At 48.7% G+C, this 143,139-nt stretch overlaps 1 protein-coding gene and 2 long non-coding RNA genes across 5 annotated transcripts; 2 read left to right on the top strand and 1 right to left on the bottom strand.

Moving 5' to 3' along the window:
- Window positions 1–37,733: 37,733 nt before the first annotated feature.
- Window positions 37,734–54,066, top strand: LOC109503139. Its single transcript, XR_006583101.1, has 3 exons — window positions 37,734–39,485; window positions 44,540–44,756; window positions 52,053–54,066. It is a non-coding gene; the product is annotated as an uncharacterized LOC109503139 (long non-coding RNA).
- Window positions 54,067–54,091: 25 nt separating this feature from the next.
- Window positions 54,092–111,130, top strand: STEAP3 (STEAP3 metalloreductase). 3 transcript variants are annotated; one of them, XM_019837996.3, is made up of 5 exons: window positions 54,092–54,242; window positions 85,281–85,780; window positions 87,446–87,973; window positions 95,177–95,341; window positions 108,315–111,130. In XM_019837996.3, exons 1-5 carry the CDS (start codon window positions 54,149–54,151, stop codon window positions 108,594–108,596), a joined length of 1,569 nt encoding a protein of 522 aa, XP_019693555.2. In that variant the 5' UTR covers window positions 54,092–54,148; the 3' UTR covers window positions 108,597–111,130. The 3 variants fall into 3 exon arrangements, with proteins under 3 accessions (XP_019693555.2, XP_003990757.2, XP_019693556.2); XM_003990708.5 differs by lacking the exon at window positions 54,092–54,242 and adding an exon at window positions 59,420–59,563; XM_019837997.3 differs by lacking the exon at window positions 54,092–54,242 and adding an exon at window positions 66,134–66,519.
- Window positions 111,131–112,306: 1,176 nt separating this feature from the next.
- LOC111561968 lies at window positions 112,307–126,984 on the bottom strand. Its single transcript, XR_006583100.1, has 5 exons — window positions 126,469–126,984; window positions 126,020–126,209; window positions 125,672–125,894; window positions 120,092–120,147; window positions 112,307–112,625 (listed from the first exon to the last, which is right to left on the bottom strand). It is a non-coding gene; the product is annotated as an uncharacterized LOC111561968 (long non-coding RNA).
- Between the last annotated feature and the right edge of the window lie 16,155 nt (window positions 126,985–143,139).

Genomic DNA, 143,139 nt, shown 5'->3' with positions numbered 1-143,139 from the left:
AATAGCCCTGTTAGTGAGAGCAAGGTGATTGAAAATGTCAGATCTGATTAGTGAGTCACATTTTTTCCCCTTCCTGTGTCTGACAGAGTTCCTCCCAGGAGCAGAATGTCAGGTCTGACACGTTTCTTTTTGTCCACGTGTGCTCTCTTGATCGGTATCCTGGCCAGTCCTTGGTAACTTTGCAGACATCTTTCTAAGCTGGTGCTAACGTCAGGAGGTTTGTTTGGAGGTTTGTTTGCCCAGCATGTGAAACTGCACGTTCGGATAGGCTGGAAAGGGTTTTCTTATTTCTGTTAAAAAATATACACACTTGTTTCATTTAGCATAATACCCAAGTTAAAAAATATATACACTTGATTATATACACTTGATTCATTTAGCATAATACCCTCGGGGCCCATCCCTATTGTCACAAATGGCAACAGCTCATTCTTTTTAGGCTGCGTTACATTCCACTGGGTGTGTGCAGGGGTGGGGGTGGGGGTGCCATATCTTCCTCATCTACTCATTTATCTGTAACACTTGCTTCATATCTTGGCTACTGTAAACAATGCCACAGTAAATACAAGGGTGCATGAATCTTTCTGAATCAGTGATTCTGTTTTATTTTGTTTAATGTTAATTCGTTTATTTATTTTGAGAAAGAGAGCACGAGTTGGGGAGAGGCGGAGAGAGGGAGGGAAATCCCAAGCAGGCTCCACGCTATCAGCACGGCGCCCAACACAGGGCTCAGTCTCACAAACCGTGAGATCATGACCTGAGTCAAAATCAAGAGTCGGATGCTTAGCCGACTGAGCCACCCAGGTGCCCCGTGTTTTTGTTTTCTTTGGGTAAATACCCAGTAATGGAATTGTTGGATCATATGGTATTTCTATTTTTAATTTTTTGAGGAATCCCCATACTGTTTTCCACCGTGGCTGCACCAATTTACATTCCCACCAATAGTGCGTTGAGGGTTCCCTTTTCACCACATCCTCGCCAACGCTTATTTCTTTTCCTTTTGATTTTAGCCTTCTGACAGGTCTCAGGTGGTATCTCATTGCGGTCTTGAGTTGCATTACTCTGATAATTAGTGATGTTGTGCCTTTTGGCCATCTGTATGTCTTCACCAGGGGTGTGTGTGTGTGTGTGTGTGTGTGTGTGTGTGTTGAGTTGTAGAAGTTATTTATGTACTTTGAATATTAACCCCTTATCAGATCTATCATTTGCAAGTATCTTCTCCCATTCACTAGGTTGCCTTTTTGTTTTGTTGATCGTTTCTTTCTCTGTGCAAAAGCTTTTCATTTTGATGCAGCCCCAGTAGCTTATTTTTGCTTTTGTTTCCCTTGCCTCAGGAGACATATCTGGAAAAATGTTGCCATGGCCGATGTCAGAGAAATTACTGCCTGGGCTCTTTTCTGGGATTTTTTTTATGGTTTCAGGCCTCACATTTAGGTCTTTAATCCATTTTGAGTTTATTTTTGTGTGTGGTTATGGAATGAATAAGTCATGGGAATAAAAGACACACATAGGGAATATAGTCGGTGGTATTGTAACAGCATTGTACGGTGACAGATGGTAACTACACTTGTGGGGAGCACAGCATAATGTATAGAGACATTGAATCACCATGGCGTACCTGAAATTAATCACCTGAAATTAACGTAACATTGTGTGCCAACTATACTCAAATATAAGTTTGTGTATATATATATATATATATATATGTATATATATATATATATTCTAGTATTTTCTTCCTGGCTCCAAAGGTTTTCTCACACACACACACACACACACACACACCCTCCCACCGCAGAACATGCTCCCCACCCCACTGGTGAAGTAATTAAGAGCTCAGACTCCAGAATCGAGCTACTTGGGTTCTGCCACTATATTAATATTCCAACTCTGTATAACACAATACCCCAAACAAAATATCTTAGAATAACCAGTACCACGGATTATCTCCCACAGTGGCTGCGGGTCAGGAACTGGGGAGTGGCTTGGATCAGGCCGTTCTGACTTGGGGTCTGTTAGGACGTCACGGTCAGATGTACGCTGGGGCTGCATTCATCCAGGGCTTGACCAGGGCTGGGGTTTTCCTCCTACAGAACCTCACTCACAGACCTCGCTCATACTCATGGCTGGCAAACTGGTGCCGGGTGGGGGCTGGGGGGCCTTGCTTCCGCACCATGGGCTGTTTGAGGGAACTTAGGGCATGGTGGTGGCTTCCCCCACAGCAAATGACGCAAGAGGCCAAGGGGGAAGCTGCAAGGCCTGTCCTGACCTAGTCTGGGGACAGGCTAGTTCTGATTCATTGTGGGAAGTGGCTCAGGCATGGGTGAGTATAGGAGCTGAGGGTCACTGGGGGTACTTCCTAGCTGTGCGAGCTCAGGGAGGTGTCTCTGTGCCTTGTCGCCTTATCCACAAAACAAGAGAAATGACGCCTGGAACTAGTTTATTGAACACAGTAAACTGCACCAAAGCATAAAATGGTTCTATTTTCTCCATCCCTGTCACTTTCCACCTCGGCACTGTCCCCAGAGGACGTTCTAGGCAGGTGTCCAGTCCAGCCCTGTTTATAACTTTCTTCTCATCTCCAATCAATCACTTATTTCTTGTGCCCTTGGCCAGCCCAGGCCAGGCCTCTGGACCCTGCAGCAAGGTGGCGACCCTGGATTTGCCTGTGGCTCCCTGACCTTCCCTCTGCCAAGTTCCTTTGTCCCCCAGGTGGTTGGGCTGGCAGGAGGGGGGACCCAGAGGAGTGACCGCCCAACCAGGTGCAGCTCTGCCCTCTCTCAGCAGTCCCCGTCAGGCTGATGAGACCATCTGTGTGGCCGATGCCCTAATGTCACTCACTGGGGCACGAGCGGATCCTTTGCTAGGTCTTCTAAGAACTGAATGACTGCAGAGTCCTCTGACAGGGGTGACCCCCCCCCGGTACCCCTTTCTGCCATCCCTCCCACACTCCATCCCAGAGCGGATGCCAGCCTGCTCCTTTCTATCCACCTGTCTCCCACTAGGAATGAGGTGCCAGTTTGCCCTGCTTGCGGGCACCCCAATGGCTGAGAGGCTTTCTCCTGGGCCCCTCCTGGCTTCAGAGAGGCCGGGACCCCCTTCCCTGCCCCAGGAGGAGAGCAAGGACACTGCCATGCTCTGTCCCAGGCCAGCCCTCACCACCTGCCCCATCTCTAGCTCTGTCTCTGCTTGCAGAGTCTGGGAGAGGCTGTTTGACAATTTAATCACTTTGTTAATAAACTTGGACGGGTTCTGGTGCCCTCGTTGTTTTCTGCTCTGTGTAGAGTGGAGCCCTCTGTCCTCAGCTTCTATTTGCAGGAGTCTCGTTTCTGAGGTGAGATTCCAAGTCCCACTGCCTAGTGCTGCCTGCCCACCCGAGGGTCCAGGCGTGAGGGATCAGTGGGAGGAAGCTCTCACCCTTTGACGCCTTGATGTCACTGTCCCTGGGCCTCTGTGCTCTTTCCTGTGCATACACATTTGTCACCTCTCCCTGTCCACGCCTTCACTGACTCTCCTCTCCTGTCTGTCTTCCAGAATGACTGTACAGAAAGGGAACCTGACCCTGCCACTCTTGTGCTTAAAATGGCTCCTCTCGGGGTAAGTGCAAACTGCCAAGGGCGTTTGCCAAGGACGCCAAGGGTGTCCATGTGAGGGCAGAGGACAGGGTTAACTCCCGATGACCCTAAAAGGCTCTCCAGTTTCCCCAGCAAGGAGGGGACTGCAGGGGTCCCTATCCCAGGCCCCCTGGGTCTGAATACAAATCACCCTACAAAGCGAGGAGCCACGGGGTTGAGGCTGCCCTCCTGGAGCACAGTCCTGTTGTGAATACAGCTGCGTGGGGTTCGTGGAGCAAGCCTCTCACCGGGACACTCAGACAGCACCCCAGTCCTGGCTGTGCCTGTGCCTGAGGGGGTGAGCCTGCAGCCACTGTGCTATGGTTTGCCAGGTCCTTGGCTCAGAGCCCAGAGCCATCTCCCAGGGCATGTTGCCCCTCTCCTCCCCTCCACGTGCGACACTCACGCGCCCACTGCCCTCCGGCCACACCTCTGCTCACACGGTTCCTTCTGAGCAGAGTGCACCTCCATTTCTTCCCCACGCTGCCCCCCGAAAACCCTCACTCCCTAAGTGCACCTGCCCTGCTCCGCGGAGGATTTAAGCGCAGCGGCAGGAAGGCACTTGTCCCTGGGCAGCAGGTGCAGCCCCACAGAGAACCTTTGGCTCCTGCCTCAAGGAGCTCCAGTGAGCAGGTGACGCACACGGGTCAAGGACACAGCGGGATGCTGGGAACACAGTGTGCACGAGGCCGCCTGCGGTGCGAGGAAGAGGAACGGGTTGTGCCAATTGGTAGAGGGGAGGCTCCCCCACCCCTGGTGCTTCTTGCTGAGTGACCAAGGAAAGGGGTGCTTTCCTCTGACACAATGACCCAAGGCGGGACACTACAATCTCCCCGTGCCCATGGCGCAGGTAAGCGAGGCTGGAGCTTTCCAATAAGTCTCTGCTGGAGGCTGCCGGAGGCACAGAATAACAACGACACACCTAACATCGATTAAGCGCCTACTGTTTCCATACACTTCTACACGCTTTCTACACATTAACCTACTTAATTTTCACTAATAACACTATGAGATGGACACTGGTATTGTCCCCATTTTATAGACGAGGAAACTGAGGTTCAGGAAAGGTTGAGAAGTTTACCCAAAGTCACATGATTGGTGCAGCAGAACCAGGATAGGAGCCGGGGTATGAGTCTGGTCCGAAGCTCTCCCTTTTCAAATTTTTTTAAACTTTTCTAAAGGAAAAAAAAAAATCAAATATACACAAAAATAGAATAATGTAATAAAAGATCCTGTACCCTTCAGTCAGCTTCAACAATGATCAACTCAGGGCCAATTTTGTTTCACATATATTGGCAACCACTTTACTTCTCCTCTATTATTCTGAAGTAAATCACAGGCATGATATTATTTTATTCGTGAATATTTTAGGACAATTTCCTAAAAGATAAGAACTCTTTTTTTAAAAAAATATATAGCCACAATACAATTATTGTGCCTTAAAAAATTAATAATTATTGCTTAATGTCATCAAATATTTAGTTATTGCTCAAATTTCCAATTGCCTCACCAATACCATATTATTATCACAGTTTGTTTGAATCAAAATAGAAATTAGATCCATGCACAGTTGTTGGACCTATATTTTTTAGGCTTCTTTTCGTCTGTGGGTTCCCTAAACTCTCAATGTCTCAGGACGCCTGGGTGGCTCCAGTCGGTTAAGCATCTGACTTTGGCTCAGGTCATGATCTCCCGGTTCATGAGTTCGAGCCCCAAGTCGGGCTCTGTACTGACAGCTCAGAGCCTCAGCCTACTTTGGATTCTGTGTCTCCCTCGGCCTGCCCCTCCCCTGCTCATGCTGTCTCTGTCTCTCTCTCTCAAAGAATAAGTAAACATTAAAAAAAAAATTCTGCTTCACTCTCTCTCTCTTTCTCTCTTTCTCAGTGCCGTGATTTAATTGCTAAAAAAACTGGATTGATTTCCCTCTTAAATTTCCCCCAGACTGGATTTTCTTGATTGCAACCCCCTGGTGAAGATTACTCATTCCTCTGTCTTCTGTATTTCTGTAAATTAGTCGTTGGATCTCAATCAGGTTAGGGTTGGAATTCTTGGCAAGGCTACTTCAAAGACGGCATGATGTTCTCCCAGAAGAGAGAACTTAACTGTGGCTGATGCTCAGTGCTTGGATACCTAATTCACCAGAGGTTGTGATCTGGTGATATTCCAATGCTACCATTTCCTCCTCATGTGCTTTTATCAAGAGACACTTCCTCTCATGTGCTAGTTGGCTGCCCAGCGGTATGATTTCTATGGGAGAGGCAGAATGGTTCCTTCTCTCCTTTTATTTACTAGCTTTCAAAAACAATGTATTCATTTACTAGCATCCTCTGTAGTGATCAAATAGATCTGGGTTTCTTGGGAGTTTGTTTTTGTTTCTGAAGTATCATTTTGAACATGTGGATTATCTGGCAGTTTTCAATTCATTGTAGTTACCAGGATTAATGATACTCAGGTTAATCCTGTCTTTGGCCAGGGGAACCTCCTAGCCAGACCTGACTCCTGAGCCCTTGTGACACCGTCCAGTAGTGTTTGGAAATGTCCTTGTGTTGTGATATGACAGGATGTTCCAGGCCCCCAGCCATCTCCTGTAACCCCTACACACAAAGTCAGTGATGGCCCCCACATATCTCTGTGGACGTCTAAGTATCTAGCACATCATGATTGTGCACCTCGTGGCAGGGCGTGAGGGAGAGTCCTGCACTGGGACACGGACAGCTCAGACTTTCTCGGAGGCAGAGACCAACCTTCCATGCCTCATAGCTCCCACCTGCCCCCCCACAGTGCACTCACGTCTGCCAAACCTAGAACAGAGATTCCCTAAGTCCACTGGATTATTGGGCCTCACAAGCCATGTGGCAGGACCTCCACTCTTCCCTTCTTCCAAATTTCTGCTCCCATTGTGGGGATCTTTGACCTCACCGTCTCTTTGAGCCACCGTTGGCCTTCATCCACTCCTCACACAAATGCCAGCTCCACTACTGATATACCTTCTGGCCCATCCGTTGAGAGGGCTGTTCACTTTTAACCCCCCTGGTTGGCCCTGCTTTTGGGGCCTCTGCTCTCTCTGTGGCTGCCCCACCTGGGGTCCCACTGTCTGCTAGCCTCTAGGCTGTCCTCCTTACCACCCATCCATCTGTTGGGTCCAGCTCTTGTCTCTCTGGGAACTGTGCTCTCACTCAGTGGTATGATCTGAACTTGGCCTCTGACACCCCTTAAGGCTGGTCTCCGGCCACTATCACCCAAATGTCTTCAAGCCCTGAACACACCTGACTTCCATCTTTCCTTCTCTTGTTCCGCTCCTCTGCAGAGGACCCACTGGCCTGCCCAGCTCTCTGCTGGGACAGGAATGCATCTAGAAGAGGCTGAGCCACGGTTCCGGGGAGGAAACTGAGCAAGGCCATCCTTCTTCTCGAGGCTGCCAGGGGAAGTGCTAGGGGACCAGAGGGCTGAGGCAGCAGGTAGCCTGCTCACGTCACTTGTGAGCTTTCTCAAACCCTGAGAAAGGTTGGATTAGGTGGCTCTGCCCGCCAGGGTGTGACCAACATCTGACTTTTCCACTTTGGCAAGGGGTGAGGAAGGGTCTATGGGCCAGCATACCACCAAACTTCCTGCCTCTGGCAGCAGGCTCGCAATCCACAAGTTTGAGCCCCGCATCGGGCTCTGTGTTGACAGCTCAGAGCCTGGAACCTGCTTTGGATTCTGTGTCTCCCTCTGTCTCTGCCCGTCCCCTGCTTGTGTTCTGTCTCTGTGTCAAAAATAAGTAAACATTAAAAAAAAAAAACAAAAAAACTTAACAGCTAATGCACAGCAGAGGAAACAATCAACAAAATGAAAAGATAATCTACAGATTGGGGGGAACAATTGAAAACCATGTATCTGATAAGGTGTTAATAACCAAAATATGTAAAGAACACATACAACTAAATATCAAAAATATGAACAATCTAATTAAAACATTGGCAGAGAAACTGAATAGGCATTTTTCCAAAGGAGACAGCCAGGTGACCAACAGGTACATGAAAAGATGCTCGACATCATTAATCGTCAGGGAAATGCAAATCAAAACCACAATGAGATATCACCTCACATCTGTTAGAATGGCTATTATCAAGAAGAGGAGAAATAACAAATGTTGTCAAGGATGTGGAGAAAAGGGAACCGTCTTGTACTGTTGGTGGGAATGCAAACTGGCGCAGCTACTGTGGGGACCAGTATGGAGGTTCCTCAAAAAATGAAAAATAAAGCTACCACGTGATCCAGCAATGCCTCGTCTGGGTCTATATTTAAAGGAAATGAAATCAGTACCTTGGAGAGAGATCTGCACTCCACGCCCACTGGAGCATTGTTCACAATAGCCAAGATACAGAAACAACTTCAGTGTCTGTCAGTGAATAAATGGAGAGAGAAAATGTGAGATTGATAGATAAATGATGATAGATAGATGATAGATAGACAGACAGACAGATAGATGGACGGATAGATAGATAGATAGATAGATGGAGTATTATTCTACCCTAAAAAAAAGATTGCCATTTGTGACAACATGGTTGAATGTGGAAGACACAGTGCTAAGTGAAATAAGCCAGACACAAAAAGAGAAATACTGTATGATTCCACTTACCTGTGGCACTTGACTCGTCAAAGTCCTAGAAACAGAAAGTACAAGGGTGGTTGCCAGGGGCTGGGGGGAGGCAGAATGGAGAGTTATTATTTAACGGTACAGAGTCTCAGTGTTACAAGATAAAGAATTCTGGAGATGTGTTGCATAACAAGGTGAAGGTACTTAACACCACTGAATTGCATTCTTAAAAATAGTTAAGATGGTAAACTTCATGCTATGTGTGTGTCACCACCACAACGACAACAACCATAAAAGTTGAACACTCTCCAGCACTGTAACTGGCCCGTGAATTCTCTGGGGACGGCACCCTTTCCCTGGGATCCTGCCATCGGTGATAACTGTGCCCCCCAGGTTGCTACTGTGCCCGTTCCTCTTGCCCCCAGATCCAACCCAGACTGCGGTCCCTGGATCTGGAGGGGGAGGGAGGGGGGTGGTTCTGCCACATCGCTGGCTGGGCCCTGGGCCTTCCCGGCCTAATGCTGCCTCGGTTCTAAGCAGGTCTATAGAGTTCCCGCAGCCAGCCTCAGCAGCACGACTGTAGCCCCATATGGGTGGCCCACCTGCCCAGAGCCCCAGAGAGGAGGCCAGGGCAGTCCCCTAACAGAGGGTAGAAATGATTGTGAGCAGAGAAAGCAGACATGGAATGTTTTAAGAGGCTTGGTAGGTAGGTTAGGGAAGGAGAGGAAGGAAGGGGAGTAAGCAAAGCAAAATGTGTTGCTTGATTTTATTTTATTTATTTAAAATTTAACATTGTATTTAAAATAAAATTAAAATTTTACTTAAGATGAATTTATTTTACCGAGGGTAGACCGATGCCCATGTGGCTCAGTCAATCGTCCAATTTGTGATCTGGGCTCAGGTCATGATGTCATAGTTTGTGAGTTCAAGCCCCATGTCAGGCTCTGCGTTGACAGCACAAAGCCTGCTTGGGGATTCTGTCTCTCCCTCTTTCTGCCCTTCTCACCCCATCTCTCTCTCTCTCTCTCTCTCTCTCTCTCTCCCTCCCTCCCTCCCTCTGCCCCTCCTGCTCACATGCCCATGCACGCACTCTCTCTCTTGAAAAATAAAATAGAAAAAATAAAATAAAATAAAATAAAATAAAATAAAATAAAATAAAATAAAATAAATGGGAGGGTAGAGGAGGGAGGAAGGAGGCTATAGAGATCCACAGGAGGGGACACTGAGGCTCTGATGAGCGAAGCAGCTCCTGGCCCAGGGCTCTCCCCATGCCCAGCCGCCCCCCTGCAGACCCTCTGGGTGCCTCAGGCTAGGGGTGGAGGCACCCCCAGGAGGACTTGGCTGCAGGCTGCCAGCTTCCAACCACAGCGCTGCCCACATCCCCCTCTGCCAAGAAGCCTATCTCCCTAATTAGCCTCATCGGAGGGAAATCTCAGATACTTGTTTTCTTAATTCTATAATCATTTGACAAGAAAAAGAAAAAGAAGGGAGGAACCTATGATATACGATGATACATTTGGAAGTGAAGCGTGCTTGCGTGGGCACAGAATATTTCTAGAAGGATATGCAAGAACTGGTAATGTGTTGCCCCCGGAAAGAGCTGAGTGGAGACTGGTGGAGGCAGGGGGAGCCGGGCACGAGGAGGCCGACATTTCATTCTAAGTACTCTCGTGGTGTTTTTGTTTTCTACCTTGTGCGTTATCACTTCTTTCCTCCACAGGGAGCTTGTTTTTGTTTTGGTTTGCTTTGTCCAGGAAGCAAATTTTATCAGTTAAAACCTGACAATGACAGTCAGTCATAGCACCACCTCATGTCAACTAATTTACACGCAGATTAAATGCAAATGGGAGGGGAGGGGAGCGGCCCGGGGGCTGGTTATTGGGCAGCTCAACCATATAACCGAAGACCAGGTCCTTTCCACCCCTCCGCCCTGTAGCCTCAGTGTGTGGACTTGGTCCTCAGGCTTCCGAAGTTCATGGCGATGAAAGTCAGGCAAATGATGAAATACGACGATGCCCAGAGGTGGAAAAGAAGCCATGTCTTCCTTGGGTTTATTTTCAGGACTAAAGAAACCTTTCCCCGAAGCCCTTTGACAGATGTAGCCCACATATCTCCGCTGGCCAGAATTACGTGACATGTCCATGCCTGAACCAGGCACTGCTAAGGGAAGGGACGAGTTTGACCATCTTAGAGCAAGCCATGCACCTCAACCCGTCAGACGCAACTAGCGCTCTTGAAAACGATTGTTTCTCTAACAACTTCCTTTCAATCCAGAAACAAAATTCATAGATAACATAACTTACCTATAAATACAAAGTATGCTTTAACTGTAACGTAAAGGAGAAATTAAAAGTACATTTATAATAAAGGAATATACCCTTGAATAAGCCGATGCCCAGACGGTATAGTATATAGAACGAGGTGGAGTCATGACATACTTAGAGCTACACACGGAAATGCCAAAGCTGTGACGGCTACAAATGCAGACAGACGCAGGAGATGACTCAACCAGCACAAGGCCATTGCCACACAACAGCGCGATTTTCCACAATGGTGAGGAACTCTCGATAAAGTTTCAAGCAAAACAGCATGCAATCTTCCCTTGATTTATATGGCAATTGTGTTCTTAGAGCAGCTGGGCTATACCAAAGATGTGCAAAATGATAGTTTGAGTTTAATGTCAAATGCAGTGAAGTTCTAGGCTTAGAGACAGTTGTTGTTGTCGTTGTTGTTGTTGTTGTTTTTAACCTCTATAAATGTCTCATGGGACATCAAAAAGTCACATGGGACATAGGGCCATTTTCTCAAGACCGTCCCACACACTATTGGATATTTAGCATTGCCTAGACTCCACTCCTGCACCCCAATGCATGCAGCAGCATGCCCCCCCCCACACACACACACACGCCACCACCAATTTCTAGAACACACTTAGGGAATGGCACCAGCCCCTTTAAGAACTGCAGGCTTAGACCACCCAGTGCCCCTGACCACGTGACTTCGCGGAACTGGGTGCCTGAACAAAACCGGGTTTTTTTTTGTTTTGTTTTGTTTTTAAATTTTTTTTCAACGTTTATTTATTTTTGGGACAGAGAGAGACAGAGCATGAACGGGGGAGGGGCAGAGAGAGAGGGAGACACAGAATCGGAAACAGGCTCCAGGCTCTGAGCCATCAGCCCAGAGCCTGACGCGGGGCTCGAACTCACGGACCGCGAGATCGTGACCTGGCTGAAGTCGGAGGCTTAACCGACTGCGCCACCCAGGCGCCCCCAAAACCGGGTTTTGATAGGAAACTCACAAGGCAACTGGAGGTTAAATAGACAGTCAGCAGTCTACTAATCACAGGTAACATCTGGGTATATTTGCTTCTGGGGTTTCCTACAGTATGCATATTTTAAAATTTGAATAAGAATGTCTCATTGACTGAATGGGCCCACCTCATTGGGAATAAATGAGACATGGCTCTATTTTCCCTCCCGTCGCTATTTTTCGGCTTGGCTCCGTCAGTGCTCCTTTCCTAGTCCCGGATGACAGCTCAGGCAGTCCTAGAGCTTTTCAGTCACTTTGAACTCCCATGACCCTAGTGGTGTTTTCAAGCAATGAAAGTGCAGTCTTGTCTACATTGAGACTCAGCCTGGCAAAAGCTTCTTCCTCCTGCTCGGACCTGACCGACAGCTAGCACAGGAGGAGGGGGTGGTCCTGTTCTCTTGCTCCCTGTCTACCTCCCTCCCCAAGAAGTTCCTCAATGTCAGTGATGCGCTGATCTTCTGTGACGCCCCCCTCTCTAGTCCCCAGGGGTTCACCCTTTACAGCCTTTTCCCGGGGAACTTTCTCCCACACAGTAGGCTGTTCTCTTGAGTGGGCTTTTTTCAAAACAGCTTAAGCTCAACTTCCAGGGTCTCCCTTTGGTTCCTAGAAGACATGTGCTTCTTTGTCTTGCCCAAGTGCATGTTCCCGGCAACTGACTCTGCCTCCTCACCTGACATCCAGCTCCAGGTCTGTCTCCCACCTTGAGAATTCTCCAGAGAGGAAGCAAAAGCCCTTCTCTGCTCACCTTCAATCCTAAACTGCCATGGAGCCTTGCCACGCAGTAGCCAAAATTTCCTCACTGGCCAGCCACTCAGGCGTCCCGGGGCAAGCATGGAGCTAAGGGAGAAATGCCATTCTCTGCTTCCCGTAGGAACCCCACCCTCCACGAGCTTTCCTCTTGGAGCTTCTGTTCTTGGCTCGGGTGTGGACCCCCAATCTTGTCCAACGTGGAGAAAGGGAACCAACTCTACAAATTAACTCCAGTGAATGTCTTTTTGAGTTTCTAACCTTTGGCTTTTAAAGCTTGGGGAAGAAAGAAAGGTTAGGAAATTACTGAAAAACCTAAAGTTCTCTTAGATGACCCCCCCCCCCACCTTGGCAATCCAGATCTCTTCCCTTGTGTGTGTATCTCTGGTGTGTATAAATCCAATACTTTTTTTTTAAGTTTTAAATGTTTTTATTTATTTTTGAGATAGAGAGAGACAGAGCATGAGCAAGGGAGGGGCAGAGAGAGAGAGGGAGACACAGAATCCGAAGCAGGCTCCAGGCTCCGAGTTGTCAGCACAGAGCCCCACGCGGGGCTCGAAATCACGGACTGTGAGATCATGACCTGAGCTGAAGTCAGACGCTTAACCGACTGAGCCACCCAGGCTCCCCAAATCCAATACTTTTTAATAGATTCACTTGTGTGTATACTCAGAAATTATATACTACGCTGGGGCGCCTGGGTGGCTCAGTCGGTTAAGAGTCCAATCCTTGGTTTCAGCTCAGGTCATGATCTCCCAGTTTCTGGAGTTCGAGCCCCACGTTGGGCTCTGCGCTGGCAGCATGGGGCCTGCTTGGGATCCTCTCTCTCTCCCTCTCTGCCCCTCCCCCACTTGCTCCATCTGTGCCTCTCTCAAAATAAATAAATAAACTTAAAAAAAAAAAGAAAATGTATACCATTCTCTGGGTGGCTTTGTTATTTACATAGATGGCATCTCGCTGTATGTATTATTCTGCAACTTGGTCCCCCCCCCACCCGCATCATGGGTTGAACATCCTTTAGACCCCATCTCACATTCTCTTGGCCTGCCTTTTGTGCACGGTTGCTGTGGCAACCAGCTGTTCCCAGGTGTAGCCTGACAGGTTCACCTCAGCTGCACCTCGAGTGTCTTCCTGCCTGCCCTGGGCATTCTGGTGCATTGGTAAGCCCAAAGGTGCCACTGAGTTCACCCTCCCTGGGCAGTCCTTGACCAATGGGAGATGGGGACCTGTGAGTCAATATATTCCACACTTCTGGGTCTCAGGCACACAATACGATGGCATATTCGACATGGTTTCTCAGGGGGCCCCAATTACACTGGATCCCAATTGCCCACAGCAGTCATCGGTTTAATGACTCACACGCTGACCTGCTTTCCCTGCCCCCCCCCATTTCAGCCTTCCAACACCTGATCCCTGAAATCACTTCCCCAAGTAAATGACCTGCGTCAGGCTTTTGGTGGAACCCAAGCTCAAACACTGAATAAAAAATATTGTTAAAAACGTGGGGCGCCTAGGTAGCTTAGTCAGTTCAGCGACCGACTCTTAATTTCAGCTCAGGTCATGATCTCACTGTGTGTGAGTTCAAGACCCAGGGAGCCTACTTGGGACTCTCTCTCTCTCTCTCTGCCCCTCCCTCCCTCCCTCTCAAAAACAAGAAACAAATCTACATTGATCTATTTGAGCGCCCCTCCAAATGTGACCCAGGGACTCAGTGCCTGAGACCGTTTCTGGTAGCAAATCCTTTCCCTAATCACAGTGAAGTGATTTGTCTTTGTCACTCTTACTCCAGCATGAATCCACAATGGAGTTTTCAAGAAACTACGTTAAATGTTGAGGTGTAATAGTCTGAATGCAGAAGCAGATGTAAGAATCCAGCTGTCTTTCTAGTAAGCCGGAAGTGAAAGAAATTTGCAAAAAGATGCAAAATATCATACTCTTCACTGAAATATTTTCATTTTGGAAAATGGAGCTATGTTTCATTAAAATGTTATTCATATTAATATAAATATTATGTTAATATGTACACTTGACCCTTGAACAACATGGGGTTAGTCCTGTGGATTCACTTGCACAGACTTTTTTCCAATAAATACATATAATACTGTAAATGTATTTTCTCTTCCTTAAAGTTTCCTTAATAACCTTTTCCTTTCTCTAGCTTATTTTCTTGTAAGAATACAGTATATAATACATATGGCATACAAAATATGTGTTAAGCACCTATTTTATCAGTAAAACTTCCAGTCAAGAGCAGGCTATTAGCAGTTAGGTTTCCGAGTGTCAATTTTTTTTTAATTTATTTTTTTAATGTTTATTTTGGGGCGCCTGGATGGCTCAGTCGGTTAAGCGTCCAACTTCGGCTCAAGCCATGATCTTACAGCTCGTGAGTTCGAGCCCTGCATCCGGCTCTGTGCTGACAGCTCAGAGCCTGGAGCCTGCTTCGGATTCTGGGTCTCCCTCTCTCTCTGCCCCTCCCCCACTCATCCTGTCTCTCTCTCTCTCTCAAAAATAAATAAATGTTAAAAATGTTTTTTTTAATGTTTATTTTATTTTTGAGAGAGAGAGAGACATGAGTGGGAGAGGGGCAGAGAGAGGGGGACAGAGGATCTGAATCAGGCTCTGAGTTGAGAGAGCCCAGTGCAGGGCTCAAACTCACCAACCGCGAGATTACGACCCGGGCTGAAGTCGAGAGTCAGATGCTCAAACCGACTGAGCCACCCAGGTGCCCCTCCGGGGGTCAAAATACATACAGGGATTTTCAACTGTGCAGGGAGTCTGTGCCCCTAATGCCTGCACTGTTGAACAGTCAACTGTAATGGATTTTTTTTTTTAATGAATTGATAAGTATTTTTAAAATTTCTCAGCCTTAGAATTTCTAATGCTATAAATATCAGTAGATATAACCCACATTAAAAAAAAAAGGTTTTGAGGTGCTCCATAATTTTTACAAATTTACAAATTTTACAAATTTACAAATGGCAAAGAGGCCCCGAGACCAAAAAGCTTGAGAGCCACTGATCTGGTTCATGATTTCACTTCTAAGTTCAATGAATTCCTTCTTATCAGTTTATGTGCCTTATTGATTTTACCTATTCTCTTCTTTTTTAAAAAAAATAATGCTTATTTATTTTTGAGACAGAGAGAGACAGAGCATGAGCAAGGAAGGGGCAGAGAGAGAGGGAGACACGGAATCCAAAGCAGCCTCTGAGCTGTCAGCAAAGAGCCCGACGCGGGGCTTGAACTCATCAACTGCGAGATCATGACTGGAGCCGAAGTCAGACGCTCAACCAGCTGAGCCACCCAGGTGCCGCTACCTATTCTCTTCTTGCACATTTAGGCCATTTCAATACAGGTTCCTACCCTGTGCCCATTTTTCTACTGGATTGTGCCTTTTTTCTTTTTGATTTGTGGGAGCGCTTCATGCACTCTGCATATCAAACCTCTGTTATATCTATGACCCATATGCCCTTTCTTTCTATTACACATCTTTTGATTTCATGTTTTCTTTCGTCGTGTCCATGTTGCGGGTTTTGATGTCAGATCGATCAGTTTATTCCCATACATTTGTTCTTCATGTTTGTTTAAAAATCACTCCTACTCCTGGGGCACCTGGGTGGCGCAGTCGGTTAAGCGTCCGACTTTAGCCAGGTCACGATCTCGCGGTCCGTGAGTTCGAGCCCCGCGTCGGGCTCTGGGCTGATGGCCTGTTTCCGATTCTGTGTCTCCCTCTCTCTCTGCCCCTTCCCCGTTCATGCTCTGTCTTTCTCTGTCCCAAAAATAAATAAACGTTGAAAAAAAAAATCATTCCTACTCCCAAGCCATAAAAATATTTTCCCCCATGTTATCTTCTAATACTTTTTAGTGTTATTATCCATAATGAAGTCTTTAATATACTTTGAATTTTTGTTTGTTTACAATATGAAGTAAAGATCTAATTTCATTTTTCCAGATCGCTAGCCAATTATCCTAATACTATCTATTACATAGTCTCTCTTTACCTCATTGATTTATGACATCAAGTGCTAAGATCTCACAAGTATCCATGTAGACATAGACTCTCTATTCCATTCTCTATTTACCTAAACCTGTTCAGTACCTCACTGTTGGAATTTCCATAGTTTTAAATCATGTCTTCTTATATGATAGCTATTTTCCCTTATAATTTTTCTTTTTCAGAATTATCTAATAGTTCTTGCCCATTTAGCCTTCTGGGTTAATTTCAAAATGAATTTGCCAAGTTGCATTAAAAATTTTGCTGGCGGGGTGCCTGGGTGGCTCAGTCGGTTGGGGCAGCTGACTACAGCTCAGGTCATGTTCTCACGGTCTGTGAGTTCGAGCCCCGCATCGGGCTCTGTGCTGACAGCTCAGAGCCTGGAACCTTCTTCGGATTCTGTGTCTCCCTCTCTCTCTGCCCCTTCCCCGCTTGCTCTCTGTCTCTGTCTCTCTCTCTCTCTCAAAAATAATAAACATTAAAAACTATTTTAAAAAATTTGCTGGCAATCTCATTAGGATTACATTAAACTTATAGATTAATTTAGTAAAAAATGATTATTTTTTACAGTAATGAGCTTTCAAATTCATTTATCTGAGTCTTCTTTCAATTTCTTCAAAGACTTTTATAATTTTTTGCATAGGGTTATTATACATTTTTGGCTAGGTTAATTCCAAGATACATTGTAGGTTTTCTGTTTGTTGCTGTTTGCTTTCATTATTATGTTTTACATTATAGTTTTGTTGTCTTTTTTCCTATTGTGTTCCTAATTGATTATGCTGATTTTTATAGAGATACAATTGGTTTTTATATGTTGGTTTTATATCTGGTCACTCTTTTTTTTTTTAAGTTTATTTTTGAGAGAGAAAGAGCATGAGTAGGGGAGGGGCAGAGAGAGGGAGACACAGAATCTGAAGCAGGCTCCAGGCTCCGAGCTGTCAGCACAGAGCCCAACACGGGGCTCGAACTCACGGACAGCAAGATCATGACCTGCGCTGAAGTTGGATGCTTAACCGTCTGAGCCACCCAGATGCCCCTATCTGATCACTCTTTTCATCTCAAACCTTGTGCTTGTTTTAACAGTTTGCCAGCTCATTTGTTGTGAATTTTGCATAGATGATAACATCACCTATCATTATGATACTTTGTCTTTTTCTTTTTATTTCTTTATTTCTGTATTTCTTTTTCTTGTCTTATTGTACCGTTTAGCACAGTTTTCAGTAGCAGTAGTGATAGAAGATATCCTCCTGACTTTAAATCTGTTGTGTGGTGAATATCTTTGGCAAATATTTTAATATTGGACCATTTTTGCATTGCTGGGATAAACCTTACTTGGCTATGATGTGTTAATATTTTAATACACTGCTTGTTTCAGTATAGAAATATTTTGGTTTTCAATGTTTACATCAATGATCATAACTTAATCTATAATCTTCTCTTCCTGTTCTATCATAATCGAGTCTGATATATTAATGGGTTGAAATGAGTAAGGTAGCTTACCATAGATTCTGCATACCCCAGGAAACCGTTTATTCTTTGAACACTTAATAGAATTTACCCACAAACGGTATTAACCAAATGCCTTTTGCAGGGTAGGGCTGAATCGAATCCCAATTCATCTCACTGTTATTGGTATGTTTTTAGTTTTTCTTTTCTTTTAGGACAGTACTGATCATTTTTATTCTTCTTAAAATCATCTTGTTTGGGTTTCATTTCTATTGACATCAAGTTATTCATAGTATTCTAGTATATTTAAATCTCATCAGTATTTGTTATGCCCCCCCTTCCATTCCTTTCACTTGTCTGTGACTTCTTTCTTTTTTTATTGGTATTATTTTCTCCACGTTTTTCTAGTTGGGTGTCTTTTAAGGATCAAACCTTTGGATTTATCCAGCAATTGCATTTTTGATTGTTTGTTTTATATGTTAAATTTTACTTTTTATCTCTGTTACTTTCCTCTTCTTTCCTTTATCATTTAAAAATTTTTTTCTAGATCAAGCCGCCTGGGTGGCTCAGTCGGTTAAGTGTCCAACTTTAGCTCAGGTCATTCGAACCGCGGGTCGGGCTCTGTGCTGACAGCTCAGAGCCTGGAGCTTGCTTCGGATTCTGTGTCTCTGTCTCTGCTGTTCCCCGACTCACACTCTGTCTCTGTCTCTGTCTCTCTCTCTGCCTCTCAAAAATAAACATTAAAAAATTTTTTTTAATTAAAAAATTTTCTAGATCAGTACTCTCCAACAGAACTTTCTGGCATAATGGAAATGTTCTATATCTGCCACTAGGTACTGAGCCCTCAGAGTCTGGCTAGTGTGACTGAAGAATTAAATTTTTAATTTTATCTCATTTTAATTCATTTTCATGTAAATGGCCACATGTGACTAGTAACCTCTTATACTGAACAGTGCAATTCTTTGTCTGAAAGTTGAAGTCAATGTTCAATTTGTCTTATTCCTAATACATGTTTTTATGTCTATAACTATTTGGGAGAAACCCACAGATTTTAGAATGCAAGGTTTTTATTGCTATTCAACTCCAAAGTTGTATTATTTTTCTTTAGCTCTAAAATTCTGGGTTTCTTTCCAGTTGAGATTAGAAGTGTGCTTTTCCTTACATAGAGAGGTGTGAGGACAATGGAATTTTTGTTATTAATGTCTAGTTTCCAATTTTCATGTGGTCAGTAAACATGGTCTGCGTCTTACTGGGACTGAGTTTATTTGCATGTTTGGGGTAACTAGAGATTTAGAACCTTGTGTAACATCAATGTTCGTAAATATTCCATATGTGTGTGAAAAAATGCATACCCTTTTCACACACAATCCCCCAAAGCAGCACAAATTATGAATACTTTCCTGTGGCCGCTGAGGCCTCCCATGCACTTCTTCTGGTGGAGACACTGGGCATGATGTGAACCAGGAAGACTCTTTTTTGGGGGGCGCCTGGGTGGCTCAGTCGGTTAAGCATCCGACCCTTGATTTCAACTCAGGTCATGATCTCGCGGTTCGTGAGTTCGAGTCCCGCATCGAGCCCCGCTTCAGGCTCTGCGTACACAACACGGAACCTGCTTAGGATTCTCTCTGTCCTTCTCTCTCTGCCTGTTTTCCACTCTCACTCTCTCTCTCTCTCTCTCTCTCAAAAATAAATAAATAAACATGAAAAAAGAAGAAGACTCTTCTTTTCAAGTCTCGTTACACAGTTGTCATCTTTTCTGTCATTTTTTTTTCTTCTTATGGCCCAAAAAGGGAAATGTCTGTCCATGCTCACTCTACCATCTTGAAACAATTGATTTTCAGGCTCTCTAGTTCAAGGTCAAAGCTCTTCTGCCATGCCCAGGAGTCATGGAGGAGTTTGCACCTGCCACCGTCCCAGACACTTTGCTTTAATAACCACTTGGGGGGGCGCCTGGGTGGCTCAGTCGGTTGAGCGGCCGACTTCGGCTCAGGTCGTGATCTCGCAGTCCGTGGGTTCGAGGCCCGCGTCGGGCTCTGTGTTGACAGCTCAGAACCTGGAGCCTGTTTCGGATTCTGTGTCTCCCTCTCTCTGACCCTCCCCCATTCATGCTCTCTCTCTGTCTCAAAAATAAATAAACGTTAAAAAAAATAATAATAATAACCACTTGGGGGAGGCAGGTTCTGCACGTGGAGGAAGGAGGGTGGAGGCTGGCTGCAGGGCTCACCTGGAGGGGCAGGGAAGGCATGAAAAGGTGATGGTAACTCAGGAGAGCACAAAGGATGGCACAACCTCTACTTTTGAAGCGGTGGCAGGAGGCAGGTAACGAAAAAACAAACATCAGTCATTCTACGTCTGCCATCAATGAGAAAGAAAAGGCGAGGGCACAACCATTTGTCGAACCTTGCAGGAGCGTAATGACATCCGGAGTACCGACTGTCTTGGCAGGGTGGTTGCACGTCCGGCGGCCAGAGACACCCTCTCTGCCGCTCACCAGCTGTGTGACCTTAAACAAGCCACCCAACCCTTGTGGACCTCATCTCTTGAAACCTGGGGACATTAATACCCATATCGCAGTTTGCAATGAGGCTTTCCAGTCCACGTGTTTATTGTTCAGAACACAGCTTGAAACATCTAGACCTTCTTTTCTCATCTAATCCCCCTGTCCTTCACGAGGACAAAAGCTGAGTCTTCCCCACCCGTGAATTCCCAATGCTTAACACAGGGTCCGGCGCTCGAAGGCATTCAATAAACGCGAGGCGAGAAAATAGCACATAAACACCAGACGAGCTAGTTCTCCGTCATTGGTAAGTATGCCAGGTGCACGGCATTGGCAATATTAGCAATGATAGTGGCCCGGGCCCGGGAGGAGAATGAGTGCCTTCAACTTGGCCACTGAAGTCCCCGGTGCCAACAGGGCTGTCCATCAGGAGGCGCCCTCAGAGGACCAAGACGCAGATATCCGCTCTGACCATTAGCAACACCGGGGCCACTGGCTCAGCAGCCTGCAGGGAGAGGAAGGAGGTAACCAGCACACGAGAGAGCTGTCACAGACACGGTTCGCCCCCTGGAGACCCCAACCCTGGAGAAACCTGAGTGTGAAACCTGTTCTTACTTCAACGGACCGGTCTGTGGTCTCAGGAACAACAAATGCAGACGTCTAATGAGTATACGTCAGTGAATGGTTACAGGACTTCGGAAAAGATGGCTAGCTGCTCACGAAGACTGGGAGGCATTTCAAAATATCCAGAGAGGATGAGGGTTTGGGAGCAGTCCTTACCCCTTTCTATATCACCTTAGATCTTTCTCCTTCCTTTGCCCTCCCCTGCAGGGGCCACTTCTCTGCTCAGCCTATTGTCCCTGCCCCTGCTGCAGGATTCACACCCACCACCATGCCCCCTTGAAGTTTTGTGGCCCTGATTCAGTCTCCGACCAGTCCTTGAGGTTTATTTTCCTGATTTTGAGGAAGCTGGGTGTAAGGTCCTGTTTCCCCTCTCCTTGTTCTTCATCTTCCTCCCGCTGCGGTCTTGCCCCGTCTCCCCTCTGGCTTTTTACTGTCCTGTCTGCCCAGGGGTATCCACGGAGCAGGACCGAGCTGGCATGGGGGTTGAGCGGAATGTCCAGGGATTAAAAGCAGCCTGAGACTGAAAGAAAGCCAATGTGGTCTACAGATAGCAAGGATTTGGGGAACACAGGGAACTGGGGATAATGAGAACACTCTCATTACAGGAGTTAATCATGTGATGTGCTCAGAACAGTGCCTGGCCCGTCAGAAGTGATCAATAAATGTTAGCCATTGTTATTTCACTCTGCATGGGAGAAGACCAGAACGCTTCTCCGAAAAAGGAGCTTGCCCACTCTGGACTAGTTTTCTAGGGCCGTCAGAACAACGTCCCACAGTCTGGGTGGCTTAAACCATCAGAAATCCTGAAGGCTACAATTGCAAACTCAAAGTGTAGATAAGGGCCTGCTCCTTCTGAACGTGGCAGGGGAGAATCCTGCCTTGTCTCTTCCTAGTTTTTGGCTGCAGCCTTCAATGTGACAGCCTGTCTCCAGTCTCTGCCTCTGTTGTCACATGACATTCTTCCTGTGAGTCTGCGTCCAAATTTCTCTCTTCTTATGAGGACATATTGGATTAGGACCCATCCTAATGACCTCATCTTAACTTGATTACATCTGCAAGGATGCTATTTCCAAATAAGGTCGCATTAGTAGATACCAGGGTTTAGAGCTTTAACATATCATTTGGGGAGACACAACTCAACCCATAACACCCTCCAATTTTTTTAAATATGTATCTTCTTGGGGCGCCTGGGTGGCACAGTCGGTTAAGCGTCCGACTTCAGCCAGGTCACGATCTCGCGGTCCGTGAGTTCGAGCCCCGCGTCAGGCTCTGGGCTGATGGCTCAGAGCCTGGAGCCTGCTTCCGATTCTGTGTCTCCTTCTCTCTCTGCCCCTCCCCCCTTCATGCTCTGTCTCTCTCTGTCTCAAAAATAAATAAACGTTAAAAAAAATTAAAAAAAAATAAATATGTATCTTCTTGGCACCCAGACTGTTCCAATCAGGTGAATTCGGATGGGTGTCTGGCATGAGGAGGCTAACGACTCTTTGTTTCCTGACATTGGCATCCCTCACCGGTACCGCTGCTTTCTGGAAGGCTTCGCAAACTCCCTTGAGAGTTCACTCATTGTTAAGGTCTCCACCTGTAAGCAATGACTCCCTAACTTTTATTTGTAGGCCTGACCTTATCTTGCAAATCTAGCCGCTTAGAATATAGAGGATAAAAATCTTTCCTGGGGGGCCGGGGTGGCTCAGTCAGTTGAGGGTCTGACTCTTGATTTCAGCTCAGGCCATGGTCTCGTGGTTTATGGAATCGAGCCCCATGTTCTCACTTCAGGCTTTGTGCTGACAGCACGGAGCCTGCTAGGACTCTCTCTCTCTCTCTCTCTCTCCCTCAAAATAAATAGATAAGCCATTAAAAAATAAACAACATAACTTGTAAAGTTATTCATAGGTCATAGATGATACCACCAGGGAAATTTGAAAATATTTTGAATTGAATGAAAACAATACATCAAAACGTATGAGAAGTAGCTAAAGTAACACATCTAGGGAAGTTTATAGCATTAAGTGGTTATATTAGGGAAAAAAGAGATCTCACATCAATAATCGTAGCTTCCGGGACACCTGGGTGGCTCAGTCAGTTAAGCATCCAACTTGTGCTCACATCATGATCTCACAGTTTGTGAGCTTGAGCCCCACTTTGGACTCTGCGCTGACAGAGCAGAGCCTGTATGGGATTCTCTCTCTGTCTCCCTCTCTCCCTCTCTCTCTCTCCCTCTCTCTCCCCCTCTGTCTGTACCCCTCACTCAGTAGTGCCTTTCTCTCTCTCATAAATAAATATGTAAATACATACATACATACATACATACATAAGTAAAATAATCTTAGCTTCGAACTTTAATTAGAAAAATTAGAACAGGGGTTCTAAGCCTGAGTGTCAGACTTTTTTTTTATTTTTTAAGCTTATTTATTTAAAGAGAGAGACAGAGGGGCGCCTGGGTGGCGCAGTCGGTTAGGCGTCCGACTTCAGCCAGGTCATGATCTCGCGGACCGGGAGTTCGAGCCCCGCGTCGGGCTCTGGGCTGATGGCTCAGAGCCTGGAGCCTGTTTCCGATTCTGTGTCTCCCTCTCTCTCTGCCCCTCCCCCGTTCATGCTCTGTCTCTCTCTGTCCCAAAAATAAATTAAAAAAAAAAAAAAAAACGTTGAAAAAAAAAGAGGAGTACCTGACGCGTACCAAGAGCCCAGTAAGTTGTACATATTGGCACAGTCATCGTCATTGTTGGGACGGGAGAAAAGTAGAGACGGAAGCATCCAGAGACAGTCGGTCCTCTGATGTCTTAGGGGAGGCCTTGGAGTCACAGCTGGGTTCCAGCTTCAGCCTCACCCCCACCCGGCTGTGTCACTCTGGGTAAGCTGCTCGCCCTTTCTGTTCCTCGGATCCTAAATCGATGAAATGAGCGTCATCACGCCTTTCTCTGCATGCTCTGTCTCTCTCTGTCCCAAAAATAAATAAATGTTAAAAAATAAATAAATAAATAAAAAATAAAGAGAGAGACAGAGAGAGTCACAAGGGGGAGGGGCAGAGAGAGAAGGAGAGAGAGAGAATCCCATGCAGGCTCCACACTGCCAGCACAGAGCTAGATATGGGGCTTGAACCCACAAACACGAGATTATGACCTGAGAGGAAACCAAGAGTTCGACACTCAACTGACTGAGCCACCCAGGTGCCCCTGAGTCTCTGACTCTTGATCTCACCTCAGGTCTTGATCTCGGGGTGGTGAATTCAAGCCCTGCATTGGGCTCCATGCTGATCGTGAAGCCTACTTAAAAAGAAAAGAAGAAAAGAAAAGAAAAGAAAAGAAAAGAAAAGAAAAGAAAAGAAAAGAAAAATTAGAACAAATTAAACTGAAAGAAAGCAGAAAGAAGGAGATAATAAAGATAACATCAGAAAACAAATTCTTTCACTGAAACAATATATTAAAAACAATAGAATCGGGGTACCTGGGTGGCTTAGTTGGTTGAGCACCCAACTCTTGATTTAGGCTCAGGTCATGATCCCAAGGTCATGGGATCCAGGCTTGCATCTGCCTCGTGACCGTGGAGCCTGCTTAAGATTCTCTCTCTCCCCCTCTGCCTCTCTCCCCCGCTCTCTCTCTCTTTCTTTTTCTCTAGGAAACAACAACAATAGAATCAATGAAACCAAAAGCTGTTTCTCTAAGATCAATAACATTGATAAATGTCTAGCCAACTTGACCAAGAAACAAAGAAAACAGAAATTTCTAAAATTGGGAATGAAAAAATGAACATAGATGGAAAAATCTATGAACTGTTAGAAAATTGAATCCAACACGATGTAAAAAGGGTAACACATGGCCACCTGGCATTCATCACAGGAATGCAAGGTTTGCTCAACATCCAAAAATCAGTCAAAACAATTTACCAAATCAAGAGACTAAAGAAAACACGCGTGATAATCAAAATAGATGCAGGACACACATGTAACAAATTTCAATACTCGTTCACGATAAAAAGTAAACGGTCAGCCAACTAGGAATGGAAAAGGACATCTTTAACCTGATTAAGGGCACTTACAAAAGCAGACAAGTAATGTCATGCCTTATGGTGAAAGACTGAAAGCTTGTCCTTGAGATCAAGAACGAGGAAACGATGTCCACTCACCACGCCTATTTCACATTGTTTCAGAGGTCTTAGCCTGTGCAATTGCTTGCGTATACAGACATAACAAAAGCAAATTTGTGTGTGTCTACCTACATACACATTCTCACGCATGTTTATGCAAATACAAATATGTGTGTGTATATATACATATTCTCACATACTGTGTATACATACATACAAATATAAGTACGTGTGCATATATATATATATGTATGTACGTGTGCATATATATACTCTCATACAAACTCTCACCCATTTCTTGTGTGTACATACATACAAAGTGGTTCGGCCACCTGGCAGTTTCTGACAGTGTTAAACACAATTTACCACATGACCCAGCAATCCCAGTCCTTGGTACTTATCCAAGAGGAACAAAACATAGGTTCCCACAAAAACGTTTATAGTGGCTGCATCCGTAATCACCCCAAAACTGGAAACAACCCTCCACGTCCTTCAAGCGGTGGATGGATAAACAAACTGTAGTACATGCAGACGACAAAACCCCGCTCAGCAATTAAAAAATAAAGTAGAAATAGAAATTAAAAAATGAACTGCTGATACACAGGCTACAACATGATGAATCTCAAATGCATTACACTGAGTGAAAGAAGCCAGACTCGAAGGGCTGCGTACTGTATGATTCCATGACATTCTGGAAAATGTCATGGACATCTTATGACATTCTGGAAAAGGCAAGAGTATAGGAACAAATCAGTAGTTGTCAGGGGCTAGAGGCTAGGGGAGGAAATGACGCTAAAGGGACAGCAAGAGGTCATGGTGGGGACTGGAGCTGTTCTGTAAATTGATTATGGGGTAAGTATATGACGATATGCATTTATCAAAATTCATGCACCAAGCAAGTGTGGATTTTCTTGGATGTAGATAAATTTTTAAATGTGAATAAAAGGAATATGGGACCTGGAAGCAACGAGACAGGAGCTGGGTCAGGGAGGCAGCTGGGCTTAGAGGGTTAGAGTGACAGTTAAGACCAAGGAAATGAACAAGCCATAGCAAGACGGATTGGGGTGGGTGAGGACCAGGCAGAGGGACCCATCAGGGCTCTAGCCAGAAAGGCAAAAGAAACATAAAAGCCTGAGACAGGGGCGTCTGGGTGGCTCAGTCGGTTGAGCACCTGACTCTTGACTTCGGCTCAGGTCATGATCTCCTGGTTCATGGGTTCAAGCCCCGCGTTGGGCTCTGTGCTGACAGTGAAGAACCTGCTTGGAATTCTGTCTCCTTCTCTCTCTCTCTCTCTCTGCCCCTCCCCTGCTTGCTCTCTTCCTCTCTCTCTCATAATAAATAAACATCAACTTAAAAAAAAAAAAAAAAAGCCTGAGACAGATCACAGACATCTCGTCCACGGCTTCCCCAGCCTGATGTATCCAAGCGATGGGTGTTGCTCAGCTGCTCCCTTGGGCCAGAGCAGGTACCTCTTCTGTGAGCAGCTGGGAAGGTTCCAGCATGGGCCATGGCCCGTGAGAACAGGGACAGGGGCAGGTCCGAGAACAACTCTCACATCCGTGTGGAAGGGGCAGGACAAGAGGGGACAGTGAGGTTTTCCGTTAAGAGGCACAGGCTACTCATTAGGAGCTGTGGGGAGCCAGATTCAGACCCGGACAAAGGCAGTGGGAAAGGCAGCGCTTACGCAGTCTCTCCGGGAGCGTGTACACAGAACCGCTGCGTCCCAACAGCAGGCAGGAGGGGTCTACCACATCCTGGTGACCCTCCCACAGTTTTCTCTCTCCTTCCATTTCCTTCAGGGTACAGAGAGCCACTAATGCGTGTGCACAAGCCGACTGCACTTTTTTTCTTTTTGCTACACGACCAGTGATTTGCTCGTACGGACATCCAATGGACGTGGGGTGAGGAAAACCTGATTTTGTAAAAACCCCCTCTTTCTCCATTACTGGCTGGCTCATCCCGCTTTTATCTTTCAGCAAACTGTTCTGCTCTGTTTATGAACAACAGATCCGTGCATATCTTATTGGGGGAATTTCCATGTCTTTCATTTTTTTTTGTAAAGCCGGGGACCATTTCACAACTCTTTCTGCACGTAGCTATTTCACGGAGGGCAATCTGTATCTAGGTGTCGACACAGCGCTTGTCCCTTGAGTCAAGCATACAGTTACTTAACTACAGTTCTGGTGGGGAGTTCTGCTTCCGTGGCCCTGGGGCGAGGCCCAAGGATCTGCATTTTGAACAAGTGCACAAAGTGAGCCTCATGCTACGTACACTCACGAACCCGTGGGACACGCTGATCTAAGAAATGGAAAAACGGAGGGGCGGTCCTATGTGTCTGACTGAAGTTGGAAACCTCTGTCTGAGGTGACCCCTGACTTTATTTAAAGGGAGGAAGAGGGGCGCCTGGGTGGCTCCGTCGGTTAAGCGTCCGACTTCGGCTCAGGTCATGATCTCACAGTTCGCGAGTTCGAGCCCCGCGTCGGGCTCTGTGCTGACAGCTCAGAGCCTGGAGCCTGCTTCCGATTCTGTGTCTCCCTCTCTCTCTGCCCCTCCCCTGCTCATGCTCTGTCTCTCTCTGTCTCAAAAATAAATAAACATTTAAAAAAATTTTTTTAATAAATAAATAAATAAAGGGAGGAAGAGAAAACCTTTTTTTATATATTTTTTTTAATGTTTATTTATTTTTGAGAGACACACACACTGAGCAGGGGAGGGGCAGAGAGAGGGGGAGACACAGAATCTGAAGCAGGCTCCAGGCTCCGAGCTGTCAGCACAGAGCCCGACGCGGGGCTCGAACCCAAGAACCGTGTGATCATGACCTGATCCAAGGTCAGGCATTTAACCGACTGAGCCACCCAGGAGCCCAGAGAAAACTTTTTAAACACTGGCAGGTAGGCGTCTAATTCAGTGCTTGTTGACATCAAGGCACAAGGGGCCTTTAAGAGTCAGAGGTGGGAGAGTGTGGAATGGGGTCCAGGCTATAAGCCCCCGCATGAGGTGTGCGGCTGGAACGTCAGGCCAGGTCTGAGGCAGCAGAGAGGTACACGGAGTGGCATTTGGGTACAACAGTCTGGGTTCTTCATATAGGATTTGGGGTGCTAGAAATGGGGGGGGTTCCATCTATTTTCCCCCAGCCCACCTCTACAAAAAAAACCAGTTCTTCCTCCCAGGGCTGTGTCATGAATAATCATAACCCCAACTTTCCGCCCACGATGAGAAGGAGTGGCTCTGGTCTGGCGCATGTGCTGTGGGTTGAGCGTGGGGTTGTAAATTGCAGGGGCCAAGAGACAGGTAAATGGACTTGCAGGTGAAATCCTGGGCCACCCCCTCCAGTCCCCACCCCTGGCCCCTCCAGCCTGAGAGACCCCCTCATCCCAGCCCCCTGGCCACTCCCCAGTGGCTGGGGGGGTGGGGTGAGCACAGCCCCGCCCTGACTGGGAACGCACCGGGGTGTGGGTTTCATGTTCAAGCACTCCTTGTGACTGTCCTCCCATCCTTCCCTTTCTTCCCACCCCAGGAAACACTCAGCGTGTTTTTTTTATTTTTTCCCCCTTTCATTCTGCTCAGGAGACAAAGGCTCTTCAGCTGTCATGGGTAATTTCAGGCTTTTTTCAAGGCAGAGTGTCTCATCACACCTAAGCCTGACGTCCTTACTTGCCTGGCTTTGCAGATTACTCAGAGGGCACGGACAACAATAGCACAGGGAACAATTCCACTCCTTCCGGGCAGGGATCCATTTTTCAATTATTTCTTTATCCCATTTACTTAATGACCAAATCCAGTGTCATCCCATATTTCATGACTGTGAGCAGACCCATGATGAGGGGAAATGGCTTCCATGTCACTTCCATGCCACTACCAACGAGGGGCCCTGCTTCCTCCACGCCTGAAGGGACCCAGGGATGCTTCCAGGCTCTCCCTTCTCTGCACCTGCGCATCTGCCACGCCTTCAGGATCAGCTGCCCCTTTCTGCCTTTGAATCTTAGGCTCTGGTGGCTCCTGGGCCCCTCCCCTGGGCAGTAAACTTGGGCCCCAGCCCCACAAAGTCCATCTCACCCTGGTCCCCTCTTAAGTATCCTCACCTCCCCACCCCTGCCCTCCATAGAAACTGCTCTACCTGGCGGTGATGCCGACTGCCGGGGACGGCCACACCCCACTGCAAGGCACCGTGTCAAGGGTTCCCCCAATTATTGTGTCCTTTAGTCCCTGTGACGACCCCATTTTATGTGGGTCCAGACAGAGAAGAGAGGTGAAGTGATTCACTCAAGGTCGCACAAGGAGCAAATGAAAGAGCTACAACCTGAACCCAGCTCTGATTCTAGAACCCGTGCTCTCAATTACTTCCCCAGCCAGCCTTCGAAAGGCCCCCAGGGACCTCCCCAAATCAAGCCCCTGGCTCCCCTTGGCTTACGCCCCCTGACATCCAAGCAACGTTTGACCCTTCTGACTTTGGAGACCCCCCTTGGCTCTCCTCCTCTGTTTCCCTTCTCCCTCGACCCTCCCCTCTTGGCCAACATTGCCCTCCTCCTCCGTCCCTCCCCCCACCCCAGGATGGATCTTCAGCCTTCTCCTCTCACTCAGCTTTATCCAGCTGGCTTCCTCAGTTCCGGCTCTTCTCTCTACCTCCGTGCCAGTCCAATCTGTGTGTCCGGCTCTCCCCAAACTTCACCTCAGCTCCAGAGGTGCCTTTGCAAAGGCTTCACCCACCCTCCCACGCACCCTCCACCAGAGTCTGCATTGGAGATAACTGTGCCCCAATCTTCCTGCTCTTTCGGTGGGACACCCCCAGGGATAGCTTGATCTTCCACACGGCCAAACTCTGCACTGGTGGAATCATCTACCCAAGTGTGGGTATTCACCGCCTGTGAATTCTCATCCTTCACGCTGCAGCCGGCTGTCCCTTGGAGGGCATTGGGAGCTCGGAAGTGCCAGAACCTGCAGACTGATTGATGGGTGTCATTCTTGGAGCCTCTCGCCTAAGCCGAATCCTCTGTACTTAGCTGGCCAGTCAAGTTGGTACTGAGGCTAACACGAGACTCAGCTCGGAAGCTACCACCTCCGGGAAGGCAATCCTCTTATGGGGGCATATTCTCCCCTGGGTCTGACAGCACCTGGAATGACAGCACCTGGAATGTGCTGTGCTGCTCTGTGCTACGCGCCGTGGACAGTGGTGAGGAGGACATATAGTTCCTGCCCTCATGAAGTTCCCCAGTGTCACGGGAGGAAACAAATAGCCGTGGAGAAAACGCATGAGGGGTGTCTTGGGTCGGGTCGGCCTGCGAGCCGCTGACACTTGCAAGGGAGTGCGGGAGCAAGACTGGGCCGAGGGCAGAGTTGCATGAGATGCAGTCACAACAGAGTCCTCAGCCAGCCCTTTGAGCTGGCTCTGCGCGACACGGCCCTTCAGAGTTTTCTCAAATTGAGGCAAGAGGGCTGGACTTCCCCAACTCCCGTCCCGTAGAACGTGGGCTGCTCCCAGCAAGGGCATGGGCTTGAGCAAGGCATCGGCCTCCAGCTGAAGGCGGTTCCCAGAGAAGGCTGAATTCGTTGCACCATTGCTGCCAATACTCACGGCGGCTGGCGAAGCAGGTGCCTCTGTCCAGAAGGCACAGCCCAGCACACCATCCCCTCCAGGGTACCCACGGGATGCCTGAAGAGCGGATGGCCAGTTCTAAGCTGAAGGGCAAAGAAAGAAGACGACAATAGATCTTCCCACTTGGTCTTGAAATACACATTAGGGCTTTGTAAAGTAGCTGTCTTGAGTTCCTTCCACTCCTCCTCATGTAAGGATAACAATAATGGCGAGCGTTTCTTCTGCGTTTATCCCGTGTCAGATCCTATGCCGAGGTTTTCGCTTGCGTAGCTTACTTAATCTTTACAGTACCCTAGGAATTAAGTACTGTTATCATCATCATCTTACCTAAACACAAAGCAAGGCCTAGAGAGGTAAATGGCCTGCCCAAGGTCACACAGCAAGACAGCAAGCCCCACATAGGCAGTGTGTAGGGAGGCTGACCTTAAATCCTGAGGCTCCTGACCTTGGCTCCTGACCTCCTGCTTCAGCCTGAAAGGAAGCAGAGGGACCACACCTGGTGGAATGGGACCAAGGAGACAGAAGGCCAGAGGGCTTTCTCCTGAACATCCACCCTGGGAGAGGCCCTCCCCAAACATGACAGATACGGATTTCTTATCTATGCTGACAAATGGGGGCCACAGCCAGTTTAATTTGATTTAAAGCAAATAAAAGAATGTGACATTCTCTCACCCCCAGCAAGAAGCAGTCCCTTTCTTCGGGGCTCCTACAGCATGGAGTACCTTTCCCTGACAATGGTTCTTCGCGTGACTCTCCTTCCTCCCTAGGGGACCCTGATCTCCCCTTAAGGGACAGATGGCCATTTTTTTCACCACTTCTGCATCCCACGTACCTGACAAGGGCCCAGCACACTGTGGGCCTTCAGTAAATGGGATCCATTGGAACCAACCTTCTGTGTCAGCACGAAAGACATCGCAGTGTTGCCACTCATTTGCATTTCTGCGTCCCCTCCCCCCGCCCCCTCACCTCATAGATCTCCAGGCACCTAGAACAGTGCCTAACCCAGAGCAGGTGTTGCCTGGAAGAAGGGATGGGTGGATGCAAGGGTGGAGGTATGCATGCGTGGCTGGATGCACGTGTGGCCACGTGGCTTCACGGAGCCCGTGAGCGTGCCTTTCTGGGCCACTGCCATTTCCTGTTGGCTGAGCACCGAGCTTGCCAAAGGGCCAATCAACTTTAAATGCAAGGAAGTGTATGGCCAGAGGAAAGTTCTGCTGTCTCTCCTTCACCCTGACAGCCCTCACCTTAAGGGCTGACAGAGGCCCTCCAGACCAACTCTACCATCAGGAAGGAAAAGCTTCTGACAAAACACTTTGCATTCAGAAAATTAACATTTCTCATGCAGCCAGAGAACTATGAGGTATTTGCCTGGCCAACACTGGACAGTGCCATTCTGGTGGGGTCTGAGGAGCCCAGGCTGGCAAACTCATTCGATCTCCCCTACCTCCCCACCCGTTCCAAATACCCTGGGTTGTGGGACATGTGCTTTCGTCTCATTCTTGTATGTGAGTGCACATCGATACAGCCTCGACTCCAGAGCAATTTGGCCCTATCTAGCAACATTTTTTGAATTATTTTTAGGTGTATTTATTTATTCTGAGAGAGAGAGTGAGCAGGGGAGGGGCAGCGAGAGGGAGAGAGAGAGAAGCCCAAGCACTATCAGAGCAGAGCCTGACGCAGGGCCCGAACCCACCAACCGCAAGATCGTGGCCTGAGCCAAAACCAAGAGGCAGATGCTCAACCCACGGAGCCACCCGGGCGCCCCTCTAGCAACATTCTTAATGCGCATTTGATCCATGCATTCTATTCCTAGGAATTTATACTGCAAATACAGTCACATACATGTACAAAAACAAACCACAAACAGTTTTTAAAAGCTAAGCATGGAAACCATTGGACTTTCCATCAAAAAGGACATAAATAAATAAGGCATATTCTGCAGTCATCACAAAGAGTAAGAATCCTACTGCTCTGATCCGGAACAATCTCCGGGACTCAATGCTAAGAGTGGAAAAGCAAGGTGCAGACCCATGCACGTCGTTGGCTACTGTTTACGACCGTCTTTAGCACCGAGGGAAGACAAGGGACTGCACAATTTGGGGGCCCTCCTGTGATCTTGGGGTCCTCAGTGGTTCGCTGCAGAGTTTGTGGGTAGAGTGAGTGCCTGCCTACTTTGCAGCAGACCCTTTTTTCCTAATGAAGTGTTTTTTGGTCTCGGCCTCTTTGGGATGCTGCAGAGCACCAAGGTCAGAATGCCCACTGAGACGGGCACCGGGCCACCCTCTCCTCTCCAGCACCCCTAGAATGGAAGAGGTCAGCCCTGTAGCCAGGCTGGCATCCCCACGTGGTCCCATGCTGCCTTGTCATGGGCTACGAGCTCTCTGTGGCCTAGACCCTGTCCTACACAGGTGGGTAAGGGGAAGCCAGGAATGCACAAACCAACAGCAGGACGGACCTTGTATCTGGACCACCTTTCCACGTGTCAGGAATGGGCCACTGGGTGAGTCCTGGGGAAGGGTAGCCCCACCTCCTCCAGAAGAGCTTAAAAGCCCTGGATTTTCTCTCCTCCACCTGGGCAGCCAGGCGGCAGCAGGTGCCCTAAGTTCAGGGGGTGGATGTTCCCACCAGGGCTTTAGGTCTAGAACGAATGACGCCTGGAAGCAGGGCAGGGCAGAAGTCCTGCTGCCCGACGTGGCACCACGGCCCCCAGCAGCAGAGGCAACAGGGCCAGTGGCGGCATCTGGTGTCCACCCTGATGACCACGGTGTCCTGTCACATGACCTCAGCTGTCTTCCTGCCGGCCTGTGGTTCCTGCCTTTTTCTCCAGCCTCCCTGGATCCTGTGAGGGCCCATATCTGCTCCAGACGGTCGAGCCCAGGGGCAGCGGAGAACCCCGATGGTCACAGAAGGGGAGGGAGGGAGGAAATGCGATGCGGGCAGATCCCTCTGTGGCATCTGGGGGAATCTAAGGCTATTTTCAACCGCGTTCCCACCGTCCCGAGCAGCCTGGATAGACTACATCATGCCCCTCTCCTGATGCTTGTGTCCCTGGCACATACCCCTGCCCTCACACTCCTCACCTTGTATTGGTTAAACCTCTGCCTCCTTTACTTGCTTGTGGGTGTTTGGAGGGCATTTCATTCTTCCTCTCTCCGGGTCTTAGTTTTCCCATCTTTAAACAAGGCATTAGAGGGGCGCCTGGGTGGCTCAGTCTGCTGAACGTCCGACTTCGGCTACTATTGTGATCTCTCCGTTCGTGAGTTGGAGCCCCACGCCAGGCTCTCTGCCGTCAGTGCAGAGCCCGCTTCAGATCCTCTGTCCCCCTCTCGCTCTGCCCCTCCCACGCTCATGCTCTCTCCCTCAAAAATAAATAAACATTAAAATAAATAAATCAAATAAACAAGAGATTGGATAACATTACCCTCAAGGCTGCTTCCACTGGTCATTTTATGGGTTCATGCATTCAACCAATCAGCTGTCCTGGAAGGCTCTGGGTGGGTTAAAAACTTGAGGAAACTTGGGGTGCCTGGGTGGCTCAGTCAGTTAAGCATCTGGCTCTTGGTTTCAGCTCAGGTCATGATCTCACGGCTCATGAGTTCGAGCCCTGCTTCGGGCTCCGTGCTGACAGTATGGAGCCTGCTTGGGATTTTCTCTCTCCTCTCTCTCTGCCCCTCCCCCACTCATGCTCTCATGCTCTCGCACTCTCTCTCTCTCTCTCTCTCTCTCTCTCTGAAAATAAATAAGTAAACTTAAAAAAAAAAAAAAAACTTGGGGAAATTTAAGCCCCAGAGAGGAAAGATGAGTTGCCCAAGGTTAAACAGAGTCAGAAGTACAGAAGAGGAGGAGTGTTCATGTTACTTTAGGACTCTGGATTCTCTAAGAATTGATGCCCCTTCTGTAAACAGAACCCTCCTCTCTTGCACTTAAGCGTTTGTTTGCAAATCAATACCCATTAACAATTGGGGGGAGATGGGCAAAGACTCCAGCAAGGGACCCAGATCTCCCTGGGCGTGTCCAAAACAGCAGGGAATCACTGTGTGTGTGTGGGGGGGGGGTATGGTAAGTCAGCAGAGGGGCCGGCACTCCCACCCCCGGCCCCATCCAGTCCTCTGGGACCCCTCATGGAGCCCCTCTAGGACCTCATGGTGGATCACTCAACCCCTAGGCCGCCTTCAGAGGCCACTTAACTTCTCTACAGCAAAGTGGGCACAGTTGTTGACTCAGTGAATGAATGCATCTGAATCTTTTCATCTCTAAGTGAGAAGGTGAGATCAGATTAAGACTCCCTGAAGTTCCTTCCAGCTCTGACTGGCATCACCACTGCTAAGTGGCTGTGAAACTGGAAACTGCAGGGTCCTCTGGCCCTTATCAACTGTTTGGAACAATCCTGTCTTTTTCCCCAGCTACATGATGGTGTGCCGGGTGCAGGGCTGGGCCAATGTCTGTGGATTGTGTGGTGGGGGTCTCAGCACTGGCCCACAGGGTCTGTCCCTCGCGGTACCTCTAGTAGCCAGCTCACACCCCCTCGGCCTCCCCTCTCGTGCAAGCCTACCCCCTGCAGGCGTTCACCTCCTCTCCTGTCCCAGGGCCTCTGTGCCACGGTGGCATGAGTCCCCTGGAGAGCCTGCCCTGAAAGCAGCTCAGAGGTGCAGGGCAGTTAGGGGCCGTCAGAGCAGCTCTGGGCCACGACACGGCGGTGGCAGGGCACAAGGAGATAGACTCCCCAGGAGCTTCTGGTAGACAGAGGCCAAGTCAACAACCGTACCCTTGATTTGGCTTTTCCTCCACCCCCTCACTCTGCTCCGTGAGCTCTCCTCCCACGTAAACACAAGCACACACGGCCAGCCCCAGGCTGTGCCCTTCGTGGGACTCCAGGCTGAGACACATGCCCCAGGGATCTGAGCCAGAAGGCAGGAGGGCAGCGGGCAGAGCAGGGAAGAGAAACACTAAGGTGGAAACGACCAAACCAGGATTTCTCTCAGACAGCTGTAGATACAGGCTTTGGTTCATCCGGGGTTTCTCATTCCACAGACGTCTATAACCGGACAATTCTTTGTTGGGGATTGCTGTCCTGCTCACTGAAGCATCTCTGGCCTGAACCCACTAGATGCCAGTGGCACCCTCCCGGCCTCCCAGTCGTGACAATCAAAATGGTGTCCAGCCTTTGCCAAATATTCCCGGGGGCGGGGCGGGGGGGGGAGGGGGAGGGTGAAATTGGGCCAAATGAGAAACACTTGGCTCATCAGAGATAATTCAAGAAACACACCCCAGGGGGCAGTTTGAGGGCTGTTCACTAGGGAGAGTGGTTAACCTTGTGGAATCTGGAATGCCTCAGTCTCCTCATCTATAAAATGGGGGTGATAGTAATGGACTTAGCTCATGGGTTGGCTGTAAGAACTTGATGAGATAATTAATATATGTCAGGACGCACATGACAGAGCCTGGTACATGTAAGGGCTGTTAAGTGTGCCCTTCTATTATGTATCTCTCAAGGCGGAAGGACCCTAGGGCAAGACGGGAGAGTGGGAGCTTCCTTTAGGGGGATCTTGGTTTCTCCATACTGATTTCCCAGCCTAAAGAAAATACATAGGCAGAGTGCGCAAACACTCAGCAAAGAATAATGGCAGGCTAGTCTGTGGGCGACAGCAAGAGGCATGACTGTTCCTGCAAATCCCACTGGAGAGAAGCCACGAAGCCGGAGGCAAGCCGCCCAAACATTCTACAACTAGAGCTTTGGGGGTGTTTAGGGGGTGTTTTCCCGGCCAGTCCGGCAGCCTGCCCCCAGCTCTCACTGGGGCTTATTCAGCTTAGTCTCCGTGTTCTCAGCCCCCAGGACAATCAGAGCCTGCACTCTTTTCTGAGCCCCCAGAAAGCCTGTCCCCAAAAAGTGGTTACAAGGCAGGCTTTCCAGACAGGCACTCGCTGAGGTCCGGGAACACTGGCACATAACTGACGTGTGGGTCTGGGAATAACTCTGGGAATAGCAGAATGGCCCACAGTGCAGTTTCTAGAAAGAAGCTCCTAGATCCCACCTTGTTTCGGGGACCCCTTTCTCTCCAGATCTTCCTCCTCTCCAGCTCGGAGCTCTGAATCGTCACCCTTCCCTACCAGGTTACCTGAAATTCAAAATCCCTGTGATTTCAAATGCAGGACAGTTTATCTCCCAGGAGTCTGGACCCTCTGCCCCTGGGGGGTAGGGTGAAGGATTAGAGGGGAGGTTGTTTTCTCGTCCTTAAAGGTGGTATCCCCAAAGAGCAGACCTCTCCGAGGGAAATTCTGCCTTCTTCCTAGCCCAGGTGGCTCACACAGTGGCCTGACTTAAAAAGTAATGCAATCCTTCTCAGTAGAGAAACGTCCCCATGTCCCAATAGGAAAGAAATGGCACCTGTAAGAGAAGGGCTCTCGGAAGAGCGGGGCGAGCTGATCTGAAGCACAGGCCCTGGCTTCTGGCTTACAGGCGCTTAATTGTGGCTTCCGCATCCCTGCCTTCCAGATGCCCACATGCAAAGGGCTGGAGAAGGCCTAGCAAAAGGGAGGGTAACGGGCGGCTGGGAGACCCATCGTCAGCAGCCAAAGCTTCCAGGAGGGCTCATAGCAACAAGAGGAAGCCTCGAGCCCCTTCCCTCTCCTACCACCCTCCTCCCCAGCCCCGTCCTCCTCTGCCCAGCTCCCCCTGCAGTGCTACTACCCCCACTGGGCCTCTGGTGGCTCATCCCTCCGTGGCTCCGGCCTCCTCAAAACGGGCAGGATTTTATAGACTAGGAAGTCAAGTTGAAGTGGGGGCCATCCCAGAATGTCCAAGCTGCAAAGGCTCATGAACGTTTTCAGTTATGACCTTCTCGGTGCTGGGAGAATGAAATGGGAACAGGGAGATGAGAATGACTACGTCAAAGGCACCCAGGTCCGTAAGGGAGCCCTGGGTCCCTGCGGGGTGCAAAGTATACCTCTGACCCCAGCCGCGCCCTTGAGCGCCTGCTCCAGGGGTGTGTGTGGCTGGGACAACCCTCCATCTGTTTGTCACTTACACGGGCCTGAGTTTACCGATCCCGGAAGACCACGCCCCACCACCCACAGCCACCGGGATGAGCTGACGGCACCACCTCCCGACCCTGCACACGCGGAGGCCCGCCAGCGTTTGCCAATTTCCGTTGACAGCTTTATTGGAGGGTTGAGTCAACAAGCCGTTGCCTTAATGAAACGGAATAGAATTCGATTGAAAATATCAGATGCTACCACATGTCCGAAGGGTAAGTTTTGTCTCTTAACACTTCTGTTTCAGTGGTGGATCTATAATCTATACTTAAGTGTACATGTGCTGGGTCAGGTTGGACCACCCTGGAAAAAGCTGGAGAGCCGTTGCCCTGTAACCGTTTGGCAAATCGGCCACCCAACACAAGCTTTCAAAAACGGGTATTTGCCAACTGAGAGGAGATACCTTGAGCCCGGAAGGACTCGATTCAGGGGCCATCACCACAGCAAGAAAGTTGAGGCCAGATACCCACTCACACCACACTGAGCTCAACTGCCCTTAAAGCACCGTCCACCACATGATGCCATTTCATTTTCACTGCTGAAGGATCAGTGTTCTCGGCTGAGAAATGGGCAGACGGAGGACCTTCCCGGAAGGGTGCCGAAGATGTCAGAGGCAATGAAAGCGGAGAGCCGCGCACAGCGAGTGTTTAACAACAGCAGGATGGCAGCTGGCGGGTGAGGAGGCCCAGTGCCTGCCAGAAAGAACTCCAGGGTCTTCGGGCCCCTCACCCAGGAGATTCTCCTGCCCCCGCTCATGTAGAACCTCTGCCCAGCAGTGTTTAAGACCAGGGTTCCGCCTCAAGAGAGAGCCTTTGGGGACTGACTGGGAAATGTGGGCGTGTCTTCAGAGCACACGCCACGGTGGGACGCCATCAAGGGGAGAGGGCGGAGCCTTGGAGTAGGGTCAACGGTGGCTTCCTAGACCCAAGACTCGCGTGGGGACCATGCAAGAGATGCCCCTCAGGGTCACTGCCTCAAACACACTCTTTTCTCTTTTTTTTTAATGTTTTAAGTTTATTTATTTATTTTTAAGAGAGAGACAGTGGGGGAAGGGACAGAGAGAGAGACAAGGAGAGAGAGAATCCCAAGCAAGCTCTGCACTGTCAGCACGGAGCCCGATGTGGGGCCCAAACTCACAAACCACGAGATCATGACCTGAGCTGCAACCGAGAGTCGGACGCTCAACCCACTGAGCCACACAGGCGCTTTTCAGACACACTCTTGAGGAAGGATGTGCGGGGCCGACTCCGTGCCTTTCTCTTCTCTCCTTTTCCAGAAGGCTCCGCCAGCCTCTGGCCCACCTCTCCGGTCCACATCATGCATTTGAGCACCTGAGGGGGTGCCTCTCTCCAAAGTGCATCACTAAGGCTTGTGGTTAATGTTTCAGCAGCTGCTTGCCTCGCTAATGGTCTGGGAAACCAACCGGGCCTCCACCCCTGTGTAAGTACCCGGGCCTCCCGCACCCCTGCCCTTTATGGGCAGGAAGCCCGGCGCTGCCCAGCGGCCAGCCTCACCACGCTGCCGTCAACCCCCACTTGTCCTCTGCCAAGGACTTGGTCCTCTGCCATGGGGCCTGGAATCGTATTTTACCCATAATTGTACCTGGTCCCTGCATGATAAGCCTGGAGAAGTGAAAAGTTGTGTCTTATTTCAGCTGGAGAGCCAGTCACATTCCGAGGTAAACGCTGCTTGGGAAGAAATGCCAGGGCTCCAAGGTTGATGGGAAAAGGAAACTGGCTTTCTGGCCCTGGAGACTTTCCACTGTCACAAGTGCCATCAGGATGCCCGGCTCCTGCCAGCTTTCGCTAGTCCTTCTGCCAGCACCACAGCGGCCCCCGTGGGGGTTCACTGCGCTGTGCCTGGCCAGGCCCCAGGCCAGAGACCGGGGTGGAGTATGTGGGTCTCTGAGCCCATTGGCCTGTGACCCCCCAAAAAGAGATCACCCTTGCTTTTTAGGCCGCCATCATTATGGGGTAAGTACCTGCCAACACCTACAGAAAGTTTACCTGGCCATACCCACCATCTTTTATTTCAGAGTGTTTCCCAGAAAATTGCCCACAAGGGCTCCCAAGGGAGGCCCCCCCCTATGGCCACATGAGATGGCCATGCCCCAACGTGTGCAGGCTTGATGCCGTCCACGGAAACCACCGATGCCCCCACTTGAGGGGGAACAGGATCCCCGATGGCCCAAAGCTCAACCAGGCCGCCTCTGGGCAAAATGTCTTCCAAAGCTCAGAGTTAACCCAAGTCCCACACCCTGGGCTCACACAGTCCTCAATCTGACCCTGCCACTCCACTCATCATGCCCGTGCCAACGTGGGTTCCCTGGAAGGGAAGGGTGGACCAGGAGGGGGGTGGAGGGGGGGTAGTTGTAGCTCATCAACGGGAAGTTTCAGGCCAGTGCTCTCCAGGCCCAGAGGGAACTTCCTTGCCCAGTTCTGAGGCCCCTCATCGCCCACCCCAGGGGCATCACAGGCCAATAGAACATCCATTCTCCACAGTAAGAAAACCACCCAGGGTGTGGTCTAGGCCTGGACACGGCTGACTTAAGAAAAGAGGAACAAATACCCTGGAAGCCGACACAAACTTCAAGTACCGGCCTTCAAGGTGCGCTGGCGGTCTTGTGTGCAGACCCTTACAGAGCACCTGCCAAGCGCCGAGCAGGAAATGGAGGGGTGGCCCGGGACTAGCATGCTAAGTGGGCCTGGAGCCCACGAACACACACAGCAGGGCCTTTAACTACCAGGGGGCACAGCATTGGAGACGGCAGCGGTGAGGAGAGAGCATGGAGTCAGAATCGGGCAGCCCTGGACTGAATTCTGGTCCCGTCACCTCCAGCTGGGCCAGGGGGAAATCCACCACGTTATCCAAACCTCGCTGTCCTTTCCTACAGAATGAGGACACTGGCTCAAACCAGACCATCTGTGCCTGGCATCTTCCAGTCTGGTGTCCCCTCAGCACCCCTGGTGCCTTTCCTGCACAGTGGGGCCTAGGCACGTGGGGAAGAGGGGGGGTGCAGTTCATAGTTGCTGGTCTCCTGTCTAAGCCTGTTGAAAAGAGGGACCATGCAGAGCAGAGGGAAGGTGGTGGGCCTCTCCCTGTGAAGTCCTGGGAGGCCTTAGGCAAAGTCAAAAGTGACAGGAGCACCCCATCCCCCGCCAGCCAGCCGCCATCCCAGGGGCACCCAGCCTAAGGCCAGCTGTATTTGCATACTATTTGCATAAATTTGCATAAAGGCCATAATTGGGTGTCTTCTAGCCAATTATTCACTCCGGCATCTCTGCACTCCAGGAAAGGGTCCTAGCAGAGATGTGGCCCTGTGGGGCTTTGTGTCAAAAGGGCACCGAGAGCCCCAGCCCCATTCCACCCCTACCTCCCCAGCCCCTGCGCAAAACATCTCCCTTGGGCCCGCACTTCCCCTCCCCCATCACCTGCCGCCCCTGAATCCTTTGGGGGCTACTGTCTACTGTCCAGTTTCCTGGGGAAGGCAGGCTTACACCTCCACACCTCCCCTCTCTTCAGCAGCCCTAATTTAACCAGACGAGTATCTTCGATGTGGAGGACATGTTTGAGATGTCTGATGCAGGGGTGGCCAACCTGATCCCACCTGTAGACGGGTAGGCGGGACCCTGGGTTGTGGGGCCTGGAGTCCCTGCCTTGACCAAGGTCCACACCCCCCCCCCACAAAAACAGAGCCCTCAGGCTCCTCAGGGCATTTGCAACCCCCTTCATTTTACACCTGGGGGAACGGAGGCCCAAGGAGGGGAAAGGTCTTGGCCAAGGTCACAGTGGCTGCAGCAGAGCTGGCACCAGAACCCGGAGGACCTGACACCCCCGTGGACTCAGCAGAGGTCAAGAACCTGCCCAGGAGGCTGCAGGCCTCACAAAGCAACTTCCAGAATCAGAGCAGCCAGATGGGCCTGGCGCAGAAATGGGGAGACAGGGGTCCTACCCTCCCTTCCACCCTGGGGAATGAGGGTTTCTGGAACCTCAGGGAAGACCGTGACCCTGAATGGGAGCGTGGAAGGGAGACTGGGCCTTGCAGCCACCCAGTCGGGCCCTCCAGCCAGGGCTGGGCCAAGGGACAGGGTGAACCTAGGGTCCTACCACTCTCTTTCCACGCCCTCCCCTCCGCTTCTAGATAAGGGGTATGTGGGGCCTGCACTCTGCAGTCCCACCCGTGGCCCAGGCCCAGGGGATGGATTGCGGAGGGGGACCAGGAGCCAAGGGAATCTAGGTGAAGGGAGGAATGGAATTAACATGAGTTCCAGGCTTCATTTTGCCACCTGTACTTAGTTTACTGCTCTAGCTTCATCATCCCCATTCACAGACATGTTCAGCTGGCAGGAGTAGGAGGCCCAGCAAGGGGAGATTCAGCGGTCAGCTCCAAGGTGGAGCGTGGCCAAGGCTCCCGACTCCCAGACTAGGGCGCCAGGGCACCCTCTGACCTCTGGGAAGGAGATGGGGGTGGGGGGTGCTGAGCATACACTGCCTGCGGGTTCCTTACCATGAGGTCAGGGTGCTGGGGAAAACAAAGGCAAGAAAAATGCCGTTTAAATTCAATCCCTTACAGCTTATAGCCCACTGATAGATCCCGGACACCTGCCCCACGCAGGTGAGATCCCTCCAGGAGTTTGTGGCTGCCTTAATGCCTTGGTGTTTACGCGTCATTAAAAACTAAAAGCAACCTTATCTTGACAATAGCTAAATCTTCAGGGTCCTCGAAGACTCTGCTTTCCAGCCCACGGAAATTCTTTAGAAACTAACTTTATCTCTCTCCTCCCTCCCTCCACAAACTTAAAAGTATACGGTCACTCCTCACAACCCCAGGGCAGCTCTTTCCGCCCACAGGTCCTGGGACTGTGCTTGAATACAGCCATCTTTTTGCACCAAAAAACGTCTTAAGAATTTTCTGAGCTGTTTGCTCACGAACCCCACTTCAAATTTCATCGTTTTGGTGCCCTTGCATGGGGTTTCAAGGCTTTTTTTTTTTTAATTTTTTTTTCAACGTTTATTTATTTTTGGGACAGAGAGAGACAGAGCATGAACGGGGGAGGGGCAGAGAGAGAGGGAGACACAGAATCGGAAACAGGCTCCAGGCTCTGAGCCATCAGCCCAGAGCCCGACGCGGGGCTCGAACTCACAGACCGCGAAATCGTGACCTGACTGAAGTCGGACGCTTAACCGACTGCGCCACCCAGGCACCCCGGGGTTTCAAGGCTTTTCGTCGGGACTCTGAGCCTCCGTGCAAACCTGGTGAGTAATTACTCTTCCTTTACTTTCCAGGGGCTTTTCGGGGAGTGTGGTCTTACTGGAACACTTTCCTTTCGAGTGCTCAGGCTGCCCTTCTCTGGCCCGGAGCTCCTAGATCTATGGGGAGGAGAAAGCCTGTCTTTTGGCTGGAAGTTAGTACCCTGGTCGGAATGGTAATAAGACCCAGAAACTTGAGGCTCTCTCTTTGTTCCTATTCTTATACAGAGTTGTTCTTTTTCTTTTTGGGGCACGGGACAGCCACGTAAGTCACCAGGATGGCTACCAATCTTGAAGACGCCCGTGTGAGGTGGTCTAATGTGATCCCCTCCACATCTCTGGTCTAGCCGCTTCTGGCCACAAGACCTCCACGGGGAGCCAGGCTAAAACCAGTACCCAGTTGAATTAAATTCAACCAGGACTGTTTCCTAGGGAAGTTGGCTGTGAAAGACTACATGTGTTAGAATGTCGCTTAGACCATGATGGATTCTTTTTTTTTTTTATTTTTTTTAACTATTCTTTTCTATTTTTTTAAATTTACATCCAAATTAGCATATAGTGCAACAATGATTTCAGGAGTAGATTCCTTAGTGCCCCTTCCCCATTTAGCCCATCCCCCCTCCCACAACCCCTCCTGTAACCCTCAGTTTGTTCTCCATATTTATGAGTCTCTTCTGTTTTGTCCCCCTCCCTGTTTTTATATTATTTTTGTTTCCCTTGCCTTATGTTCATGTTTTGTCTCTTAAAGTCCTCATGTGAGTGAAGTTATATGATTTTTGTCTTTCTCTGACTAATTTCATTCAGCATAATACCCTCCAGTTCCATCCACGTAGTTGCAAATGGCAAGATTTCATTCTTTTTGATTGCCGAGTAATACTCCATTGTATATATATACCATATCTTCTTTTCCATTCATCCATTGATGGACGTTTGGGCTCTTTCCATGCTTTGGCTATTGTTGATAGTGCTGCTATAAACATGGGGGTGCATGTGTCCTTTCAAAACAGCACACCTGTATCCCATGGATAAATGCCTAGTAGTGCAATTGCTGGGTCGTAGGTTAGTTCTGCTTTTAGTTTTTTGAGGAACCTCCATACTGTTTTCCAGAGTGGCTGCACACCCTTGCATTCCCATTTTTTAATTTTTTTTAAATGTTTATTTATTTTTGAAGGAGAGAAAGCATGAGTGGGGAAGGGACAGAGAGAGAGAGAGACAGAATCCGAAGCAGGCTCCAGGCTCCAAGCAATCAGCACAGAGCCCGATGCGGGGCTTGAACTCACAAGCTGTGAGATCATGACCTGAGCCGGCCAAAGTCAGACGCTTAACCGACTGAGCCACCCAGGCACCCGACCGTGATGGATTTCTATCTTTACTGTTTTTCATTAGTGTCCCCTACTGACTACTGCCATTACAAAATTGGATAATTTCCCCCCTTGTAAAACTTTTGTAGTGTTTTCCATGGGTTAATAAAGGCACTGCACAGCCTTCAAGGCAAGGCAAGGTGCAGTTTTTCAGTCCATATGCCAGCATCCATTTTATAGTCCATAATGCAATGGGAAGTGGGGAGGGGGGGAACGCTAGCATCCCTCCTCCAAGGACCCTTTATAGCTGGCGGTGATCATAGTGATTTTGCTTGAGGTGGGTGGCATAGTGATTTCCAGAGGTGGGTCACTTTGACACCAGGAACCTCTGACATATCCTGTGTTGGAATGCCGCCTGCGAGTCGGGTGGGTGGGTGGGGGGGATTTTTGGTAATGGACCTTCTCTACTTTTCTAGGAACACAGGATCTTCTTGGGATGCCTTTCAGTCCACTGGACTAAATTCAGATTGCAAGATCTAAGAAAGAAAAAACTGACCTTCTTTTGTAATACTTCCTGGCCTCAATATTCCTTAGGAGATGAGGAAAAATGGTGCACATCAGCTCCTTCTCCTCCCCGCCTCGCTGTCAAGAAGCTAAGAGCACTCCCTTCAGATCTCCCCACCGGTGCCCCAGGTAAAAAATTGACAAAGATGAACAAATTGCTTGACTTGTAAGTGGACACCAGTAGAACCTATTTGGTATTTAAGTTGGTAATTGGTCATTTAAGTTTAGGGCACCTGGGTGGCTCAGTTGGTTGAGCGTCTGGCTGTTCAGCTCAGGTCGTGATCTCAGGGTCATGGGATAGAGCCCCTCGTCAGGTTCTGAGCTGAGCATGGAACCTACTTAAGATTCTTTGTCTCCCTCTCTCTCTCTCTGTCCCTCTCCCCTGCTTGCACACTCTCTGTCTTAAAAAAAAATAATAAAGTAATTTAAGTTTGTTGGTTTAATTGAGATAGACATGTCTTTAGAGTTATCAGCATTAGCTATGAAACTTTTTCTACCTACGTTTACTGAAGATCAAATAAGCTTGTATTGTATTGTCTTTTCCAATTCGTTCACAAAAAAAGATGGCAGAAAGATGATGGTTACTTTGATCTGTCTCAAAGTTTTCTTTCTTTTTTTTTAAGTTTATTTATTTTGAGAGAGAGTGAGGTAAGGGCAGAGAGAGGAGAGAGAGAATCCCAAGCATGCTCCACACTGTCAGTGCAGAGTCTGATACAGGGCTTGAACTCACAAATCCTGATGTCATGACCTGAGCTAAAATCAAGAGTTGGATGCTTAACTGACTGAGCCAGCCAGGTGTCCCATGTCTGTCTCAAAGTTGTCATGGATAATTAAGATAGTTTTCAAAGTCTTTGGTAACCTGAAACTTTAAAGTTTTATTTGGATGATAAATTGGAATTAAATTCACTGGACATCTAGATCTTTTCCAAACAGGATAAAATGCTAAAGCATTGATTACTGAATGTAGGCTTGTGTTTTTGATTTATTGCAGAGGAACTAAAAATACTTCATTCTGTTGGAAAACATGCTTTGTGCTTAATTAATTCATAAATTTGCAATCTCAAAAACTCAAGTATAACAGTTTACGATTGGTTACTGCTTAGTTTTCGCTGGAGACTAAAGATTTCTAAGAGTTAAAATTCTGCAAAGTGTAGTTAAGACGGCTGAAAATAAGGGAAGCCACTCTATAGGTAGAAAAGTAGATATGTAAAAATGATATAAGAAAAATACATTTTTGTTAAAGGTAAAAGAAAGTAAATTTGTCCTAAATGACACTGGTCGTTGAGAAAGAAATGGCTTGGGACAAAACCTGAATGCAAAGGAAAATTGTAGAAGATTTGTGAAGGGGAATCTTCGGGAAGAAATCGTTATGTATGATCAGGACAGGCTAAGGTTGAAATAAATGGATTTTAAAAGTATACTGGTCAAAGATTGAAATTCTCCTTTTCTTTCTGTTCAAAGCAAAGTTTTCTTAAAGTGTTGGTTTGCACTTGATAAGAAAATGTAAACAAAGTTTGTTTTCTCTTTTCTTTGTCTGCCTGGAAAGCCAAAGCTCGTGTTGTGTCTTTATCAAGGCTTTGATAACTTAGTTAAAACCTCTCAATTTTAAAGGAGCTAAGTTTTGCTTACAACTACCTAACCCTACCTATTTGCCCTTAAAATCTTATTGCCACCTTGGTTAAGTAAATAATTAAGTTTTAAGTTTTATAATGATCTGTAATCTTATCTAGGCATGTGCCTTCTGAGGTTTTTAACAAGCTTCCCAGGATTTAAGTTGTAAAGGAAGTCTTTTTGACCAATTAGGCTTTATTGGATACGTTAAGTTATCTAGAAAGCATTGTCAAACAAATAATGGTAAGCCTCAGGTTGTGTTGCCTGGGTAAATGCTATACCTGTTCGAATATATTTATGTATATTTCCTGAAGTTTCAATATGCTTTGATAATAAGGTCACCACTTGATATTCTGTTTAAAAAAATTTTTTTTTCTGATGTTTATTTATTTTTGGGAGAGAGAAAGAGAGAGAGAAGGGGAGGGGCAGAGAGAGAGACACAGAATCTGAAGCAGGCTCCAGGCTCTGAGCAGTCAGCACAAAGCCCGATGGTCGAACTCACGAACTGTGAGATCACTACCTGAGCCAAAGTTGGGCATTTAACCAACTGAGCCACCTAGGTGCCCCAGTCACCACTTGATCTTCTGATTATTGAAGTGTTCTGTGTCACAGAAATAACTGAATTTCTTTGTCAATTGAGTAATAGTCTTTTGTTATTTACAAAACAAGTTTCACCTTCAAGGAGATTCATAAAAAGGATTTTTTTTTAACAAACACAGGTTTTTGATATCTTTAAAATCGTAAAACTGAAACAGGCGGAAGTTTCCAGAACTAACAGAAAAGGCTACATTCAAACCAAACAAGAATCAGAAATGTGGGACTAAATAAACTGGAAAAGATGATTATAATTTTGTGACTCTTGTTTGAAACATTGCTGGCTTTGTAACATTTGCTCTTCCAGATTAAGGAAATTTCCCCTTAAAATACATATGACTTACACAAATGTTATAAAATATTCCCTTGTGAACAATTTGAAGCATTTAACGATTTTCTCTGCCTACACCCTCTGAAATTCAAACCGTCTCAGCAAATATTTTTCCTTTCATGGCAGTGATCATCATTTACATAAGTTCAGTGAGCACCTGTTCTCCTTGTAACAGGACACCATTGGAAACATTGGTTACTCTGCCAAGGCTTTGACTGGAATGTCATATTTGAGAGTCATGCATAGAGTCAGATATGACCAGACAGCTTTAAGGAACTAAGGTTGACTTTCTGAAACGTGGAGCCATAAAGCCCCTTGGAACTATTGGCCAGATACCTTGCTTACAGAGTTTCCAGCAGCCTCCCCAGGTGATTAAAGAAGGTCACTTCCTGGCAGGTGCAGGAACCTCAGGATGCCTTGGAGACCTCGTGAAGAAGAATTCACCCAAATCTACAAGTATTGCAGGCATGCCTAATGGCGAGCACTTGGCTTGGCCTCTGGCCTAGAGAGCCTACTACAAATTCAATCGAATTTCCTTATAAAAAGTTCCAGCAAAGCAAATTGTAAAAGATTATATAACCAATCGCTATTCTTGCTGAGCTGATGTAAATAATTAGGCCAAGTTCTCTAAAACTGGACCTGTTTTACAAACCAATTAGTCTTGGTTTGGCAATCTCTGAAAATAAGGGTAATCCTGGAGGGAAAACAAATTATGTTTCAATAACACATCTTTGCGGATGTTAAATTCTAGTCCTGATTGTCTTTAAATGTTTGTTCCTTGCCTAAACTAGACAACTTGGGGTAAACCTCAGAGAAATTGTCGCAAAACTCATATATAGACAACCTTTGTGACTGTTGCTCTCTGGACCATCCAGAAGGATCACCACAGACATTTGAATTACAAACCAGAAAAACCCATCTGATTCCCGCTACCTGTTCCCGCTCTATCTGAGGATGCTTCAAGCCTGACATCTAGAAATCTCACTGGCAGAACTTGAGACCCAGACACTCAGTTTATAATTTGCTCTAACCATTAACCTATATGGTTTTGTTTCCATAAAAGTGCCTCTTATTAATTACCTGAAAAAAAACAACACCACAATAGTGACTATATGATGGTTAACACCACCTACTACATAATCAAGGTCCTTCAATGACTCTCAAAATAACTTATTATTGAACACTGAAGTAACGCAAAAGCATCAAACAGTTCTACAAAATGAAATGCCATTAGATGTTTTAACCGCTTCACAAGGTGGAACCTGTGCTCTCATAAAAACAAAATGCTGTGTATACATTCCAGATGACCACGAAAATATTTCTGAGTTTCTAACTGACAAATGCTCACATTGGCACTTTAAAAAGATCCCTCTCTTTCTGTTAATAATTGGTTAAACTCCTGGACTAAAGAAAGATTTTTGTCAACTATCAAAGCACTCTTCCCAACAAACAAGAGTCCAGGGCCATATTCTACCAAACTTTTAAAGAAAAATTAATACCTATTCTTTTGAAGCTTTTCCAAAAATAGAAATAGAAGGAAAACTTCCAAACTCATTTTACGAGACCAGCAGTATCTTGATTCCAAAACCAGACAAAGAGGCCAAAAGGAGAACCATAGACTAATTTCCCTGGTGAAGATAGGTGCAAAAATTCTCAAGATACTAGCCAACCAAATCCAACAATACATGAAAATAATTATTCACCGCGATCAAGTGGGACTTATTCCGGGGCGGCAGGGCTGGCTCAATATCCACACATCAATCGACATGATGCATCACATAAATAAAAGAAAGGATAAGAACCACATGATCCTCTCAATAGATGCAGAAAAGACATTTGACAAAATACAGCATCCTTTCTTGATAAAAACCCTCAAGAAAGTAGGGATGGATGGAACATAAGCAAGATCATAAAGGCCAGATACAAAAGACCTACCGCTAATATCATCCTCAATGGGGAAGAACTGAGAGCTTTTCCCCTGAGGTCAGGCATACGACAGGGATGTCCACTCTCACCACTGTTGTTCAACATGGTGTTGGAAGTCTTAGCCTCAGCAATCAGACACCACAAAGAAATAAAAGGCATCCAAATTGGCAAGGAAGAAGTCAAACTTTCACTCTTCACGGATGACATGATACTCTAAGTGGAAAACCCAAAAGACTCCACCCCAAAACTGGTAGAACTGATACATGAATTCAGCAAAGTCACAGGACATAAAATTAATGTACAGAAATCAGTTGCATTTCTATACACCAAATATGAAGCAGCAGAAAGAGAAATCAAGGAATCGGTCCCATTTACAATTGCACCAAAACCGTAAAATACCTAGGAATAAACCTAACCAAAGAGGTAAAAGATCTGTACTCTGAAAACTGTAGAAAGCTTATGAATGAAATTGAAGAAGACACAAAGAAATGAAAAAGACCTTCCACGCTCATGAATTGGAAGCACAAATATTGTTAAAATTTGACACTACCCAAAGCAATCTACATATTTGATGCCATCCTATCATGGAGCTAGAACAAACAACCCTAAAATTTGTATGGAACCAGAAAAGACCCCGGATAGCCAAAGCAATGTTGAAAAAGAAAGTCAAAGCGGGAGGCATCACAATCCCAGACTTTAGCCTCTACTACAAAGCTGTAATCATCAAGACAGTATGGTACTGGTGCAAAAGCAGACACGTAAACCAATGGAATAGAATAGAGAACCCAGAATCGGGCCCACAAATGTATGGCCAACTAATCTTTGACAAAGCAGGAAAGAGTATCCGATGGAAAAAAGATAGTCTCTTTAGCAAATGGTGCTGGGAGAACTGGACAGCAACATGCAGAAGAATGAAACTGAACCACTTTCTTACACCATACACAAAAATAAACTCACAATGGATGAAAGACCTATATGTGAGACAGGAAACCATCAAAATCCTAAAGGAGAAAACAGGCAACAACTTCTTTGACCTCAGCCACAGCAACTTCTTACTAGACGTGTCTCCAGAAGCAAGGGAAATAAAAGCAAAAATGAACTATTGGGACTTCATGAAGATGAAAAGCTTCTGCACAGCAAAGGAAAAAAAATCAACAAGGCTAAAAAGCAGCCAACGGGATGGAAGAAGATATTTGCAAATGACATATCAGATAAAGTGTTAGTATCCAAAGCCTATAAAGAACTTATCAAACTCAACACCTAAAAAACAAATAATCCAGTGAAGAAATGGGCAAAAGACATGAATAGACACTTTTCCAAAAAAGACATCCAGATAGCTAACAGACACATGAGAAGATACTCAACATCACTCATCATCAGGGAAATACAAGTCAAAACCACAGTGAGATACCACCTCACACCTGTCAGAATGGCTAAAATTAATAACTTAGGAAACAACAGATGTTGGCAAGGATGTGGAGAAAGGGGAAAACACTTTTGCACTGTTGGTGGGAATGCAAACTGGTACTCCCACTCTGGAAAACATTATGGAGGTTCACCAAAAAATTAAAAATATGGGCACCTGGGTATTTCAGTTGGTTGAGTGACTTTGGCTCAGGTCATGATCTTGTGGTTCATGAGTTCGAGGCCCGCATCGGGCTCCGTGTTGACAGCTCAGAGCCTGAAAGCTGCTGTGGATTCTGTGTTTCCCTCTCTCTCTGCCCCCCCCCCCCACTCATGCACGCACTCTTTCTCTCTCTCTCAAAAATAAATAAACATTACAAAAGTTTTTTTAAAAATTAAAAATAGAGTTGTTCTACAACTCAGCAATTGCACTACTTAGGTAATTATCCAAAGGATACAAAAATGCTGATTCAAAGGGACACATGCAGGGGCGCCTGGGTGGCTCAGTTGGTTGGGCGTCCAACTTCGGCTCAGGTCATGAACTCATGGTCCGTGGGTTCGAGCCCCACGTCGGGCTCTGTGCTGACAGCTCAGAGCCTGGAGCCTACTTCAGATTCTGTGTCTCCCTCTCTCCCTCTGACCCTCCCCTGTTCATGCTCTGTCTCTCTCTGTCTCAAAAATAAATAAACATTAAAAAAGAAAAAAAAGGGGCACATGCATCCCAATGTTTATAGCTGCACCATTGACAATAGCCAAATTATGGAAAGAGCCCAAATGTCCATCAACAGATGAATGAATAAAGAAAATGTGGTGTGTGTATATATATATATATATATATACACATATATATATATACATAGTATACTATGTATATACTATGTATACTATGTATATAGTATAGTATACTATGTATATACTATGTATATATGTATATATATGTGTATGTATATATATATACACATACTATGTATATATATGTGTATATATATGTGTGTGTGTATATATATATACACATACTATGTATATATGTGTGTGTATATATATATACACATACTATGTATATATGTGTGTGTATATATATATACATATACACACACACACATAGTATGGAGTATTACTCAGTGATCACAAAGAATGAAATCTTGCCATTTGCAACAATGTGGAACTACAACGTATTATACTAAGCGAAGTAAGTCAGAGAGATAAATATCATATCTCATTCATGTGAAATTTAAGAAGCAAAACAGATGAACAAGGGAAGGAAAAATAAGATAAAAACAGAGAGGGAGGCAAACCATAAGAGACTCTTAAATCCAGAAAACACACAGAGAGTTGTTGGAGGGGTGTTGGGTGGGGGGATGGGCATTATGGAAGGCACTAGTTATGATGGGCACTGGGGTTGATATGTAAGTGATGAATCACTCAATTCTATTACACTCTATGTTAACTAACTTGGATTTCAATAAAATTTTTTAAGAGAGGATTCTTATTTGGGCTTCTTTTTGTTATTTTAATCATGTTTTGCTGTTTTCTTCCATGTCTCTCCACCTGGTGCCAAGACTCCTTCACTGCAAGGCAAGAAGTTCTACTCAAGAAAACTCCCATATGCTAGCAACTCTAGATACAGCTGCCTTAGCCTTTCCTAACTCCTAGTAAATTCTCAACTGACCAACCTTGACCGGTAGGTAGGGACATCTCTATGCCCCTGTTCAGCAGACAAAGCCAAGAAGGTGAGACGTTCCACCTTCAAAAACCTTTAAAGATTTAAGGGTCAAAGTTGTTGGGGGGGTGGGGTGGAGGGGGGGTGGCAGGGAATGATGAGGGAAACAAAGGCAAGAAAAATGTAGTTTAAATAAATCCCTTACGGCCTTCAGCCCACTGATAGATCCCAGACACCTGCAGCTCCTGACATCCCTCCGGGAGTCTGTGGCTGCTTCAATGCCTTAAAGTTTACATGTCGTTAAAAACTAAAAGCAACCTTATCTTGACAATAGCTTAATCCTCACGGTCCTCAAAGACCCTGCTTTCAGCATACAGAAAGTCTTCAGAAACTAATTTTATCTCTCTCCCCACCTCCACAAACTTCAAAGTACACAATCAGTCAGTCCTCACAACCCCAGGGTAGCTCTTTCTGCCCCTGGGTCCTGTCCTCCCCTGCTTTGAATGAAATCATCTTTTTGCCCCCCAAAACGTCTCAAGAACTCTTTCTTAGCCCTTTGCTCACCGACCCCATTTCAAATTTCCTCAAGAGGAGAAAGAGTTCCCTGAGCGCTTTTCACAGGACACAGGACAAGGAAGGAGACTTTACCAAGGCAGAAGTGGGGGGCCTGACAGGAAGCACGTTTCTTATGGAACTGGCTTTTTCAGTGTCTGTCTTCCTCTCCCCGGACACCATTTCTTCTCCTCTCAGGTTGGGTGACTGTGTTTTAACGAGCCCTCCTAAGTGCCAGGCATTTCTCTGGTAATTTCTCAATTCTCACACCACGTGAGGGGGTATATTCTCCCAGATTACAGCTGAGGGGATCAAGGTTCAGTGGGGAGACCACTCTTGAACCCAAGTCAGTGGGTTTTCTTCCCCTACAGATGCTTCCAGAGACCAAGCCCGGCCCCCCTCCTCCTCCCAGGAGACCCCGGGCCTGGCTGACTGTGGCTCCTGGCCCTTGGCACAAACAGCAGTTCTGGGGCCATTATCCCCCTTATCTTTTCCTGCAGGGCCCTTGCCTTTCGCATGCTGTCAAAGACCAGCAAACGTCTGAAGGTGGTTCTGATGACACATTTGCACACGGGTGGGTCAGTGAAACCGCACTGTCCCCCCCCCCCCCCCCGCACTGGCACCCCGCCAGCCAGAAGCAGCCTTCACAGACCCGCTTGAGGCTATGCGCATCCCCAGTGGACAGACTCATGGAGCTGCCACCCCTGTGGAGCCTGGGGACAGCTTGATGGAATGTCACCCAGGCAGGGCAGGCAGGCACCGTGAGGGGTGTCTGGGAGAGAGCCCCCCTCCGTGGCTCACCTCCCCTCTGGTCACACTGTATGGACTGCCCCTGCTCTGCCCTTGCACCACGCCGGGCCCAGTCCTTGGCACTAACGGGGGTCACCGAAGACGTGCTGGCCATGGCCCACAGGAGCCTTCCACTTAGCGGGGCAAAGGTAGTGGAAAGATGCGGGAGCCAGGGAGACCTGGTTCGGATCCCAGCTCTGCCACTTCTTCTGGGCATGAGGTCACTTTCCTCATCTGAAAAATGGGGCTGATCCCATTCGGGGATGCGGGGGCCAGGGAGGCTTACATGAAGTGATTTCAACCTGCTACAGCTCTGGCCTCAAGGTGGGACCTCAGCACATGTCACTTCCCTTCCCTTCCCTTTCCTTGAGAGCCAAGACCCAGGCACCAGAACTGAGCAGGTTCAAACACATCCCCAGGTGGGGGAAGGGCTTATCTCCGCCACTGACCACAGTGTGTTTGTAGATGAGCCCAAGGTCAGTGACCCCGCCTCTGCCCTGCAGAGCTGCTGCCACACTCCAGTCCTTGAACAGCCTCACCTGACTCTCTCCTCCGCCCACACACCCCCTCCCCGCCCCACCCCTCGCAGTGAGCGAGCTGAGTGCAGATACCCCACCTGGGGACCCAGCGGCAGAGGGAGCAACACATGGAGAGATGGCTACTGAGGCCTCTGCTGAACGGCGTCCCCCCGCCCCAGCCTGCAGGGAGGCCCCTGGCACGAAGGACAGTACCTTGCACTCCCAATCAGGTGAGACGTGTGCATGGGCACAGAGGTAGCAGGAAGGGGCATGGTGTGAGCCCCCTGTCATGATTTCCCCGGCTGTGACCCCTAGCTGGGTGGGTTTTCTTTCCTCCGTAACACCCAGCTGATGTTCGAAGGCACGTCCTTCTCCCTACTCCTCTGTTCTCTCCTCAAAATTCTAGTAGAGGACGGGCCACGACCCTGCTTTTGCCATGAAAGGGTGATGGCCGTCAAGGGGGAGAGAGGACTGGCCACTAAGGCACACGGATGTTTCCTATTCCTTTCGCCTGCACAATTGGCTTTTTCCAAAAGCAACTTAGGATAGCTTCGAGCGAGAAAGTTTAACGATGCGGCTGATCGTCAACTTGACACAAAAAATCATGGTCTAGGGGAAAATACGTGACTATGCGTCTGAGTATCCTGGTCCCCACGGTAAAAGGAGAAGATCAGTTACTGGAAAGGAATAAGCGTACTCATCTTCCATTTCTCCTCTTGGAGTTTTGTGTAAGAGGCATTGTTGTGAAGGACAGAGTCAGTTACTCCATATGTATACAAACTCACAAGCAGATTGAGTCAGCCTATTTGATGACTCATAGGAGACTCTGAGAAAGCAAAGGATACGGTGTTAAAGTGCCGCTCAGTAAGGGTGAGAGTGTTGTCTGCTCAAGGTTTCTGATCCTCGGCCTTGGCCCTGGTGTTCAAGGAGTTGCTGGTTTCATTTGTCCCAGTCCTTCTCAAACTTGAACATACACGTAAGCTCCGGCGGATCGGGTTGAAACGTACTTCTGATTCAGGACTTCTGGGGTGGGCCTGAGACTCGGCAGTTCTAACCCCCCACCCCCACCCCTACCCCCAGGCCATCACATGCACCACGTGTGGAGCAAGGACTAACTAAAACCCAGACTTCTCCAGTTGTGTGCCTTTGCAACCCCCCCCCCCGCCCACAACTGAAAGGCAGTGTAATGCTACCATAGATGGATGCTTCTGGGCCCACCAAATGCTCCTACATTCTCACTGGCCACCGGTGGTCTAGTCACAAGCCAAGAGGCTTCATCTTACACAGAGTTAAGTACCTACTAAGTGCTAGTGACTCCCTGGGAGGAATGGTTTCTCCTGCCCACCCCACCCCCAGTCGTTATCCCCCTCCCCTTTTATTAGCACTTGCCTTTAGAACCTTCTCCACACTCTCGTGCTGGCCAGTGTTAAATCTCCTGTGGATATATAGCTCATTTCACTGAGCTCAGAGGGCTTTTCCTCTTGGGAGAGCCCATGTTTCAACATGGACTCTGGAAGAGTCTGGAAGAGACTGGAAGAAGGCCAGTCTTGGGGCACCTGGGTGGCTCAGTCCAACTCTTGATTTCGGCTCAGGTCACGGTCTCACGGTTCGTGAGATCAAGCCCCCGAATCCGGCTCTGTACTGACAAAGCAGAGCCTGCTTGGGATTCCCTCTTGCCCCCTGCCCCTCCCCCACTCTCCCTTTCTCTCTCTCAAAACAAATAAATAAACTGAAGAAGAAGAAGGAAGGCAGTCTTACACCAGAGTACCAAGTTCTGGGGTGCAGGGGTGGGGGTCCCAGTGCCCCGTAAGCCGTGCCTTACAATGTCACACGATATTGGTTCAAAATAAGGTGCCAAGTGGAAACAGTCTGTAAACTTAAATCCGAATTGCAGCCTCATTCCCTCCGTCACATCGGGAGCAGCTCTCTGTGCCCGGAGGCTGGGAGGACAGCACTGGTGAGGAGCACCCTCCCTGGGTCTGTAGCCCCGGCCCAGCAGGACTAGGTCCAGGTGGCCTGGCCCACAGGCGTCAGAGCACATTGGGCACATAGCTTCTCATGGTCATCTCCTCATAGTCAATTAGGGTGTTTATTTTGTGAAATGGATGGGCTCTGTCCTAGCCTACAGATGCCGGATCGATCCAAGAAGCTGAGAGTGCACAACGTTCTTCTCTCTGGCCCAAGAAGGCAATGAACTTAGATTCTCTTCCTGGATACTGTTGTCTTCCTAGCCCAAGGGCTACCCTTGTCTTCAGAGGAAAAGGCTATCTCTGGAGGCTGACACCAGGGGCTCTGTAAAGAGAATATTTAGCAGCTCTAGGCCCAGACTTCCAACAGTGCATATACCAGGTCTGTCCCAGAACCATGCTAGCTCTGGGGAAGGCAAAGGAGGTGCTCGGGAGCCATGGGGGAAGCTTCCCAGGGATGCTGAAGGAGGTGAATAAGGGTGAGAATGGGGGTACCTTCACTCAGCAACCCTGTGCCAGGCACTGTTCGAGGTACTGGAAATGCAGAAGTGAATGAGGCAGATGCAACTCCCCTCCCTGGGGGGGGGGGGGGCTCGCATTTCTGTGGGAGGGGACAGTTAATGAACAACAAACAGGAAAAGTGTGTTTGATAGCATGTTAGGGAAGAAACACTTTGCATCCGACTTCGGATCAGGCCATGATCTCACAGTTTGTGGGTCTGGGCCCCACATCAGGCTTTCCGCTGTCGCTGTAGGCACAGAGCGGGCTTCAGATCCTCTGTCCTCCTCTCTCTCTGCCCCTCCCCCACTCACATGTGCTCTGGGGCTCGCACGGGCTCTCTCTCTCTCTCCAAAATAAACATAGGGGTGCCTGGGTGGCTCAGTCGGTTAAGCGGCCGACTTCGGCTCAGGTCATGATCTCTCGGTCTGTGGGTTCGAGCCCTGCGTCGGGCTCTGTGCTGACAGCTCAGAGCCTGGAGTCTGTTTCAGATTCTGTGTCTCCCTCTCTCTGACCCTCCCCTGTTCATGCTCTGTCTCTCCCTGTCTCAAAAATAAATAAAATGTTAAAAAAATATTTTTAAAAATAAACATAAAAAACAAGAAGGAAATAGGGCAAGGTACATGGATGAGGGGACGATGGGGTAGGTCTCACTGAGATAATATTTCAGCTAGGAACTGAGAGAGGGAGAGAGGGCCATAGGGACGACCAGGGTCCAGGCAGAGGGAACAGCAAGGATTGTGGCCTGTCTGAGGACCCTGCTGAATCTATCTGAGGAAAAGGGAGGAGGCCATCCTGGCAGGATGGGGGTGAGTGGGAGGGGGGGAGCGGAGAAGTAACAGGATCTGCCCAACATCTTGAAAGGATGGCTCTGACTGTTCTGCCCTTGGCCTGACCAGACACGAGGCCGACGCAGAGGAGGTGCTCAGCCAATGCCAACATACCGTCCTCTCCCCTAGATCAGGACAGAGCTCATCTGCTTCCAAAAGTTTGCCTCCCCACCCCCAAACATTCAGGAAACATTTCTTGAACCCTCATCCACACCGGACCCCGTGCCAGATAAGCTTCCACTCAATGTGCTCCCAATCCAGGGGGAGACGGACAAGCAAAGCGCCAAAGGCCGACAGGGTGGGTGATGTCTGTCCAATTAAGGGCATTCAATTACCTATGCCCCGACCCTTTCAGGCCCCTGGATGTTCTCCCGAGGAAGCGCATGCTTAGGACATTCCTCCCTCTGTAGCCCTCTGCCAGGCCAGCCTTCACCTCTCCAGCTCATGGGGAGCCCCACAAACAGCCCCACCAGGTGTCCTTGGAAGGCTGCTGGGCAGATCCAAGGGTCCTTCCAAGAATGGCAGAAGACCTCTGAGTGCCTCCATTTCTCAAGCTCGGTCTCCTCGTGCCGTCCACTGGCATTGCAGGAAGGATGCTCAGAGATGGCCATCAGCCAGATACTTAAAGAACACCTAGTGTGTGGGGGTCACCAAAGGGGGCTAGGAACTGGTTCCTATCTTCCCAAAGTTTATAACCCACTGCAGCAGCAACCCGCCATCCAAGGACAGGGACCAGGCATGGGGCACCTGGGTCCCTGGCACATGGAACACTGTGGGGTATGGCAGGATTCCCTGAGTGTTGAACGGAAAAGGGACCTTTGAGAACTACTGCAGGAGCTCAGTGGGTGTTGCCTTGGGGTAGGGCGGGGCAAAAGGAGGTGCCAGAGGATCTGGGCCTTGGGGCCTCCCAGCGAGAGCTGGGGACGCAGGGTATTCTAGGCAGGAGGAAACTATGGAGGCGGGGCAGGCTCTGGCTCTCTGGGGCGGATCTCAGAGGGGGTGGGGGTGGGGAGAAGAGGCCCTTCATAGCAGCCTTCCCACCAGGAGGAGGTCGCGATTCTGCCTCTTCACCCCTCTATTGTGCTCTTTGGGGTCCATTTGCAGGGCTCAGCCCCTTGTGTCTGACCTCGGGGCTCAGATAACTCCTCCCCAGGGCTTATCTCCCCGCCCAGCTTGGCTCCCCGGAGTAATCAGAAGCTCCTTATCAGGAGCTGAAGGAATATGTCCCCCAGGCATATTCTAGACCAAGTCCCAGGGTCTGGAAACCCCCAAGTCAGCCTCCCAGATGACGGACCCTAATGCCAACAGTACCCCACCTAACCAGAGCACCCTCACCTGTAAAGGGAGGGAAATAAACCAGCAGCACTTGCTGTGAAGTCGCAGGTGAGAAAGGGCTTCAGATGGGAGCACCTCTAGAAAGATACCCCTAAGGTATTCTCGCCTTACAGCCACCCACATGGGGGAAGGGAGGCCAGCAGACAGTGTTGGGGGCCACCTACTCAGGGGCAGGGGATTGTCTGGGGGCCCAGCAAGTCAAGACAGGAAGGCAATCTCCATTGTCCCCAGCAGCTCCTCCCAAGGGTCCTCCACAAGCTCCCAGGCCTTGAAACCTGAGGATTAGGGGCAAGGACCAAAAGTCTGCCCAATAAGTGGACAAGGGACAGAGAAATGCCAGGACCATTGTGCCTGGATGCTGACTGCCTTGCTGAGAAGGGGCCTCTACTGCCTGCTTCGACTGCAAAAATGACGGAAGCAGGATCCAACCTGAAACTTTGGTCTCTTACCATCTGTGCAAACCCGACCTACCACTCACCCCCGGTTATAAAATGGTAATGGATTTGAGGTGTCCCTCCGATTAAGGAAGCGGGACACAGAAGTCACCCTGGTCTCCGCGCCCTCATTGTCCTGGTTAAGTGGTGGCTCGGGAGTTTTGCACACTTGAGCCCCGGCAGGGAGGAGGGGAAGTAGATCAGGAAGGGGGCGGGCTGGCTCTGAACTTCGGGCCCGGGGGCGGAGGGTCGTAGGGCGCCGCCGCCCGGCTGCAGAGCCAGAGCACCCTGCAGCTCCTCGATTGCGCTGCTGGGGGCGGCGGCGGAGGCTGATTAGCAGGGGCGGGCTGGCGGGCGGCCACCTCCCCCGCAGGTCCGGCCCCGGGGGCGGGCGGGGCGCCGGGAGGGGAGGAGCCTCCGGGCCGAGCCACCGCCTCCAACGCGGACCTTCAGCCGCCGCCGCTGCTCCGAGCGGCGCGCCGGATTGGTGAGTGACCCCCTCCGCCGCGTTTCGCGGGGCTGTGGGCTGCGCCCTGCCTGGGACCCCCCACCCCGCCCCGGCGGCTGCCCCCGCTGCACCCCTGCGCCACCGCCGCTCCAAAGCCGGGCGCCGCCACGCGTCTGCGGGCGACCGGGGCCGCTGGGACCGAGCCACGTGCGCCCGGCGACAGAGAACCCGGATCCCCGGTCCTCCACTGCGCGCCTGCCTTCCCTGGGGACGCCAGCAGCGTGCGCGGTGCCGGGAGACAGGGCCCGGGGACGCCCTGCCCGGGGCGGGACTAGGGAGAACGCGCGTCCGGACCCGGGTTGCAGCCTTGCGGGCCCGCCAAATGCTCGGGTCCCCGGTCCCCGAGGCTCCGGCCGGCGGGTCTCAGGGAAGGGCGGGGAGCGGTGGGCGGGACCTTCCCCGCCAGGCCTCCCAGCCGCTTGTCGGCCCCAGAGGAGCAGGCCGACCGGGGCGGGGCGCCCGACCTTGGACTGGAAGGGGCCAGGCTGACCAGTGCCTGCCTCTGGCCACGAGCTCTTGCCTGGGAAACTCAACTCTCCTGCCTATTTCCCCGAAATGTGGGGGCAGGCTGCCCACAGGGGTGTGGTTGGAACTTTGGGCGCTCTGGGTAGATGAAAGGTACACTGAGCTAATGTCTTTGGGGCCCAAGAGGCGGAAACCACGGAGAAAATGTAGGCAGGTCCTGCAGAAGCCGTGGCAGAGGGCACCGAAAGGCCTCCCAGGTGTCCAGGGCCGCCTCTGAAACAGACTCTGGGAAGTGGGGTTCTGGAAATAGCCCCAGGGAAGTATTTCTGTCTATCAGAGTGCAGTGATGATATAATTAATAGCGGACATTTATTGTGCATTTATCTGTGCCAGGCAGCTTGCTACGCATGCACTGTCCCAGTTAATCCTCAGGCCAGGAAGGCACGACTGTCATCTTGTTACAGATGGAGAAACTGAGCCCCAGAAAGCGTGGCTATTTGGCAAAGACACGCAGGTAGCAAGTTGCAGAAATAGGGATTTGTACACAGATTTATCGGACTTAGAAGCCCAGAGCCTGCCAGTGAGACCGACAGGCCATGTTCTCAGAGGTGGAAGCCCAAAAAATGCAGTGATGGGGTCCAGGATATCCACAAGGCCAAAAGGGTCTCACAGGGGTGTGCCCCCTCAGCCACCTGCATGGTTTGTTAAAAATACAGATGCCTAGATCCCATCCACCGGCACTGAATCAGAGTCTGCATGACCCTGCACCCAGCCAGAAGCACCTGGAGGACTGAGACTGTCTTACCCATCTCTGTGCCTGTCTCTATCCCCGGTGGCCTGGGGGAATGGGGAGAGGGGTAATGGGACAGCTGGGAGCAGGTGCTTGATCATTGTCTGATGGAGAAATGGGACTTAGGGGGGGCATCAGTGAGGTATAGAAACTTTCCTGAAGGAGGCTTTGAATGATGGGCAGGTGGCCTTAGCCAGGCAATCTAGGAGGAAGGCCTGGAGTGACCTCAGAGCCAGCCCAGAGCTCATTCCAGGCCACCTGTTTACTAGGAGGTTGGACAGCCAGTCCCAAGCCTGCTGAGCTCCCCAGGACCTGTGGTCACCCTGGGATCACAGATGTGCCCTCTTCAGTTCATTTCCCTTCCTTGCCCCCTGGCCCTTCCCTCCTTGTGCTTATCAGAGTATCGGGCAGGGCTCCAGGTAATTAAACAGTGAGAGTTAAGGACTATAGTCCAAAGCTGCGCACCTGAGCCCTGGAGGGGGGGGGGGTCAGGCAGCTTCAGCTGCCTCACGGTAAGTGAGAGCCCCTGGCTTTGCAGTCAGATGGAACCGAGTCTGAATCTCAGCTCTTCGCCGTGTGACCTTGGCCAAGTCCTCAGCTCTCCACACTTGCTTCTTCATCTACCTTGCTAAGGGACGCCGCACTTGATATCTCTATAAGACAGTGACAGTAATACCTGCCTGAGGGATTAGTTGTGTGAAGTGATGAGTTTTAGGAGTGCAAAAAATACCAGATCCTTCCCTCTTCCCCCAGGATTTGAGTGTTAATCAGCTGGAGACCTTCTAGGCTCGTTGCTCTTCTAGTCCGAGCCCCCTCAGTTCCCTAGAAAAGGTAGCTAAAGCCCAGAGAGTGGCCTCCACATCCTCTTCTATGTTTCAGAGATGGCCGCGGGGCTCAGGCCTCGAGGCTCCCTGCTTAGTGTCCTGGCCAGTGTCTTCCAGACTGGGAGGAAAAGTCTGTGCCTCCTGCTTCGTTCTCTGACCGGCCTGCAAAAGAACATTTTTCAGTGGCTGGGGTGATTTTCAGGCAGGTTGGGATGGAGCCGGGGAGCCGGGTCTGCAGGGATGTCTGGGCTCTCTGCGGCTGGGTCTACCCCTCCCTGCCCTCCCCACTGGTGTGGTGGCCACGTCTCCCTTGCCTGGGCGGTCCAAGCTTCATAAGATGAGCACTCCGTGAAATTGCTTTCTAGCATCTGGACTGAGGATGAGCCTCTTGATTTAAAACCAGGAAGCTTGCCTTTCAAAACAGTCATTAAAACCTAAAGCCAAGCTGGCTCCTTTCCTCCCTGCCGGGGGGGGGGGGGGTTGGAGGGGGGGTGTGCTTCTTTTCCCACTCATATCCTGTCCTTGCCAACCCCGTTCCGAATCCAGGAGGCTGTGGAGGTTCCAGAACTTGGAGAGGGGAACCAAGGCGTGGGGAAACCACTCTAGGTGGTTTCCAAACATTGGACTACAGAAGTCTCATTTCCTCCTGCTGCCCTCTGCAGCTGGGCCCGCCAGCTTTCCGACCCGCCCAGACATCTACAGACCAGCCCTTCACATCCTTGGCATGCCATGGGCACTGCTTGGATTACACCTGAAATGACAGTCATCATCACTGAACATTCAGTTCCCCACCTGTCAGGCCCCAAGCGTGACGTATCCATAAGCACATTTGAACCTTCGGGTCTCTTAAGGAGATAGATGTAACTTTCCCAAGTTAAACACGAGACTCCAATCCGTTCTTTCCACCCCAAACTTGAGAGGCTCCTAACTACTAACTATATCTGCTTGTCCAAATTCTGCCTCATCATTTATTCACTCGACAAAGGGTACTGAGCACCGTCTTGGTGCCAGGTCCTCAAGACTGAGTCCCACTTCTGGTGGGATGAGTGTCCATGGTCATTTCTAACCCAGCAAAACCCCACACTCTCCACTTCTTTGTGTTTTAAGTTTTTATTTATTTTGAGAGAGCGAGAGAGAGAGGGAGAGCATGAGCAGGGTAGAGGGAGAGGGGGGAGAGAGAATCCCAAGCAGGCTCTGCACTGTCAGCGCAGAGCCCAGTGTGGGGCTGGAACTCACAAACTGAGATCATGACCTGAGCCGAAATCAAGAGACATATGCTTAACCAACCGAGCCACCCAGGCACCCCTCTCCCCCCCCTTATTTCCAATTAGAAGTGAGGGGGCTCAGCATCATTGAGTCCCAGGTCCCACAGCTAATGCGAGCCAGGATCCAAAACCAGAGACGGCAGAGGGCGGGCGGGAGCAGCCACTGCTAACTTATGCAGGATCAAAAAGGCCTGTATTGTCACTTCAACCCCCTGGGCAGAACCCCCCAGGTTCCCCCTGGGGTGTGGAACCCTATCACCGGAGAATTACCTGCTGCTCAGCTCTTCCCAATCAGTCCGTCCTTGTAAATCACCACAGTCACCTGGCAGAATGTGCAACAGGTGGGCACTAATTGTCCTGCAATCAGGCACCAACTTCTTCCTACCTCGCCCTTCCGCTTAATGAGAGCCAGGTGGGATGGAAGCACACGTTCCTAAGCTTTCTAGAGCTATCAGATTAGGATAGCTTGGATGTTTAAACTGAAAAACAGAGCCCCAAGAGTATAATAAAATCAATCACGGGTAAATGTGAAGGAATTTGGGGGCTGGCAAACGGGCCATCTCAGTTCCCAGGGAAGACAGCGGTGTCCCAAAGCCGGCGTGCTGGGGTCTGTGGTGGCTGACCCTTCCTGGTGCTGTCACCCCCGATGCTTGTGGTGTGGCCATCAGGCCCGTGGGGAAGGTAGGCTTGTGATTTTACTGGTGGGCTTGGGAGGTGACAGTATGCCCTGCGGTCCCGGTGAGGGTCTCTCTGAAGGTGAATCATGCAGGCACACAGCGGGGAGGTGTTGGCTGGGACACGAGCCCTACAGGTGGAATCTGCGCAAAGATGGGGTGGCCTGCGGCGTCAGGAGGGTGGGCCGTTTGGAATCCGAGGGGCCTGTGCGGGGACTGGGTGACCAGCCAGGCCTGTACGTGGGATACAGTGGGCAGGGTGGGGGAGTCGATCACCACTGCCCTGTCAGTCAGCCACAAACAACCTGGGTGCAGGGCTGGGCGGCCACAAGAGGTTAAGACCAGGCGCTTTGTTAAGACCAGATGGCTGCAGGGTGGCCAGAAATAAGGTAGTGGCTGGCCCTGGAAGGGAAGGAAACAGGCCGGTGCTGGGCGGGGCCGCCAAGGATTGTGTGGGGGGTTGGGAACTTCTAGCCAGGAAAGCCCTGCCCTCGCGGTGTTCCTGGATTGGAAGGCTGACAACGCTCTGTTGTGTATTGCCTCTTGGGCCTGTCGTCCTCCTGTAACCTTTGCTACAGTTCTTCTTGGATGTTCTAATCTAGCATGGCTGTGTGTGGCGAAGGGGGAGGGGGAACTCAGGGCACAGCTGAGGGCTCACTGAAAACCCCAGGAGACCGGGAACCACAGCTGACCTGGACCCCTGTGGGAACAGGGGGCGTGCTCCTGTCCACTCACAGCTGGGGGGTTTGCTTTCCGAAGAAAGTGTGAGTTCCTGACAGTACAGCTTCCTCAAAGGGATCAGAGACCACCCAGAAGCTGTGATAGGGACAGAGAGTGCTGAGCCCGCCCGAAGTACTGAATCGGGGCAGGGGTGGGGGTGGGGGGGGGGGTGAGAGGGGCCCTCTGGGACTGCCTGGAAATCTGCAGCCTAAGCTCCCCCGCCATCCCGTGTTCACTACGACCCCAATCCGTGTTCACTACCGTTTGAGAACACTGCCTGAGCCCCCGTCAGCCCAACAGGCATCTACGGACCTCACGGCAGAATTACCACGAGCAGGGCGGTGTGGATGCACAGGGGCGTGGGACACCAGGTCTCTGCCCTTTGGAGAGCTCACGGTCTAAGTGGGAAGCTGAGTGACAATACACAGCACCACCAGGCAGCAGAGGGAGAAGATTCCAGGACAGCATGCAGTGAACGGTCCACAGCAAAACACAGGAAACGTGTAAACCAAAGCCGTCCTGAGATGTGGGTTCAGGGGCTTTCATTTTCACTGTTTTGCTTAATCATCAGAACAGAGAAGGAAAGGAACCTGCCCAACGTCACACTGCTTACGCAGCTGAACCTGAATTCACACCTAGGTCTGTCTACCTAGATCCTCTGTGAATGCAGAGCCGGGAGAGACAGTTGAGGGGCTATGGGGGCTGGGAGGCGTCCTCAGTCCCCAAGGAAGGGGGATTTGGCTGGACAGGATGTCAAGATGTAAGGTGGAGGTAATAAGCTTTGGCAGAAGTGGGGGGGGTGGGTGGCAGAGACCAGAAAGAAGGGAATGAAAAGTGAGCTAAGGCAAGGGAAGTCTGTCGGTGTGCACTGGCCGACGCTGGACTTGGGAGATTCAGGAATACCCCTGCCCACAGGAGGTTTCTGGTAGAGGAGACAAGGCACTGGGCCACAGCAGTCAGATGGCCATGAAGGTGCTATTGGGCTTGTAATAAGAGAATAAACCCGCCCGGGGCCCGGCCGTGCATATTCTGGTTATCCAAATGCCCAGGGTGACTCAAAGCTCCTGTTTTCCAAGGTCACCAGTTTTTCAAACAAGTTGGAAGCAGTTGCATATACTTGTCCTAAGACTGGGCTTGGCATCATTAATGTCAATGATAAAAAAAAAAGCCTCGAAACCTCTGACCTCCGTGTGTGCCGTCAGCCTGGCCCCCAGGGTCACTAGAAAAGCCACCAGCGGCAGGAAGGCACACACGCATCCCTGCTTTGCCCTCAGGACAATACTGTCTTCTGTCTGTGGGTCCTTCCGTCGGTCTTTCTCCACACTGTGGGTACCGACAGGCAAATAAAGGCGACCATGAAGTCTTTGTTGGCACAAAATGCTGAGAAAACCATCACAAGCCAAGGACAGCTGCAGTGATTGCAATAAATTACCCCCACAGCAATTGATAAATTGCCACTTTCTGCAGCCATTATGTTTGGCTTTGTAATCCGAAGAATAAACGCACCTCTCTTTCTGTTTCTCTTTCTGTTTCTCTTTCTGTTTCTCTTTCTGTTTCTGTTTCTCTTTCTCTCTCTCTTTCTCTCTCTCTTTCTCTCTCTCTCTCTCTCTCTCTCTCTCTCTCTCTCTCTTTCTCTCTCTCTTTCTCTCTCTCTTTCTCTCTCTCTTTCTCTCTCTCTCTCTCTCTCACTCACACTCTCTCTCTCTCTCTCACACACACACACACACACACACACACACACACACACGGAGGCGGCCCACCCTGCATTGGATGACATTTATTCATTTTATGCATCCTGGGCTCTGCTGGCTGTCCTGCCTCAGTTCCTGTGGCAGAGACGCTGGAGTCTGAGCCACTAATTATTACCAGTGAGGTTTCCTCCCCAAACAGGAAGTATCAACCAGAACTGCTCTCTCCCAGCGCGCTCTGTAACCAAGCATCAGTCACCACTCCCCGGTCAGTCCCTGTGGCCAGGAGCTGGTATGTAGGCTGAGGGGGGCAGCAGCACAGCTGTCCAAGCCCGGCAGGTCCCTCGCCTGTGAGGGTCAGCCTGAGCCCTGACTTCCAAGACAGTCAGGCTGCCCGCACACCGGAGGGAGACCAAGCAAGAAGCTGTGGCCTGGATCCCCGTGGGGCCATCAAGGGACTCATGCGTCAGACACTGGCATTGGCCAAATGTCGCATCAGCCCGTTGTTGGTAAGTCTGGTTAGGACACAGATCCAGGGTGGCGCGGGTGGCGCGTGGGCCTGTCCCACCAGCACCACCAACCCCTGGCCCGCTTACGGGTGCCCCAGTATCTCGGGGAGTCAGAAGAACTAAAGCTTCGTGACCTCGGTTCAGGCACCGCTCATTTGCAACTGGCGGCGAAGGGTGAGTGCGGTGAGATGGATGAAGTTCTTGCCAAAAGAAAGTGGGAAATACTATCAACTGTACGTGAAGTCAGGAACGTTACTCAGAGTAAAGGGCTCGAGGGTGGATCAGACAGCGCCTTCAGTTAGTGAGAGCGGCGGCTTTGTGGACTCTGGCGGGTCAAAACAAAGATGGTCGTGTTTATGATGCAATTCCGTGGAAGGCTGGCTCAGTGGGAATCGTAAATTTTACTTATTGGTAACCATTTCTGGGTTGGTTTAGCACAGAACTGCGGCTCTAAGTAACCGAACCGGATTTTTCTAGAATAATTGTTAAAAATCTAGATGTTTGGAAAAAGCCCTATCAATTATTCATTCACTTCTACTTTGCAAAGCGGTATGGCGAGAAACCTCTTTTTCCTGTCAGCCTAAACTTGCACATAGATATATTTGTGTGTGGATGGGCCTGTGTGTGTGTGTGTGTGTGTGTCTGCCCAAGCTTTTTGTATTCTCCTTTGTAGGAATTCTCAGTCTTTCTTTTAAAAATATAATGATTTTTTTATGATGTCGAAATAACGATTCCAGGCAGTAGTGCAAGAAATACAGCAGTAAAATGTTTGTAAGAGTCCATCAGCAAGGAAAAATGCCCACAGAGAAAATAGAAATGTACCAATTAAGACGTGTGCGGCTCTAACCCAGCTTTTAAACCCGGATTTGAGACTGGCCTCCTCTGTCCTGTCCCCGCTGAGGTCAGCTGTGAGGGGTCTGGGGTGAGTGCCTGGACCCAGGTGGAGCCTCCTTCTTGCCTCTCAGACCCCTCAGGGAGAGGGAGACGGAGGGCCTGGGACCCGTGCTGTGGTGGTTTGGAATCCAGGATGGAGGGCAGCCCCGGATTTGCAGAAACAGCTGAGAATGAGAGGCTGGAAAGTGTGAGTCTGGGCAGCCCAGCAGGGCAGACGGAAAGGCAGGAGGAAGGGAGCAGACCACCCCAGAGCCCCATGCAGACCAGGTGACTGGCTATTATTCATGCCCCAGCACGAGCTGCCCGCCCTCACCACCCAGGAGGCAGCTTGAATGCAGGGACTAGCTGGGACTCAGGCAAGAGCCAACTCTGGGACCTTAAGGAAGTCTTAACTGGACCTCAGTTTTCTCATCTGCAAAATGGAAGTGATGATAGCCTTCCGCAGGCCAGACCCCGAGGGTGCAAGTCTGCTGTCAGGATCTCTCCGCACTGTGAGTCCGGCCACACCTCCCAATGTCTGCTGTTCATTTGACTCCTGATTATTGCAAATGTGCCACGTGCCAGGCCCTTGCTAGGTGCTGGGCTGTGTCTGTCCCACTGTCCCTGTAAGGGAGGGTGGACCTCACAGCCCTGGGGAGGCCCAGAATTTCTACACGATGTGACTTTAGGGGCAGTCATGTGGAGGGAAGAGGGAACTAGAAGGCTTCCTTTAACCTGCTTCTATTTGCATAGCAAGTATTGCATAACAATACTTAGATTGTTATTTCAGATTCATAAAATGGGAAAGGTTTTACAGAAGCTGTTGTTCATTTCACCGGACTGGGAATTTCAATATGAATTATATTAGTTTTACTATCAACATTTTTTGTCATTTTTTTTAATTTTTTTAAATTTATATCCAAATTAGTTAGCATCTAGTGCAACAATGATTTCAGGAGTAGATTCCTTAGTGCCCCTTCCCCATTTAGCCCATCCCCCCTCCCACAACCCCTCCAGTAAGCCTCTGTTTGTTCTCCATATTTAAGAGTCTCTTCTGTTTTGTCCCTCTCCTTGTTTTTATATTATTAATTTTTTTTTTCAACGTTTATTTATTTTTTGGGACAGAGAGAGACAGAGCATGAACGGGGGAGGGGCAGAGAGAGAGGGAGACACAGAATCGGAAACAGGCTCCAGGCTCCGAGCCATCAGCCCAGAGCCCGACGCGGGGCTCGAACTCACGGACCGCGAGATCGTGACCTGGCTGAAGTCAGACGCTTAACCGACTGCGCCACCCAGGCGCCCCTTATATTATTTATGTTTCCCTTCCCTTATGTTCATCTGTTCTGTCTCTTAAAGTCCTCATGTGAGTGAAGTCATATGATTTTTGTCTTTCTCTGACTGACTCATTTCACTCAGCATAATACCCTCCAGTTCCATCCACGTCGTTGCAAATGGCAAGATTTCATTCTTTTTGATTGCCAAGTAATACTCCATTGTGTGTGTGTGTGTGTGTGTGTGTGTGTGTGTGTGTATACCACATCTTCTTTATCCATTCATCCACCGAGGGACATTTGGGCTCTTTCCATGCTTTGGCTCTTGTCGATAGTGCTGCTATAAACATGGGGGTGTATGTACCCTTTTGAAACGATACGCCTATATCCCTTGGATAAATACCTAGCGGTGCAATTGCTGGGTCGTAGGGTAGTTCTATTTTTAGTTTTTTGAGGAACCTCCATACTGTTTTCCGGAATGGCTGCACCAGCTTGCATTCCCATTGTTTTACTATCCACATTAGCACATGGGGAGGGGTGGTCAGGGACCCCATCACCCTCTACTCCTAAGGGAAAGTACCCACCATTGTATCTGCCAGACCTTGAATTTTGTCATTTGGAGGCAAGGGGCTTTCCAGGCAAAAAGATTAAATCTGGGCCTCACCTGCCCCTGGACACCCCTGCCTCGTGCAGACTGGGCAGACCATTCCGAATGGTTGTTCCCTGCTGGGTTGGAAGCCCAGAGGCCCTGGAACCACTGACCCAGCATCCTTGAAGCCTTCTTTCGTGGGTACCCACATACCAGGCTGTTCCCCGCTCTGGCTCACGTCTGGTGTTTGGTTTTCCACTTTGGCCAGAGCTGCGTGAGTCTCGTTGGGTTTGAACCCCTCTGTGCATAATAAGTCTTCTGTGTGATTAAGTTTATCAAAGAGTGAAATGCCTGGCCAGGTCTGACAACCTGATCAGGCTGTGGTAGGGATTAGAAATTATGGTAGTATTTAATCACCCCGGGGTATGGGAGGGCCTGCTAGGTTCTGAGAACGGCCAAGACTCTTAGATACACCCTGCCCTCAGGCACAGAAACTAGCAGTGAAGTCATTCAAGCTGCAGACATTAACTGAGCACCTAGTCGGTGCCAGTCCCCAGTCTAGGTGCTAGAGACACAGAAACGAGTAAGAAGTGACCCCTATTGTAGTGGGGTGACAGTGCCAGATGCAAAGTGCGTCCCAGAGTGCAAGATCCCCTAGGATCCGGGAGGAAGCCGGGACGTCTCCCAGGGCTGCCTGGACCAGCTTTTTGAGCTCTCAGGGATTCTTGGCGAAGTCAGAGGTCTGCCTGGAGCCAGCCCATGGTGGGGGGGACGGGGGGGGGAGAAATTGCATGACCCGCCCCACAGAGAGCATTTGGAGAGCGGAGGCTGACTTCCAGTGCCCTTAGGAGCCCAGAGAAAGATGCTACTGGAAGTCAGGGCCTCTCAGAAGCTTCTTTGAAAAAGTGGCCCATCAGCTGGGGAAGCGTGCATCCCCAACCAAGCTCAGGAACCAGGCCAGGGAGGCAGGCTGAGCTCCTTGGCAGAAGCCCCTGGAGCTGCCCTTATTTGTCTTGGCTGCTTCTGCCCCTTTCCCTGCCTCCACACCTCCTTCTGCCCAGTAATCGGGGGCTCTGATCTCTAATTCTGCCAACCCACACAGTGGCGAGGGGAGGGGGTTGGGGCGGCCACAGACCACAAGGGACCCCTCTGGCCCCAGGGATTGCAGCTCCAGGTGTCCCTGGAAAGCAAGAAGCCACCCAACCCCAGACGCTGAGGCTTGCAGATTCAGCAGCCGACGCCTGATAGCCTCCAGCCTGGCTGGATTAACCAGCCCTCAGGGAGCTGGCTGCCCCCGCATGCCAGCGCCCTGACCTCACTGGGCAGAGATAAGCCACTCCCTGGCTCCCCCAGTGCCTGGGCATGCCCTCATGAAAGCACTTTTCTCCTCACCGTAGGATGTAGCTGGCTTTTCCCCTGATTCCCCCAAGAGGCTAGACCATCTTCCGGCCTCCTGCCAGAACACCTCATGGGTCCATAGTAGGTATTCAGGGAATAACAAACCATTTTGCAGACTAGGATTGGTAGGACCATTGCATCAAACTGCACAGGATGTGCACTGCACAACTGTAGAGGTTACTGTTTACGGGGATTACAACGTTGGTGGTGCCCCCCGGGGGGTCGTGTAGCATGGGAACCTAAGGGCTTACCATTTTCCCTGCGTCAAGACCCTGGCCTTGGTGCTGACCGTGGGGACTTCCCCCTTCCCCCTGCCAACCAGCGCTGACCACCTTCCTGCCCATGTGCTGGCAGCGGGTGGTAATGAACCGGTCCAGTGAACACTTCTTCCTGGCCCACCTGTCAAATTGTGGTAGTGGACGAGCCCTGGGTATGAAGTCAGGGCATCTGAGTTCTTGGCTATCCAGAAAACTCAGTCCTCCCGGAAGACGTCTCCAGTCAGGGTGTTGGGGAGCTCCTGGGTCGCCCAGGATCTGTGTAGTTGCCCAGTGGTACCCCTCTCTTCTCCCTCAGCCCGCAATGGGCCTGATGACCCACGTGCGGGAGGGGAGAGGCCCTGAGAGCACCTTGTGCAGAGTCTGCCTCACTGGCTCTGGGAGCAATGTTGCCACGGCCCTGATCCCCTTTCTGCTGGAAGGACCCAGCTCTGGGCGGGTCAGGGGATTGGAGCACATGCACCTGCCTCCCATGGCTGAGAGGAGCATGGGGAGAGAGCACTGATACCAGGGGTCCCAGGGGACAGGGAGGACTTAGGGGAAGAGGCAGGCTAAGGGCTGGGCCTGACTTTAACAACCCAGGAAAAAAGCCACATCTGGAGTGGTTCACCCTTTGCACACCCCCTTTTATGCTCAACTTCTGAAGTGGTCTTCAAAGTGTGGTCCTGGGAGCATCCGCAGCAGAAATTCTGGGGATGGAGCCCAGCAGTATGTTTTGTGTTGTTTTTTAATTTTTTTAATGTTTTATTATTTATTTTTGAAAGTGAGAGAGACAGAACACGAATGCAGAGGGGACAGAGAGAGAGAGAGGGAGACACAGAATCCGAGGCAGGCTCCAGGCTCCTAGCTGTCAGCAACAGAGCCAGATGCGGGGCTCGAACTCACCAACCTTAGAGATCATGACCTGAGCCAAAGTCGGACGCTCAACCGACTGAGCCCCCGCCAGGCACCCCTCCCAGCGGTTTGTTTTAACAAGCCCTCCAGATGACCCAGGTGCAGCTCGGGTGTGACCTCATTTGTGCCTGGCCCTGGGCTAATTGCCGGGGTTACAAAAGTGAGTCTGACTCCATTCCCAACCCCGAGGAGCTGAGAGCCCGGGGAGAAGAGAGACGGGAAAGGGAGCAATACCATCAGTGGGAAAGGGCTACTCTCAGGGCTGTGGGGGCAGAGAGGCAGCTTGTGCAGGTTTGATCCAGGAGCTGGGGATCCTGGTGAGGGAGGGTGGCTTGGGAACACCAGTGGCACAAGGACCGTCCCTTGCAGGGAGCTGGATGTTGGACTAGCGGTCCCCAGAGAGCTCAAGGGGCCAGTCCCAAACCACACTGGTGCCTCACTCCTGACCACCAACCTCTCCCTGCTGCCCCCCTGTCCGTGTTCTGCTGCCCACTCTTCTTCCACTCCCTGAGCCCCAAAGAGCAGCCAGTCTCTCCCTGCAGTTTGCCTTGGTGCGAAATGTGTGCACAACCTCCAGGCCGTCATCTCTGGGCACATTTTTAGAAAATTACAGAGTAAATGTTTCCATTCAGCAGAGAACGCCACGTATTGATTTAGGTGCGTCTATTTCTGCTTGACACAGACAAGAGGTTTTTAAAAATCCTAGGTAGAGAGGAACAAAATGAAGAGTGAGCGAATTTAACAGGCTCACGTTGTGGCACTTCGCTTGTCCCCCGTGAACTTTACTACAACTCATTCAAGTGGGTAACATGTGCAGATGAGGAAACTGAGGCTCAGGGAATGTGACTCGTCGAGGCCTCCTAGCTAGTCAGTGGCAGGGGCTGAAATATGACCCCAGCCGCCTCCACGCCGGTGTTCTTGCTGGCCTATCTTGCAGTTTACTACAGTGACTGATTCTGAGTAAATCGGGAACACCCAGATGTTTCCCTGAACCGACGATCTAATGGCTGCACTCAGGGGAGCCAGCCTAGCCTGGCTGGACAAGCTCCCAGTGACCACGATGGCTCTCGGGGGCTGATCCTCTGCCTAATTAAGGAGGGGATGAGTCTGGGGGAACGGATGAGACCTCGTGCTAGGAGATGAGCGGCTCTGTGCTAGTTTCCAGCTGTGTGCCCTTCTGTAAACCCTCTGTCGTTTGGCAGAGTAGCAGGTGGTGCTTCCCTGCCCCTCTCATTGGAGCACATCTGCCTTGCTCGTTGACCCATCCTGGGGGCCAGAAGGGTGGGCCTCGTACCTCAGCACCCTCCTTGCACGCCACGCACTGTGACCCTGACTGGCCGTCTGCTTGCATGGCACGGAGTGCAGAGAACCAGCTGTGTGAGCGGAAGCCACTCGGAAGCTAAGTGGACTAGCCCATGGTGCCATCTCCCCCACAACAATAATTAATAGTGCTGACTACATAAATCTCACTTTTCTAGAGGCCGTGGGGCTTAGGAACTCAGATATGTGGGAAACAACTAGGGAATCACTTAGAGCCACCGATGCCAATGTCACAGAATCCACGCATTGAGTTCACGAGAAGCCCTTGGACTCTCACCCAAGGCAAGTGTACTCTTGGTTCGCGCACCTCAGTAACAGGCTGTGCTATCTCCACTTCTTTTTTTGTGTATGTATTTTAGAGTTAGTTATTTTGAGAGAGAGGGAGACAGAATCCCAAGCAGGAACCACACTGTCAGCGCAGAGCCCGGGGTGGGGCTCGAACCCACAAACCTCGAGATTGTGGCCTGAGTTGAAACCAAGAGTCAGACGCTCAACCGACCAAGCCACCCAGGTGCCCCTCAATTTCTCTCTCTCTTTTTTTTTTATAACAACATAATTGAGCTGCAATTCACATACCATACAACTCACCCATTTAAAGTATACAACCCAGTGGTTTTTGATATATTCTCAGAGCTGTATAACTTTCGCCACCATCCATTTTAGAATAGTTGCATCACTGGGGCGCCCGGGTGGCTCAGTTGGTTAATCTGCTCTTGATTTCAGCTCAGACCATGATCTCCCGATTCGTTGAGTTCGAGCTCCGCATTGGCTCCACGCTGACCATGCAAAGCCTGCCTGGGATTCTCTCTCTCTCTTTCTCAAGTATAAATAAATAAATTTTAAGAAAATAGTTTCAGGGCACCTGTGTGGCTCAGTCGGTTAAGCGTCCGACTTCGGCTCACGTCATGATCTCGCGGTTTGTGAGTTCAAGCCCTGCGTGGGGCTCTGTGTTGACGGCTCGGAGCCTGGAGCCTGCTTCGAATTCTGTGTCTCCCGCTCTCTCTGCCCCTCCCCCCTCACGCTGTGTCTCTGTCTCTCAAAAATGAATAAATGTTAAAAAAAATAGAATAGTTTTATCACTTGAAAAAGAAACCCTGTACCGATGAGCAGTCACTTAACATTCCTCCCACCCCCCACCCCAGCCCTTTTCCTGGCAACCATTAATCCACTTTCTGTCCTTATGGACTTGTCCAGTGTAGACATTTCACATACGTGGAGAGTCATACGAGCGGCCTTTTTGTGACTGGCTTCTTTCATTTAACATAGCGGTTCCAAGATCCAGCGTGTTGTAGCCTGTATTAGGACTTCACTGCTTTTTGTTGTTGAATAATCCTCCATCGTGTGGATAGAGTACGTTTTATTTCTCCTGCCACCAGTTGATGGACGTTGGCTTGTTTCATCATTTGGGGTATTGTGAGCACCAGGAATCTTGGCGTACACATTTTTGTGGGTTTTTTCACTTCTCCCGGGTATACACCTAGGAGTGGAATCGCATCCACATTTTATATTCTTGTTACGTCAACACTGGAGGTGGTTTCTAGAACTTGGAGATCCTCACCAACGCTTACTCTCTCCGTCTTGTTTTTTGACTAAGCCGTCCGGGTGGGTGTATGGTGGCGTCTCGTGGTTTTTTTGTTTGTTTGTTTTTTTAATGTTTGTTTATTTTTGAGAGAGAAAGAGCGCAAGCAGGGGAGGGGCAGAAAAAGAGGGAGACACAGAATCCGAAGCAGGTTCCAGGCTCTGAGCTGTCAGCACAGAGCCCGACGCGGGGCTCGAACCGCAAGATCATGACCTGAGCCGAAGTCGGATGCTTAACCGACTGAGCCACCCAGGCGCCCCAAAGGGTTTTAATTTGTGTTTCCCTGGGAGCTAATGACGTTCAGCATCTTTTTGTGTTCCTCACGATGATTTGTCAGCACAAATGATAACATTTTAAATGTACTTATAAGTAAAAAGCGGTGATAGGAATGCGTCCCAAATTTAATTTTACTGACCAGATAAAATTTAAACCAAGTTTGAAGATAACTGTGGGCCGCTTGAGGGCGAGAGCTGTGCCATAGTCCTCTCTCGTGCCCAGGGCCAGCCAGGGCCAGAAATGTTAGCTCAAGCCCACCTCTGCACAGGAAGGGGTGGAAGGCACCCCGCCTCCATCCAGCTGCAAGGGTGCCTCAGCCAGCCCCCCCACCACATCTGACGCCACCCTGACCCCTTTGTGGCCGTGGACTGCTGCCCTAGCCACTTGAGCCTGAAAGGTTGGTTGCTGCCCACCCAGAAAAAGCTGTAGGGCTGGCTGCCCGCGTCATGACTGGCTACCATTAGTGACCTGCCTGACAGTGGGCAGGAGGGGGCAGGGGAGCCCGCATGGCTCCCAGCCACAAATACAGCCCAGTCATGACCTTGCCGGGAAGTGGGAGGAACCAGGCAAGCCTGGGCAAACACCCAGAGTGTTTGGGACCCGTGGTTTGTGCCAGTTCCCGCACAGCTGAGCCTCAGTGCCCTTTTGTGTTTTGTCCGCAGCTCGGTCCGGGGTGGGGGTGGGGGGGGCAGGTGGGCAGGCCTGTGTGCCACCTGGGGGGCCCCAGCCTGCCACCCCCACTCCAGCTGTAATTTGATCCCCTCCCTCCTCCCTCCTCCTTCCTCCAGATCTGTAAATAGAACAACCCAGGAGCCAGGGCCCAGCCAGCATTAGTCACTCACTCTCTTACCTTTGGGCCACATGGACAGGCAGCAGGGGCTGCGCTGGACCCCTGGGGCCTCTAGGCCTGCTGCCACCTGACCTCCCTTGGCCGGCCTTCACGCCTGCAGCAGACTTTGTGCTGGGCACCGGGAGGGCAGAGTGCCGAGAGGCGACCACGGCCCACGAAGCACCTCAGAGAACAGTCCATACACAAGCCCACGTGCACACACGCACACGCGAGCCCACGCATCGGCCAGAAAAGCTGACTCCGAGGGGCACCTGGGTGGCTCAGTCGGTTAAGGGTTTGACTTCGCCTCAGGTCACGACCTCAGGGGTTCGGGCGTTCAAGTCCTGCGTCGGGGGTCTGTGCTGTCAGCAGCTCTCCCCCTCTCTCTGCCCCTCCCTCTCTCTCAAAAATAAACAAACACTGTAAAGAAGAAGAGAAAAGAAAAGCTGGCTCCCAGCCCTCGCACGTATTAACTCATCCTCACAGCATCCCTTGGAGAAAAGTACAGTTAGCACCCCCATTTAAAGGAGGGGGACTGAGGCCCAAAGGCACCCTGCTAGGAAATGATGCAGGGTCCTGATGTGACCCCAGCACCATCAGAACTGTAGAGGAAGGAGCTGTCCCGGGATGAGAGGCTGCACAAGGCGGGGTGACAACCCCGCATTTTCCTGTCCCGGGGACTGAAGCACTCAGGGGTGCCGTGTTTGGTTTCTATTCGGCCTATGACTGAAAGCAGGCCCCTTAGGACATGAAGTCTGAGGCCTTTAATAGGCCGGGATGTAGGCTGCGGGGCTGGGCGCGGCAGCTCGGTTAGAGAAGCCAACCTGAGAGGCTCCGTGACGCTCCGATGTCCCACGGCCAGTTCCGGGCACATCTGGGACCACCCCGAGTCCCCCTGCCCGGGCTTCCCTCCTGCTGCTGCTGGCCTCCCGGAAAGGAAGCAAATACCAAGTCAGGTTCTGGGCCGTGAGCCTCGAGCGCCAGCCCCAAATACGCCCTCCCCACCTGAGGATGCTAAATCTGGGGTTCAGTGTGGACAGGATTCAAAGACTAGGTGTCGCCGATTCTCCCCCGTTTGGGTTGGTTCCGTGGGCTGCGAGGCCGGAGAAACCATGTGGGGCTCCTCGGGGGCCAGCAGATGCCCTCCCTGGCTTCCATCTGGAAGTGGTGTCTGTTCCCGGGCTCCATCCGCTGGTCCTCTGTGTCCAGGCAGGCGTGGACACATCTCGTGTGTCCCCTACCGCACACATGCACGCGCACACGATTGTAAACAGTCTGAGCGGGGACCGCTCAGTCTGATGAGTCTTTCTCATCGTTTCTTCTCTGAAGGGTGTTCAGCACCTGGTAGTTACTCCAGCAATGGGAGGGAGGTGGGGGAGAGAGCAAAGGGGACTCTTCTGTCCGGGAAGGACCTACCTGGGACCCTCCAAATTGCTAGCAGATGATCTGGAGGCTTCAGGATGGTTACCCACCCCTTCCCCATAATGGCCAACCCCCCCCCCCCCCCCCCCGCCTCGCCCAGGGCTGGTGTCCCTAGGTGGCTGGTGCAGTGACTGGGGAAGGTCCCCGTGTATCTGACTGACACAGGGAACACGGGCGTCCCCGTGGAGCGGCTTACATTCACCTCCCCCATGCTGGCCCTGGAGCCTGAGGCCTCCGGGCTGTCCCGATTCTCCCCCGTTGCCCAGGGCTGCAGAGGTGTTGGCAGGGTCTTCTCAGTCCTTCCTTTGCCTCGCTCCTGCTGCTGGTGCAGTGCCGGCACCGGTATTTGCTTACGACGACTGCCCGACACCCACCGAGTGCCAGCTGTTCTAAGTGCCTTACGTATATTGACTTACTTATTCCCACAACCTCCCCTTAAGGCAGGTGCTGTGGTTCTCTCCCTTGTGCAGCTGGGGAGACTGAGGCACTCACAGGCCCAAGGCCACGGCTAGTGAGTGACAGAATTAGAACCAGGCAGAGTTGGGTGCCGAAGGTGGCCTTCAGCAGACATGCAACTCCGGGCCTGCGCTCCGGGGAGCATCAGGAGCCCCACTTGCATCTACAAAGGGTAGCACATCGCTGTTTGGAAAAATATCCTTGTTCCTAGAACCAGGCAGAAAACTCTCCGATTTTGCAGGGAGGGACCGCGCCCATCAGAGTGTGCAAATGAGTCCCACGTGAGCTGAAGGAGGGGCGGGGTCCTGGCTGCAACGCACGTCCCCTTAGACCCCACCCCCTCTTCTCAGCCACAAGGTCCCAGCTCTGCCACTCACTGGGGTAGCTCTGGGCGGGCCCTCTGTCTGGGCTGTAAGACTGTTGAAGCTTAGCTGCAGAGGCCGACAGACCTGTGCTCCTTTCTACTTTCCCCGTTACCCTCTGTGCCGCCTGGAGCACGTTCCTCGACCTCTCTGATCCTCAGTTCCCTCCTCTTCCAGTTGGGAATTCTAACCGCACCTACTTCCTGGGGTTCTGTGAGACCTAGGTGACTGTCACTGTGGAAAGCCTTAGAGAAGTGTCCGGCACGTGGTAGGTACCCCGTAAATAGGAGTTGCTGCCGCCACCTTATCAAATGTCCTGGTCACAGTTTTCAAAGCCTTTTAAGATTGCATTATCTGCCATCTCAGAGCAGAGAGGGTGACCTGCATTTACAAAGGTCAAAGCTGGGGCCCAGAGAGGCACAAGGGCTTGTCTGAGGACACACAGCTAGTCCACGGTAGAGCCGAGGCACAGCCCCCTGGTCCCCCTGCCTCCCCTTTGCATGAGACCTTGAACCCACCATACACACACACACATGCCTCACCCAGGACACTGCTGTGGAAAATGGGAAGACGGGGTTAAAAGCCGTCCCCACTGCTCCACTGGTTTGGCAGTGGCTCTTAGCCCTTGGCGCGAGGATTCCCATGGAACCACAGGCCAGCGAAGCCTCCGAACTTCTGCTTAGACTCATGCTCTTACATACACAAAATAACATAGGGTTACAAAGGAGACCAATTATAGTGAAACCCAGCTCCCAAAATATGTGTTTAAATGTGTAAAAGTACTATGCATGCTTCTTTATGAGTACACTAAATAACAACCTCTGGTGGCAGGTCTGATATTATAATGCTATTTTTTTCTCCCACCCCTATTGAGGTATGATGGACAAAACTGTATATATTCAAGGTGTACAATGTGATGTTTTGCTATCCATAGATGCTGACGTGATTACCACAGTCAAGGTCATTAACATAGCCACCACTTTATATAATTACCATTTTTTTGTGTGCATTGGGAACACTGGAGGGCCCCCTCAGCAAATTTCAAGTATATAATACTGCATATATACGGTATATACGTATATACAGTTGTATGACTATGGTATATGGCCATATACAGTATATGCATATATATGGTTATACGACTATACGTTAGTCACCATGTTAGACATTAGATCCCTCAAATTTGTTCATTTTATAACTGAGAATGAATGCCGTTTGACCCACAACTCCCCACTTCCTCACCTCCCAGCCTCTGGTGACCATTCTACTTTCTGCTGCTAAGTTTGGCTTTTTTGGATTCTACATATAAATGAGATCTTGCAGCATTTGTCCTTCTGTGTTGACTTACTTCAGGTAGCGTTAATGCCCTCCAGGCTCATCCATGTTGACACAAACGTCAGGGTTTCCTTCTTTGTTGAGGTTGAATAATATTCCATTGTGTATCTATACCATATTTCCTTTATCCATTCATCATCAGTGGACTCTTAGGTTGTTTCCGTATCTTGTCTACTGTTAATAGTGATGCCATAAACATGGGGTGCAGATATCTCTTTGAGATAGTGATTCTGTTTCCTTTGGATAAATACCCAGAAGATGGATTGCTGGATCATATGGTGTTTCTATTTCTAATATCTTGAGGAGCCTCTATGCTGTTTTCTATAATAGCTGCACCAATTTATGTTCCCACCAACAGTGCACAAGGGTTCCCTTCTCTGCACATCCTCATAAACATTGATTATCTTTTGACTTTTTGATAAGAGTCATTCTAACAGGTTTGAGGAGATGTGTCATCGTGGTTTAGATTTACATTCCCTGATGATTAGTGATGTTGAACATCTTTTCCTATAGTCAGCCATCTGTATGCCATCTTTAGAAAAATGTCTATTCAGGTTCTTTGCCCATTTTTTGATTGAATTATTTGTCGGGGGAGGTTGTCTTGTTTTGTTTACTATTTTTTTTAAATGATTATTTTTGAGAAAGACAGAGAGAGTGCAAGCAGAGGAGGGGCGAGAGGGGGAGACACAGAATCCCAAGCAGGCTTCAGGCTCTAAGCAGTCAGCACAGAGCCCAATGGGGGGCTCGAACCGTGAGGTCATGACCTGAGCCGAAGTCAGATGCTTAACCAACTGGGGCACCCAGGAGCCCCTGTTTTGTTTACTACTGAGTCGTATGAGTTCTTACATATTTTGGAAATTACTCCTATGTTGGATAGATGGTTTAGAAATATTTTATCCTATTCCATAGGTTGCCTTTTCATTTTGTTTCCTTTGCTGTGCAAAGGCTTTTTAGTTTGATGTCATCCCACTTATTTGTCTTTTGTTGCCTGTGCCTTTGGTATTAAGTCAAAAACCAAAACAAAATAAAATCATTGCCAAGACATATGTCAAGGAGCCTTTTCCCATGTTTCCTTCTAGAAGTTAATACAGTTCAGGTTTTACATCCTTTTTGAGTAAGTCCTTAATCCATTTTATGTTGGTTTCTGTGTATGGTGTGAGGTAAGGGTCTAGTTGCATTCTTTTGCATGCGTATATCCAGTTTTCCTAGCACCATTTATTGAAGAGACTGTCCTTTCCTCATTGAGTATTCTTGGCACCTTGGTTGAAGATTAGTTGACCTTATATGCATGGGTTTATTTCTGGACTCTATTTCATTCCATTGATCTATGTGTCTTTTTATGCCAGTATTACACTGTTTTGATTGCTATAGCTTTGTAATGTAATTTGAAGTCAGGAAGTGTGATGCCTCCAGCTTTGTCCTTCTTGCTCAAGATTGCTTTAGCTATTGGGGTCTTCAGCAGTTCCATACAAATCTTAGGATTGTTTTTCATATATCTGTGAAAAATGCCATTGGAATTTTGATAGTGATTGCTTTAAGTCTATGGATCACTTTGGGTACTATGGACATTTTAACAACATTAATTCTTTCAATCCATGAACATAGGCTATCTTTCTGTTTATTTGTGTCTTGAATTTCTTTCGTCCTTGTTTCATAGTTTTCTATATACAGATCTTTCACCTTTTGATAAAATTTATTCCTAAGTATTTTATTCTTTTCGATGGTATTGTAAATGGAATTATTTCCCTAATTTCTTTTTCAGCTAGCTCATTGTTAGCACTTAGAAACATAACTTGGGCGCCTGGTGGCTCAGTCGGTTAAGTGCCTGACTCAATTTCAGCCCAGGTCATGATCTCACCATTGGTGAGATCGAGCCGTGCTTCCAGCTTTGTGCTGACAGCATGGAGTCTGCTTGGGATTCTCTCTCCCTCTCTCTCTGGCCCTCCCCATTTGTCTCCCTCTCAAAATAAATAAATAAACTAATAAAAGAAACAACTGATTTTTGTAAGTTGATTTTGTATCCAGCAGCTTTACAGAATTAGTTTCTTAGTTTTAACAGGATTTTTTTTATGGAGTCTTTAGAGTTTTCTATATGTAGGATCATGTGATCTGCAAACAGAGACAAATTTTACTTCTTCCTTTCCAATATGGATGCCTTTTCTGTCTTTTTCTTGCCTAACTTCTCTGGGTAAGATGTCTCATACTATGTTAAATAGAAGTGGCAAGAGGGGCATCCTTCCTGTTCCTGATCTTAGAGGAAAAGCCTTCAGCTTCTCACTATTGAGTATGATGTTGGGTATGGGGTTGTCATATATAATTTTTATTATGTGGAGGAATACTCCTTCAATACCAATATTTTTGAGAGTTTTTATCATAAAAGGATGTTTACTTTTGTCAAGTGCCTTTTTTTGCACCTATTGATATGACCACATGGTTTTTATCCTTCATTCTGTTAATGGGTATCACATTTTATTTATTGGTTTGTGCATGTTGAACCATCTTTGCATCCCAGGAATGAATCTCATTCGATGGTGCTATAGGATCATCTTTTTTTTTTTTTAATGTTTATTTATTTTTGAGACAGAGAGAGACAGAGCATGAACGGGGGAGGGTCAGAGAGAGAGGGAGACACAGAATCTGAAACAGGTTCCAGGCTCTGAGCCGTCAGCACAGAGCCCGACGCGGGGCTCGAACTCACAGATCGCGAGATCATGACCTGAGCCAAAGTCAGACGCTTAACCGACGGAGCCACCCAGGCGTCCTGAGTATAGGATCATCTTAATGTGCTGTTAAATTTAGTTGGGTAGTAGTTTGTCGAGGATTTTTTCGTCTGTGTTCATCAAGGATATCAGCCTGTAATTTTCTTTTCTTATAGTGTGCTTACCTGGCTTTGGTACCAGGGTAACACAAGCCTCATAAAATGAACCTAGAATAGTTGGAGAAGGGTAAGCATTAAATCTTGAAATGCTTGGTGGAATTCATCAGGGAAGCCAGCCGGTCCTGGGCTTTTCTTTATTGGGTGATTTTTTTTTTGTTTTGTTTTGTTTTTTCACTGATTCAGTCACCTTACTCATTATTGGCTTGTTCAGACTTTCTGTTGCTTCATGATTCAGTCTTGGTGAATTGTAAGTTTTTAGGAATGTATTCATTTCCTTTGGGTTGTCTGATTTGTTGTCGTATAATTGTTCATAATATGGTCTCTTATGATCTTTGGTATTTCTGTGGTATCAGTTGCAATGTACCTTTCATTTTTTTATTTGGAGTCTTCTTTTTTTTTCTTTTTCTTTATTTTTATTTTTATTTTTTGAGAGAGAGACAGAGTGCAAGTGGGAGAGGGGCAGAGAGAGAGGGAGACACAGGATCCGAAGCAGGCTCCAGGCTCTGAGCTGTCAGCACAGAGCCCGACACGGGGCTCCAACTCGGGAACCTCAAGATCACCCATGACCTGAGCCAAAGTCGGACACTCACCCGACTGAGCCACCCAGGCGCCCCTCTTATTTTTTCTTAGTGTAGCTAAAATTTGGTCAATTTTGTTTGTCTTTTGAAAAAAAAAAAAAAAAACAGGTCTTCGTTTTGTTGACCTTTTCTATTCTTTTTCTAGCCTCTATTTTATTTGTTTCTACTCTGAATTTTATTATTTACTTCTCCCGGCTAGAACGTTGGACTTTCTTACTCTTTTTCCAGTTCTTTGAGGTGTAAAGGTAGGTTGTTTGAGAACTTTCTTTTTTCATAAGGTGGCATCAAGCTACAAACATCTCTCTTAGAGTTGCTTTCGCTGCATCCCATAAGTTGGGTGTGCTGAGCTTCCATTTTAATCTGTTTCAAGATTTTTTTGGATTTCCCTTTTGATTTCTTCTCATCGGTTGTTCAGGAGTGCATTGCTTCGTTTCCACTTATTTGTGAATCTTCCAGTTTTCCAGTTACATGCCATTGTGGGCAGAAAAGAAACAGGGGTGCCCGGGTGGCTCCGTCGGTTGAGCGTCCGCCTTCGGCTCAGGTCACGATCTCACGGTTCATGGGTTCGAGCCCCGCGTCCAGCTCTGTGCTGACAGCTTGGAGCCTGGAGCCTGCTTGGGATTCCGTGTCTCTTTCTCTCTCTCTCTGCCCCTCCCGGCTCTCTCTCTCTCTCAAAAATAAGTAAACATTAAAAACATACAGAAAAGATGCTTTATATGATTTAAATCTTCTTAAATTTGTAGGACTTGTTTTATGACTTAACATATCCATCCTGGAGGATATTCTGTGGATACGTGAAGAAAACTTGTATTCTGTTGTTGGATGGGACGCTCTGTTTGGTCTGTTGGGTTTATTTGGTCTGAAGTGTAGTTCAAGTCCGGTTTCTGTACTGATTTTCTGTCTGCATCCATTGTTGAAAGCGGGATAGCGCAGTCCCGTATCGTTATTGTATTGCCGTCTATTTCTCCCTTCACATCTGTTAATATTTGCTTTATATGTTTAGGAGCTCATAGGTACTATGATTTTAAGTTAGCAAAAAGCTTAAATAGTATTTGAAGAACTCTTTCACAATTAAACTTGGGATATGACACCGGCCAGTACTGGTGACAACCTCACAGGTCCTGCTAATACTATTGTGTTTTGCTACGAACATTCATACTTGAGGGAAATTGCAAATTTCAGTTAGAAGTCAGTGACAGGGGAAGCTAGGTGGCCCAGTCAGGTAAGCATCCGACTCTTTTTTTTTTTTTTTTTTTTTAATTTTTTTTTCAACGTTTATTTATTTTTGGGACAGAGAGAGACAGAGCATGAACGGGGGAGGGGCAGAGAGAGAGGGAGACACAGAATCGGAAACAGGCTCCAGGCTCTGAGCCATCAGCCCAGAGCCCGACGCGGGGCTCGAACTCACGGACCGTGAGATCGTGACCTGGCTGAAGTCGGACGCTTAACCGACTGCACCACCCAGGCGCCCCGCATCCGACTCTTAATTTTGGCTCGGGTCACCATCTCACAGTTCTTGGGATCGAGCCCCACATTGGGCTCCACACTGACACCACGGAGCCCGCTTGGAATTCTCTCTGCTGTCTCTCTCTGCCCCTCCCCTGCTCGCACACTCATGCTTTCTCTCACAATAAATAAACTTAAAAAAAAAAAGTTGGTGACAATGACAGCAGAATGTTCCCTTACCCAAGTTTACTAGAAGCTTCTGGCCCAAGTCCGGGTTTTCCCCCGTGTTCTCTCATATGTCAGGCTCAGTAAAGGAGATCTCAGGGCCCCACTCACTGTCGTGTCTCACTCCAGTTCTACCCCCTGAGAGCAGGATTTCAGTGTTCACTCATTCATTCAGCAAACATTGAGCACCATCTCTGTACTAGGCCGTGTGACCAATGGGGAGACCCAAAGTCAAATAAGATGAGGTCCCCCTGCCTTCAAGCTGCTCATCCTCTACTCAAGGAAGAGCACAGAGGCGCCTTCCCAGAATGCAAAATGTAAACAGGCACAAGAACACGTCGCCCTTCCTGGTAATCAGAGAACACCCAGCGGTGGTGAGATGGGGGTCCCTTCTGGGCGGTAATCGTCCCATCCTCCTTTGGAAAGAAGGATGGCACTGTGTGGCACCCCTCATGGAAATTCTATACGCTTCTCTCGCAGCACGCTTGCAGATTTGTCCCAAGGAAACAGTTCAGGACGAAGGCCAAAGGGTGGAGGGCAGAGGTCCTCCCCTTTCTTCCTGAGTTTGGGCCCTCCCTGGGAAGGCGCTAGGTCTCACCCAGCTTGTCCCTCTGTGCTGGCACATGTTAACACTCCTGAAGGGCTGTTGGGGATTCTTTGACCACCATGTGGTTACAGTGGACAAGAAAGAGGAAGGTGCTACGAAAGACGGTCATCGGAGCTCTCCGCTGATCAAGTTCTGTTTTTCTCTCCAGCCACCAAGATGTCAGGAGAGATGGACAAGCCGCTGATCAGCCGCCACCTGCTGGACAGTGATGGGAGCCTTGCTGAGGTCCCCAGTGAGGCCCCCAAGGTGGGGATCCTGGGCAGCGGAGACTTCGCCCGCTCCCTGGCTGCACGCCTGGTGAGCTCCGGCTTCAGCGTGGTGGTGGGAAGCCGCAACCCCAAACGCACGGCCGGGCTGTTCCCCTCGGCCGCACAAGTGACTTTCCAGGCGGATGCAGTGGAGTCCCCTGATGTCATCTTTGTGGCCATGTTCCGGGAGCACTACTCCTCACTGTGCGGTCTCAGTGACCAGCTGGCTGGCAAGATCCTCGTGGATGTGAGCAACCCCACAGAGCAGGAGCACCTTCGGCACCACGAGTCCAATGCTGAGTACCTGGCTTCCCTCTTCCCCACCTGCACGGTGGTCAAGGCCTTCAACGTCATCTCTGCCTGGACCCTGCAGTCTGGTCCGAGGGATGGGAACAGGCAGGTAAGTGCCAGGGGAATACCTACCATCATCACAATAAATATAAGTGGCCAACATTTGTTGAGGGCCCTCGGTATGCCAGGCTTTATGTGCATTATCTCAGCGCGCCTCCCGTCACTGCAAAGTTCCATTTTACAGAGTGGGAAACTGAGGCTCATGAATGTCAATGAACTTGCTTACACCAAGTCCCACAGCTGGAGAGCTGGGTGTGAACCGAGTTCATATGGATCTGAAATCCATGTTCGTTCTTCTGTGACAACTTGATTTCCCAGTGGGCCAAGAGGAAGAGGTTGATGGCTTTCTTTTGACTACTTGGAGTCGAGGAGAGGAGAGACTTTGCTCTGAGAGTGGACTTAGGAAAGTAACACATTTATGTGCCAGGTTCTGAGGAAGCAGGCAAGTCCCAAACTTCAGCCCTTTGATTCCAAGAGCTTCCAAGAACTGAGTCTGTTTCTCAGAATTGTCAATAGTAGGTTTTGTCTAGAGGTGGAAAATGGCTCCAGGAAATGGCCAAAGCTGCATACAGTTCTTGGCAGGAGGGGCTTTTGTGAAGATGAGGTGGTTTTAAACGCCAAGAGGCCACCTCCATTTTCCTGGAGGAAGGATGTCTGGCTCTAGTGTGAGAACCTCTACCAATTTATCCAGCTCAGATGCCTCCTCTGCCCAGCTCTGTGCCAGCCTGTGGGAGAGCCCACAGGTGTCTCTCTACCCCCAACTGGAGCACCCTACCTACAGCCTGCGTCATGGGACTCCCACGTGTGGATAGGCAAGGGACAGCAGGTGAGGGCTGGGTGGCAGGGCCTACAGGGAACAGAACTGGCAGCTGGCTAGGGCAGACTTCAAGGTCAGCTTTGGCTCGGTCCCGCTTCATGTTGTCAGGTTCAGGGAGCGGGGAGGACGTTCCAGGCTGAGGGGGCAACCTGCAAAGGTACAGAGGTGAGAAATGATGCTCCTGGACCTTAGTTTCCTCACCTGAAAAATGGGGATGTACTAACCTACAGGCTTGAGGGCTGCCTGTATAAAGCCTGGCCCATAGTAGGGGCCGAGGCAGTGCTGGTGGACCAGACCGACCATAATAGTGTCAGCAAGGCCACGGTGTTCAGAGATCTGAGGACGCTAATGTGTCCATGGGGAGCTCATGGTAGGAAGCCGTGGGCGACGAGGCTGGGGCTGGCTCGTGGGCTGGCTGAGGGCCACAGGGGGCCGAGGGACACCATCGAAGGGGACACTGTGGACCGAGGGATGCAGCTGCAACCACAGCTGCACGCTCTGGGCCACATGCAAAGCCCAAGTACTGGCGACCCCCAGAGCAGGCCACCGTTCTCAAAGCACCCGTTCCAGGGACCCCTGGAGGGCTGCCTAGGGGGGGTACGGTGCTTGCGGTTGCTGATGGCAATGAACCGGACGAAATGCTCACTGTCAGGTGAGCCCTGGGTCCTCTCTTTACGTAGGGGGCGTGCTGGAGCAGGGGAGCTGGGAGGCTATGGCTATAGGGGGCCGAGGAAAGACCCTGGCCCGGGAGTCAGAGACACCTTCTGTGGTTCCCTGGCCTGGGTTCCCTCAGCCGCTTAGTGAGGAGTTTGGCCGAGACGCTCTCGGAGGCCCCGGCCGCCCCCGGGGCCCGTGACCCCATCTGATCCCCCGCCCCCCACCCCCGCCTCCCCACAGGTGCCCATGTGCAGCGACCAGCCGGAAGCCAAGCGTGCTGTCTCTGAGGTGGTACGGGCCATGGGCTTCATGCCCGTGGACATGGGGTCCCTGGCCTCGGCCCGGGAGGTGGAGGCCATGCCCCTGCGCCTCCTCCCGGGCTGGAAGGTGCCCGCCCTCCTGGCCCTGGGCCTCTTCACCTTCTTCTACGTCTACAACTTCATCCGCGACGTCCTGCAGCCCTACGTGCGGGAGGGCAAGAGCAAGTTCTACAAGCTCCCCGTGTCCGTGGTCAACACGACGCTGCCGTGCGTGGCCTACGTGCTGCTGTCGCTGGTGTACCTGCCCGGCGTGCTGGCGGCCGCCCTGCAGCTGCGCCGGGGCACCAAGTACCGCCGCTTCCCCGACTGGCTGGACCACTGGCTGCAGCACCGCAAGCAGCTGGGCCTCCTCAGCTTCCTCTGCGCCGCCCTGCACGCTCTCTACAGCTTCTGCCTGCCCCTGGGCCGCGTTAACCGCTACGAGGTGGTCAACCTCGCCATCAAACAGGTACGGCGCCCGCCAGCCGCCCTCGGCGGGTTCTGGCCCCGCCGCGCGATGCCGAGGGTCGGGGAGAGTCCCAAAGCCCGCGGCCACAGCGCCGGGCGGGGGAGGCTGAGGAGAAAAGCCAGGCAGGGAGTGGAGTAGAGCACAGCTTTAAAGGTGGGCAGGGGAGGCCTTGCCGAGAGGGGGGTGACAGGCGAGCGGAGGCGAAACGAGGGGGGAGTGGCCAGTGGCGACCGGCCCAGGGGTAGCGAGAACAGAGGCCCTCCCGTGGGCGAGCTTCCTGGCGCATTTGGGGAACCTGGGGGAGCCCAGCGCAGGCGGGGTGGGCCAGGCCTGAGATGTTGAAGCCAGACCAGGGAGGCCCCGACGGCCAAGGAAGGGCTTTGGCCTTAGACTCTGGGTGAAGCTGGGAGCCGACGAGGGGTTCTGGGTAGGGCAGGTGATCTGTCTGACGTTTTACCTGTCTTACTCACGGCCTGTTGTCCATGCGGCACGGAGAACCACTCTTATAGAGAGGGTCAAAGGCAGGTGCCGAGAGACCCGTCGGGAGGCTGCACGGGAACCCAGACGGGAGTCCGTAGGGGCTTGGAGTGGGGTGGGAGCAGCCGGGGGCACGAAAGTACTGAACGCATATTTTGAAGCCAGAGTACAAAGAGTTTGGAAGCCTGTCGGTTTCAGGGTATGTGGGGTGGTCAGGGATGACTCCGGGGTTTTAGCCGGAGCATCTGGACTGATGCAGTTGCCAGTCAGTGGAGGTGAGGAAGGCCGCAGGAGCAAGGTGTTTTGGGGGGCGGGAGGGGCGTGCTCAATTTCATTCATTTGGGAAACCCACGTGGTGCTTTTTTGCCAGAAGGATTCCCCCGGGGAATGGAGGGGCCCTCAGGCCAAGCCGGATAGCAACACAGGCAGGGTCACGGGGTCAGCTGGCACCCGTACCCACAGAAAAGGGCCCCCTGCTGCTCCCTCCTGGTTTACAAGCTCACAGGGCCTGGGTCTGAGTTCCAAGCTCAGGCCTGTAAAGCAACACCGCCTTTCTTTATTTTCCCCCATCTGCTCGATTCGACCTCCAGTCCCCCGCCCCCAGCCAGGGACACGGGTTCCTTCCCCACCGTAGGCCACTCGTCACTCAACGGAGTTTGGCCCGAGTGCCGGGGAGATACTTTTCATCCACCTTTCCTTCAGCCCAGGTGGCCCCTGAAGTTTCTGTTGCTGCTTGGGACGCAGGGATCTTACCAGGGCCGGGCCCTTCCCTGCCATGCGGCCACCTCCCCAGAGCAGGAGCTGGAGGCAAGGCTGGGCCGCTTCCAGAGAACCACAGATCCCAGCTTTTATTTCTCTGGGGGCCCCTGCTTCCCTGCTGGCAGCTTCTCAGATGCCATGGTTCTTCCCCACCCACAGACACCTGGCATCATTGTGCCTGTGGGCTTAGGCTTTCCTAAGGGAAAGGAAGAACCCCAGATTTCAGGCAGAGAAGCAATACACCCACTAGAAATGAGAAAAAGGGAAAAAACAATAGTCACAAACCCTTAAGAAGAGCGTGCTATGTTCCAGGTACCATTCTATGCGCTTTATGTACCGTGAATTCATTTAACCCTTATTCCTGTAAGGCAGGGGCTATATACTACCCTTATTTTATGGATGAGAAAAGTGAGGCACAGAGAGGTTATGTAGCGTGACAGAGTCACACAGCCTGGGATTCAGATCCGGCCATTCTGCGGACCCATGCTCATACCCTTCCTGCTTCCTGTGGGGAAAATAAATCCGAATTCACAGTTGAGCAAATGGTTTCAGAACTCAGGTCATTCATTCATTCCCTGAGCACCGGCTCTACCAGGCCCTGGGGCCCCAGAAGGGAGTAAGACAGTCTGGTCCCTTGCCATAGCTGACATGGGGTGGCGTGGAGGCCTGAAGGCCAGACAGAGTCCTAAACTCTTTGGCCTCCAGCATCACTCATTAGCACAAAGACTTTGACCTTCAGCAAGTCACAGTCTCTCTTTTGTCCTCAAGGCCCTGATGTCGTGAGGCCCCTCCCAGTGCTAATGTTTTTGATGCTCTTTGATGAGATTTTCTTCTAAAAACGAGCCAGCCTGCTCGGCAGGACGCTCTGCACGGCTCCTCGGGGACTGGCACCCGTGTTTGCTGCCCGCAAAGGGTGGCAGGTGCTTCAAGCAGTGGGTGGAGAAGAAGGTGATGCCTCCTCCCTCCTAGAGCCCCGGGTAAACCCCTGCGCCCGCTGTACCCCCGTCCGCCCTCTGATTGCCACTCTCTAAATTCTCTGCCCCGCCAAGGCTCCACTTGATATTACGTTAACCCAGTTTTGCCACCATGCAAATACCAGAGCTCAGAAGGGCGTGTGCGAGGTAATTTTCCCGAGGTCCACAGCCCTGTAGGGCTGCAGGTCCCCGTCTGAGGTTGCCAGGCAACCATCACTCCCATAGGACACGATCACTTGGAGGCGGTGAAGGCCTGTCATGCAAAGGGGCTTTACATTGTCCTACAGAGTTCTGGAGGGCAGAGCCAGGGCTGACAGAGTATGTCGGGGAGGGGGGGTGGTTAGATGGAGGTGAGGGGTTGACACAGAGCAGCCCGGAAGTGGTGGGTCTCCTGAACCTGGGGTTGTTGGAGTAGAGGCTGGATAGTCTGTGGGTCAGCCACGCCCTCGGGCTCTGAGATGGATGGCTGAGGGCTGAGGCTGTTCTGCCTCTTGCCTGTTCTTGCCAGGCTCTTGCCTGATCTGTGGCTTTTCCAGCCTGTCCTCAGGGGCCATCCTCTCGGGGCCTCCAGGCAGGCAGGCGGTCACCACCTTGGCTGCCCTCCTGGGCCTCTGGAGAAAGGGAGCACGTTAGCCGGGACACGGGAGACTCTGCAGGGGTCCCTTCCATCCCCGGAGTCTGCAGATTTGGAAGCAGAGCTACATCCCAGCTGTAGAGAAAGCCCCCGAGACCGTGTTTGTGGACAGTAGTATCACCTGATAATTAATATTTGCGTAGCGCTTTCTGATTTGCTTGTGTGGCTCCCTAGGAGTGCGTTTCAAGATCAAAATCGGAGATCAAAATCGAGATCAGAGGAAATGTTTAACCCACACAACTGTTTTCTTCTTCCCCTCGCCCCAAACCTAGTCCAGGCTGTTGGAGAGTCTAAAATTTGCGTCTTAGCCGTGTCCCTGCTGAAAAGCGCTCAATGGTCCTGCACTGTCCTCGGGATAATGATAGACTCCTCACAGCACAGCTGTGCTCTCTCCCCGCTGCTCCTGTGACACTCAGGGCCCATGTTGTCCTCCGAGTGGGCAGAGCTCATTCCTCCTGGCCCAGACTCCCCACCCTGGGACACCTTGACAGTCTGACGAACTTTTATTCCTTTATTTATTTATTTTTTTAATGTTTATCTGTTTTGAGAGAGAGAGAGAGACAGAGCATGAGCCGGGGAGGGGCAGAGAGCAAGGGAGACACAGAATCCGAAGCAGGCTCCAGGCTCCGAGCTGTCAGCACAGAGCCCGATGCGGGGCTCGAACTCACAAACTGTGAGATCATGACCTGAGCCGAAGTCAGACAGACACTCAACCGACTGAGCCACCCAGGCGCTCCTTTTATTCTTCCTTTAGTTTTTTTTTAGATGTTTTTATTTATTTTTGAGAGAGAGAGAGACAGAGCATGAGCAGGGGAGGGACAGAGAGAGAGGGAGACACAGAATCGAGGCAGGCTCCAGGCTCCGAGCTGTCAGCACAGAGCCCGACGCAGGGCTCGAACTCACAGACCGAGAGATCATGACCTGAGCTGAAGTCGGACACCCAACCGACTGAGCCACCCAGGCGCCCCCCTTTTATTCTTCCTTTAACACCCAACCTCTGTTAAGCTCCCCCTGCCTGCCTGTCTCACCCATACCCACCTTTGTAATCTGTTGTATTTCGTCCACACTTCTGGGGTTATTATCATGCACTCCTTTGTAATCACTCATTTACAGGTCTGTCTTCTGCCCCCACTCAGTTCCACGACTGGGTCTTCTACCCCTTGAGGTCCACGGTTCCTAACACAGATTCCCGGTGCATGTCTGTGTCACTATGAAGCCAATACCAGGCATCTCTTAGGAGGAGGACACATTGAGCGTAGGTAGGGCAAGAAGTAGGGTAACTGCCTCGCTGCCATTAAGAGCAACGGCACAGCCATTTATTTTACTAATCACCTACTGTGCGTCAGTCACAGGCTACTCATTTCACAAACAGCATCCTTTTTTCCCCTGCAATAAACAAAGTGAGAGACAGTGGTGCGATTAGCCAGGAAGAGACTGCCCAGGGTCTCGTGACTGCCCCCTAGTGGCAGCATCGGCAGGAACGCCAGCCTTGAGATCGAAGCCATTCTCCCGCTGCCAGAGGCTGCCTTTCACACCCTGCCTCCCCCTTCTCCGAGTTTGGCTGGTGGTCAGCACCACCCTCTTCCCACCCACCGCCTACCCTTGGGATGTGGAGAGGGACTTCAGCCACAGCCTCACTGGTCCTCCTGCCCCTGGGTCCTTCAGGATCTAGCCTTCAACGCACAGGGAAAGGAAACCCCACGTGTGAACGCCGCCATTCCATCCCTTGCTGGCAAGCACTACCCTGGTCATTCTCAAGGTAGCCAACTGGGTTAGCAGTAAACATGGGAGAATTACCAGGGGAATGAGGAGCTGTCGAATCTATATTTCAGGCAGTCGTGTGTGACACTGGTCACTGGGGAGCCCACCAGATACAGCACAGTGGCCCAGGAGGTTGGTTAAGAATCCCACAGGCTAGGGGGCGCCTGGGTGGCTCAGGCGGTTAAGTGTCTGGCTTTGGCGCAGGTCGTGATCTCGCAGTTCGCAAGTTCGAGCCCCGCGTCGGGCTCTGTGCTGACAGCTCAGAGGCTGGAGCCGGCTTCGGATTCTGTGTCTCTGCCCCTCCCCTGCTCGTGCTCTATCTCTCACAGATAAATAAACATTAAAAAACTTAAAAAAAAAAAAATCCCACAGGCTATAGAAGGCAGCCGGGATACAGGTCCTCACGCAGGTTCCTCGCCATCCATTGCTCCCCTGCCCACCTCACCCCTCTGCTTCGCAGAGTCACTGCAGAGTGGAAATATCAGAGGAAAAACACAAGACATTTTGCAAGCAAGTGTGGTATGTGTGTGTAATCATCCAGACTCTGACTTATGACATTAACTGCCTGATTTTACCAAAATGCAGAAAGGAATGACTAATGAGGTGTATCTGAAGAACAAACAACTTACAGGGAGATGACTTTACTCGGTGGCAGTTGTCAACACTGCGAAGGTGTGAGTAAGACTCGGAGCCCGTGACGCAGGGGGACCTCTCCGCCCTCTGCAGGGTAGTAGTGGTCAGACCCTTCCGGCAAATGCTGACACGGGCTCAGTACACAAGCACAGTCGTGGAATTTCAGACGTGGCCTCTTCTAGCCCTCAGCGGAGAAACAGAGGCCCAGAGCTGGGATTGGCCAGTCACATACAACTAGTGGTCAGGATGAGAACCTGGGTCCCCGGACTCCTGGTCCCTTAGTGGCTTAAAGACACCAGCGTGAGCCAGCCTGCCCTAAAATAGAACAGAGGCAATCGTGTTTCTCAACTGCAGGAAAAGAATGGGGGGGGGGGCGGAGCAGGGGGGAGGATGGCATTTTCTAGGTTTCTTTAAACTTTGTCCTATCAGGTTTTCAGCCATTTTGCTCAGCTCACCAGATTTTTTTTATTTTTTATTTTTTTTAATGTTTATTCAGTTGTGAGAGACAGAGAGCGAGGAGGGGTGGGGCAGAGAGAGAGAGAGAGAGAGAGGGAGACACAGAATCCAAAGCAGGCTCCGGGCTCCGAGCTGTCAGCACAGAGCCCGACGTGGGGCTCGAACTCACGGACTGTGAGATCATGACCTGAGCCGAAGTCGGACGCTCAATCCGCTGAGCCACCCAGGCGCCCCTCACCAGGTTCATTTTTAATATTGTCTCTGGTAACTGGACTTGGGTTATTTTTTTCTTTCCTGCCGAAATAGTGTCTCAAAAACCTGTATGAGTCATTCTGTTTTGCACAGCAGAGACCTGCCGGCTGAGGCAGAGTCACATTTCCTGACAGAAAATACTGTTCCTCGGTCTGCAGCTGTAGTGCGAAAGCAGTGGCATTTCGTGGTGCTTCTCAGAGAACACCTTGACTTCCAGGAACTCTGCTACCCGGTCTAGATGGAAAATGACGGTTCTGCTGCAAGGACCTTAATGGAAGCTTCCTCGTGTGTGCTGTTCATGGCGTGGCAGGCACGCGGGCACTCCACGTGGGGAGTCGGGGGGGGGGGGGGAGAAGTCTCTGGGCCCTGCAGGCCTCCCTGGTGCGTGTGCCCTTTGAGCTCCGCGGGGGATCCCAGAGCTCCGTGAGGGCAGGTACCCTTGCTCCCGGCAGCCCAGGGCACAGCACACAGCAGGCGCTTCATAAGTGCTCACTGCTCGGCGATGGATGGCCATCCCTGTTGCCTGGCACAATGGTTGAGCCAAAGCCGTATTCCTCGGGCGGAAATGGGGGACGGAGTGGAAGATGGCTGGTGGCTTTGAGTCAGGAAGCGCTGAGGGCTTTAGTGTCTCCGCGTGTCTTTGTGTGCGTGCCCTCAGCGGAAGCCAGTGGCCGGGGCAGCTTGGGGGAACAGGAAGGTGAAGGGTCGAGGGTAAGACAGTCTGGACGGGGAGCCAGGCAGCAGAGGCATGAACCCATCTGGCTGAAGGGATTCCAAGCTAGCAGAGCTCTTCCTTCCTTTGGGGGATCTGGGCCCCGGAAAACCACGTGATATGGTCATGTTTGAAGGGTCTGCATGTCTTACTGGCTTCTCGGACCCCTTGCCGTTAGCTCACGTGACTGTGCTGCTTCACGGGCCCCGGGAAGCTTTGTGAAAGCCGAGACCCAGACTGCCCGGGTCCTAATCCCAGCCCCGCCGTCCACTGCCCTGGGTGTCACCTTGGCAAAGTTACGTGATCCTCGTGCCTCATTTTCCCTCATCTACAAAATGGGGATCACAGCGACCCCTACCTTGTGGCGTTGTAAATTGGGGGAGCCGATGCCTAAGAAGCACTTCGAACAGGACCAGGCGCACGTTGAGTGTGGCGGGCACGTTAGCCAGCATGGCGTTTCTCCGGTCCTAAAACCCCAGCTCGCCCACGCCCCAGGCCACCGACCTCTGCCACTGTGCTCACGGTTTTTCTTCCATCTCCATTAGGTCTTGGCCAACAAGAGCCACCTGTGGATTGAGGAGGAAGTCTGGAGGATGGAGATATACCTCTCCCTGGGAGTGCTGGCCCTCGGCACACTGTCCCTGCTGGCCGTCACCTCACTGCCATCCATTGCAAACTCGCTTAACTGGAGGGAGTTCAGCTTCGTTCAGGTAAGGTAGTTCTGCCTGTGCTAGTGAGCCCTAGCTCACTTCCTCAGCTTACGTTGGCCCCGACCCTCGTGTGCAAGCACCTTCCCTTCTGGGAACCGCCTCGGCTTTCACAATGTGTGCAACAGGACAGTTCAGTCAGACGCCAGGGCCTCCTGGGGCCTTGAGGGCTCAGCCAAGTCTCTTGATAAACGGGGTGCAGACGAAGCTCCGCCCTCATGACATCTGGGGAAGCCGGGTGTAGGCGCGTGACAAAAATCAGACAACAGGGACGCCTGGGTGGCTCAGTCGGTTAAGGGTCTTGATTTTGGCTCCGCTCACGATCTCACAGTTCGTGAGATACAGCGCACAGCCTGCTTGGAAGTCTCTCCCCTTCTCTGTTTGCCCCTCCCCCGCCCCCCATCCCTCTCAAAAGTAAATAATTTTTTTTTTTTTAAAAGAAGAAAAATTTAGACGACAGGACACTGAACCCCAGGCTAAAACATTCTCAGTTTCCACAATCCTTGAGCATCTCGCCCGTCGAGCTGGGATCAGTGAGCCTAGCCAGCCACCCGGCAACATCATCTCAATCTGGCCCTCCTGTTCCCTTTAGGCCCTTGATTCACACAGGGCAAAGAGGAGGTGAACATGAGGTTCACCAGGGTATAGGGGGTAAAACACAGCATTTCCCAAAGGACCACGGTTCCTCTGAAAACTCCAGAGGAAAGGAGGTCTCTTGTCAAATAAATTTGAGAAAAGATTTGCCTTCCCTAAGAGCCTCACAGTGCTCTTTGACCCAGCAGAGATTCTGGTAACGTCTACAAGACACCCACCTTGACTTATTTCACCATTAGCCCCTTCCCTCCCCCGTTTTTTGTTTTTTCTGTCTTGTTTTTTTGTTGTGATTTTTCAGATAACAGTTACGCTGCAGCAAACACAGTTGAGGAGATGCCGCTGATGGCACAGGGTCTTTGCACCTGTATTAGTTCAGCAAATACTTATTGAGCGCCTACTGCATGCCAGGCGTTGTGTTAGGTCTGTGATGTGACAGGGAACAAGACAGGCACAGCCGCGTTGCAACTGAAAGGACAACTGAGACGGGGACATTTTTTTTTTTTATCTTTCTTTGGCATCTCCCACTGTTCTCTGCACAAAGTACGCGGTCAGCCCCCATGTGTTGGTGGATTAACTCATCCCCTCCGTGGATAGGTGCTGACTAATGCTGGGTTCTGCCATCGATACTGTATCAGGGCAGAGAACAGCTATCATATCCACCCCCATTATCAACAAAAAATCTGTCACACATCCTCTCTGTGTGGCGAGGACGCAGTACAGGATCCGCAGAGGGATCATAAGAGCGGTGCTCTTGCGTAATCCAAATTAATTGTTCCTGACTGGGGACGCTTACATACCCTAGAACAAAACAAAGTTGTGGTGGTTTGGTTTTGTTTTGTTTTTTAAGTGGATGTTTCTGAATCTCCCTGGCTCTGCTCATCTCCAGAGGTCCCCAGAGGAGGACTCGGGGCTAACGCAGGCCAGCATCGGAGGGGGGAGAAAGGAATTTTATTTATCTGCCGCTAATCCTCATGTGGCGCACACCCAAATCTAGGATTTTCCCATTCCTGCCCGGAGTATCCTGGGGTGCGGGGTTCATCCACAATTAAAACAGAGGGCGGGTTGCCCCCCTCACCAGCAAGTTGCTCCGTTAAGCAGCTGTAGATTACAGGCCCCGTCTCTGGCTGCCGGAGAAAGCCAGAGGATTTGATTTTGTTAGCAAAAGGTGCCCGGAACCTTGGCAGCCACGCTCGACTTTACATATTTAAGAGTTGAAATCTAAATATGGAAGCCCCTCTGTCACTGCAACAGCAGGGGGGTTGCGAGGCCAGGAGATGGGTAGGTAACAATGGCAGGGTTTTACTTGTGGAAGTCAAACGCCCGCGTTCCGTCCAGAAAATCAAACGCTCTGTCTCCCAAGAGTGCAAACCGTCAGCGCCCAGAGCCCGGGGTCCAGCTCTGCCTCCCCCTGTCCCAGCTCGAGCTGGGGGCCGATGACCCGCGCCCTCCCCCAAGCCTCGCTTTACACTCTTAGAAGGTGAGGTTAATGCCTACAGAGGTGTCGTGAGCCACCGTGGGGGGTGATATGTGGAAGAAAACCAAAAGCATTTTGCTATTACGCTTGGGGCGTGTGGCCACATCTCCACTCTCCCTGACGAAGCTACCAACCACCCATTTCTGAGTTCACGAGATGCCGAGACACTCCAGCCCCGGGGGTCCGAATGGTCCAGGGCAGTGTTGGCAAACTGGGGTCGATTCTCACTGGTGGGTCACGAAATCAATTTGGTGGATCGCAACCAGCTTTTTAAAAATGAAATAGGATGTTACAGAATGTCAGAGTGCCTTGCATGTTCCCCAGATAGATATTTTTTCCAATAGCCATGTTTGCATACGTGGTTGTGTACTGGGCAGTAATGAAAAATGTGATGGTTCCCGTAAGCCTCCATCACAAAGTTTGGAGTCCCAGAACTCCCTTGGAGAAATAGATACCCAGACCACCCCTGACCTATGGACTCAGAAGCCCGAGAAGTGTGTTTCTGTAAGCGCCTTGGGGGACTTAGGTGCACATGATATGTGTAGTAACCTCTGGTGGGGGGTGGGGGGTACACGTTGTAGAGCCAGCAGATCTGGGTTTCAGTCCCAAGACTGTGGCTGCCCCGTTGTTATGCCCAGAATTCGTGATCCCCAAAGACCACTAGGGAGCCAAGTCCGATGCAAAATCAAAGAGCCTTTATTCGAGCTAGCTCGAGCTCAATCCCCTACCTGCAGGTACGCAGCGGTGAGATACCAGGGAAAGAGAGCGAATTTCAAAAGGACAAAGGTTTTATTGGGGCCTGGGGGCAGTTGGTGAGGTAATGGCTATGGCCTCAGCCGATTGGCTGGGGAAGGGTCCGAGTCCTGTTAGGCAGGTGAGGGAGGGTTTACTCAAGGGGAGGAGGTGTGGTCAAGGTGAAGGACACAGAACAAGATGGAGTCGGCTGGCATAGGCCCGCCCTTTCATTCCCCCCTTGTCATGTAGCTTAGGGACCCAATCATGGGACCAGCTGCATTTATGGTGACAAGGAGAACAGAGTCTGGAGGTTTATGCAAAGTTCTGGGAACCAAGTGTCCCTGGGGTGGCTCTGGGACGTCTGATTAAGTATTGTCCCCGAGCTGGTGTCTATGATCTGCCAGGTGATGTTTTGGGGGGCGTGGGGACTCCCGGCAGCATGAGCAATGACAACCAGAGTTAACAGAGTTACCAATATTAGATAGGTTGAATGTGCTGTAGCTTGAGCTTGAGCGGGTTGTGTTGGTCCCGACTGATGGCCCATCGCATGACGAAGTCCTTCCGGATCGAGGAGGGGTCCGCTGGCTGAGCGTGGGTGTGATGGACCCAGGTCGCGATGCCGTCTACCTTGAGAGCGGTGGGGGTTGTCAACACCACGATGTAGGGTCCCTTCCAGCGCGGCTCGAGAGTCTCTCGGTGGTGCCTCTTGACGTAGACCCAGTCTCCCGGCCTGTACTGATGAGGTGTCGGGATCGGGCCAGCCTCGTAGATGGCACGGAGGCGCGGCCAAATGTCCTCGTGCGCCCTCTGGAGCCCACTCAAGGAAAGAAAAAGTTCTTGATCTTTAAACTCAGCAATAAGTTCAGCTCGAAGGCTGGGAATAACAGGGGGTGGCCTGCCAAACATGATCTCGTAGGGAGTAAAACCCAGAGTGTAAGGAGTGTTTCTAACCCGGTAAAGGGTGTACGGTAGGAGAGTCACCCAGTCCCCGCCAGTCTCCATGGTTAATTTGGTAAGGGTCTCTTTTAGGGTTCTATTCATTCATTCTACCTGTCCTGAGCTCTGGGGCCTATAAGCACAATGTAATTTCCAGTTTGCCCCCACCGCCTTGGCTACTGCCTGTGTTACCTGCGAGATAAAAGCTGGTCCATTGTCCGATCCTACCATGGCAGGAAAACCATACCTGGGTAAGATGTCTTCTAGTAGCTTCTTAGCCACCATCTGAGCCGTTTCATGCTTGGTTGGGTATGCCTCCACCCAGCCAGAGAAGGTGTCTGTAAATACCAGGTCCTCGTGTAGTGCCTCGTCGAAGATGGTGGGTGAATTTTTGAATCCCTGAGGAAGCCGTGTCCAGGTGAGTTGCCCGCTGTAGCCCTCCTCTGGATCATGCCACTCGAAGGCGAACAAGGGCTGGCTCTGGGGTGCCAGCGGCAGACTGAAGAAGGCGTCCTTTAAATCTAGTACAGTATACCAGACCCTGGAGGGCGCCAAGGAGCTCAAGAGAGTATATGGGTTGGGAACAGTTGGGTGTATGTCCACGACCCTCTTATTTACTTCCCGGAGGTCTTGTACCGGTCGGTAGTCATTTGTGTGAGGCTTTTTGACCGGCAGTAAGGGGGTGTTCCAGGCAGACTGGCAAGGAACTAGTACCCCTAGGCTTCGTAGTCTCCGGATGTGTGGCTGGATCCCCTTCTAGGCCTCCTGAGACATGGGGTATTGTTTGATCCTTATCGGACTCTCTCCTGGCTTGAGCTCTACCAGGACTGGGGTCCTATGAGCGGCTAGTCCCATCCCCCCTGTCTCTGCCCAAACCGAGGGGAATTCTTGTAGCCATCTGTCTATATTATCCTCTCTCGGGAGCGCCTCCTGGTGGAGGAGGTATTCATCCTCCAGTTTCATGGTCAGGACCTGGATGGGGTGGCCCTTGCCATCGGTGACCTGAGGCCCCCCTTGTCTGAAAGTTATCTGAGCTCCAATCTTGGTCAGTAAGTCCCGTCCTAACAGCGGGTAGGGGCATTCTGGTATTACCATAAAGGAGTGGGATACCCGGCCCGTTCCCAAATCTACTGTTCTTCGGGTAGTCCATGAATACTGGCTCATGCCAGTTGCCCCTTGTACCCAGGACTTCTTGCTAGCTAGTTTTCCTTGTGGGGTGCGGAGGACCGAATGTTGTGCTCCGGTGTCGGCAAGGAAGTCAATAGGGGTCTCCTCCACTTTAAGAGTTACCCTGGGTTCGGGGAGAGGGTCCGAACCCTGACTCCCCTAATCACTTAGTTCATCCAGCTCTAGGACTTTTACTCGATCAGTCTTGTTTCCCTTCCCGCCGGCCCTTTTCGGACAATCTCGGGCCCAATGCCCTATCTCCTTGCAGTATGCGCACTGATCCTTCTGCAGCCTCTGCTTCCCCCCGTTGGTGGTTCCTTTACCTTTTCTTGCGTCGTCTGCCAGCTGCCGGAGACGGCGGTCTCGTTCCTCGGGGAAGTCAGCAGTGGTAGCTAGCAGTATTCTGGCCAGGTCTCGAGTCTGCTTACTGCTGGCAGCCGCCATGGTGCGAGCCTGCTTGTCCTCAGGAGGCTCCCGGTTATTATATACCTTTTCGGCTACCACCAGTAAGTCCTGCAGACTTTTTTCTCCTAGTCTATCTATTTTCTGTAATTTTCTCCTAATGTCTACGGCCGATTGGTTTACAAAGGCCATGATAACAGCTGCCTTGCTTTCCGGAGCCTCTGGATCCATGGGGGTATAGGTACGGAATGCCTCCATGATCCGTTCTAAAAAGGCAGCCGGAGATTCATCTTTTTCCTGTTGTACATTTCCTACCTTGGCCAAATTGGTTGGCTTTCTAGCAGCCATTCGGAGACCCCCCCATTAGAGTCTGGCGGTAGACCCGGAGCCTCTCCTTACCTTCTGCCGTGTTGAAATCCCACTGGGGCCGAGTTAAGGGGAAGGAGGCATCTATTTGAGCCTGGTTGGTGGTGGGATTCCCGTCTGCGCCCGGAACTAGTTTTCGGGCCCCATTGAGGTTCTTTCTCTTTCTTCAGTCGTGAACAGGACCTGCAAAAGCTGCTGGCAATCGTCCCACGTGGGCTGATGGGTAAAAAGAACAGAGTCTAATAAATCAATAAGCCCTGCTGGTTTCTCGGAAAATTTAGGATTCTGAGCTTTCCAACTGTAGAGGTCACTAGTGGCGAAAGGCCAATAGTGATGGGGCTGATTCCCCTCTGCGTCTGGGGGTCCGGTGGCTCGCAGGGGCAGAATAGTGGAGTCGGCGGCGGAGGCGGATTGCTCCCTCTGAGCCCTTTGTCTGGTAAAGGGCGGGCTTCCCCCTGGAGCGTTTCCGCCTCCCGCTCTCGGAACAGCGTCTGCCTCCCCCAGAGGGGGAGGATGGTGTTCTTCCGGCATCCTAGAGGGGTTATACGGGGGAGGAAAAATTAATTCTTCTTCAGTACCCCCCTGTAGGACAGGGTAGAGGGGTGCTGAAGGCTGGGTAAGACGTTTCCTCTTCTCTGTCTCCTGCAAAGCAAGAATGGGTTTTGGTTCCGGAGGGAGCAGGGTTAGGAAGGGCTTAAGCCAAGAGGGTGGGTCTTCTACAAGGTCCTGCCAAGTGATAATGTAAGGGAGCTGATCAAGATGGCCCGTCTTAGGCTGAGAGATGATACTCCTGACTCAGTGGATGGTAGGGAGGTCGAAGGTCCCCTCTGGTGGCCATCCGACATTGAAAGTTGGCCACTCGCTAGAACAAAAAAACTGCAACCGACCCTTTCGGACTTCCACACTGAGGTTGTTAGCTCTTCCCCTCACATCCTTAAAGTGATCAATCATAATACTTAGAGGAGTAGTCTGAGTCTGTCCCATAACGTCCGTCCAGTAAGTCCACAGAGCAAAACAGAGAAACACAAAAACAGACAAACAGAGGGCCCCTAGAAAGTCTTCCAACTCCATGGAAGCAAAACGGAAAGCTAGCTTTTGAGGGGATTCCATGTCCCTCCAAAACCGATGAGGGGATTCCACGTCCCTCCAAAGACGACGGCCTCACGCCGACCAGCGGGAGCGACCCGCCTCGTCTCAGACCTTTGAGGGGATTCCACGTCCCTCCGAAACAGATGAGGGGATTCCACGTCCCTCCAGAAGGGAGAATCGGAACGTCTTCCGAAACTCCCGGCCCGTGGTCCTCCAGTGCGTCCACTTAGACCGCGTCAGGCACTACCAGAATTCCAGAAATGAGCTCACACAGAAAAGACAGAACAAACAGACACTAACCGTGGCCAGTCAGGCTCTCCGGGTCGGGGGTCCCTTGGGGGTCTTGGGGATCCCGGGCCGAGCCCCCAAATGTTATGCCCAGAATTCGTGATCCCCAAAGACCACTAGGGAGCCAAGTCCGATGCAAAAGCAAAGAGCCTTTATTCAAGCTAGCTCGAGCTCAATCCTCTACCTGCACATACGCAGCGGTGAGATAACAGGGAAAGAGAGCGAGTTTCAAAAGGACAAAGGTTTTATTGGGGCCTGGGGGCAGTTGGTGAGGTAATGGCTATGGCCTCAGCCGATTGGCTGGGGAAGGGTCCTGGGGAAGGGTCCGAGTCCTGTTAGGCAGGTGAGGGAGGGTTTACTCAAGGGGAGGAGGTGTGGTCAAGGTGAAGGACACAGAACAAGATGGAGTCGGCTGGCGTAGGCCTGCCCTTTCACCGTGAGATAGTTTCTTAGCCTGTCAGAGCATCAGTGTCCCCATTTATGTCTGTGCCCCCCTCCTGTGGTCCTCGGGAAGGTGTGAGCTGAGGACACGTCAAATGCGCAATACATGTATTTAGTAGCGGCTGAATGAGTTTTGAGATAAGTTGCAACCTTCCCCATAAGATTAGCACTCCCATCTCCTTCCGCTGCCACACATAACCACCGCAGGGCACTAAGGCTTAGAAACTGGCTGTTGGAGGGGCGCCTGGTGGCTCGGCCAGTTGAGTGTCTGACTCAGGTCCAATCACGTCATGATCTCACAGTTCGTGAGTTCGAGCCCCACATCGGGCTGGCTGCTGTCAGCACAGAGCCTGCTTCAGATCCTCTGTCCCCCCCCCCCCCACTCTGCTCCTCCCCAGCTTGCATTGTCTCTCTCTCTCTCAAAATAATACATATTTAAAAAAAAAAAAAAAAGAAAAGAGAGAGAGAGGAAGGAAGGAAAGAAAGAAAGAAACTGACCCTGGAGAGCCATGGTCCTCAATGGGCTTGGCCTGCCTCCTGGGTCTATGGTTTATTTAGCTAAGAGTCACCAAAACGGTGTGTTGACTCCAGACCAGTGACTTGTGGTGGTGTTTATCCTTTTGTTCCTAGGACTGTTTTCAAAGTTTTGAATTTTGTTTGCTGTTGTTATTGCTTTGGTTTGGTCTCAGCTGTGCTAACTGCTCTTACTAAGCCTGGTAGACGTTGTTAGACGGCAAAATACCCGGATCAGTGCAGCCCACCTGGACAGAGAAATCGGGGTTCTGCTCTTAGAAGCCCAGGTCGGCCCCAAAGGTAGGGGAACTTCCTGTGACCTTGCCCACTCCGGCCACCAGCCTGAAATAATGACAGACACCAGCTCTGACCCCGGCTTTGTGAGCAGTTGGCCAAAGCCCCTCTGTGCCACAGTAACTGAGTACCAACAGAAGCCACCGACAATCCAGCTGTTTCTTTTCTGCTAACGAGCTTACGTATAATATAAATGGCTTTAGCTTGGGGAATACAGGCGTTGTCGGGATGGGGGCAGTGTGTGGGAATCTTCACACTGTTCCCAAGGACAGAGAGTTTTAGGAAAACAGACTCGCTGGGATCATCCAGGCGTCCCATTGGGACTGGAAAGCCAAGAGGCCCTTTGTTACTGGCTGGTCTTTGACTTTCAGCCCTCCCTGTAAACCGTTAGCCCGAGGCTGGGGCTTGCCGCCATCGGTCAGCATGGAATTTTGGATAGCAAAAGGATGAGGACGTAGGAACAGGAGCAGCATCTCTGGGCCCTCCCAGTGCATGTACACATGCCCAGCACAATCCATTACTCCAAACTAGGAGCTGGGGGTGGTGGCCCACGTGGGTAGGGAGCTTCGGGGCATGTCACTGAGGGAGACCTGAGGCCTCACTGGGGCTACAGGGGCTAGGTTCCTGGGCCTGGGTGGGTTCTCATTGCTGCAGCATCTGGGGCAGCCCCACTGTACAGAGGGCCCATCAAGGCCTCAGTGGATCTTTGTGGAAGGCAGGTATAGGGCCAGGTTGACCCTAATCAAATAGCCTGGGCAGAGGGCACACAGGGACTTCTTGACCTGACGCTAGAAAGGCTTGGGTGATGAGAGTCTCCTAAATTAGTTGTTCTAAGTCCTCCCCGCACAGGAGCATCATCGCTGAATTTCTAAAAGCTAACGATGCCTCAGCCCCACCCCAAACCAATCTAGTCTGCATTTCCGGGCCAGGCGCGGGCATTCATATTATTCCCCAGCCCCCCAGGCGATCTTACCATGTAACCAGATCTGAAAACCACAGTCCCAGACTCAGGGGTAAAAGGCACTTCCCAGGCATCTGAGCAAAGCCCAGGAAATCCACCTGAGTTAGGGAAGCAACAGTTGGGGGCCGGGGAGCTGGTTGAGGGACCCCAGCGTGGCGTCTGGCTTGTTCAAGATTTATTCCTGACGGTCCGTGTTGGGGGCCTTTCCTTCCCCCTCAATTTTTTTTTTTTAACTGTAGTAAAAAAACACAAAATTTACTCTCTTAACCAGTTTTAAATGTTCAGTTCAGTGATATCAAGTACATCCACGCTGCGGTGCAACCCTCCCCACCATCCATCTCCACGGCTCTTTTCATCTTGCAATACTGACCCTGTGTCCCCATTAATCACTAACTCCCCACTGTCCCCAACCCCCAGCCCCTGGCAATCACCACTCCACCGTCTCTTTTACTGCCTCACAGAAGTGCCCTGATGTAGTATTTGTCTTTTTGTGACGGGCTCATTTCACTTAGCGTCATGTCCTCGGGGTTCGTCCATGGCAGAGCAGGTGTCAAAACTACCTTCCTTTTCACTTTTAAAAAAAAAAATTTTTTTAACGTTTTATTTATTTTTGAGACAGGGAGAGACAGAGCATGAACAGGGGAGGGTCAGAGAGAGGGGGACACAGAATCCAAAACAGGCTCCGGGCTCCGAGCTGTCCGCACAGAGCCCGATGCGGGCTCGAACTCACAGACCGCGAGATCATGACCTGAGCCGAAGTCGGCCGCTTAACTGACTGAGCCACCCAGGCGCCCCCCTTTTCACTTTTTTTAATGTTCATTTATTTATTTACTTAGAGCACAAATAGGGGAGAGACAGGGAGAGGGAGAGAATCCCAAGCAGGCTCAGCACTGGCAGCGAGGAGCCTGAAGCGGGAGCTCTATCTCACAAACCATGAAGATTGTGACCTGAGCCGAAATCAAGAGTCAGGCGCTCGACCGACTTGAGCCACCCAGGTGCCCCCAAACTGCCTTCCTTTTTAAAGGCTGAATAATATTCCACTGTTTAGAGTGATGACACTTTGCCTATCGATTCATCTGTTGATGGACGCTCGGGCTGCTCTCGCATTTTGGCTATCGGGCACAGTGCTGGTACCAGCATGGGGTAGATACCAATCTCTTCAGGACCCTGCTCGTAGTCCTTTGGGCGTGTATACCAGAAGTGAGAGTGCTGGAGCCCATGGTCATTGTATTTTTAATTTATTGAGGAACCTCCCTCCTGTCTTCCATAGCAGCTGCAGCCTTTCATATTCCCACCCACGGTGCACGAGGTCTCACATTTCTCCATATACTCTCAACACTTGTTTTCTGGTTTTTTGACGGTAGCCATTCTAACAGGCATGAGGCAGCATACTGTGGTTGGATTTGCATTTCTCTAATGATCAGTGATGCAGAACATCTCTTCCATTGCTTATTGTCCATTCAGAGATCTTCTCTGGAGAAACTTCTGTTCAAGTACTTTGCCTATTTTTGAATTGGGTTGTTTGGTTTTCTTTTTCTTTTTCAAGTTTATTTGAGCGTGAACGGGGGTAAGGAGAGAGAGAGGGAATCCCAAGCAGGCTGTGCACCATCAGCACAGAGCCTGACGCAGGGCTCGAACTCACGACCCGTAAGATCATCACTTGAGCCGAAATCAAGAGTCGGACGCTTAATCAACTGAACCGCCCCGGTGCCCCTCTGTCATTTGGTATTCCGTTGTTGAGTTTAGGAGTTCTCTATGTATTGCGGATATTAATTCCAAATATTTTCTCAGTGCTGGAGACCTTTGTAACCCCAGTCTTCAATATCAGTAGATCAGAACTAAGAAAAAGTTGGTGTGGTTCAGAAGTTGCTAAGAGATTTGGCGTTCTTGATAGATACTTCTGGAAGTGACGAGGATTTGGCTGTGATTCGCAGGTGGGGAGCCTTCCACTTGGGGACTGACCATTTTAATTTGACCTGACTGTGGGGAGTAGCACAGATCCAACGATGGCTTTTCCCAACAGGCTGTGTTGAGCCAGGAAATTGTTAAAGATGGGACAAAGACATCCTTGAAGTGGTTAAAAGCTAAGTAAGGAAAAACAGAGATGCCTAGGAGGATAGAAACTGGGGGTCTTCCGGCAACTAGTATTTTTCAGGGCTCAAAGATGCTGTACTTGGGAACCTCTCTATGAACATATAGTGGCTGGTCATTAGAAAATGTTTGTTTCTTCATAGAAGTACTGTAAGCAATTCTCCCAATGTTCTTTCGCATACTGAGGTGTCACATCTTGGTGGGAGGAGCGAGAATGAGGCACGGTAGCAGAATTGGACCCACTTCGAGCCGTGCCTGAGGGGTGGGCAGACAAAACCGTCTCTCATTCAAACCCCTGGATCGATGCTGACAAGCTGGGCTGGAAGGAAATCCAGGAGGCCCAATTGTAGCTTCCCCGTGGAAAGCTCAAAAGCAACCCATAAAGAGTACCCTGAGGGACCGTCATATTGCCGCATTTCAATTAAACCCTTACAGGCTCTCCTTGGAGAAAATGCAAATGTGTGCACTGCTTGATAGGTCCCTGCTATTTTCATCCCTTATGCAATGAACACAGGGCTCTCCTGACCCAAATCTCTCGGTGGTTCCTCAGTACCGCCCAGTGCCTTTCCCCCACACCTGCCACGAAACCCTAACCCTTGGTGCCCTGTGCTGTCCATCACCCCGGCTTCGTCTGGGGGGGCTGCAGAACGCCCATCCATACAGCGCTTCCCCCACATCTCCAGCTCTGGGAAGCACGGACTTCCCACTGAGGCTGATTTAGTGGCTTGCCCGGGGTCACAGTGTCACGCGAGACTATACCACCAACAGCAGACTCTGGAACACCTCATTTGTCGTCCACAAGAACTTGACCTGCCACAGAGTCCGAGGCTAGAGCTACAGATCAGCACTTCCCAGCTATTTACGGGCCGCAGCTTCTGTTTAGGTTTGTGACAGTCTCCATCTCTGAGCATCCCCTTCCAGGCAGGAGAGTGCCCTAGTGGGGTTTCCCGCTGAGGTGTTCGTGAGTCGGGGCGTGGACGGGAGGGGAGGGACCGGCACCCATCAAGCCTAGGGCTTCACAAATAGCGTCAGGTGACCCGGCCCGCAGGCCTCTGAGCCGCTCTCACGACTGGTGCCAAAGCCACCTGCCAAGTACGCTTGTCACTTTGTGTTTATCTTTAAATCAACCTAAAACCAGTTCACCTTTTTATCCCCCCTCATCTCAGGCCAATTATTATTTGTGAAACTATGGCTTTGGTATGCTGGGAGACACCTGGTACTCTAAGATACGTTAAAATATGAGCAAAACTAGTACGATGTTTTTAAACGTCTTTGAACTGCATTCCACCGGAAGTCCTCTGGTGGCTGCCAGAATAGCACAGTTTGGGGAAGAAAGCGCCTCACTTTATCAGATGCTCGTGATTCAGTCAGTCCTTACATACCTGCAGGCTGGAGGCATGATTGTCATTTTTCCGTTGGGGAAACTGAGGCTCAGAGAGTTCAGGGAGTAGTAGTAAGATCATGCAGAGAGGGGGTCATGGGGCTGGGACTGGAACCCAGAGTCTTGACTACCAAAGCAACCCCCGCCTTCCTTCCCCTCTGCCAGGCAAGCCGATGAGCCTTTGGTGGAATCGCTGCGTCTGTCGTCCCCCTGGCCCTAACTCCATCCTTCCTTTCTTCCGCAGTCCACCCTGGGCTTCGTGGCCCTCGTGCTGAGCACCCTCCACACGCTCACCTACGGCTGGACCCGTGCCTTCGAAGACAGCCATTACAAGTTCTACCTGCCTCCCACCTTCACGCTCACGCTGCTGGTGCCCTGTGTCGTTATCCTGGCCAAAGCTCTGTTCCTGCTGCCCTGCTTCAGCCGCAGACTCTCCAGAATCCGGAGGGGCTGGGAGAAGGACGGTGCCGCCAAGTTTATGCTGCCGATGGACCACGCCCTGGCCCAGAAGACGAGCCACGTGTGAGGTGCCCGCCTCTGGCCCCAGAAACCAGACACAGGCAGGACAGTGCCCTGGGCCTGTCGGGGCTGCTTTTCTCGATCGAGCAGGACGGTGAAATTGTGCACACATTGGTGGTGTGAGGTCTGAATTCCTGGGACGCCAATGTAGGTGGCAACATTCAGAATGGCACACACGTGTGTGTGTGTGTGTGTGATATATATGTTCATGTATATTTCATATATATATACATATATATATATAACAGGATTTGCATTTATACTTAAAGAGTTGAGCCCCTGAGATTTCAACTTGTAGATTTAAAAGCAAGAGCCAGATGTTAGAACAGCAGCTCACACTGTTGTGATCTCTGCAGAAATAGACACACACTCTTTGCACAGAAAAGGCAGTAAGAGGCTCGTACCTTGGTGGATTCCATCCATTTGTGTCCCACTCCCTTTTTGCTGCTTTCCCAAGGCTTTTGTCGAGTTGGAGCCCAAAGGGGGCAGATAAGAGCTCTGCCTGGAGCCTCATGGGATCACAGGGTGGAAGGGTCGCCAGCGAGCAGGGGGTGGGCTCCTCCCTCATTCACCTTCAGTGGCAGCAGGAGGTCAGGTGGTTGCTAGGACCCTGGGGGGTGAGCCTGGTGTCTGTGCCCTGGGAGCAAATTAAAGATGAGTCCTTTGCAGGGTAGGGGGTGCAGGGGGTCGGGGCCGAAGCTGTCCCCTCTAATCCTCCTTGAGCTGGGGAGATTTTTTTTTTTTTTTTCCTGAAAGTCAGAAGTCACCACAGCGGCTACACATTGATCCTCCTGCGGGAGTGTGAAGTCACCTCCGCGTAGGAGCCACTAATGAACCGTCTTGAGAACAAGGGTAATTTTTTTTCCCTCCTTTAAGTTGGTGATGACTGTTCTTCAAACCACTGTGCCTTCTCACCTTTCAGATCATTAGTTTGGATATCTCTTAGGAAGGCCCAGAGCAGGCCCTCTGGAAATCAGTTCGAGGGGGAGGGGGAAACGTAGCAGACAGCCCTCAGCATCACAGCTGAGGCTTTTCTCAGACCCGCCCAGGGCACCGAAGGACTGACTGTCCCCGCTGAACTGGTCCTGTGGAAAAACCTTGGGACCTCATCAGATGCCCTCTGCTGCTGCCAGGCAGAGAACCTGCCAGAAAACCTCACTGGCTCCAACTTCCACACTGCTCCAGGGAAAACAGGGAGCACGTGGGCAATGGTGACCCCAAGGATCACCAACCCCAGTCAGTTACACTCAGAATAGTTGGGAGGGTCTTTTCTACCAAAGCTGCAAACTCGTCAGACTGCTGCCCCAAAGCACAAGAGGCTGGACTCCAACCAGGGCCGCAGGACACGTGTCCTCGAAGCCCATGCCAACCCTTGCTGGTTCCTACTGAAACTGCTGTGATTTCCCCTGTGGATAAATAGCTGTTCTTGGCTGAGCCCCCCGACCCCAGAACCAGGATGATCTGGACCTGTAGCCACAGAGGGGACAGGGTCCCAACGGAAGACACGAGTGGGACAAACACTGACCTCTGCTCCAAATGGGGAGTGTGGGTCTTCCAGGCCACAGGTGTCTTAGGAGCACGGTCAAGCCAGCAAAGGCTGGCGAGACAGCGCTACGAGAAGAGGATGCCCCTGCCTCCCCCAGAGAGGCTTCATGAGCTCATGTCTGCAGAACGCATTAGGGTCCTTTAGTGAAAAGGGGGTGGAAAAAAAAAAAGCCAAGTGCAAGAGTATCTCATTAGGCCGGTGACTGATGGAGGGAAGGTGGCGCAGGCGAAGCTGTCTGCTTCCTGCAGATGTTTTCCTTCTGCTCCTGCAAGGCTGAGCTGCAGAAGTTCGCCTTCCACATGGGCCCCGATGCAGCGGCGCCGTGATCCTCGGAGATGCTCGCTGAAAAGGAGGCAGGCGAAGCACAGATTCCAGCGTTTGCTGAACACAATGAGGGCCCTTCAGAGTCCTGCTGATTGGAAGCAAGGAGAACATGGGCGACTGGGATCCACCAGGATCTCCAACCCCAGGCAGTACTGGTGGCCTTCCTTCTCTGGCCCTCCTCCCTGGGCCCAGGGAATTTGCTTATACCAAAGATGCTGACACATGGCAAAATCCAGCATGCTCCCTCCCCTTCCCCGTCCACCTCCTGCTGCAGGTGCTCCTAAGAGAAGAAAATGGTTCCGAGGTGGGGGTGGCAGGAGGGAACAGGTGCAGCAGGGGACCTGGCCACCCACCAACTGGACAGTCAACTCATGAAAGGCGGGGGGGGGGGCTGTGTGTTGGGCCTTGATCTAGTGTCTGCTGCTCTTCCCTACCTCACCAGGCAGCTGGCAACAGCACCCCCCATGAGAGTGGGTCATTCCCTTTCAGCCTGGTAAATTCTATGTGCCTCTGGGTACAAAAGTGCCTGAACCAATGTGCTCCAGAAGTCCTAAATGCCATGGTCTGAGGTTTAAAATCAATGCCATTGAAACAGTCTGTGTATTTTGTGTTTGAAACCTTGTAGGGCTTGTCTAAGAAGCAACAGAAATAAACCCCTAACCTTCTGTGAACTTCAGGCTTTTATTTCTGTCCCGCCGATCACCTGCCCACTCATTCGCTCGTTGGCTCAGTGAGCCTTCTGACTGGCGCTTGCTCTGAGGCAATATGCAAGGTGAGTACAGAATGATCTGGGCTAGAGCTCACCTCTGAGGAAGCGTAGACATGAAGATCTTCAGCAACAGGCAAGGAAGGACATGGAGGAGATCCAGGTGACAACGTGGTGGCGGTGGCAGGATGCGGAGGAGGGGGGATGCGAAAGGGGCATCCAAAGCCCCTTCCTGGAAGGCTTCCTGGAGGGGGCGGCATCTGTGCTGCTGTCAGAAGGCTGCAGCCTTGAATGCAGGTGAGAGCTGCAGTGCTTCTCAAACTAGAATGTGCACAGGAGCGCATGTGGATCTTGTTCAAACGCAGCTCTGAGTCACGGATCTGGGATGAAGCCGAACCTGTGCATTTCTAATAAGCTCCCAGGTGCCCTGGATGGTGTTGATCCTCAGGGATCAGGGCTGAGATGGCTTCCTTCGTCCCCCTTGTACTGCGTCTCTGCCTTGTTACCAACTTCCCCAGGACGTTGGTCCCCTGGCTGCCCTGGAGAGCTGTGCCCCTGCACACTGCAGATGTGGCTGCGACCCCTGTTCTCTGAAAGGCAGAAGGAGCAAACACGCACCCCACCAGAGCCACAGGCTTGCGCTCTGTGTGTTCCATGTGGGATGTCCCCTGGGTGGTCCCACAAGTCGGTCCTGGGTCCATCAAGAAAACAAGAACTCTTCAGAGAACAGCCACCTATCATGCAGTCAACCTTTTCTACTGAAGCAGAACTGGCTTACTGTATAGGGAAGAAAAAACCCATACGCACAAAGCAGTCTAGTGGCTAAAAACCATTTCCTGGGAACAATGACCGAAAGATGGCCTTGAGCCCCTGATAAGAGTTTTCCAAAGAAAGAACCATGGTCAGAAAACAACTTCACTACAATAATTTTCAACAGCAAAACAAATCTCATGCTTGGAGTTTTGTTTTTCTGCTCTGTGTCCTTCCACACATCACGGTGAGAGAGTTAAGCTTTAAAAGTGGGGGCGCCTGGGTGGCTCAGTCGGTGAAGCGTCCGACTTCGGCTCAGGTCATGATCCCACGGTTCGTGAGTTCGAGCCCCGCGTCAGGCTCTGTGCTGACGGCTCAGAGCCTGGAGCCTGTTTCCGATTCTGTGCCTCCCTCCCTCTCTCTCTCTGACCCTCCCCCGTTCATGCTGTCTCTGTCTCTGTCTCAAAAATAAATAAACGTTAAAAAAAAAAATTTAATAAAAAGTGATAGAATGTCCATTATTAAGTTCGTGTGTGGTTTCACACAAGAACTAAGGAACAACCAGAATGACTTACGTAAGTTTAAGAGAAGATTTATCACTCAGCTACTTGATAAGCTGAATCTTTTCCGAAAGCAATGACGTGGGCCCTTGGAAGTACAGAAGCTTGCTTCTACTGGGTCACTGCCCTGGTGTCTTTACAAAGAGGAAGCTAGAACCGTTAGAGCAGAAATTCTCAATCTTACCAGACCAGCACCAGCTTTTTCTAATGAATACTTGAAAATCTATTTTTACTAACCTAAAATGAAATTCAGAAATAGAACCTACCTATGCATATATTTTGTAAATCAATATAATAAGTTCTTAATTAAAACAAAATAGAGGGGCACCTGGGTGGCTCAGTTGGTTAAGCGTCTGACTTCGGCTCACGTCATGATCTCATGGGTCGTGACTTCGAGCCCCGTGTCAGGCTCTGTGCTGACAGCTCAGAGTCTGGAGGCTTGCTTCGGACTCTGTGTCTCCCTCTCTCTCTGCCCTCCCCAGCTTGCACTCTGTCTCTCTCTCTCTCTCAAAAATAAATAAAAAACGTTAAAAAAAATTAAAAAATACATTTATATAAAATGAAAATAATTTACACTAATATATACAATACTGATAATAGTAATTATTATGAGTAATAATCATACAGTAATTGGTTTCAGGAGACATACAATAATACTCAACATTGTTGACCTTCTTTATAACTGACATTTTATTTTTTTAAGTTTATTTATTATGAGAGAGAGAGAGAGAATCCCAAGAAGGCTCTGCAGTGTCAGTGCAGAACCCGACGTGGGGCCTGAACCCACAAACCAGGAGATCATGACCCGAGCCAAAATCAAGAGTCCAATGCTCAACTGACTGAGCCAACCAAGTGTCCCTTTGACATTTTAAAGTAAGGGCTAAAGAGGGGCACCTGGCTGGCTCAGTTGCTTAAGTGTCCACTCTTGATACCAGCTCAGGTCGTGATCTTGGGGTCATGGGATCGAGCCCCATGTTGGGGTCTCCCTGACAGCATGGAGCCTGCTTGGGATGCCCTCTCTCCTCCCCCTGGCCCTTCCCTGTTTGCATCTCTCAAAATAAATAAATAAACTTAAAAGAAATATAAGGGATAAAGGAAGTGTGTGTGTGTGTGTGTGTGTGTGTGTGTGTGTGCATGCACACACATGCACTGAGTGTCTGAAACAGTATTGAATGCTGTGGAGAAGCAACGTGCAGAGCAGTAAGTGTCCACTGAATTTGAAAATAGGGAAACTACGGTGAGAATGTCGAGGCGGTGTTGGAGGACTGGGGAGGAATGGAGACGCTAAGGAAATGGAGACTAGTTCTGGACAACTCATCCAAGAGTTGGTTATAAAGTGGGAGAGAGAGAGGATTGGTAACTGGGGAGAAATCGAGGGACAGAAAGAGAGCTCGTTTTTTTTTTTTTTTCCATGGTTTTAATCTGAACGTGTTTTGGGTGTTCCTGGAAAAGAACAAGATAAACAGGAGTGGCTGAAGACAAGAGAGACAGAGACAGAATGGGAATCCCAAGTCCTAGAAGATATGGAAAGAGCACAGGTGGCTTCAGTGAGAAGGAGGAGTGGCCTGTCTTTTAAAACTAGGTTACAAATAATTGTTGGATAAAGTGAAAAAGGAGCTGTCCAGGGAAGCTTAATAGGGGGTTAACCAAATGAAACAACTGGTTTATAACATTTTTTTGTCTAAGGTGAAACATACTAAGTTTGTTTCCTGGGAAGTGTGCCAAGTGGAGGTTTTGCCCAGTTAAATTCTGTTTCCCCCACCACTTTCTGTAGTAACTCCAGGTCCTTTATCTGAGTTCAGGTTGACCTCTAATAGTTATGCAAAATTCTCTGGCTTCATGTTTGTGTCCTCTGTGGAGAAATGGGCAGTCACAAATGGAACCTTTGATACACTTCGCAACCAAAAGCCTCAATGTCAATCCTCCCATAAAGTGAATTATCAACCCCTTGTTTATTGAGTGTTGATTTCATTTACCAGACCAGAAGCCTAGCTTATTTCTATAATTTCTATCATAGGCAGAGCTTACTTCTAAAGGTCTAATCTAGGGGCACCTGGGTGGCTCGGTTGGGCGACCGACTTCGGCTCGGGTCATGATCTCGCAGTCTGTGAGTTCGAGCCCCGCGTCGGGCTCTGGGCTGACAGCTCAGAGCCTGGAGCCTGCTTCAGATTCTGTGTCTCCTACCCCTCCTCTGCTCACGCTCTGTGTCTGTCTCTCAATAATAAATAAACGCTAAAAAAAATTTTTTTTAAATAAAAATAAAAACAGTTAAAACTGTTCCCTTACTAGAGAATTCATTAATGCTTTCACTTTATGAAGAGTCTTCCTGCTACACAGCAACTAGTTCCTGAACAAAAGACATACTTTTTAAAAAAAAATTTTGATGTTTATTTATTTTTGACAGAGAGAGAGCATGAGTGGGGGAGGGGCAGAGAGAGGGAGACACAGAATCCGAAGCAGGCTCCAGGCTCCAAGCTGTCAGCACAGAGCCCGACGCGGGGCTCGAACTCACAGACTGCGAGATCATGACCTGAACCGAAGTCGGACGCTCAACCTACTGAGCCACCCAAGCGCCCCAAAAGACATACTTTTAAATGTACTGCTAAACTCTCAGGAGGTAAGAGAAACCACCATGGCAGGAAATAAATGGGAGCATGCATGCACATACAAATAAACAAGACAATGCTGTCCTTGGCTCCTGGCAAAAGCAAGTTTAAGTCCTTTCTGGAGAAGAGCAACCTCAGTTCAGACCAACCAATGAAAGCTCCATATCTAAGATCAACAAACCACAGGTGAGAATCAGCAGAGGCACAACTCCCAAGGACTTCAAAGAATAGAACTATCAAATAGAGAATAATGATAAACTAAAGGATTAAGAAATAGAATCACAAAAATAAGAAATAAGGCACAATGAAAGGACTTGATATGATGAAAAACAAAAATTCAGGAATGAAAGATTGTTGGAAACAAACCTAATTTGATGGATTTAACTGCAGGTTGAAGAAAATTAGTGAATTGTAAATTGGAGCTGAAGAAATTACCCAGAATGAAAAAAAAAAAAAAAAGAGACAAATAGATAAAAAATACAAAAGAGAGGTTAAAAGTTAAAATGAAAAAGTCTAACATACAAATAAATGGAGCCCCAGGATGAGAGAATGGTAGAGAGGCAAATTTTAAAGAGATAAGGGCTGAGGATTTTCCAAAAGCAATGAAAGACTGAAATCTAAAAAAAGCAGAAAGTGTAATGCATGCCATCGAGCAGGAAAACAAATTTGGAAAATGAAACCACACCCAGGCACACTAAGAAGCTCAAAAAGCAGCTGGAGAAAAGTGACAGATTATTTGCAGTTATGACATTATTACAAACTTAACCAATGGAAATCAGAAAATAGTGATCTAATATCTTGAAAGTGCAGAGAAGAAATAACTGTCAACTTAGAGCAAAACTAATCTTTAAGAAAGAAGGCAAAATAAGGACATTTCAGGTATAGAAAAATTAGAGAGTTTACCAATAGTTCTGATCTCAAGAACTACTAAAAAGTACATTTCAGATAGAAGGAAAACGATCCCAAACGGGGAACCAAAAAAACAAGAAGGAATGATAAGCAAAGAAATAGTGACCATACAGGTACATCTAAACAAGCCATGTCTATATGAAATAATAATCATGGCCACTTGGGTGCTTTTTTAAAAGGCACACTAAAAGACTAGACAACAATGACATGTAAGGTGACTGAGTAAATGATTGAGTTAAAATGTTCTGAGACTCTTGTATCTGTTTGAGAGTGGGAGAAATTACGGACCAATTCAGATTTTGTTAACTAAGCTTGGAAAAATGCCAAAGGTAACCACTAAAAACCTTAAAATATAACATCCAAATCCTCAGGGGAGGAAAAAATGAAATAAGAAAACAAACACAAATTTCAATTCTTAAAAAAGCAAGAAAAGAAAAATAGCATAGAAAAAGCAGCAGATATCAAAAGCAAAAAGCAGATGTTAGAAACAAATCCACCTATATCAATAATCACAATAAATACAAATGCATTAAACTCTTGAGTTAAAAGATAGAGACTGCCAGATCAGATTTTTCAATATAGTTATATGCTATCTACAAGTGGCATACCTAAAAACTAAAGATAAAGCTATAGTAAAAAATGTGTTAGGCAAAAACAAACCAAATGAAAGTTGAGGTGGCTAGATTATTATACAAAGTACACTTTATGTCAAAGATAGTCACTGTATAATGATAAAGATTTAAATATTTTAGAATTGTATGTATTTAATAATGCAGCTTCAAAATACATAAAGCAAAAAAAGGGAGGAAATATAGGGAAATTTATCATTACTGGGAGATTGCAACAAACAAAAAGTTGTGTGTGGGTTTAATTTTTTTTTTTAATCTCTCAGCAAAATAGGAATAGAAGGGAATTTCCTTAATCTGACAAAGGTAATCTATTAAAACTTTACAGCAAATATTATTCTTAATGGTGAAATGTTAGCAGCAGTTCACTTACAATCAAGAACAAAAATGCTCACAATCACCACTCCTACTTAAGACTGTACCAGAGGAAGGGCTGCCTGGGTGGCTCAGTGGGTTGAGCATCCAACTTCGGCTCAGGTCATGATCTCATGGTTCGTGGGCTCAAGTCCCATGTTGGGCTCTGTGCTGACAGCTCAGAGCCTGGAGCCTGCTTCAGATTCTGTGTCTCCCTCTCTTTCTGACCCCACTTGTGCTCTCTCAAAAATAAATAAAACATTAAAAAAAAAAAAAAAGGATTGTGCCAGAGGTACTAGCCAATGCGAAAGAAGAAAATAGTACATGAAACAAATGGTGTATATAGAACAAGAGAAAAAGACACAAAGCTCATTATTTACAAGTAATAATTTCCTATACTGGAAACCTGAAAGAATCTACAAATCTATAGGTAATAAGAGAGTTTAGCTATTCTTCTTCTTCTTTTTTTTTTTTTTTTTTTTTTGAGAGAGAGAAAGAGCAAGTCGGGGGGTGGGGGCAGGGGCAGAGGGAGAGGGAGAATGTTAAGCAGGCTCCATGCCCAGCTTGGAGCTGACTGGGAGCAGGGAGAGGGTGGGGGAGGGCGCCTTGATTTTAGACCATGGTGAGATGATTTGAGCTGAAATCAAGAGTCAGATGCTTAACCGACTGAGCCACTCAGGTGTCCTGAGAGTTTAGCTATTCTTTTTATTTAAAGATTTTTTAAAATATTTTTTTACTTATTTTGAGAGAGATGGAGGGAAGGGCAGAGAGAGGGAGAGAGAGAATCCCAAGCGGGCTCCATGCTGTCAACACAGAGCCTGACACAGGGCTCGACCCCACAAACCTCGAGATCACGACCCAAGGTGAAATCAAGAGTCAGACACTTAACCAACTGAGCCACCCAGGTACCCTGAGCTATTCTTAAATACGTTTGAATAACTAAAGGAAATCATGTCTAAATAACTATGGAGAAGCATGAGAATGATCCCTCACCAAACAGTATCAACAAAGAGACAGGAACTGACCATGAATCCTGGACTTTCCAGGGTCCAGAACTATGAGGAAATTAATTTGTTTATGCCACCCAGTCTACGGTATTTGTTATGGAAGCCTGAGGGAGGCCAGAAGGCAGAAAGATGACGTATTTAAACTGCTGAAAGACAAAGAGAGTCAACCAAGAATTCCAAATCCAGCAAAACTATACTTGCCATATGAGGGACAAGTAGATTCACTTCAACATGACAGTGTGAGGAGCTCCACTGACCACTCCCTAATGAAACTGGTGAAAATTAGTTTTTAAACCAAGCATTTAAGGCGTCTGGAAATGGTCTTTAGCAAATCACAAATGACAAAACATAGAAGAAAATCTACCCCCCAAAATTGGTAAGAAAGGCAAGAGTGTGTGGTGTCTGAACCAAGACCTCTCCCTCTCTCCCTCTTCCAGGTCGGTAAGGTGAACACTCCAGAATGCTGCAGCCAAGAACCTCAGGCCACTAGCTGAAGCAGGTAAAGAGCTCTCTTCCCAGGAGAAGCAGAACTTCAGGGCTCCCCATTGTATCCCCAGCTTCCTATTGCTGAGGCTAATTCTAAGCAAGTACGGTTGAGAGGTGCAGCCTCCTTTCTTCTGCTCAGCCCCCACTCGTAGAACAGAGGCCCCTACCTTGGGTGTGGCATGCTGAGAATACTGGGCCCCCAATTACCCTTGTTCCAGCTCATGAGGTAGTGGCTCCATGCCAGGAGAGGCAAACCAAAGGGACTTCAGGCTGCTGCCACCACCCTACAGTCATCACTCAGCTCCTAGAGCTGGACTCAGAAGCTTGCCATTGTTCCCACCCATAGCTCTAGAGCCCTGGCTCAGCGATTTGTCTAAGCCAGAGAAGCAGGCTACAAAATGGGAGAGCTCCTAATCTTTTCCCAAAGGAACTGACTTCATTTTCAACAGAGCATGGAGAAGTTCAAACCTAAGGGCGCTGTCAAGAACACTGGAGGTTTTGAAAAAAGGCAACGGGGAGATTTCATGGATTTTTAAGAAAATACAGCCTGTCAGCTGGCTAGTTTACAAGAGAACCATGGAGAGAGATGGCGGGAAGGAACCCTCCTGGGGTCAGAACAAATATCAAACACAGAGCTTAGAAGCTACTCCTTCTAAGGAGCCACACTTTGATTGGATTAGTCTGTAGAACAATTTGTGCCCCAGGGCATTACTGGAAACAATAGAGCAATCATCTAGCAGTTAGTGGAGTTTAACAGCTAGACTGTGGTCTGGGAAAGAAGGAGAACCCTACCAACACCACTGTCATCCCAAGGGAACTGTGGGTATTTCCAAGTTGGAAATACACTGTACAGCAGGGAGGAAATAGATGTCATTAAAATAATCCACTCACTAAAAAACAAGCAAATAAAAATAAAAAGCCCTGGGTGTGTGTGTGTGTGTGTGTGTGTGTGGCGGGAAAGGGGAGGAGTTATACACTACATTATCTAAAATGTCTAAGTTTCCAACAGAAAATTAGGAGGCATGCAAGAAACAGGAAAATACAACCCATACATTGTGAAAAAATAATAATAAGGCAACAAAAACTGCCTGTGAAAATGACCAGATACCAGATTTCACAGAAAAAAACTTCCAAATACCCATTAGAAATATGTTCAAATATGAAAGAAATGAACATATTCACAGGTAAACAAAAACTAATATTAGTATATATATAATTTATATAATAAATATAATTAATATAATATAATATGAGATAATTCATCACTAGCATATCTGCTATTACAAGACATACGAAAGGGAGTCCTTCAGGACAAATTAATAGGACACTAGGTAATAACTCAAATCCACATGAAGAAATAAAGAACACTGGTAAAGGTAACTACAGAGATAAATACACAAATACACCCTTTATTTGTAACTCTTTCTCCCATCTTGTCACCGAGACCCCAAGACCTGGCCTGCGTACCTGCTTGTACCCACTGACCTTGGACCCACATTTTTCCTCAAGCTCTTCTTTCTAGCTTATCTCTGAATTCAGGCAAAAGACCCTACAGGTGTAACATCCCAGTGATGGAAACCAAAACTATCCCTCAAGCAATAATGACTGGATTTTGTTCAACAACTCACCTGGTGTAGTTTCTGTGATTCACCAAGGAGCGAATACATATTAGTTTGTTTGCAATCTGAAAGACAACACAAAGCAATAATTACATATCTGTGTTGATGGGCACACGGTGTATAATGATGTAATTTGTAAAACAGCACAAAGGAGGGAGGACAGAATAAACAGGAGCAAAGTTACTGAAATGAAGTTACTATTGAAACCAAGTTGGTTACAAGTTGGTTATTAACCCAAACTAAATGGTTATAAGGTAATATATCAATTAGAAGTCCCAACACAACCAATAAGAAAATAAGTTAAAATATATAGTAAAAGAAATGACAAGGGAATTGAAATTGCACACTAGAAAATGTCTATTTAACACAAGAGAAAGAAAGAATGGAGAAACCGAGGAATAAAAAAGAAGACAGAAAACAAATAGCAAGATGGCAGTCATTAATCCTACCTTATCAGTAATTATATTAAATGTAAAAAGATTTAAAATTCCAGTTAAAAGGCAGAGATTGGCAGAACGAATTTGGTTTTATATGACCCAACTATCTGTTGGCTGCAGAGGCACACAGTAGACTCAAAGTCACAAATAGGTGGAAGTAAAAGGATGGAAAAAGATACACTGGGCAAACAGTACAAAGAAAACAGAACTATATCATGAAAGATTATACAATAAAAGACTACTAGACTTTAAGACAATATTTGTTACTGGAGACAATACTTCATAGTAATAAGCATCAACCTATCAAGAATTTATAACAGTTATAAGCATATATGCACCTAACAATAAAAATGCATCAAGTAAAAACTGTCAGAATTGAAGAGAGAAACAGACCACTCAACAATAATAGTTGGAGACTTCAAGAGCCCATTTTCAGTGACGGGTAGAAAATCTTGATAAAAGATCAATAAAGAAATCAAAGAATTGAACAATATTATAAACCAACAAAACCTAACACACATCTACAGAACACTCCATCCAACAACAGCAGAATATACGTTCTCAAGTACACATGGAACATTTTCCAGGACAGACTATGCAGTAGGCTACAAAACCAGTCTCAATACATTTTAAAAGACTGAAATACAAAGTATGTTCTCCAACCACAGTGGAATAAAACTGGAAAACAACAGAAATACACTTTGGGAATTCACAAATATGTGGAAATGAAGCAACATACCAGCTGGGCAAAGAACACATAACAAGTAGAAATTAGAAAATAATTTGAGATGAATGAAAACGAAACCACAATATACCAAAGCTTATAGGATACAGCTAAAGCAGTGCTTAGAGAAAAATTATAGGTATAAATACTTATATTTAAAAAGAAGAAATAGGGGTATCTGGGTGGCTCTGCCGGTTAAGTGTCCGACTCTTGATTTTGGTTCAGGTCATGATCACACAGTAATGAGATCAAGCCCCACATCTGGCTCTACACTGCCAACAGCACGAAGCCTGCTTGGGATACTCTCTCTCCCTGTCTCTCTGCCCCTCCCCTGCTCTCTTTCTCTCTCACTCACACATTCTCCCTCAAATTAAACTTAAATAAATACACACATACATACATACATACATACATACATACATCTCAAATCAGTAACCTAAGAAACTAACAAAGCAAAATCAAAGGAAACCCATAAAAAGTAGAAGAAAGGAAAATAAGAAAAGAGAGTGGAAATAAGGAAAACAGAAAAGAGAAAAACAACAGAGAAAAACAATTCCCAAAAGAAAAAATCGATTCTTTAAAAATATCAGCAAAATGGACAAACCTAGACTGAGCAAGAAAAACAGAAAGAAACCTTAAATTACTAAAATCAGAAACGAAAGTGGATACATTACTACCAACCTTCCGGAAATAAAATAGATTATAAGAGAATACTATGAGCAATTGTCTGCCAACAAATTAGACAGATTTCTAGGACAAATTCCTAGAAAGTCACAAACTACTGACACCAAGTCAAGAAGAAAATCTGAACAACCTATAACAGGTAAAAAGATTGAATCAGTGATCAAAAAAACTTCCTACAAAGAAAAGACCTAGAGAAGGAGGCTCCACCAGTAAATTCTAACTAATTTTAAAGAAAAATTAATCATAATCCTTCACAAATACTTTCAAGACATAGAAAATATGAGACATTTCCTGTTATGGCTTGAACTGTGTTCCCCCCAAATTCGCATGTTGAAGTTCTAATCCCCAGTACCTCAGAATGTGACCTCATGTGAAGATGGGGTCTTTATGTTTTCTTTTTAATATTTACTTATTTTTAAGAGAGACCAAGCGCAAGCAGGGTAGGGACAGAAAGAGAGGGAGACAGAGGGTCCGAAGCAGGCTCCAGGCTCTGAGCTGTCGGCACAGAGCCTGATGCGGGCCTCAAACTCACGAACCGCAAGATCATGACCTGAGCCAAAGTTGGAAGCTCAACCAACTAAGCAACTGAGGCACTGGAGATGGGATCTTTACAGAGGAAGTAAGTTAAAGTAAGGTCATTAGGGTGGGCCCTAATCTGACTTATGTCCTTATAAAAAGGGGAAATTTGGATAGATGTACACATAGAAGGAAGATGATATGAAGGCTCACAGGAAGAAGATGGCCATCGACAAGCCAAGGAGACAGGCCTGAATAGATCAGAATAGATCTATTCTAATAGGATCTATTCTAATAGGCCTGAATAGATCCTTCCCTGGTCATCTCAGAAGGATACAATCCTGCTGCCACCTTGATTTTAGATTTCTAGACCTAGGAGAACTATGAGACTATATGAGTCAAGAACTATAAGACAATGAATTTTTATTGGTCAAGCCGCCCAGGTTGTAGTACTTTGTTACCACAGCAGCCCATCTAATACACTAATACACTTACTTCCCAGCTCCATCTAGGTAGCCATTATCACCCTGACAATGAAACCAGACAAAGGCATTACAAGAAAACTACAGATCAATACCCTTTATAGATATAGACACTCAAAACAAATCCTTAATAAAATACTAGAAAACTGAACCCAGTAACATATTAAAAAATGTTACAAATCATGGCCAAGTAGAAAAATCAATGCCATATGCCTTATTAATGGAATTAAGAACAAAAATCACATAACCATCTCACTAGATGTGTAAAAAAGCATGTGAAAAACCCAACACTTTTTCATGGTAAAGATACAGGATAAATTAAGTATAGAAGGAAACTTCTTCAGCCTGATAAAGGGCTTATATGAAATATCCCTACCTAACATCATAGTTGATGGTGAAAGACTGGATGCCTTTTTCCTAAGATGAAGAGGAAGACAAGGATGACCTTGTCTTGTCTTACAAGTCTCACCAAATTGTACTGGAGCCCTAGCCTGGACAACTGGGTAAGAAAAGACATAAAAGGCATCCAGATTGGAAAGGAAGAAGTAAATTATCTCTATTTACAGATGACATGATCTGTATATAGAAAATTCTAAGGAATCTACTAAAAGAGCTAATAAATGAATTCAGCAAGGCTTCAGGATAGAAGATCAATACATAAAAATTAGTTGTACTTCTTATCTGAGCAATGAGCAATACAAAAATGCAATTAAGTAAACAATTCCAGTAATAATATCATCAAAAATACTAGAATACTTAAGAATAAATTTAACTCAAGAAACAAGAAAAATCTCAAATTAGCAATCTAACATTGCACCTAGAGGAACTAGAAGAAGAACAAAGATAGCCCAAAGTGATCAGAACAGAAGCAAAAGAAATACATAGAGGCCAAACAAAAAATAGGAAAAAAAAGTGTAAAAAAAAATCAGTGAAACCAGGAAACCAGGATTTGGTTATTTTAAAAGATAAATACAATTGATCAGTCCTTAGCCAGACTCATCAAGAAAAAAAGAGAAAGGACCCAAATAAATAAAATCAGAAATGAAAGAGAAGTAACAATTAACATACAAGGGACTATAAGAAAATACTACAAAAAAAATTATCTGCTGACAAATTGGACAACCTAGAAGAAATGGATATATGCCTAGAAACATACAGTCTTTCAAACTGAATTAGGAAGAAACAAAATCTGATTCATTACTGATTACTGCTAATGAAATTAAATTGGTAATCAAAAGCTACCAAAAAATAAAGTCCAGGGCCATATGGATTCACAAGTGAATTCTACCAAACATTTAAAGAAGAATTAATACCTTTTCTCCTCTAACTATTCCCATAAAGAGGAAGGAAAGCTTTGAAATACATTCTATGAGACCAGCATTACCCTGATACCAAAACCAAACAAAGACACCACAAAAACAAAAAGAAAGCTACAGGCCAATATCCCTAGTGAACACGGATGCAAATGAGCCTCAACAAAATATTAGCAAGCTGCATTCAACAATACATTCATCACAATCAAGTGGGATTTATTCCAGGATGGCAAAGATGATTCGATATTTGCAGGTCAATCAATGTGATACATCACATCAACAAAATGAAGGATAAAAATCATACAATCATCCCAATAGATACAGAAAAAGCACTTGACAAAATCCAACATCCATTCCTGACAAAAACTCTAAACAAAGTGGGTTTAGAGGGACCATACCCCAACATAATAAAGGCCATATATGAAAAACTCACAGCTAACATCATATTTAAAAAAATATGATATTAAAAATGGTTAAAAAAGTGAGAGGTTTTCCTCTAAGGTCAGGAACAAGACCAGAATGCCCACTCTCACCACTTTTATTCAACTAGTACTAGGAGTCCTAGCCATGGCAATCAGACAAGAAAAAGGAATTAAAAGCATCAAAATTGGTAAGGAAGAAGTGAAACTGTCACTATTTGGAGATGGCATGACACTATAAATAGAAAATCCTAAAGACTCCACAAAAAACTACCAGAAGTAACAAACGAATTCAATAAGGTTGCAGGATACAAAATACCCAGAAATCAACAGTGTTTTAATATCCTAATAACAAAGTAGCAGAAACAGAAATTAAGAAAACAGTCCCATTTACAATTGCACCAAAAATAATAAAATACCTAGGAATCAACTTAACCGACTAAGTTAAAGACTAAAACTATAAAATACTGATCGGAAACAATTGAAGACAACACAAATGGAAAGATATTTCATGCTCACGGATTAAAAGCATTAATGTTGTTAAAATGCCCGTACTACCCAAAGCAATCTACAGATTCCATGTGATCCCTATCAAAATACTAACGCATGATCTCGCAGTCTGTGGGTTTAAGCCCTGCATTGGACTCTGTGCCAACAGCTCAGAGCCTGGAGCCTGCTTCAGATTCTGTGTCTCCCTCTCTCTCTGCTCCCTCCTCCACTTGCGCTCTCAGTCTCTCTCTCTCTCTCTCTCAGAATAAAATAAACATTGAAAAAAAAAAAAAGAAGCACGAACAAGTTATGCAAGTGGCCCAAACTGCAAGATTTTATAAGAAATCTATGTCGACCATTTGCACAATATTAAAGAAGAGAAGAAATAAGGAGCCTAGATACAGCAAGAGGAGTCATGAGAATATCAAAGCAACGGCCACGTGTTCTGGAAGACGTAGCAAAGTTGCTTCTGGTTTGGATAAAGAAGAAGCAACTAGGAGGTGATACTGTGACCAAGAACTTTACCTGCGAGAAGGCAAAGGCCTTGTGTGCTGACCTCGTAAATAAACTGCCAGGTGCATCAACAGAAAACGAAGAAGACTTCAAGGCAAGCAGGGGATGGTTTGATAGCTTTAAGAGAAGTGGCATCCGTAGTGTCGTGAGGCACCGAGAGGGTGCGAGTTTGTATGCTAAGGCAGCTGAGGCGTTCGCTATCAAGTTCCAGAAGCTCATGGTTTCTGAATGTTACCTGCAGAAGCAAGTTTTTAACTGCGATTAGATGGGGCTTTTTTGGAAAAAGATGTCAAAGAGGACCTACATTACTGAAGAAGACAATGCAGTGCCCGGTCACAAGCCCGTGAAAGACCATCTCACCCTCCTGTTTGTGCTAAGGCAAGCAGGGATTTCAAAGTCAAGCCCCTGCTCATGTATCATTCCAAGAATCCATGAGCCTTCAGGAAATGCAAGGTGCAGAAGAGCCAGTTAAACGGTCTGTGGAGGTCCAACAGCAAGGCTTGGGTCACTTATATCTTGTTCGTTGAGTGGATCAATGAGGTCTTCGGCTCTGCAGTGAAGAAATACTTTTTAGAAAAGAATTTGCCATTCAAAGCCTTGCTGGTTATGGGTTATGCTCCTGTTCATCCTCCAGGCTCTTAAAGCGATTTACTGGAGGAATTTGAGTTCATTAAGGTCAAGTTCCTTCCTCCCAACACCACTCCAATCCTCTAGCCCATGGAACAGCAAGTCATTTCGAACTTTCAAAAGCTTTACACCAAAGTACTATGTCAGTGATGCTTCGAGGTGACCGAAGGAACAAACCTCACCTTCCAAGAGTTTTGGAAAAATCATTTCCACATCACGAACTGCCTCAAGATCATCGATGAACTCTGGGATGGGGTTACCAAGAAAAAGAATCCTCAATTCTGCTTGGAGAAAACTGTGGCCTGATTGCGTTCTTGCCTTCTCAGAGGGGCTTGCCATGAACACGAGCCACCAGTTGTCAATGAAATTGTGTCTTTGAGGAAGACCATGGGACTGGAGGTGAATGAGGACGACATTCAAGAGCTGGTGGAGGAAGAGAGGCAGGAGCTGGCCACCGACAAACCGATGGAGATGTCGTCTGCAGAGGAGGAGGAGAAAAAGGTAGAGGAATCCCTCACTTCAAACGAGATCAGGGAGATGTGTGAAATGTGGGAAACAGCACAAAATCTTGTAGAAAAGCACCACCCATATAAGTCTGTAGCAGTGCAAGCAATGAATCTGTTTAACGACAATGCAATGTCACATTTCCGCGAAATCCTCAAAAGGAGGCCAAAGCAAGTGTCATTGGATAGGTTCCCTGGTAAGTTGTACAAAAAGAAAAAGTTGCACAAAAAAAGAAAAAGATTCATAGAGAGCAGTGATTCCATTAGTGATAGTGAAAGCTGTCCTACACAATAACCCTCCTCTCTCATCTCCCTCACAGCAGCCACAAAGGTTTTCAAAGGCAAGTGCAGGTTAATTTATTTTTCTTACTATTTTCTATTTTCTTTATCTCTATATTACAGTATTGTAATCATTTTATATGAATATTTTTGGGTTGTGGAACGAATCATCTGAGTTTCCATTATTTCTTATTGGGAAATTCGCTTTGATAGACAAGTGCTTGGATTACAAGCATGTTTCCAGAATGAATTATGCTTGCAAACCAAGGTTTTACTGTATTTTTATTTATTATTATTATTTTTAAAGTAGGCTCCATGCCCACTGTGGGGCTTGAACTCACAACCCTGAGATCAAGAGTCAGTTGGGGCGCCTGGGTGGCTCAGTCGGTTAAGCGTCCGACTTCAGCTCAGGTCACGATCTCGCAGTCCGTGAGTTCAAGCCCCGTGTTGGGCTCTGGGCTGACGGCTCAGAGCCTGGAGCCTGCTTCTGATTCTGTGTCTCCCTCTCTCTCTGCCCCTCCCCTGTTCATGCTCTGTCTCTCTCTGTCTCAAAAATAAATAAAACGTTAAAAAAAAAAAAGTCAGTTGCTCTATTGACTGAGCCATCCAGGCACCCCACTAGGTAAATTTTATGATACGTGAATTATATCCCAGCTAAAAGAAAGAAAATGATTCAGAAGTAAATGGGAAGAAATTTTAAGAATACCTTAACCAATTTAATTAACATTCTCCTTATATGGATTCAGAAGAGTGATTTATGATGAAACTGCTTTTCAAATAAACTGAGAAGAGAGCATTATGTCATTTTTTTAATCTAAAGTAATTTGCCTTTTATTGCTGCACCAAAATCATGTTACATCTTACATGGCTTCTTAGAGTCGGTGGAATATGGCATGACCAACGTGGCATTGCAGGTTACTGGGGAAAAGGAGGTAATGATAATAAATGGTTCTTGGCAAATTGATTACATACATGGAGAAAAAAATCCCACCTCACACCATTTACTAAAAACAATTCCAGATAAAGACTCCAGCTTCAAAGGTAAAACATTAACACTTAAAGGAGAAAGTACAGAACATCTTTATGACAAAGGGGCAGAGAAAGACTCCAAACAAGACACGAAAGGCACTAAGCATAATAGAAAACAATATAGGCAACTACACTGTGAGTTTTTTTAAGCCACTGAATTGTACATGTTAACATGGTGAACTTTATACTATAGGAAGTTTACCTCAGGAAAAATATTAAAAACTCTTGTTTATCAAAAGGCACCTTAAATAATATTAAATAATAACTACACTGGAATTAAAATAAAAACTTAACATTAATTAAAGTCTCATATTTAAAAAAAGAGAGAAAATATATTTTGCAAAAACTAAAATCAATTTTTGAAAAGTGACACCCAAAAAGAAAACTGGAGAAAAGACGTGAACAGGCAATTCATAGAAAAAGACATATGGGGGGGAAATAAACCTATGAAGAAGAAATGAAAATGAAGGAGAATGCCAATGAAGACCACAACAAAGAGCAAACTATTTCCACTGAGCAAAGGTGGAAAAGACGTCCGACAAGTACTGGCACACATGTGGATCTGTGAAGACTTTTGTATTCTGCCAGTGACAGCATAAATTGATGCAACAGCTTTAGAAAACAATTTAGCATTACCTTGTAATGTCAACTATTTGCCAACTAACAATCTGTGATTTTCCCCCCTGGCTATACTTAGAAACCTTCCTGTAGGTGTACAAGAGCAAACGTCTATACGAGAATTCATGGGCATTCTGGGAAGGCAGCAACATTGGTGTTGTAAATGTGTAATCTCTCCAAATTCCCCATAAAGACACGGGGCAGCCAGGATTGCAAAACTAAAATCCCCTGGGCAATAATTATGACAGACGATCACATAGATCTTGCAAACCTAAAACTGAATGGGTAGAAACACACCTACAAGCCCTGCATGGCGCAGCAGCTGAGTCAGAGGAAGCAACAGAGTATGTGTCAGACCTAAGAACTTCAAAATAAACCAACAGGCAACCATGGGAAAGCCAATTGGCCAGTTAGAGAAGGGCACCTGACATGGGCAGGGATCTGCTTTCTCTGACAGCGGGTGAGTCCAAGGGGTGGAGTGTGAAGGGACCCAGGAAGCCTGAGTCCAAAAAACACTCAGAGCTGACCAGCCCAGGCTCCCCACCGGGACAAACCCCCAAGTGAGGCACAACCGCTAGGAACAGAATCCAAAGGGAGCAGGTCAGGAAAATAGAGAAAAGAAAAAGAAGATCCAGATAAAAGTAGCAGAGGCAGAGTCACTCAAAAAGTGAGGTACTGCTGTTCTTTACTACTTAACCTAAATGACAGAAGGTACTGTAAAGTTGCGAAATTAGAATAACTCCTTTTTTTTTTAACGTTTTATTTATTTTTGAGACAGAGAGAAACAGAGCATGAATGGGGGAGGGGCAGAGAGAGAGGGAGACACAGAATCGGAAGCAGTCTCCAGGCTCTGAGCCGTCAGTCCAGAGCCTGACGCGGGGCTCGAACTCACGGACCGCAAGATCATGACCTGAGCTGAAGTCGGACGCTTAACTGACTGAGCCACCCATGTGCCCCAGAATAACTCCTTTTTTAAAGTTTATTTTTTTGAGACAGAGCATGTGAGTGCGCGCGCGCGCGTGCGCGCGCACACACACACACACACACACACACACACACACACGAGCAAAGTGGGGGAGGGGCAGAGAGAGGGAGAGAGAATCGCAGGCAGGCTCCCCACTGTCGGTGCAGAGCCAGATACGGGGCTCGAACTCATGAACCATGAGATCATGACCTGAGCCGAAGTCAGAGGCTTAACCGACTGAGCCGCCCAGGCACCCCAGAATAACTCTTATATTATACCTCCTTTCTATAAGTTCAGGAAATCTAGTATTATGTAAATGTAAGTCATAGTTAAAAAATCAAATCCCATACCGTTATTCAAGCAAAATGGAGCAGAATCACATCCCTGTGGACAATGGAAGCAGTCCAGAGACACGCACAGATGGAAACTGTAGCCTAATATTTCAAAATGGCAAGAAGAAGGAGAGGAGATGGAAAGGGAGCCTACAGATTAAGGGAGATTAAAAAGACACTTTGAGGGGCACCGGGGCGGCTCAGGCAGTTAAGCATTGGACTTCAGCTCAGGTCATGATCTCACGGTTTGGGAGTTCAAGCCCCATGTTGGGCTCTGTGCTAACAGTTTAGAGCCTAGAGCCTCTGCCTCTGCCCTGCTGGTGCTTTCTCTCTCAAAAATAAATAAGCATTAAAAAAAAATTTTTTTTTTTAATAAAAGACACTTTAAAAAGAAAAAAACAGGCAAAGCTAAATCGTAGAATTTAGGAATGGTTGATAATACAGCAAGAACAGAGGTAATCAGCACAAAAATCAGGCTGGAGGAGGGAGAGCACTGTGTTTGGAAAAGGGACCGTGTCAGGCTGATGACGTCAGAGTCAGTCTCCTTGCCACAGGGGTGTTTAAATGCATCCCCTTGTTAATTCATTAACTTTCATTTTGTTTTATGCTACATATACATGTATATGTGTGTGCTCATATAATGTTATTTTAACAAAACTTTTTTTAAAAAAAGAATGTTTACAGAAGTATTATTCATCATTGCTTCAAAATGGAAACAACCCAAATTCCATTGACAGGGGAATGCATGAATAAATTGTACGATTCACATGATGGCTGAATATTCAGCAATGAAAATAAAATATGCCTTGCTCTAGTGAAACTTAGAAACAATATATAGACTGAAAAACACAAATCGCAAAAAAGGAAACAAACAAAAAGGCCATGGGATACCATTTTTAGAAACTTCAGAAACCAAGCAAAAGCTATACAATACATTGTTTAGAGTATACAGACATATATGATTTTAAAAACTCTTTTGGGGGGCGGGGCGGGTGATGCCTGGGTGGCTCAGTCAGTTAAGCGTCCGACTTCGGCTCAGGTCATGATCTTGCAGTTTGTGAGTTCGAGCCCCGCGTCAGGCTTTGTGCTGACCACTCGGAGCCTGGAGCCTGCTTCTGATTCTGGGTCTCCCTCTCTCTCTGCCCCTCCCCTGCTCACGCTGTGTCTTTCTCTCAAAACTAAATCAACATGAAAAAAAAAATTTAAATAAAAATTCTTTTAGGGAAGCACGGGTGGTAAATACAAAATTTAGGAAGGAATACTCACATACAGTACTTTTTAAACTACATTCTAAAGGGAAGAGAATGAATGAGAAACCCAAAATTCTGTATGCTTTTTATTTCCAGGGAAGCAACGAGGATGAGATAACGTAGGCGCTCACGAACTTTCTTCTTAAGCTGTGTGGTGGGTTCGCAGTGCACCTGCCATTATGGTTTCATAATTTACAAATATGTTTTTTTCGTGAAGAGTTTATCATATCTGCACACGAAGAGGAAAAAAATGAAAATGTAATTCTCCCCTTTATCAGCCATTTGCTCATTCACTCAGCCACTCAACAAAGAGTTGTTGTGTGCCTACCGTATGCCAGGCACCGGGCGAGGTTCAAGGGCAGGGCAGTGAACAGAAAAGACACCGCTGCTACCCTCTTGGGGAGCCCAACCTCCAAGGACTGGAGATGGTGCTGAGCGTGAAGTGGCTTTTCAACATCCGCAGAAGAGCCAGCAGCATCCACAGTCAGCAAATCAGTGTCAGGAGGAGTGGGAGATACCTTCCTGGGATCCCTTGACAGAGGTGGCTTTCAAATTAAGGCAATTAAACAGCCAACACGAAACAGCAGAAAGGTCAGACTGGCGCTCCAAGACAGCGGCTCCCAGACACTGCCGACTTGGTTCCAAGAGGAAATTTTAACTTTCTTAAAAATGGAATATACATGGGGTGCCTGGGTGGCTCCATTGGTTGAGCATCTGGCTGTTGATCTTGGCTCAGGTCATGATCTCACAGTTGGAGAGCTCCAGCCCCGAGTTGGGCTCTGTGCTGACAGTGTGGGGCCTGCCTGGGATTCTCTCTGTCTCTCCCTCTCTGTCTCTCCCTCTCTCACTTGCATGCTCTCTCAAAATAAATTAAAAAACTCCAAGAAAATAGAATACACACACACACACACACACACACACACACACAGATTATTCCAAGTTTATGTCTTCCCTCCATTTCTGGGTTAGGATCTCCTTTCATTTATCTATTGACAATGATGATGGACATTTGCCAGGCTTTGTTATACTTTGGAGAAGCACTGTTTTGTTTAAAAATTTTTTTTATTAGTTTTCTTTATTTTTGAGAGGCAGAGAGAGAGCGTGAGGGAGGGAGGGTCAGAGAGAGGGGGAGACACAGAATCCGAAGCAGGCTCCAGGTTCTGAGCTGTCAGCACAGAGCCTGACGCGGGGCTCGAACTCATGGACTGCGAGATCATGACCTGAGCCACCCAGGCGCCCCACCGTTTTGTTTTAAATGTGCCTTACTTGGTAGGATGAAGACCTGGCGATTCCAAATCAATCTCCAAGATTTAAAGTATTCATTATTTAAATCTCAGAGTCGCAGAATTGTTGTCCAGAGTCGTATTTGAACCCAACGCTTACTTTTCTGGAAGAGAATGTAGGGAAAGTGGGCTCACTCTGCAATAACAAGGAACCGACAATGTCACGCGGTGGGAGAGAACTTGCCTGGGGTCAGGGGCGGCCCGGGCTGACCCCCCCAGCACGGCCATCAGGGTGGACAAGTTCAGCAGCTTCTCCCCCTGGGCTTGGCGTCTTCATCCAGCAGTGGGAGGTGAAAGCCACCGCATAGGCCGTTGTGGCAAGTACAGAGAGAATACGTGGACGGTAAAGGAAAGACTGCCTGTCATGAGAGCACTGCTTGGCTCCGTTCCTGGCACCTAAGAGCATCCGTGCGTGTACTTACACGTGGGTGTGTATATACGGGCATCGTGCATATGCTTGCGCATATTATTACAACTACAGCTAGTCCTGCCGGGCGTCTCCATTACAGAGCCAGCCTGCAAGGAGTTTTGTCTGAAGCTCCAGCGATCCTTTGGGTGGAGTGAGCGGTGTCCAAGGTCAGGTGCTTAATTGGCTGGGCCCTTCTTTATCCTGTCGGCCAGGGAGCCAGCACCCGCACTCATTTTATGTAGCCTGCCTTCGCCATCTCTGCCATTCCAGACGGTGCCGGGGCCTTACTGCCTTTATATCAACGTTTTCTGCAAATCGACTCACTTTCTCCCTTGAATACATTAATTTTTAAAGCGCCCCTGTGGAGAAGCAGCATAGCACAGAGGTGAAGAACACAGAGTCTAGGGCCAAGCTGTCAGGGTTTCGACGCTGCCTCCACCGCTTTGGAGCCTTAGTTAACCCCTTCGTGCCTCAGTTTCCCCATCTATAAAATGAGGGCACTCGTCGTTCTTATCTCAGAGGTTTATAATTAGGTTATGGGAATCACAGCACTCTCTCTTTAGAAGCCTTTATTTTATTTATTTATTTATTTTTAATGTTTTATTTATTTTTGAGACAGAGCATGAACGGGGGAGGGGCAGAGAGAGAGGGAGACACAGAATCAGAAGCAGGCTCCGGGCTCCGAGCCGTCAGCCCAGAGCCCGATGCGGGGCTCGAACTCATCGACCGCGAGATCGTGACCTGAGCCAGAGTCGGATGCTTAACCGACTGAGCCACCCAGGCGCCCCTTTAGAAACCTTTAACATGAGACTTCCGGAGAGTAAGTGCCATATAAGTTGGCTACATAAGTACCTCTAGTGTCAGTGGGAAAACCAGCATCACTTGCCATAAAGTCTTAAATAAAATTTTAAAGATAAAAACGAAATGGTGTTGTTAAATTCTAGTTAGATATTTACCTGCTAAAACACTTAGTGGAGTAGCCCTGGTCTTCTTAAAAATGAAAAACAGGGCACCTGGGTGGCTCAATCCATTAAGCATCCGACCTCAGCTCAGGTCGTGATCTCAAGGTTCGTGGGTTTGAGCCCTGCGTCGGGCTCTGTGCTGACAGCTGAGAGCCTGAAGCCTGCTCCGGATTCTGTGTTTCCCTCTCTCTCTGCCCCTCCCCTGCTCATGCTCTGTCTGTCTCTCTCTCAAGAGTAAATAAAACATTAAAAAAAATTGTTTTTAATGTAAAACACAGAGAAGGCCATGAGGCTGAGGAAATCTTCAAGACGTGCCAGCAAACTGAGGCAGAAGACCTGGAGGAGAAGACAAGAATAACTTTCTCAATGTACTACCACCTGAAATCATCCCCTGCTGCACTACGAGTAGGCTCTACCTACTCTGGAAAGTTCTGGAAAGGCTAATCGGACGTAAAAAGTTGGGAAAGTGAGAGGCATGCTGAGGGAGCACATATAAATGGAGACAGGAAGCAGGAACCCCTGTGTTGATCCATTTATTATAACCGCCCCCCCCACCCCCGTCCCGAGTTGAGAACGAAATACCTTATACTGATAGGCTGGCTCCCAGGCAGAGAATCTGTTTTCACTTTGAATTGAAGTTGTTGTACAAGGCGCTGCTGGGCGGGGGGAGGGGGGGGTGGGGTGGGGGTGGGGGGTGGTTAGGGTTAGTGGCTACCGTCACCCACCCATCCTCCTCTCCGTGACTCACCACCTCCCTTCCCAGTAGGTAGGTGATTCCAGATGATATCTCACAGGCAACTTGCCTCCTAGTTTCTTTCACGGGCAGAGCCGGCTCAATTGTCATGTATTTATTCTTTTAACCACCAGTGTCACCTGAGAGGGCAGGCAAGAGCCGGGGACCCTGCCCAACCCCCAACCCGTTCTGTGCAGCGCGGTTACCAGCACCTGCAAAGCGTCAGTCCCCGCGGGGCCCTGATGGACGGGGTGAGTACCCCCGCCACAGTGCCCCCCCCCCACCCCAAGAGGATTAAGGGTGACGTTTAGGAAGCAGAGCTCCATCCCATCCCCGGAGGGAAGGTGCCACAGAGCCATCAACACACAGTTCTGCATAATCAGTTCAACACCAGAACAACGAAAATGGGAAGGGAAGATTAAAAAGTAATCCAAATTTCATAGCCCTGAGGGGTGTGATGGAATGGGAAATCCGGTGAAAGCATAAAGCCCAGAATCACAAAACCCTCTCATCTCTTTTAAAACCTCGAGGCAGAGGTAGGAAACAACATTCTTGCCCTTAGAAGAATTACCTTAAGTCCTTCTGAAAGAGTGCCCACTTGTGATGTTCTCAGTGGAGAAACTGCGGGGGCTGGCCACTCTAGGCGAGTGTCGGGATAACTCCCTGGGCCAGCTCACAGTGGATCGAGAAGTTGAGACCCCCCCTCCCAACCCCGGAGCTCTCTCCACAGGGTCCCTGGAAGATGCTGGCAACCATCTCCCTCCTGGCTTCAGGCAGGGTGCCAGCGGTGGTATCCAGGAGCAGCATGGGCAAGTGGGGGGTCGGGGGTGCGCAGGGATTTCACACCTGGCCACCTGCCAGCCCTCCCGTGCCCTGCTTTCTGTAACATGTTCGGCCAACCCCTGCCCTCTCCACCAGCACGCCTGGGTGCGAGCCCAGGGTTTATACCGGTGCTTTTTCCTCCCTCCATCCTTCGTGTGCACCTCCCTCCCACTCCTTTTTCTCCCCTTTCTCTTCTCCGTGCCCCGTTTCTATTTTAGTGCTTAAAGACCGAGATTGGAGGGTTTTCCCACTCTCGGGTACCATAGTTGCCAAATCTGGAAAACAGAAATTGGGCTTTGACAATGGCACTGAATCTTGGAAACTGAAACTTCGCAGAAAGTCCAGAATACAAGCTCTATGTGACTGCATGACGAAATGCCCACAGACATTGAGGAGCGCGGCTGAGACAGAGTTGGCTAGCTGGTAGAATCCAGCTTTTCCGCCCTGTCACCATGATATGTCACCATGATATGACAACAGCTTCAGACATCGTGCTGATGCCTCCTCTGAGCCACACATCCTTTTCTCCCCCCAAACACTGGGGTTCCTAGAAGCCCCCCATGATGAAGCAGCACCCAACTTCAATTTCCCCATGCCCTCTCAATCTTCATGACCAGAAGAACTCATCTCGCTAATATCTTACGGCCTTTCCAGAACTTTCCAGAATATGTACAGCCCAGCCCTAGTGCGTGTGCCAGGGGAGGATATCAGGTAAGGAGTCTGCATATCCAGCTACCTACCCATCACTGAGCCATACTGCGGGCAGGCCCCTGCCCAGCACCTGACAGACATCCTGTCATTTAGTCTGGATGACACCCCAGGCAATGGGTGCTGTTGGCCTAATTTTACACATGAGCAAAATGGGGCTCAAAGTAAACTGTGCAGAGTCATAAAGACCCCCCAGAGGCTCTGTTCTTTTTTTTTTTTTTTTAACGTTTATTTATTTTTGAGAAGAGAGAGACAGAGCATGAGCAGGGGAGGAGAAAGAGGGAGACACAGAATCTGAAACAGGCTCCAGGCTCTGAGCTGAGCCCCGACGCGGGGCTCGAACTCGCGGACCACGAGATCATGACCTGAGCCAAAGTTGGACGCTTAACCGACTGAGCCACCCAGGCGCCCCACCGGAGGTTCTGTTCTTGACTACCATGTCGCTGTGCCCATAGAATTCCCAAAAAGGGGCAGTCGGTTAAGCGTCCGACTCTAGATTTCTGCTCAGGTCGTGATCTCACTGCACTGACAGTGTGGAGCCTGCTTGGGATTCTCTCTCTCCCTCTCTTTCTGCCCCTCCTCCCTCAAAATAAAGAAATAAACTTTAAAAAAGAGAAAGAATTCCCAAAGAGATTTCAACGAATCACTGGGTTTGTGTGATACTAATTTAGGTATATTGCCAAATTACCTCCACCCTGAAAATACTGTTCCAGGTTTCCTCCTGCTGTGGTAACAACTACATGGAAACACAGAGGTATATCAGCCTGTGTTCATTTTGTATACTATGCATCCTTTTTTTTTTTTTTTTTTTTTTTGGTAATTTAATGGCCAAAATATTTCTCATGTTTAAAACTCAAATACATGTACACAGATAAAAATAAATATACTTCAGGTATTTGCCAACAGAATCTTAGCAGTTAACAATTTTCTAAGGATCCATCCTTTAGATGGAATTTCACGTGAATGAATTTAGATTTGAGTACCTATAGGTAGTATAATGTGAAAGCCTCTAAAATTTCGAGCCTACGCTCTGTGACACCGGCCGTAGAAACCTTAGGCAGATTGGTGTATGTGAGCCTCCGTCTTCCCATCTGTAAGGAGGGGATGCGACGTCTATGATCCAGGGTTGTGCACAACATCACATAAAGGCATTCGTACACAAAAAGCCCACCGCAGCCCTCATGACACATCAGTACCTAGTCATTTCCTTCCCAGGTTTCCTTAAATAAGGGATACACATTTGTTTGCACAGCCTTACTAAATTCTTAAAAATCAATAGTCATACCCAATTCACGTATATATACCTATATATAATAAAATTATCCGCTGTGCATAAAATCATGTGAAAAGAATGACACAGTAACTATCCACTGACATTTTATTTAACGTGATAGAGTGCCACTGTCTTAGTACAAAGTGACCTTAACCGCTTTGAAAGTCCTTATTTTTCCTGCAACAAATCATACGGTGAAGGAAGACCTTCACCAGGGTCATGTAATTCGTAAGGGCTTCTTTGGGAATATGTACAGGCATCTTTGGGGACTTTGAAGGAAAGTCTCAGTGATTGGTTTTAATGAGGTTTTTTTCCCGCACAGGACCTATCCTGTCTCCCTTTTTATGTGTCAGGCCCATAATGGCGGGGACCACATTTTCTCTTTCGTATCCCCTAGCCAAGCCAACTCAAATCAACAAAAACATTTTAAACAGATAGTGCATATCCAACACCATGTCAGGACACGGAGAGAATATAAAAGACGCAGAAAATTGTGGTCCTAGCTGTGAGGCACAGATAATCTCGTCAGGCAATTTTGGCACAGGCTGAGTTATCTGGATATTATTGCTGGTATGTGACTTCCTTAATGTAAGTTCCAGAAAGCCCAATAGCTTTTAGAAGATTATACGATGCAATAGGGAAAGTGAATCCATTCATTCGTATGCAAATAAATAGACCTATACATTTATTAAGTCCTGATATGTGCCAAGCAGGGGAGCTACAACAGTAAGACGTGAGCCCCAAACTTGGGGAGAGCCCCATCTTGTGGGGAAGATCAACATATGGAAAAGCAAGGCAACAGTGTGCTGTAAGTGCTGTAGAAGACTGGCCAGGACATGGTGAGGACACAAAGGAGGGCAGAATTGAGTCTACTGACTGTGAAGTGATAGGACAGGGGGGTCAGAGAAGATCTTGGAGACAAGCGGTCCTTGACCGCCTCCCAAGATGAATGGCAGTCGGGTGGAGAGGGGGTGGAGCATTCCAGAAAGCAGTGTGAGAATCCTGAGGTAGGTGGAAGCATGCTGTGTCCAGAGAGAATAGGTGGTGGGAACAGAGGAGGGCTTTGGGAGAGAGGAAGGGGTCGCCCAATCACTAGCAAGAGAAAAGGCTGGAGATGTGCTTTGCGATTAATCCAAGAAGTCCCCAATGCCATGCTAGAGCATGCACTTTATCCTGAAGGAAATGGGGACCCATCAGGTGGTTTTTTAAACGGGGGAGGGGGTGGAGGGGAGAGGGCACCTGGGTGGCTCAGTTGGCTGAGCGTCTGACTTCGGCTCAGATCACAATCTCATGGTTGGTGGATTTGAGCCCAGCATCGGGGGGCTCACTGCTGTCAGCTCAGAGCCCACTTCGGATCCTCTGTCCCTCTCTCCCTCTCTCTACCCCTCCCCTGCTCTCTCTCTCAAAAATGAATAAACATTAAAAAAAAATAAATAAACAGGGAGGGACACAGTCAGACTTGCATTTTTCTAAAACAGAGATCACTCCGGCAGCAAGTGTGAAGGATGGACCCGATGGATGAGAGTCTGTAGGGAAGGACACCAGACAGGAGAGTGTCTCAGTGGTCAAGATGAGAAATGAGGAGGGCCCAGATCAGGACAGTAGCAGTAGAAAGAGAAGTGGAGGGCGTTCTTATGCAGTGTTAATTCCAGGAATTCTGAGCGGACTCATCCTGAGGAGGTATCAGAAAATAGTGAGAAGCAAAGAAGATACCACTCATGGTAGTTACAATGAGGAATGTTTTTCTAGCACACCCAGTGAGTATAAGAAGCCTCCCTTTTACGCTTAGAGTCCCTCCTGGCTTCCTTACAAAGACAGTGTGGTAGTTGGCTCTGAGCAGGCTCTAAACGTCCCCTCCATCACTTACTAGCAGGGTAACTGAGTAAATCTATGTAAAGTGCTCTGGTGAGGCCCCACACGGACTACACTCTCACTAAATACTAGCTATTAAGTACTAGCTGTGACTACATTAGCTGTTACTACACTACTGCATGGTCTCCCTTTTCATGGCTTGGCTTGGCTTGCAGAGGTTGCTGAGCCTGGTTGTGGGAAAGATACTCAGACGTGGCATTTTCAAATACAGCTTCTGCCACTCACAGGAGGTCTACATGAAGGGAGCAGCCACCAGCCAGAAGTCACACCCCAGTTCTTAACACATAGATGCCACAGGTTCCCTCTATGTACATGCCCCCCCCCCCGCCCAAGACGCACCCCTCACTGCACCCCTGTGCGCCTGAGTGCACACACTTCAGAAGGTACTGGAAGGATGGCTAATCATATATTTTTTTCATAAGAGCTGAGACACACGGTCAAAAACAAGGGAAATTTCACTTTTTGTTCAGAAGAACAAAGAAGATTATGACCTTGAAGATCTGTAAAGGGGACGTGATGCTTGCTCAAAGACATTAAGGATCTTTTTGATTACTTGAAGCTTTTCTTTTTTTTTTTTTTTTTTTTTTTTAAGTTTATGTATTTATTCTCAGAGAGAGAATGTGTGCACATGCACATGTCACTCCCAGGCAGGAGACTGGAGGTTTATTCTCTGGGCTCTGGGACCTGGAACATTCTGGAGGAACAAGTCTCACCCAAACACAGAACACTTATATGGAGCTTTTAAACACCTCAAGCTTAGGAGCACTGGGGTAGCTCAGTCAGCTAAGCATGCAACTTTGGTTCAGGTCACCATCTCACAGCCTGTGAGTTCGAGCCCCGCGTCGGGCTCTGTGCCGACAACTCGGAGCCTGGAGCCTGCTTCAGATTCTGGGTCTCCCTCTCTCTGCTCCTCCCCCATTTGTGCGTGTGCTCTCTCTCAAAAATAAATAAGTGTTTAAAAAAAATTAAAATAAGTAAATAAATAAACACCTCAAGGTTAAATATAAGTGGACATTTAGGGAATGCCTCTACGATGGAAGAAAGAACCCAAAGCCAACAACTGGGAAAAGGAATGCAGAGAAAACAGAGACACTATGAGGAGCAGAAAAAACATTTAAATAAAATAGCAATTATTAATATCTTTAGAAGCAAAGAGAAGATATCACACCCATAAAATAAAGAAAGGATACGATAGAAAAGAAATACAGAATGAGAAGGAAATTGAAAATATGATAGCAGAAATATTTAAAAATAGAAAAATAAGGGGGTGGCAGAGTGGCTCAAGTTGGTTAAGCATCCAACTCTTGACTTCAGCTCAGGTCATGATCTCAAGGTTTATGAGTTCAAGCCCCACATTGGGCTCTGTGCTGACAGTGTGGAGGCTGCATGGGACTCTCTCTCTCTCTCTCTCTCTTTCTCTCTCTCTCTCTCTCTGCCCCTCCCCTGCTCTCTCACAAAAATAAATAAATAGGGGCACCTGGGTGGCTCAGTCGGTTAAGCATCCAACTTCAGCTCACGTCATGATCTCATGGTCCGTGAGTTCAAACCCCGTGCTGGGCTTTGTGCTGACAGCTCAGAGCCTGGAGCCTGATTCAGATTCTGTGTCTCCCTCTCTCTCTCTGACCCTCCCCCATTCATGCTCTGTCTCTATCTCAAAAATAAATAAATGTTAAAAAAAACTTTAAATAAGTAAACTTTTTTTTCTTTAAATAGTAAGTAAGATAAGGGGCGCCTGGGTGGCTCAGTCGGTTAAGCGTCCGACTTCAGCTCAGGTCATGATCTTGCGGTCCGTGAGTTCGAGCCCCGCGTCGGGCTCTGGGCTGATGGCTCAGAGCCTGGAGCCTGCTTCTGATTCTGTGTCTCCCTCTCTCTCTGCCCCTCCCCCGTTCATGCTGTGTTTCTCTCTGTCTCAAAAATAAATAAACGTTAAAAAAAAATTTTTTTTTTAAAAAATAAATAGTAAGATAAAACTGAGTAAACTTCCCAGGAAGGAAAACCAAAAGACAAAAGTTAAAAGTTTAGAGGAACAATCCTGGGAGTCTCATATCTGGCTAATGAAAATGCCAAAGAGAACAAACAAAACAGAGAAGAAAGAAATCACTAAAGAGCCTATACAAGAAAACTTCCCCAAACTCAAAGATACAAGTTTCCAAATTAAAAGTGTCTCCCAAATGCCCAGTCCCCCAAATCTAAAACACACCCTTCACCAAAGAGAGAGGAGTTAGGTCAGGAAACAGTGGTAAAAGTCTTTCAGTATGATTGATTTTTTTTTTAACTTGGTAAGAAGTTACACACATTTTTTAATTCTCAAAAAAGAGGGGTGGGTTCTTTTGATAATTTGGAAGTAGAGTTTCATTCTGTTCTCTATTTTTATTAAATTATCCTTTTGGCTGGTAACAGAAATTGAGTGGCTATATTATCTTTCCTTAAATATTAAACTGGGCCAACCCTAGCATGTTGTATATGAATTTGTGATAACAAACACATGTATAAAAGACATCTTTCTCTTTTTCTTTCTTCCTTCCTTCCTTCCTTTTCTTCCTTCCTTCCTTCCTTCCTTTCCTCTCCTCTCCTCTCCTCTCCTCTCTTCTCCTTTCCTTTCCGTCCTTAGTTTTTATTTAAATTCCAGTTAGTTAACATAGAGAATGTAATATTAGTTTCAGGTATACATCCTATTTCTTCCTTTTTTAAGTCTGATTCCAGGTCCCCATCTGGCTTGAAATTCAATCTCAGCCATTAATTGACCTTTCTTATCCTCTACCGCAAGGTTATGCAAAGGTCCTGGGGCGAAGTATTCTAGGATTCTCTTTTAGTCATCAGTTCACAGTGGCTTTCCCAGAGGAAACTATTGTTGCTATCCATGTGGTCCCGAGAAGCTGAGCAACCGGGCATATCCTATGAGGAATGGAGGTCTGGAGTCTTGAGTACAGTGGGAGGGCTTGTCCAGTTGGGGGTAGCAATTTCCTCCCCAGAACACACAAAACTGCCAGTGGTAGAACTTGCCCTGTGGAATCATTCCAGCCTCCCGGCCTGCTCCTCCTTCCCCTCCATCTCAAGACTTATGGCAAAATCTGCCTGACCAGCTAAGGCTCCAGGAAAGACTGAAAGAATCTGTCTTCAAACTCTTCTGCTTTCAGTCTTAAAGCACCCCTGGGTGAAAACACCAAAGAGCCTGACCACCTTGGAATGACGGGAGAAACGAATACAGAGAATTGCATACAAATGCCTATCTCAATAAACTACTCTGTCCCCTTGGTCTGGAGACTTGAGGAAGGCCAGTCAGCAGAACCTTTGCACACGGGTCTTAACATGTTTCTGTCACACACGGGAGACCTGAGACCAGGGACTGCTCATGAGGTCACGTGAGCCCCATTCTGCCAGGGCTGTAACCGTTTGGAAAAGGAAGGAGTTGATGAGCTCCCGCCTGGTGCGGGCCTTCCTAGGATTGTCACATGTGACCAAGCCCCTCCTCAGCATCTTGGCCTGCAAGTGTCTACCAGCTACGGTGTGTGGATTAAAGAGCTAAGTGGCACTGACAGGACTGAGGACTGCAGTTAGACCCCAAGAGAGTCCCCAGAGCTATACAGAGACCCTGCCATCTCGGGCCCTGCCCTCCGCCCTAGAGTTTTCTTCCATCGGCCAGACTCCAGCTGAATCATGAAAAGAACATGCAGAGGAAGTTCTGCACTGTGGCAGGCTGGTTCTTTATTCTGTTCGCTACCTTACCGCAGTATTTCTTTAATAATCTAGAAATAAAGAAGGCTTTTTGTAAACTATTCAAAGGGTTAACGGTATCGCCTCATCGCATGTGAGCAC

This window comes from Felis catus, chromosome C1, assembly GCF_018350175.1.
Source record: "Felis catus isolate Fca126 chromosome C1, F.catus_Fca126_mat1.0, whole genome shotgun sequence".
Taxonomy (NCBI): domain Eukaryota; kingdom Metazoa; phylum Chordata; class Mammalia; order Carnivora; family Felidae; genus Felis; species Felis catus.
Note: the sequence above shows the minus strand (reverse complement) of the source record. Positions and strands in the feature narration are given on the sequence as shown.

Bases quoted from the DNA above. Each gene is read 5' to 3' on its own strand.
- STEAP3 (XM_019837996.3), top strand. From the start codon at position 54,149: ATGGCTACTGAGGCCTCTGCTGAACGGCGTCCCCCCGCCCCAGCCTGC. The intron at 54,243-85,280 runs GTGAGACGTGTG...TTTTCTCTCCAG, and splicing joins TACCTTGCACTCCCAATCAG to CCACCAAGATGTCAGGAGAG. The intron at 95,342-108,314 runs GTAAGGTAGTTC...TTTCTTCCGCAG, and splicing joins GGGAGTTCAGCTTCGTTCAG to TCCACCCTGGGCTTCGTGGC.